Genomic DNA, 118,494 nt, shown 5'->3' with positions numbered 1-118,494 from the left:
CTGTCTCATTAGGCCTTGACCAATCCACAAAAGATATTTGGTAAACCATATTGCAGTTCTATAGTCAATCTTACCTACAGTAGGCCTAACTCTGTCTTTGCAATTTTCCTTCTTTTAAGGTAGTGGAAGCATTATACAAGTGAGGACTCAATGTACCCATGAATGATATTTAGTATTTCTGCTCTTTAGACAATGCCACAAAAAGAGCTCTCATCCAAATTCCATTAAAATAAAGCCCAACTGCCAGTAGTCTGGTTTCTAGTATTTTCCCCTGTGTGCTCCACAACCCCATATTTGCCATTCACAGGCACCACTTACATTTCATAATGAGAGGCCAGTGTGTGTAAACCCTGCCAGGCCAAAGTTAAGAGCCATGGAAATGTATGCTTCTGTTTGTGGAATGAATTAAGGAAAGTCTGTTTGAATCTGAGATTTTGGGAGATTGTTGCTGTCGCGCCCACTGCTTTGTCTTAGTTGTGCCAGTTATGAGTACAAATGCATCTCTTCTGGGGAAACAGATGAATTCAGGTTTGTTTTCACTGACACTTCGACCTCTCACTGGCTGTGTCCCGACCCAAATGTCACCTATGCACTGCACTACTTTTGACCAGGGCCCATCGGGCTGTGGTCAAAAGTAGTGCGTTTATGTAGGGAATAGGCTTCCATTTGGGATGCAACTACTATCTCCCCCTCCCATGGCTTATCGCCAAGGAATGCCAGTGAGTCACAGAATTCCAACTGGTAGCAGAACTTTGGTGCTGTTGGTTGGTGCCCCATGAGGTGGCGATCTGTACAGTACTCTAGATGGAATACTTTTGTATGCGTGGGACATTTCTCACCCGAGTGCTCATTCTTTGATTAACCATGTCATGACAATTTAAAAGGTATTGAATACGTTACATATATTACTGTTGCACTTCCATGTATACTGTGCCAGACAGTGGGTGTCCAAGTATTTACCACGTCAAGGAATAAAACCCCTGGTCTTTTTGTAATGTCTTCATAGAGCCATAGGGCTCTGGTCAAAAGTAGTGCACTATATAGGGCATTGTTTCCCAACCCTGGTCCTTGAGTACCCCTGATGGTACACATTTTAGTTGTAGCCTTGGATAAACACAGCTCGTTCAGCTCTTTGAGGGCTTGATGATTAGTTGACTAGTTGAATCAGGTGTGCTGGTCCAGGGTTACAAAAAAAGTGTACTGTTGGGGGTACTGGAGGACCAGGGTTGGGAAACACTGATATAGGGTGCCATTTAGGACAACGATGGTCTCCATATTATATGGTACTTATGTGATGATCGTTTCCAGGTTAGCCTTTCCAGGGTCCTAAACTGTCTATCAACGAGATGAGCCACATGGCTCTACCACAACTATTTGTAGCGAAAACCAAAATGGCACCTCTTTCTATAGTCTCCTTTACTTCTAGATAAACTACCGTTCAAAAGTTTGGTGTCACTTAGAAATGTCCTTGTTTTTGAAAGAAAAACACTTTTTTTTTTTGTCCATTTAAAATAACATTTGTCAGAAACTGTGTATATATTGTTAGTTTTGTTAAATTACTATTGTAGCTGGAACCGGCTGATTTTAATAAAATATCTACATAGGCGTAACAGAGGCCCATTATCAGCAACCATGACTCCGGTGTTCCAATGGTACATTGTGTTAGCTAATCCAAGTTTATAATTTTAAAAGGCTAATTGATCATTAAAAAACCCTTTTGCAATTATGGTAGCACAGCTGAAAAATGTTGTTCTCTGATCGAAGAAGCAATAAAACTGTCCGCCTTTAGACTAGTTGAGTATCTAGAGCATTAACATTTGTGGGTTCGATTACAGGTTCAAAATGTCCAGAAACAAATAACTTTCTACTGAAACTCGTTATTCTATTCTTGTTCTGAGAAATGAAGGCTATTCCATGTGAGGAACTGCCAAGAAACTGAAGATCTGGTACAACGCTGTGTACTACTCCCTTCACAAAACAGTGCAAACTGGCTCTAACCAGAATAGCAAGAGGAGTGGGAGGCCCCGGTGCACAACTGAGCAAGAGGACAGGCACATTAGTGTCTAGTTTGAGAAACAGTCCAATCATAAATCTACAGTACCATTCAAACTGACTGAACTGTCTGTCTAGTTTGAGAAATAGATGCCCCACAAGTCCTCAACTGGCAGCTTCATTAAATAGTACCCACAAAACACCAGTCTCAACGTCAACAGTGAAGCGGTGACTCTGGGATGCTGGCCTTCGAGGCAGAGTTGCAAAGAAAAAGCCATATCTTAGACTGGCTAATAAAAAGAAAATATTTAGATGGGCAAAATAACACACACTGGACAGAGGAACTCTGCCTAGAAGGCCAGCGTCCCAGAGTCACCTCTTCACTGTTGACATTGACACTGGTATTTGGGGTTTTTCCATTTGGGTCACATATTGTGTCTCCAGTCTGATACAACTTCCATAAGACCCAAGTGCTCTTTTGGCTTTGCATTTCAACATATGAACTTCCAATTAATCAGAAGTGGTAAATTTGTATTGAAAGGATTTTATTACCCTGTAAGTCAACCCTCTGTTCTAAAATAGGCCCAACACGGCTTCAGTTAGGGTTAAACCACCCATGGACCACCAGACATTGTGCCACGGGGCAGGAAACGGGTAAGGCTGAATGATTTCCCCTCTGTCATTTAATGATATGCTCCTATTACAGAGTCAAACACTGCTAGCTAGCAGTATAGACCTGAGTTCAAATACTATTTGAAATCATTTAAAATACTTTGAGCTGGATTGACCTTGACTGGCACAATAGAACCAATAGAATAGTTTCAAATCTGTAAACCTTATCTGGCACTCCAGGCAGGGCAAAGCAAAAAGTCAAAGTATTTGAAAGTGCTGGAAGAGATGATGCAGCCCTCACTCAGAGCCTGGTGATTCCTGTGGTGGGAGACACGGCTGCTTGTCATCGCCTAACCCAAATGGCACTCTATTCTCTTTGTATTGCACTACTTTTGACCAGGGACCGTAGGGTTTAAAGTGGTGCATGATATAGGGAATAGGGTGCCATTTCAGACACATCCATCATCATGGAGTAAATGAGTCCAAATATAAAAATGAAAGACTAATATGCACTCTACAGTAAAAACAGAGACTACTGGACCCTCTACAGTAAGAGAAGAGACTAACATATCCTCTACAGTACATTATATTCCTCTCCTCTGAGAACAGTACTACTGACTGGCACTGTACTACCACTGACAACATTCCTGAAAAGCATGTACTATCAGAGCACAGTTTTCCACAGACAGCACAGCAGCATGTTCCCTCGGTGCTAATTTGTAACTGTATGGCAGTCAGAGAGCTGAAACATGCCCTTGGTGGTGGATGGTGATGACTCGCCAGTGAGTGTGTCCCCCTCCCGTCCAATGCCAAGACAGCTTGGTTAATTAAATGCACTCTGTTCAGACCTTCCTTCCTGTGCCAACTGTGACATACTGCACTTAGAGGGAACCCGTGTGTGCCATGACAGCCTCACCGCTCTCTGAAAGATGTGTTTATTACAGACCAACCAAGTGTTACTGTAAAGGCCAAGCTCTGAAGGCAAATAGAACCAAAGTGTGGATCCCAAATGGAAACCTATTGCTTATATAGTCCACTACTTTTGTCCAGGGCTCTCGTTAATAGTAGGTCAAAAGTAGTGCACTGTGTCGAGAATATTGGTGTATTGGTGATGCAAGCTAAGACAACGTAGGCCTACAGTAAATAGGAGAGGGAGGGGATGGAGGACTTGCAATCCAGTCATCAGACAAAAGCTTTATTTCCTACTTTTTTTGGTGTGCGATTGGAAATAACATCAGAGAGCAAAAGGACACATTTCCAATGCTGATTGGAAGATGAAGTTGCACTGTATTGTTTTTCAGTGGCAGCATAGTTCATAAATGGCACTTTATTCTTTACACTGTATAGTACACTACTTTTGACCAGACCTGTTCAAAAGTAGTGTACTATATAGGGAATGGGTGTCATTTGGGACGCACAATACATAGGCAACGTGCCCTAGCTGTGGCTAGTATGCTGTGTGCTCCCTGTCTGTATGTGTATGTGCATACCCGTGTATACCAATCATGTATACTCATGTACTTGAATGTATTCAGATCCATATATTTATGGAATAAATGGCTCTGTATGTATGGATACTCGTTTCAATATAAACACACAATGATATGGGAAACATTTATTGCTGCCTCTGGCAATAAAAAACGAGTTATTACACAGTTTGGAAGAAACCATTTTGAAATCCCTTTTTAACGAACAACGAACGCACAGTGTAGCGGCTGGTTTAGCGCGTGAGAAGAACACACTCCACCTTGGCAACGCGTCCTCCCCTATCGTTCTAGGCATGCTCAGCAGAAGGGCTGTGCTGTGCTCTCAGCGACTGAAGCTGGGCGCAGGGGAACTGCAACCGCCGCGCCGAACACCTTCCAGGTAGGATGCGTATCTATGCCATTAAGCGTTTATAACGATCTCGCAAATATGTATACTAGGAGTATTCTTTGCCATGCAGATATAGTTTTTTTTTTTCAGGGGAGGGGCTGTCTATTTTTGCTTCACGTACAAGGTAGCGCAGGGTGACTGTTTGAGTCTTGGTAAACACACACAGTCAGCCAAGACGCATCTGCGAAAGCCTTCAATTAACGGCGCTTTAAATTTGCACTCGGGAAAATGTTCACCCTTTGATGAATCAACATTTAACAACGGTTGATGGCGAGATCTGAATGTGCATTTTATGACATGATGGGTGTATTTCGGGGGAGCATGTAAAATTGCAATGGGGTTATGATTTGGCTAACGACTGTTCGTCGATGTCCGACCGCTCACATTTTCAACTTACAGTGTGTGTATCAAGTATCGATTTGTTTTCCATAGGCGTTAGTAGCTTATATAGTCCACCTGCAGTAACCTATAGCCTACAGTGTAAAGCAAGGTGTTTTGTATGGAGTGCAAAGCTGACTTGAGAAATCATTCTTAACAGGTCAATTTTATGTATAGGCTGTATCAGTTAACACTGCACTATAGCAAGGTTCTATGGAGTAGGTCATACCATAGCCTACTGTATCTATCTAGTCTACATAGTAGCAGGATCTGTTATTGATTGGCAGTGGTGGGATATAGTAAGCAGGCCTATATGTTTCTAATGATAATGCCTGCATAGAGGCACATGGAATCAAATATCTAGGAAAAGGTCCAAACATAAATACTGGGTTTCAACTTAGATGGCAAAGTTCATAAACCTGCCTAAGCCATACAAAAACAGTGTGCCTGTTTGACTTTTAGGTCTCCAATAAAATGGCATGGTAGATATCCACCATAAGGTAAGAGTTAGGATGCATGGTGTTGCAAAGCTTGCGTCCCAATGGCATCCTATTACCCAGATTATGCATTACTTTTGACCAGCGCCCATGCCATTTTGGGATGCAACCCTGGCAACAGTGGGGCCTCACTCAACACAGAGCCAGGAGATCGGAGGTGAGCTGAGGGAAGGGGAGGGGAGGAAGAGGTGTGTGCCAGGTCAACAGCAGACAGTAACTCTGGAAACCTCAGCATTGCCATTTTACCCTGCATGCATTGAATCAGTGTCAGTCTTTACTGTATGTCATTGGCTTTTTCTGCTGGAGTTTGCATGGCGTTCTTCTTCCAGTAGTGACCTTGCTCAATGAGGCATTGTTTAGTGCACTATTTTTGACCAGAGCCATAGGGCCTGGTTAAATGTAGTGCACTATATAAGGAATAGGGTGCCATCAGGGACGCAGTTACTGAATGGTTTCAATATAGCCACATCTCTCCTTCAGCTCCTCAAAAGTAGTTTCTCTCTGTAGGCTACACTTTGTTTGGTCTGCTGGTTTGTTATATATATATATATATATATATATATAGGGAGAGAGAGAGAGGGAGAGAGAGAGAGAGAGAGAGAAATTAAGCATCTACTTTCCATTGTGTCAATTTAGACTTGCCATATTTACTCTTTTACATTGTGCCTGGTGTGTGTGCTGGTTTCCAATGGAAACCCTTGATATATTTTGTGTGTTATTGTAGAGAAGCAGGCAGGCAGCAGGTGCTTCAGCTGTTTTGACACCACACACAAGGGCCTGGAGTCATCAAAGGGCACATAGGCTGTTTTAGATGTCAGAGATGATTTGAAGATGTTATTTACTCAAAGTTCTACCTCAAGTGCCACCTTTGGGTGCTTACTAGAGTCCCAAATGGCACCCTATTTCCTGTATTGTGCACTAATTTTGACCAGAGCCCTATGTGCACTATATGCAGTGGTCACCAACCTTTTGAGTCAAGTTCACTTTCGCAGTCAAAAAGCAAGCCGAGCTCTACCATTAATAATAGCAGTCTGTAGGAATGCAATTTGTACAGTAGGGCTAATACATTAGCACAGTATATTGGCTATATTCTAGGCCTGCCAATATTGTTCTTCACGGACCATATTATATTTCAAAACTATAGCTTTGATAACAAAAAATATCACTTGTCACTAGCTGAACATAAGTTGAAATAATGAGCTTTTTAATTTTATTTTACTGGACTAGTGGTACGGTAGCTGCCATCTGTTGGTCAGTCTCGGCGGAGGGAGGGAGAGAGCAGCAGAGGGTCTGCCTCTCATGGTCCCTGCTCTCTCTTTTCCTCCGGTGAGACTGACCAGAGGGGATACCGTCCTCCCACTGATGGCGAAACTCGAGTCGCACTTCATTATTTCTGCCTCATGCACAAATTCATGTTGTTCATATAACCAGAGAACGTGAAATATTCCTTGATATTAAAATAAACACGAGGAAGTGCTCATAATAAAAACGCAGGGCAATCGATACACTTCTGATCCAGTGCAGCTTCAGCGCGGGAGTCTGGAAGAAGTGCGTTTTATGAAAACAGTGTTGACAGTGCTGCATGAACTTGGAACATATAGCTCTTTGCTGTATTCTTTGACCGTTTCTCTCTGGTCATGGTTTTAAACGTTTGAACTAGCCAGAGCCCTCCTGGTCTGCCAGGTAGGCGGAGTTTGTCCCTTCAGACAAATTAAATGGTTCAAAATGCAAACACTGCCTACCCGTTGGTTCAAAATGCAAACACTGCCTACCCGTTGGTTCAAAATGCAAACACTGCCTACCCGTTGGTTCAAAATGCGAACACTGCCTACCCGTTGGTTCAAAATGCAAACACTGCCTACCCCTTGGTTCAAAATGCAAACACTGCCTACCCGTTGGTTCAAAATACAAACACTGCCTACCCGTTGGTTCAAAATGCGAACATTGACTACCCGTTGCGCAGGGTTTCTGAATCAAGTGTACCTTCCGGCAAAAGAGCAAGCCTTTATCGTTGGCTTGTCAGCATAAATGTTTGGTGAATGCCTAGTTGATTGAACAGTCGATCGCAAACGACTGGTTGGTGACCACTGCCTTACAGAAAAAATACATCATTTCACTTGTGGAAAATGTGCAAAACAGGTGTTTTTGGAACACTTCACGTCATCACGTTTTCACTTGTAGTTTCACGTTATCACATGTTGCTTTACATGTTACATTAACTTCACATAAGATCCCATGTGATCGCATGAATGCATGTGTTTTTTCTGTAAAGGTTAGGGAATAAGGTGCCAGTTAGGACATACAATGTTTTTAAATTATGAATGTGCCAAGGTCAATTCGAGGTCATGAGAATTTGCTGGACTATACGTAGACTGAAACTGAGAAAACGTCATGTAAATAGTACATGGCAAGTGAGAAATGATGTGGATGTACATACAGTACAGTCATATGACCCTTGCCCATTAGTGGTCCCTCTGGTTCAAGATGGAGATAAAGTGGAAGTGTGCTTCCCAAATGGCATCCTATTCCCTTTAAAGTGCAGTACTTTTGACCAGGGCCTATAGGGGTCTTGTCAAAAGTAGTATACTATATGGGGAATAAGGTGCCATTTGGGATGTATGCACAGATTTATTCCTGCATAATAAATAATTGTAATAACTCGTATCAGGAAAATGCAGATATGAATCAGCCCCACTAACCACAGTTTGAAGGTTAAATGTTTCTCCATTCTATGACTATATGATTAAACACTAAACACACACCTTGGCTACCTTTCCCCCCACAGACTATACCACCTAATTCGAGTCTTGTTTATAATGGGCAACTAGACTTTATTTGTGTCCCAAATGGCACCCTTTTCCTTATATAGTGTACTACTTTTGACCAGGGGAAGGACCCATAGGTCTCTGGTCAAAGTAGTGTAGTATATAGGGAATAGGGTGCCATTTGGGATGTAAGCTTTGAGTTGTTTTGATGTCATACCAAAAGTGCTCCATATGGACATCTGTTGCGGACTTCTCTACTGCTTTGGATTTGAAATTGTGTGCATTTGTTTATGGCCTAAGCCATCTGTTTAGAACAAGCAGCTTCCATCTGTTTAGAACAAGCAGTTTAAACGAGCAATCTGGAATTGCTACATTGATACGTTTCTCCAGCGCCATTCCTTACCTTTTAACCAAAAAAGTGGCAGGGTGTACACTTTGTTTTTGTTTGAATCCCTGATTGCTTCTCAGTGTTGATCTTGTTAGAACAGTGTTTCTCAATCCATTCCTGTGGGACCCACAGGGTGTGCACATTTCTGTTCCAGCCCTGCACTAACACACCTGATTGAGGTAATCACCAAACCCTTATTAGTTGAATCAGGTGTCTTAGTTAGTAAATGTGCTACCCTTGGGAGGGATTGTATTGAGGAACACAGAATAAGGTTCAGTTACCTGTTGCCATGTAGGACTGGTTAAAATATCCTTTCATGTTGCTGTCATTGAAAAATGCTGTGTAGTCCTGTTGAAGGGATAGTTCAACTTAATTATCCAAATTTTGGTCACCCAAACAAAAAAATAACGTGTTTTCCTGTAAGCAGTCTATGGACAAGGTATTTTTATTTATTTATTTATTTTATTTCACCAGGTAGGCTAGTTGAGAACAAGTTCTCATTTTTATTTCACCAGGTAGGCTAGTTGAGAACAAGTTCTCATTTACACTTCAGCGATTTTTGCAATTCGTTCCAGTCACAGGCAGCTGCCAAATAAGGTGTTGGCTTTAGGGATGATCAGTGAGACCTGGCCAGTGAAAGATAAAGCATATGGACAGATGACCTGAACCAGTAGGTCAACACAGAGCATACACAGTGGTGGGTTAAACTTTATTAACAAAAGATCAATAAAACATCCAGTTTGTAGTAAAAAATGGGCAAAGTCTATATAGTCAATGAAGGAGGCTTTGTGCAAAAGGCATGAGGAGGTAGGTGAATAGATTGCAATCCATGATTTTTTGGTTTACCTGGAGATTAACACTGGAGTTATAAATGATCCAGTGTGATGAATTTAACCCAACCCCTCTGAATCAGAGAGGTGCGGGGGGGGGGGCTGCCTTAAGGGGGACCTGCCTTAATCGACATCCACGTCAACGACGCCAGGGAACAGTGTTTTAACTGCCTTGCTCAGGGGCAGAACAACATATTTTTACCTTGTCAGCTTGGGGATTTGATACAGCAACCTTTCGGTTTCAACCTTTCGGTTACTGGCCCAACGCTCCTACCCGCCAGGCAACCATTTTGTAATTTGGGTGAACTACCCCTTTAAGTTGCACTTATACATGTGCAGCAATAATGTAATTACACCAGTAACAACATTGGACTATTTATTAATAGGTTTTGTCAACAGGAAGCGGCGACAGTATAATTTGAAACTTATGTTTTTTTTTTATTTTTTTACCTTTATTTAACCAGGCAAGTCAGTTAAGAACATATTCTTATTTTCAATGACGGCCTGGGAACAGTGGGTTAACTGCCTGTTCAGGGGCAGAACGACAGATTTGTACCTTGTCAGCTCGGGGTTTGAACTCGCAACCTTCCGGTTACTAGTCCAACGCTCTAACCATTAGGCTACGCTGCCGTTTCAGGAATATACATTTAACCAATAATCACCAAAACGGGTTTTCCCTCCCTACTGTTTATAGAGACACACACACACACATACTACTTTTTTTGTAAAAAAATAAATATGGGTAGGCACGACCTGCCTAATTCTCACTTGAAACATCGTTTTTTGGGACTCCCAAGTGGCACAGCGTTCTAAGGCACTGCATCGCAGTGCTAGAGGCGTCACTACAGACCCGGGTTTGATCCTGTATCACAACTGGCTGTGATCGGGAGTCCCCTAGGGGCGGTGCACAATTGGCCCAGCGTCGTCCGGGTTAGAGGAGGGTTTGGCCTGGGGGGTTTACTTGGCTCATTGCTCTCTAGCGACTCCTTGTGGCAGGACAGGCGCCAACAGGCTGACCTCAGTCATCTGCTGACTCGAGCCTGTTGGGGAGATGCAGCGATGAGACAAGTTCGAGAAAAAGGGGGTAAAATACCAAAAAATAAAAAATAGTTTGTGTTTACTAGAATATATTACACATTCTGTTAAAATCAGACTCCAAAGTGATCTGTTCTTGCAATTTGTATGCTATGACATTTCATATTTAGATATGATAATATTTCATGAGGTAGTTTGGATGTAGTGAACTACTTTTTCAAAGTTACTGTGGTTAATTAAACTATTTTTCTTAAGGGGAGCTTTAGTGTAGCTTAGCTTCTAATTGGTAACTATATGTTTCTTAAGGGGAGCTTTAGTGTAGCTTAGCTTCTAATTGGTAACTATATGTTTCTTAAGGGGAGCTTTAGTGTAGCTTAGCTTCTAATTGGTAACTATATGTTTCTTAAGGGGAGCTTTAGTGTAGCTTAGTAACTATATGTTTCTAAGGGGAGCTTTAGTGTAGCTTAGCTTCTAATTGGTAACTATATGTTTCTTAAGGGGAGCTTTAGTGTAGCTTAGCTTCTAATTGGTAACTATATGTTTCTTAAGGGGAGCTTTAGTGTAGCTTAGCTTCTAATTGGTAACTATATGTTTCTTAAGGGGAGCTTTAGTGTAGCTTAGCTTCTAATTGGTAACTATATGTTTCTTAAGGGGAGCTTTAGTGTAGCTTAGCTTCTAATTGGTAACTATATGTTTCTTAAGGGGAGCTTTAGTGTAGCTTAGCTTCTAATTGGTAACTATATGTTTCTTAAGGGGAGCTTTAGTGTAGCTTAGCTTCTAATTGGTAACTATATGTTTCTTAGCTTTATAGTTTCTAATTGGTAACTATATTTTTCTTAAGGGGAGCTTTAGTGTAGCTTAGCTTCTAATTGGTAACTATATGTTTCTTAAGGGGAGCTTTAGTGTAGCTTAGCTTCTAATTGGTAACTATATGTTTCTTAAGGGGAGCTTTAGTGTAGCTTAGCTTCTAATTGGTAACTATATTGTCAGAGTAGCTTCTCCAACACTGCTCCCGAGCAATCAGTCACCCAACCAGGACAAACACAATGTTTTGGGTTGTAATTCAAACGTTCTTACTGTACAATACCACTTTTCAGTTTATACGTTTCTTTCATGTCAAACATTGAGGCATTTCTTTTATCTGGCAAGACAATTTAATATTATTAAAATGACTGGGACTACAATTATTGTCAGAAAGAAGAGCAACACGTATTCAAATCATAAAATATATTTTTAAACTTTGTTTTTGAATGGCATCTGTTTATAGCAACCCCTGCTGTGCTAATCTGGAAACAGATTGATTTGGGCTGAGTCAGTCGGAGACAGAGAAAAACTACACTGGCATTCAATAAATACAGAAAGGAATGTGTTACAGGTTTGCATCTCAAATGGCGCCCTATTCCATGTTTAGTGCACTACTTTTGATGAGAACCCAAAGTCTCTGGTTAAAGTAGTGCAGTATGTAGAGAATATGGTTCCATTTGGGAAACAACACACTGGAAACATACTAAACTACTATTCATTCTATTCAGTGCTCAATCTATTATAGGAAATACATTTTCACATAATATACTAATTATATTTTTTAGAAGAGACTTCAAGAAATTTACTTCTAGGTTCAAGAGATTACTGACCTCCGGTAGTTTGATCGCTAGAGGTAGTGCCTGGTGTAACTTGGCCGTAACAGGAACAGGAACAAAATACAAATAGTCTACTGTCCGCCCTCCAGTGACCTAATCAGACATAACAAGCTCTGAAACGGTGTGTGTCCCAAATGGCACCCTATACCAAAACCACATTGCACCCTATTCTCTAAGTAGTGGGCGGCAGGTAGCCTAGCGGTTAGAGTGTTGGGCCAGTAACCGAAAGGTTGGACCGTTTGGGACAGTGTTGACAGAATGTTACCTGTTTCCTGTCTCTCTCCCCTGTTTGTTCTCCCCTACATATACAGTGCATACAGAAAGTATTCAGACCTCTTCACTTTTTCCACATTTTCTTAGGTTACAACCTTATTCTAAAATTGATTGAATTCATGTTTTTCTTCATCAATCTACACACAATACCCCATAATGACAAATAAAAAACAGGATTTTAGAAAAGTTTGCAAATATATAAAAAATTGAAATACCTTACAGTATTCAGACCCTTTGCTATGAGACTCGTAATTGAGCTCAGGTGCATCCTGTTTCCTTTGATCATTCTTGAGATGTTTCTACAACTTGATTGGAGTCCACCTGGGGTAAATTCAACTGATTAGACATGATTTGGAAAGAGACACACCTGTCTATATACGGTTCCACAGTTCACAGTGCATGTCAGAGCAAAAACCAAGTCATGAAGTCGAAGGATTTGTCCGTAGAGGTCCGAGATAGGATTGTGTCAAGACACAGATCTGGGTACTAAAACATTTCTGCAGCGTTGAAGGTCCCCAAGAACTCAGTGGCCTCCATCATTCTTAAATGGAAGAAGCTGAGCATGCGGGCGAAGGGCCTTGGTCAGGGAGGTGACCAAGAACCCAATGGTCACTATGACAGAGCTCCAGAGTCTCTCTGTGGAGATGGGAGAACCTTCCAGAAGGACAACCACCTCTGTAGCACTCCACCAATCAGGCCTTTATGGTAGAGTGGTCAGATGGAAGCCACTCCTCAGTAAAAGGCACATGACAGCCCACTTGGAGTTTGCCAAAAGGCACCTAAAGGACTCTCAGACCATGAGAAACAAGATTCTCTGGTCTGATGAAACCAAGATTGAATTCTTTGACCTGAATGCCAAGCATCATGTCTGGAGGAAACCAGGCACTGCTCATCACCTGGCCAATGCCATCCCTATGGTGAGGCCTGGTGGTGGCAGCATCATGCTGTGGGGATGTTCTTCAGCTGCAGGGACTGGGAGACTAGTCCGGATCGAGGGAAAGATGAAAGGAGCAAAGTACAGCGAAATCCTTGATGAAAACCTGCTCCAGAACGCTCAGGACCTCAAACTGGGGCGAAGGTTCACCTTCCAACAGGACAATTATCCTAAGCACACAGCCAAGAAAACACAGGAGTGGCGCAGTCGTCTAAAGCACTGCATCTCAGTGCAAGAGGCATCCCTGGTTTGAATCCAGGCTGTATCATAATCCGGCCGTGATTGGAAGTCCCATAGTGCGGCCCACAATGGGCCCAGCATCGTCTGGGTTTGGCCGGGGTAGGCCGTCATTGTAAATAAGAATTGGTTCTTAACTGACTTGCCTAGTCAAATAAAAAATAACAGTTTGGGAGAAGTCTCTGAATGTCCTTGAGTGGTCCAGACAGAGCCCGTACTAGAACCCGATCAAACATCACTGGAGAAACCTGATACTAGCTGTGCAGCAACGCTCCCTATCCAACCCGACAGAGCTTGAGAGGATCTGCATAGAAGAATGGGAAAAACTCCCCAAATACAGGTGTGCCAAGCTTGTAGTGTCATACCCAAGAAGACTCGATGCTGTATTCCCTGCCAAAGGTGCTTCAACAAAGTACTGAGTAAAGAGTCTGAATACTTATGTAAATCTGATATTTCACTTCTTTATTCTTAATACATTTGCAAAATTTCAAAAAAACAGATTTTGCTTTGTCATTATGGGGTATTGTGTGTACATTGATGAGGGGGAAAAACAAATGTATCCATTTCAGAATAAGGCTGTACCATAACAAAGTGTGGAAAAATTCAAGACGTCTGAATACATTCCGAATACACTGTAGTGTACATACAGTGCCTTGCGAAAGTATTCGGCCCCCTTGAACTTTGCGACCTTTTGCCACATTTCAGGCTTCAAACATAAAGATATAAAACTGTATTTTTTTGTGAAGAATCAACAACAAGTGGGACACAATCATGAAGTGGAACGACATTTATTGGATATTTCAAACTTTTTTAACAAATCAAAAACTGAAATTGGGCGTGCAAAATTATTCAGCCCCCTTAAGTTAATACTTTGTAGCGCCACCTTTTGCTGCGATTACAGATGTAAGTCGCTTGGGGTATGTGTCTATCAGTTTTGCACATCGAGAGACTGATTTTTTCCCCCATTTCTCCTTGCAAAACAGCTCGAGCTCAGCGAGGTTGGATGGAGAGCATTTGTGAACAGCAGTTTTCAGTTCTTTCCACAGATTCTTGATTGGATTCAGGTCTGGACTTTGACTTGGCCATTCTAACACCTGGATATGTTTATTTTTGAACCATTCCATTGTAGATTTTGCTCTATGTTTTGGATCATTGTCCTGTTGGAAGACAAATCTCCGTCCCAGTCTCAGGTCTTTTGCAGACTCCATCAGGTTTTCTTCCAGAATGGTCCTGTATTTGGCTCCATCCATCTTCCCATCAATTTTAACCATCTTCCCTGTCCCTGCTGAAGAAAAGCAGGCCCAAACCATGATGCTGCCACCACCATGTTTGACAGTGGGGATGGTGTGTTCAGGTGTTGCTTTTACGCCAAACATAATTTTGGTTTCATCTGACCAGAGCACCTTCTTCCACATGTTTGGTGTGTCTCCCAGGTGACTTGTGGCAAACTTTAAATGACACTTTGTATGGATATATTTAAGAAATGGCTTTCTTCTTGCCACTCTTCCATAAAGGCCAGATTTGTGCAATATACGACTGATAGTTGTCCTATGGACAGAGTCTCCCACCTCAGCTGTAGATCTCTGCAGTTCATCCAGAGTGATCATGGGCCTCTTGGCTGCATCTCTGATCAGTTTTCTCCTTGTATGAGCTGAAAGTTTAGAAGGACGGCCAGTTCTTGGTAGATTTGCAGTGGTCTGATACTCCTTCCATTTCAATATTATCGCTTGCACAGTGCTCCTTGGGATGTTTAAAGCTTGGGAAATATTTTTGTATCCAAATCCAGCTTTAAACTTCTTCACAACAGTATCTCGGACCTGCCTGGTGTGTTCCTTGTTCTTCATGATGCTCTCTGCGCTTTTAACGGACCTCTGAGACTATCACAGTGCAGGTGCATTTATACGGAGACTTGATTACACACAGGTGGATTGTATTTATCATCATTAGTCATTTAGGTCAACATTGAATCATTCAGAGATCCTCACTGAACTTCTGGAGAGAGTTTGCTGCACTGAAAGTAAAGTGGCTGAATAATTTTCCATGCCCAATTTTTCAGTTTTTGATTTGTTAAAAAAGTTTGAAATATCCAATAAATGTCGTTCCACTTCATGATTGTGTCCCACTTGTTGTTGATTCTTCACAAAAATATACAGTTTTATATCTTTATGTTTGAAGCCTGAAATGTGGCAAAAGGTCGCAAAGTTCAAGGGGGCCGAATACTTTCGCAAGGCACTGTACATTAGTGTTCCATACCATCAGCAAGTAGCTATCAATGATGTATACAAACCCTATATTGCTGATGCTATGTATTGGCCAATGAGAGGCTTTGAAGCTACCAGAAGGCCATATTGGCACTACCCAGAAGGAGCAGTCTTTGAAAGCAGGGTTTTCCAAACTTTGTCCTGGTACCTCCCCTGGGTGCACATTTTTGCCCTAGCACTACACACAGCTCATTCAAATAATAAGAGCTTGATGACGGGTTGGTTGTTTGAATCAGCTGTGTAGAGCTGGGCAAAAATCAAAACGTGCACCCAGGGGGGGCCCCAGGACCTAGATGGGGAAACCCTGCTCTATAGAATTAATAAAGTTTCAAGTACAAAATGACAGGTATTTAAATATGTTTTTGTTATAGTGGGAACAGTAACATTATTACTTTCAAAGAAAAACGTTTATATATTTACATTTTTATGTTTAGCTCGCAATAATAATATTTAAAAGTATGCATTAAGGTGTCTGTAATAGAATAGACATGGTAAAAAAATAATGTAGACATTAATAAATACCTTTCTATAGCTTTACAATGGTGGGGGAGTGTTTTGAAGCGCGGTGGCTTCAAAACAGCGCCCCCTGTCAGACATCTAGTGTAACTAGAAATCATTGGAAGTTACGCTATTGAAGCAAGCTAATTGTTACCTCTCTTCTCCCCATAGGGATGGCCTCTGCTGAGCCGTTGTGCTCCAGTTTCTACCACCAGCACTGCGCTTAAGGAACAAAATAAACACCTTCGCCCTCCTGCTGCCAAGACAGATACACACCACCATGTACAGCGTGGAGGACCTCCTCATTTCTCACGGATACAAACTGCCCAAGACAAGCATCCCCTGCCCCTCTTCAACTTCATCCGCCACCGCGCCTTACGAGAAGCAGCGCCACGCCGCCGCCGATTGCCACCGTGAAATCCCAGCAGCAGAGAACCAGAGATCTGGTCGTGGTGGACCACTGAACGGGAATGAACAGGCGGGAGACAGAGGGGCCTGCGTCTTCAGCAGCAGCAGGCAGGCACTACTGGCGAAGGGCTACCCCGGCAGCTGCGACAATGAGAGCGGCGGGGAAAGGAACCAATGGAGAAAAGAAGCTGTCAGCGGTAACCTAGGTGACAGCCTCGCACAGCCCCTGGGCGATTCTCTCGCCACGGATAGCGGGTGAGTTTTTGTCTCTCTCTCTCTCTCTCTCTCTCTCTCTCTGTTTTGAAATCCCCACCATACATTCCCTCCCTTTTTTTGTTTTGCCGGACCCTTCGGCATTGCATGCAAAGCCAAGCCACTCAGTCTACACTACGCAGGAGAATGTGTTCTCTTCCTTCCCTCCAGAGCTGCAGAACGAACACTGAGGCTGCTGCACCACTGCCTTGTCTTGCCAGATGCTGCGAATGCCACACTGTTCCCTATTATAGTACACTACTTATAGGGATTAGGGTTCCATTTGGTCAAAAGAAGTGCACTGTATAAGGCAGTGGTCATCAACCTTTTCTGAGTCAAGATAATAATAATAATAATAATAAATGCCATTTAGCAGACGCTTTTATCCAAAGCGACTTACAGTCATGTGTGCATACATTCTACGTATGGGTGGTCCCGGGAATCGAACCCACTACCCTGGCGTTACAAGCGCCATGCTCTACCAACTGAGCTACAGAAGGACCACTTTCCCAGTCAAAAAGCAAGATGAGATCTACCACTCAGATAAAAATAATAATAAACACGACTTCAAAAATGTAACATTAACCTACTAAAAACTATTCTGTAGGATTGAGGTTTGTGCAGTAGGTCTAATACATTATCACAGCATATAGGCAAATGCCTGTCCAGCCAATATTGTTATTCTCAGGCCATATTTCAAAACTTGAGCTTTTTTTAACAAAATAGATCAGTTGGCGTAGCACTTGCGAGGCACTGTGGAGCATAAATTGAAATAATTGTGGTCCTTCTGTAGCTCAGTTGGTAGAGCATGGCGCTTGTAACGCCAGGGTAGTGGGTTCGATCCCCGGGACCACCCATACGTAGAATGTATGCACACATGACTGTAAGTCGCTTTGGATAAAAGCATCTGCTAAATGGCATATATATAACATATATATATAATTTGCTTGTTTATTTCACTGCATCTGATGGTCATGGTGCTTTCAAGACAACTAGGAACTTGGAAAAAAAGAGAGAGGTCAAATCACGACGTCAGTGATCATCAGGTTGGAAAGTTAGCAGTTTAGAAAGATGCCAGAGTTTCCTACTTGAATTTCCGAGTTCAAAAAGATGTTCTCAGTCGGATCTCGTTCTCAGTTGCCTTGAATGCACTGAAGTTGGAGATTTCCATTTGTTTTGAACACAGCATTAGTCTCAGCGGAGGGAGGGGGAGAGCAGCAGAGGGTCTGCCTCTCACAGTACCTGCTCTCTCCTTCCTTTTCTCTGGTGAGACTGACCAGAGAGAGAGGGGAAATCATCTTCCACTGGATGGCAAAACCCCAGTCGCACCGCATCTACCTCAAGCACAAATTCATATTGTTCCTATGACCAGAGAAATAAAGACACTATCGATACACTTGGCTACTCATTCAACTGGAAGTAGGGAGCAGCACGTTGTATGGTTTGTAATAGTGCCATATAAAAACGTAGACATGAACTCACTCATAAAAACAGCAGTTCTTTGGAGTGTTCTTTGACAGTCTCTCTCTGGTTATGGTTTTTAAAGTGATGAAATCTCACATAGGCAAGTATAAACTTTTCCGTGGCCGGTGTCGTGGATGCTGTAGGCGTGATGATTTGAGCGCAGTAGGGGCACTCGATTTAGCTACAGCTCTTCCAGTCTGCCGGGTAGGTGGAGTTTGTCTGTTCAGAATGGGAACACTTCACCCGGTGTTAGCTACAGCTCTTCCAGTCTGCCGGGTAGGTGGAGTTTGTCTGTTCAGAATGGGAACACTTCACCCGGTGTTAGCTACAGCTCTTCCAGTCTGCCGGGTAGGTGGAGTTTGTCTGTTCAGAATGGGAACACTTCACCCGGTGTTAGCTACAGCTCTTCCAGTCTGCCGGGTAGGTGGAGTTTGCCTGTTCAGAATGGGAACACTTCACCCGGTGTTAGCTACAGCTCTTCCAGTCTGCCGGGTAGGTGGAGTTTGTCTGTTCAGAATGGGAACACTCCACCCGGTGTTAGCTACAGCTCTTCCAGTCTGCCGGGTAGGTGGAGTTTGTCTGTTCAGAATGGGAACACTCCACCCGGTGTTAGCTACAGCTCTTCCAGTCTGCCGGGTAGGTGGAGTTTGTCTGTTCAGAATGGGAACACTTCACCCGGTGTTAGCTACAGCTCTTCCAGTCTGCCGGGTAGGTGGAGTTTGTCTGTTCAGAATGGGAACACTTCACCCGGTGTTAGCTACAGCTCTTCCAGTCTGCCGGGTAGGTGGAGTTTGTCTGTTCAGAATGGGAACACTTCACCCGGTGTTAGCTACAGCTCTTCCAGTCTGCCGGGTAGGTGGAGTTTGTCTGTTCAGAATGGGAACACTTCACCCGGTGTTAGCTACAGCTCTTCCAGTCTGCCGGGTAGGTGGAGTTTGTCTGTTCAGAATGGGAACACTTCACCCGGTGTTAGCTACAGCTCTTCCAGTCTGCCGGGTAGGTGGAGTTTGCCTGTTCAGAATGGGAACACTTCACCCGGTGTTAGCTACAGCTCTTCCAGTCTGCCGGGTAGGTGGAGTTTGTCTGTTCAGAATGGGAACACTTCACCCGGTGCGCAGGGCTTCTGAATGAAACTAACAGGGCAAAACACAAATAAACATGTCAAAAAGCAAGCGTTTGTCATTAACTTTTCTATAGAAATGTTTGGATGATCGACTAAGAATGGCTAGACCGGTTGGTGACCACTGATATAGGGAGTAAGGTGCCATTTGTAATGACACCATGATGGATGATGATGTATACAAGGTTATCCTCCAATTGATTTAGTATTCGTCAATAGACTCTTCACAGTCTTTAGTACCTACAGTATGGTTGTTCAGATAGGCTACTATAGATCTATATGTAGCCTCATAGTTACATGAAACTGCATAAAGCTCACAATAGATTATATTATAGCCCTCCCTGAATTTCACTTCGTTACTACTCTAGGTTACTGATATTTAGTCTGCGTCCCAAGTGGCACACTATTCCCTATATAGTGCCCTAGGGCTCGTAGTGAGCTGTAATAGTGAATAGGGTGTCATTAGGGACATTACTCTGACTGCTGTCCATTGGACTGGGTGTGCATGCCTTAATGTGTAGATAATCAGGTGCATCACACAGCCTGAAGGCCACTCTTTTTTGCATTAGATTTTTTTAGGATCATTATTACAGAATTACATTAAATCCTATTTCTGGTCCTCCGAAAGGGGCGGTGAAAAGTAGGAAGTAGCCCATATATGGTGTCAAGTTTTTCTAAGTACTCTGTTCAGAATATATCCCAGAACTTGGTTTGGAAATAAATTTGTTTATTTTTAGATTAATTTACATTTTACAAGCCCCACTGTAGCCAAGTCTCCTGCCAGTAGCCAAGTCTCCTGAATTGGATTGAATGGATAAGAAATAGGAAAATTGAGTTGTCTGTCACTCTGCATATGGTCACATCACGTGATGGGGAACTGGCATTTATAAACAAGTCAATCATTTCTTGCTCAGACTTGAAGCGCGCTTAGCAGTGGCAGCAGGGGCAGGCAGGCAGGCAGTGCCTTTTCCCTACATAGTGCACTACTTTTAACCAGAGAGCCTTATGAACCTTGGTTAAAAGTAGTGCACTATTTAGGGAATAGGGTGCCATTTTGGACATTGCCGTAGGAATCTACAACTGTCCATCTCCAACCCAAGAGGGGAGAGCCAGACAGCACACATATCTGATGGAAGTGTTTGAGTCAGAGGCTCTCAACTCCCTTGAAGATACCATTTAAAATGTACGTCTGCTGCAATATGATTTGCATATTAAAACACACGCTGACCTTAATTCAGAAAGCTGGGAATCGTATCAAATGCAAAGAGGCTCTCCCCTCTTGGGTTGGAGATGGACAGTTGTAGATTCCTACGGCAATGTCCAAAATGGCACCCTATTCCCTATATAGTGCACTACTTAGGACCAGAGTCATATAGGCGAATCGGGGGCCATGTGGGATGCAGTACCTCTTCACCCCCAAAGCCAAAACATCAGCTTAGAGGCTAGCCAGAGATACCAGCGTTTTAAATGTCACAATTATCAATATTGCATCAAATCATGGCAGGCTGTTCAGCATTGTATCATCACAGTTAAACAAGCTTCTGCAACCTAAAATACTTCAAGAGTTTCATTCTTTTTGGTGTTACCACTGCAACCTAGCCACAGTTTTGCCATTTATGTTCATGTGCAAAAACCAAATAATCATACATACAGGTTGTTAGTGTTACAACATGTTTACGGTTTATAATATGTGTTGATGTTATTGTAAATATTACATTTTTTATATTAATGAATTAATATTGTGCACTGAATTGTGCATTCTTCTCTTTCCAGGTTCTATGACGCGCCCAGCTTAACCTATTCTGAGCAGGTCGAGAGAAGAGAGCAGTTGGATGAGAGGGATGTCTCCTACTGGAAGAGGAGAGGCCAGGACTTCAGTGTCCTCCTGGATTATGCCGACGGCCGGGAGCTGAGAGCATCCGCTGGCTTTCTGAAGGCCTCTGAGGCGGCATGGCGACCACAGGCCCTGATCGCAGAGGACCATAGGGGAGAGAGGGAGAAGCTGCAGCAGCAGAAGCAGCTATGGGAAGACACCTCCATCTCCTGGCTGAGAGAGGCCGATGCGGCTCCTAGACAGTTAAGGGTAGTGACTGGGGTGACTGGGGTGACTGGGGAGCGGAAGTGCCAGAGCCTGGGCACAGAGGAGTGGAAGCCTGCAGTGGGGCTGGGGAGGCAGCTGTCGGATGGGGAGGGCGAGAGGTGGGCTCAGGAGCAGCAGCACCGCCTGAGGACTCAAGAGAGCACTGGTTCTATCCTCCCCAGAACCAGAAGGATGTCCCAGTCCCTCCCCAGAGTGTTGTCACCTGCTGGAGCTACTGAACACGCAAACACACTGTCCAGTTTGGTCAGTTTCCAGCTTCGACCAGGCCAGGTTGATAGACAGAGAGTGAACAGCACCGTATTTTCCGGGCCTTATAGTCGGTATTACCACAGTGCCGCAGTCAGCAGGGACCGGTGGGCCAGGAACAGTTGGCAAAGCGTTGGACATGTTGCACTTTTACCAAAGCCCAGGTTCAGCAGGCCTGTCAAGCCTCCATCATACGAAATACACCAGCAGACTAGGGGTAGCCAGGAGATGCTCGCTGTAGCTGTAATAGATCAGCAGGGAGGGTCCAAACAACCGAAAGACAACAGGCCTGTCTATTATCCACGGGGTGGAGAATTGCAAAGACAAGACTATTTTGCACAACACTCTGCTATCTTTGGCATGGAGCCCCCTGGTTATATCCCGCCCCCGTCTTATAAGAGAGCCCTGCCCCCAATCAGGGGAGGACCAATCAACCGCAACGAAGTGGCAAACTATAAGTGGAGGGGGGAGATGAAGATACAGATGCACATGCCTATGAGCTCAGAGGCGGGAAAGTGGTTCTCCGGACAGACAGGAGGGTCGTGGCTGGAACACTACGGGGATCGGGGTATACCCTACAGGAAACAGATTAACGCTACCCAAAACCTTAACCCTGGATACACCGAGGAGCATCTGGGTCATGTTCACTATTTACCCTTTGATAATCCGCGAGTGAGACATATCTCAGGAGGGCCTGGCGGAAATTCTCTTACTGACACTGACAAGTTTATCCGAAACATGAAGAAAGAGACTCCCTGCGCTAAGGTTTTAGGACAATCTACACACGATAGTGCCTTTCCCCCCCCACAGGGGCTCTCTCTCAATAACGACTGCCGCAAGACATCTCTCAATGACAACGACGGTGGTAGTAGTACTAGATGGTGCAACAGGGGTTTAATAAACAAAGGAAGTGTAGACAGTGTAGCTCCTGATCAGAGCTGTGGTATCTATCCAACAGCTTTTCACATTAGACCTGCTCAGCAACTGATCAGGCATGTGGACCAAGGTCAAGGTGTGTCAGAAACTGTAACTCAAGTGAAAACGTCAGTCAATGAGCCTGACTCCACAGAGAAAGAGAAACCAAGAAAAACGGACTCAGAGAAAACAGAAAAAAATGAGAAAAAGAGTGTAAAACAAAAACTTAGTGAGACAATATTCTGTTTGGTGTCTGTTCCCGTCCCTCTAACGCCGGGTGGTACGTCCAGTGATCAAAACAACAACAATGACGACGAGAAGCCACCAAGCCCAGTCCGGCCACCAAGCCCAGTGGACAGTCCGAGTGAGAACAAAACGGGCCACTTAACAAACCAAAGTTTCCAAAGCACATCTTCAGCAGAGGCTGAGCTGCAAGCACTAACCGGTAGCATAGCGAGCAGCAGATCAAGCAGCAAAATAGTGAGAAAACTCCCTATTAAACCCCCCAAAATAAACCATCACAAGGAGCTGAAACTCTCAGGTGCCTGGCCTGGGAACCAATACCGGGACCAGGAGACCCAAACTAGCCCAGAAGCCCGAAAGCCTCAGCATCCCCCTCCTCCAGGCACTGAAAACAAGGAAGCACAAGACCCTCACGTCCCTGCCCCAGGCTCCTCTGACGTCATCACCCAAGATCCAAGCGGTGTGGGCAATACTGCATTCAGCTGTCCTATAAAAGGGGTGAAGAGCCTGAAACCATCCAGCAACAGCGCCTTTTCCAGGACGGCCACTTTCTCCATTTCCAGCCAGCTGATCAAGAGCACAGCTCAGCCGCCAGCAGCGCCACCACCACCACCACCACCACCCTCAGGAAACACGATGGAGGCCAAACCAGCAGCGACCTGCAGTGGGCAGGAAGCCTTCGGTCAGTTCCTGCTCAAGCCCGTCAGCAGGCGGCCATGGGACGCCATCGAGGAGCTGGAGACTATCAACAAAGAGTTCCAGGATCAGCAGCAGAAGCAGCAGCAGAGCAGCAAGAGACCCAGTGTTGACCAGTGCATTGAGGACCTCAACGAGGCCTACAAAGACATCCTAGAGCTAGGCACTGCCAGCAATAACATTTCCAACAATAGTGGTGCTGTGCAGATCCCTGAGCGGATCAAGATAAGGCTGACGGGGGAGGCGGGGCTCAGCAAGCCCAGCAGCCTTAGGCGCAGTATCGAGAGCTGGTCTGTGTCCGTCGACCCGGAGTACGGGGAGGTTAAGAGTGCTTTTTCCAGACCTGCTGAAAGAAAATCTGTGACTTTCAGCAAGCAGCTAAGAGAGGAGCTCCCTGTCCCACCACGCAAGCCTACAGGATTCAGAGAATACAGGGTTGTTTCGAACTTGTCGCAGAGGAGAAGTAGCTGCAGTGGCAGGACAGTGAAGCTAGACCTCCCTTCGCCTTCGGAGACACCACCGCCTTGTCACTTCACCGGCCCTAGTGACTTTACTGACTCTTCTAGTGATCCCAGCAAGACCAGAGACTTCAGTCCAATGACTCCAACAACGCACACTGCAGCCGAAGTCCCCTGGGCAGATAGGCAGCCGATGCAGGACGCCTCCACACTTACGAGTCCCCCTGACTATGAGGACATATGTCAGTCTTTACAAAAGACCAGAGACTCAGAGGTTAACAAAACGTTCACCGCCATATCTAAACCTGGTGGTGGTAGCTGCGATACAGAGCCTCTAGGGGGAGCCTGTTTAGACTCTGCAGAGGAATGCCCCATTTGTAAAAGAGAGAGCGAGAGCCAGATGTCCAGACCAAGTCCAATGTCTCCGCTCCACGAGGAGTCAAACCCAGACTTATCCGATCAAAGTAGCTCGACGATTGTTGGCGACCGTGACAGTCCACAAGGAGCTGAAACGTCTGAAGAACCAGCTGAAGGCGAAGGAGACACAAAGGTATCCTCTGACTCTGGCTCAAATCATTCAGAGGCTCAGACTATATGTTGCGATTGGAGGAAGCAGCTGTCACTCATAGATAAGAAAGTGGAGGGGAGTGTCACTGCTGAGAAGACCAAACAAAACCAAGCTCTGGCAGTGGCAGAGGACATTGGCAATCTATACAAACGTAAATGTGCTGAGGGCATTCCAGAGAATGAATCCATAGAGGAGAGGGCAGCCAGGATATTAGGGATTGATGTACCTGCAGAGTCTTTAGTCACAGGGGAGCAGCGGGTTAGCGAGACGACAACAGAGAGTAAACCCGCTGCTAGTGAAGATACAGAAAGCAGCAGGGCAAACGAACAGACAGTACAAACAGATGTGAGAGATCCAGATTCTGAGGAACTGGACTCTGGAACGGTATCTAGAGTGCCTCCTGACAGGCAGGAGGCAAAAGAAAAGGAGACACCACAGAATAACCCAGAGTACATCAGGAGTGCCAAATGGACCCATCTGGGTCGAGAAACTCCAGGTATGCAGGAGTTTCCGCCAGACAGACTACCGCTTTCGGTCCCCATTAACCCTGACCTTAAGCTGTCCCACAGCCTGGAGGGAGAGATGAGGGGCAGAGGACCCTTGCAGCGCGTAGACACCCTGCAGGATAAGCTGGCTGCATCGCCCAGCCACCGGGTGGCGGTAGAGCGCCGGGCACGGATGAAGGAAGTGGACCCAGTGTCACGCATGAGACGCCTCAGCATCAGGAGCACAGACTCTGGGGAGGAGGGGGCAGAGACGGAGGGGGAGACCAAGCGTGGCGGTGGGCAAGTGGAAGTGCTCTCCTTACCTGCTTCCTCCCAGAGTGATACGGTAGACGATAGAGAGGCCTCTGAGGACACAGTGTTGCAAGATGAGGTGTCATCCCTCTCAGGTAGCTACTTCATACATTTGATTTGTTCAAGTATTTTTTCTGTTGAACTGTGTTACATGTTATTCTGAATACAAGTGTTTCATCAAGTTAATAATGTAATATTTGTTACACATTTGTGCATCATTTTCACTGCAAAATACAATACATGACCAGAAGTATGTGGATGCCTGCTCATCGAACCTCTCATTTCAAAATCATGGGCTTTAATATGGAGTTGATCCCCCCCCCCCTTGCTGCTATAACAGACTCCACTCATCTGGGAAGGCTTTTCCCTAGATGCTGGAACATTGCTGCGGGGACTTGCTTCCATTCAGCCACAAGAGCACTGATGTTCGGCGATTAGGCCTGGCTTGCAGCCGGTGTTCCAATTCATCCCAAAGGTGTTCTATGGGGTTGAGGTCAGGGTTCTGTGCAGGACATTCAAGTTCTTCCACACCGATCTCGACAAACCATATCTGTATGGACCTTGCTTTGTGCACAGGGGCATTGTCATGCTGAAACAGGAAAGGGCCTTCCACAAACTGTTGCTACAAAGTTGGAAGCACAGAATCGTCTAAAATGTCATAGTTTGTTGTAGCATTTAGATTTCCCTTCACTGGAACTAATGGGCCTAGCCTGAACCATGAAAAACAGCCCCAGACCATTATTCCTCCTCCGCCAAACTTTCCAGTTGGCACTATGCATTCGGGCAAGTAGCGTTCTCTTGGCATCCGCCAAACGCAGATTAGTTCGACTGCCAGATGGTGAAGCTTGATTCATCACCCCAGAGAACGCGTTTCCATTGCTCTAGAATCCCATGGCGGCGAGCTTTACACCACTCTAGCCGACACATGGCATTGCGCATGGTGATCTTATGCTTGTGTGTGGCTGCTCGGCCATGGAAACCCATTTCATTAAGCTCCCGACGAACAGTTATTGCGTTGACGTTGCTGCCAGAGGCAGTTTGGAACTCTGTAGTGAGTGTTGTGTGGTAGCAAATAGAACACATAGACAAACGCATAAGATGTATAGAATAGCTGAACACTAAAAACAGACCACATGAAGGGAAGGTGACACATAGCTGCCAGGATAGCTGGACATACCAAGGCCAGAGGGATATACAAAGGAGGAGGTCAGTCAAATGACTAACTGATGACCAATAGACATAGTTCGCATATTTTTAGGACGAAGAGATGCAGAAGGAATGACAGAGAAGACACATAGTCTGTTGCTCTGAGATAAAGACACACATACAAAATAACATATTGAGCTAAGTGCAGAGCCAAAGCATAGGGCTGTAAAATAGAGGAATGTATAGTATTTTTAGTATAGCTGGACACGCTAGAAACTGAGGAGACACACAGTCTGCTGATCCTAGATAATACACAAACAAAAGAATGCATTTAGCTAAGTGCAGGAACAAAGCAAGGGTCTTGTCATCATTATAATCTGACGGAAAGCAGGTATGGGCGTGATTGGGCTGAACAAGCAGGATGCACGGATTGGAATGTAACTTCATTTGCATGTGGGATGGGCTCATATGCAATATGTGGATAAATACTGGAGCCAGGGCTCTGGAAAAGGTGTGTGTTCCGCGGACCACTCCGGCTTGCTATACTTTTGTATTAAAGCCTGATTGATTTCACAAGTTCTGGTATGCGTTGTATTTGATCCGATTTTCCACGACAGTTGCAACCGAGAACAGCCAATTTGTCATGCTGTATGCGCTTCAGCACTCGCCGGTCCCGTTCTGTGAGCTTGTGTGGCCTGTCACTTCGCGGATGAGCCACTTTCCACTTCACAATAACAGCACTTCAGTTAATCGGGGCAGCTCAAGCAGGGCAGAAATTTGGCAAACTGACTTGTTGGAAAGGTGACATCCTATGACAGTGCCATGTTGAAAGTCAGAGATCATTCTACTGCCAATGATTGTCTGTATAGATTTAATAGCCGTGTGCTCGACTTTATACACCTGTCAGCAACAGGTGTGGCTTTATACACATACATTTGTGGATATAGTGTATAGCAACACAAAAATGGTTTGGCAATGACTTAATGTTTTGTTATTATTATTTGAGTGTTTAGTTTTACTTTAGTGTTATTTTATGAGGCAAGCATTTCAAGCAGTGAAACTCTGGCTGTTACTATGGAGTCTTTCCACAAGAGGGGGCTATTGTACTTAGATATAACACTTCAAACTAGAGACCTGCACAGGTCAGTTTATTGGAGCCACCCCCAACCTGTGCCGGCCACATCAAGTCTGAGCCCCATCTGACATCAGGACAGATTTTTTTCCGCAATCCCATCCACCCACATAGAATTGTTCTGAGAGCCGATCCGTGACCCGCCAAATAACATGCATTTATTTCATTGTTTTTTCGACAACAGCGTAGTAGGCTTTAAGGCTATTCCCATTCCCTTCATGAATTCATTTGTCTATTCAACATTTGGATAAAAGGAAACCTTGCCATGAATTAAGAATAATAAAATCTTATTTTCACAATGGGAAATTTGAAAATAAGCCTTCTAATTAGCATTCTTCTTACCTAATGAAAGCCTATTGCCGACAGAACAAAACAATAGTTTTATATTCAATATTGTTTAGCTAATCAAGTAGTTTAATTGAAACTAATTCAATAATTCCCAAACTCTATAGGCTGCAGATTTATTTAGGGGCATTTGCATCTCAAATGACCCATGAGCACCAACATATGAAGTTCATAGGAGCATGTCAAATGAAAGCTAAGAGTCTATTTTTAATTAAGGCATATATACATTTCCATCCTAAAAATTAAGATTCACCAAAGGCTTTGAATTCTGATCTTTTTTTTTTACTGAATTCAAGTTTGCTTATGAGTTAAAGTGATTAAAACTCTGCTGTTACCAAATCGGTAGCAGAATGACAGAAACATCTGTAACGGAATTACTGCAATTGATTTGGATACAATGGGAAATCATAATAGTCACAAACCACAGGTTGGTCACCTGCTATGGTCCAACCAAATGTGATATTTTTTGGTGGCGGAGCTCATTAAAATAATAGCCAGTGTGTGAGGGAATCCCCTCCTATTTGAATGGCCTGTGGCCCACGTAAAACCTTTCCTGGTCAGAGGAATAAGGGAACCTTAGAGTTAACACACACACACACACACACACACAGGGAACTTTATTGAAAGAAGTATGGACATGGAAATGGTCTGAAAGTACAGAGAAAGAGAAATAATGAGTACTATACATGTAATAACATGGGTATAAACAGTGCAAAGTAATGCATAGAGTAATGACCACAATAGCTCAAGTAGTGATAATGATAAATAGAACAAAGAACTGTAGAAATGTAAACATAAACATGTTACCTGAACAGTAATAACATTACAGGGAATAGATAAGAGCAACTGCGACTAACAGTAACAGTAAACACACACAAATCTCAACCATAACAACAATAAACACTACCCACTTCTACCCACGCATTCCATGAACACACTGCCATAAATCCACCTCTTATCTGTGCTGAAGGAAAGATCATCCGGACTGGGTCCATTTATGGGGATGCAAGAGCATGCATCGGGCCTGATGAGACAGTGCAGGATCAGCTAGATGTCCTTTGCCAATCAGAGGTTGTATGATCAGCTCATGTACAGAGTGTGGGGCAAGTGGTCACCAGCTGATTGGCTAAGACCACAGGGCTGAACACTGAACAATATTTCCTCACATGAGAGCCAGACTCAGCAGAGCCAAACATAAACAATTGCGCACAAAAAAACCTGTAAATTAAAGTGTGCTGCAGCGCCGTCAGCAGATTCAGGATACATCTATATTAATAGAATGATATGCATAATTATGGATATGACTTTCTGTATAGTACAGATCAGGGACCTGATTACCGGAATTCCATTTCCGAATGTAAATCCACTTCACACCTACTGTAGTTCAATAACCAAAATATTTTCCTAACTCAAGGTGTCATGTCATAGCTGACACCCCATTCTTTCTGCAGACATCTTTAAATCTCCTTCTCCACAATGACTCCAAAATCCTTCCAAACCGGGCATTTCACTCGGACACCACCTGTTTCCACTAAGGTGTATTTCAGCGTTATAACCTTTCTTGTGATTGATTCTGTTACGTTAGCCAAGTGAGGAGTCAGGGAAAATAAACTTGGCTATGTATTGTCGTGTGGCGAAAGGGAACATAAGCCCTGCACGTGGACAGCACCACACAAATAGGCTCCCAGCAAACATGTCCACATTGGCATGATGTGACCCAATGCGGACTAAAATATTGACCCCATATAGGCTGCCAAAATTGGGCCAATGTTCCTTTTCTATTTAATAGGAATTTATTTATTAATAACAATTTAATTCAATGCATAAATGTAATAATTTTCAAGCCCTGAATGTACTTGGGGAAAGTGATACATTGTATCAGAAAGACAATGAAGTTGTTACTATCATACATATTTTTACATGAGAAACTTAAGTTTCTCACTTTCTCACTTTAGGTATTTCTTTTTTAAAGACTTCATCATTGGTAGGGTACAAGATTATTTTTTTAAAATCGGCATCAAACTTTCACACAGAACACTTGGCTGCAATATGTTACTTTTTGGGTGACCTGACCAATATAACAGAAATGTGTTATAGATCTGTAATTCTCATTGTAAGCCAGTGTAAGAAGTGGTAAATCTGTTGTGTTCCACCATTTCTTTGCTTCCTATTAAGTTGTTTTTGCATCTTTTACTTGTGTACACCAGCTTCAAACAGCTGAAAATACTATATTTTTGTTTATGGAAAAAATGTTTCACAGCAGTTTAGATGGTACAAGGATTCTCTACACTATACTTGCTTTTTTTGTTACATAAAATTAAATTAGGCAAACTATTTGAATTGTAGCAACCAGGAAATGGCAGAGTGATTTTCTTTTAACTAGAAATGGTTTCAAAAAAGAACTGTGTGCAAACCACACACAAAAATATTCTAATGAGCCCCCGCCTGGTGTGGGCTAGCCCCTGTTGGGCTTGGTGTGGGCTGGCCCCTGTTGGGCTTGGTGTGGGCTGGCCCCTGTTGGGCTTGGTGTGGGCTGGCCCCTGTTGGGCTTGGTGTGGGCTGGCCCCTGTTGGGCTTGGTGTGGGCTGGCCCCTGTTGGGCTTGGTGTGGGCTGGCCCCTGTTGGGCTTGGTGTGGGCTTGTGGGCTTGGTGGGCTGGCCCTGTTGGGCTTGGTGTGGGCTGGCCCCTGTTGGGCTTGGTGTGGGCTGGCCCCTGTTGGGCTTGGTGTGGGCTGGCCCCTGTTGGGCTTGGTGTGGCTGGCCCCTGTTGGGCTTGGTGTGGGCTGGCCCCTGTTGGGCTTGGTGTGGGCTGGCCCCTGTTGGGCTTGGTGTGGGCTGGCCCCTGTTGGGCTTTTGTGGGTTTGGTGTAGGCTAGTCCACGTTGAGCTTGTGTGGCTGGCCCACCATGGGCTGATGTGGGCTAGTCTGTGTTGGGCTGTTGTGGGTTTGGTGTAGGCTAGTCCACGTTGAGCTTGGTGTGGCTGGCCCACCATGGGCTGATGTGGGCTAGTCTGTGTTGGGCTGTTGTGGGTTTGGTGTAGGCTAGCCTGTGTTGGGCTTTTGTGGGTTTGGTGTAGGCTAGTCCACGTTGAGCTTGGTGTGGCTGGCCCACCATGGGCTGGTGTGGGCTAGTCTGTGTTGGGCTGTTGTGGGTTTGGTGTAGGCTAGTCCACGTTGAGCTTGGTGTGGCTGGCCCACCATGGGCTGGTGTGGGCTAGCCCGTGTTGTGCTGGTGTAGGCTAGCCCATGTTGGGATGATATGGGTAGCTTGGTGTGGGCTAGCCATGCCCACTGAATTCCCACATGGGGCCAATGGGGTCATGTTTGCCGGTCTACTAATGGAGAGTTCCATGCTTCCCTCCCTCGCTAAGTAGCTGGTAACCTAAGCCTAGGCTATGTCTGCCTCACCACTCACATAGCCTAATGGAATACACAACAACATATATATATTATCTTCAGTGGTGAATTGTGACTATAGGACCTAGGCGTTGAGGGACCAAAATCTTCCAATACATTGTATAAATAAAAACAAATCTAGTAAATAACAGAAGACATATCACTTAATGCACCCGACATGATATCTTCTGTAGTCGGGACCATTCTAGTGATATTTTTTATCACGTTATGAATGAATCAAACACATCAAAATGTGACAGGCTCATGGTGCTGAAAGGACAGCGCCCGTAATACCTGTGCACTCCATGGCACTGAAGGAGAGACCATTTTGGTCAAACGCATACATGGCTCACAAACAGGCAACAGCAGTCACACACAGCATCAAATAATGTTCAAGATTATGTATCCCATTCACTCCAGTTGGCCCCATGAAATCATACCAATACAAAAGCACAATCATTTCACGTCCAAAATTAAAATTAACAAACCAACTATAACTTCCCATTGCAAATATATTTTAATCACGTTCATCGCACTAACCGGTGATCTGAAGTTTAAATTGCAACAATATTTAACAGTAATTATTTTCGTAGAGATGTGCCACTCACCAGATGATCATTTGTAAACAAAGTTTGAATGTTAGTGTTGAAATAGCTGACGCTAACAAATTAGCAACATCCACCTGGAAGTTGATAGCTGGTGCAGCCGCCATCGTCACTCTACTACAACACAAGCTAGTTAACGTTACATGCTGACAATTTTACATGTGCTGCAAATTAAAATGTACACATACAAGTTGTTCAATCATTTCAGCCACACTGCTCTCACGTGTCAACGAGCGTCTGCATAGTCAGGCGCTGAAAAATAACTTGGTTCCTTGGTTTTTTAGGAGCTGTAACGTGCGCTGAGAGTCGGGAAACAAGTTCAGGGAGTGAATAATGTAATGCATAACCGAAACATGACCAACGCACAGCCATGAAACTGAAAAAGAAACAATGGCGCCTGGGGAAGGAACCAAAAGGAAGTGGCATATATAGGGAAGGTAATCAGGGACGTGATTAGAGTCCAGGTGAGCGTAACGATGCTGACAGGTGTGTGCCATAACGAGGCCGGAGAGGGAGCATAAGCGACAGGAGCATATACCCACGTGGTGTAATTGAAAGATGAACTGAGGTCCACACTCCAGTCCAGTTGTTGGCGGTAATGCACCTTAAAGTTGGTTGCCAAGCGCCATATAAAATCCATAGACGAAGAAGAAGACTGAAGGGGGCGAGGTTACTAGAAACAAACTAGGTTTCCCCTTTTATAATATAATATAATAATAATAATAATAGTTTCCCCTTTTATCTGTGGATTCATTGTCGGAGTAGAGAATACACTATTTTGTGTGACTCAAAATGGGTCGATATTCTACAAAGATCCAGCAAAAGAAGGATCTTGTAGATTTCAGGTAAAATAACAACAAAAGGTTTATATCCCAGGACAAAGGATCAAGCAACAGCAAGCTAACTAGCTGAATGTCCATGAATGTTTCGACCTGTCCCCAAATTAATATAGTTGGTTCAGAATTAGTTTTGATAGTTCAAACTGCGTGTCCTAATGGACAAAATCAACATGCGAGAGATGGCGCAAGCGGGCGACTGCGCGTGCCCGATGTAGTCAGCATGTTAGCGTGGGAAGACTACTGCTTGCGACATTGATTATTTTCTATTTTACATTTTGTCATTTAGCAGGACTTACAACCTATTAGTGTATTGCCGCCACCTACTGTATTTGCTGTTTATCAGCCTGCTGTTCTGTATTATAAATGCATTACCTCTTGCGCTCAGACTAGTGAGGTGTGTAGGCCTTTGGAGAAGTCCTAGACATGTCACAGCAACAACAAAAAACGGTCCCACTCATTGCAAGTATAAATGTGATTGGTTCATTCCACTGTCACTCCCAAATTCTGCTCTAATACAGTTGAATGGCAGAGGCCTTCTGTCCAGCTTCTGAAGGCCTAGCCAATGGCTGGCAGAGCTAGCTAGATTTTTCTACCCAGAGACCACCAAAAAAAATCCTTACTGGATTTTTTCTATTCAGTATTAACCCTTCTCTTTCCAACACAAATTGAGGAGATTAAATCAGAAAATGATTACAATTATTGTAAAATGAAATAGAAATTAAAACGTAATTTGATCAAAAATTAAAATATTTATACAGTTTTATAAATCCTTAGGCCTTCTCTGATGTTCTAGAAGGCCCTGATAGTTCCCCACTGATCTTTATTTAAAATGTTTCCGACCCACAATATAATTGTTCTGAACTGTGAGCCGACTCGCGGGTTGGAAGAATGTTTTCATTCCACCCGCGAGCTGATTTTTATGGTGGGTCAACCGCGGGTAACCATGGTTATCCGACCCAATGCAGGACTCTCTTCAAACCTACCACCACACACAACTGATATGTAATTATTTGAATACATTTTCCAGACATTTTTGTATGAAATACATTTTGGATAATTTACGATGACTGTCACATGATCAGTGGCATGTCAAGAGGGTGGCCCAGGGTGGCCACTAACACAGAGGGGTGCTGTTTGCTTCACTCGGATGCTTCCTCCGGTGAAATAGATTCAGCCTCTTGCGAATTGAAAGAAAATTCTGAAACACTGATAGACACAAATGAGAAATCAATTGATAAGTTTGTTTCTTTTTTTATTGCTAACATGTTTGGGTAAGCCTGACTTTGGCATCCATAAATGCGCATCACTTTGTAGGCTGAATGTCATTACACAGTGTTTGTAATAGATTCCATTCAAATGGCGGATGCACAGTGCACTGTTTGGATGCTGGACTTATTTTGGAGTAAACAAACGTGCGCAGGTACCTACCTATCCTACTATTGAAGTGATTTGTTTGACAATCAGATTTAAACACCACGACATGTCTTTACTATAAAGCCTTGCATACATACTGTAGGAGGTCCCATTAAAAAAAAACAGACCCAGGGCCTTCCGAGTGGCACAGCAGTCTAAGGCACTGATCAGTGCTAGAGGCATCACTACAGATCCAGGTTCGATCCCGGGCTGTGTCGCAGCCGGCCGCGACCGGGAGAGCCGTGAGGCGGCACATAATTAGCCCAGCGTCGTACGGGTTAGGGGAGGATATTCCCGACTGGGATGTCCTTGTTCCATCACGCTCTAACAGGCACATCCACACATTGGTGCGCTTGGCTTCCGGGGTAAGCGAGCAGTGTTTCAAGAAGCAGTGCGGTTTGGCGAGGTCGGGTTTTGGAGGATGCATGGCTCTCGACCTTCGCCTCTCCCGAGTCTGCACGGGAATTGCAGCGATGGGACAAGACTGTAACTACCAATTGGGGAGAAAAAAGGGTAGCAAAAAAATTAACAGAGACCCACGAATGTCACGGTTTAATTTGCACATTTTGAATGGACCTTTCGAGTGAATTTTCTGCTGTATGTTAATAGCCTTATATAAAATTCTGACCTTGAATGCAAATACTGCATCAAGAGTTTTGGAATTGATTCATTTGAACAGGGAAATGTAATTAAATAGAACAAATCCACCTTGCATCGATTAAGGTTCAACATTTTATGCCACCCTCCCTAAACTTGGACTGTGCCTCACCTTGGCCACCTCATTCTAAATTGTCTGGACACGCCACTGCACATATTATAAGGTGCATCCCAAATGGCACCCAATTCCCTATGTTGTGTACTATTTTTGTCCAGGGCCCATAGGGCTTTGGTCAAATGTAGTGCACTATATAGGGAATAGGGTGCCATTTTTAACGCACACATATTTACTCTAAATGATGAAATGTATCCCTTCTCTCTTTGTATTATACCAGAGGCCTACGACCCAAGCGGAGTGGAGAAAGTGTAGAGCGACTGAGACGCCCATCATCTTTTTCCATCGGAGGTTTAGATCCCTCCAACACTGTGACCTGGCAGCCCACTAGAATGCCTTCATCTTATCCCAACACAGAAATGGCCTTCTTCTCCGACAAGAGTATTGTGTACACCCTCACCCTCGGCGTTGTTGAGTACTATGAGTACCAAGTGTCCCACTGCCAAAAGGGAGGTGTTCCCCCACCTAGGGGTAGCTTCCAACTAACCCCCCTCCTCCCCTTTACCTCCCCTCAACCCATCCTCTAATTGTGTTTCTACTAGGATGCGGCCCAAATGGCACCCTACTCCCTATGTAGTGCACGACTTTTGTAACCCTACTTCCAATGTAGTGCACGACTTTTGACCAGGGCCCAGAAAGCAGTGCACTACATAGGGAACAGGGTGCCATTTCAGACTGAATTCCTAGTCTTCTGGTAGTGGCTTGTCCTTTCTCCTTTCTTATTCTACCCTCCCAGATTATTTTCATTGGCAGACATTATGCAATTCTGTCAAGCGTATAACAACTTCAAATATGTTGAAATTGAATACAGTTAGTTGACTCATCGTTAACATGCTGTGTGATTCTGTTTGTTTATGGGCGAGATGTTTAGATATAAATGTAAGTACTTATGTTTTACATGACGGAGACATAGGGAGAATATTCGTCACAAAAGCTGTTCCATTACATTCAGTGTCGATTACACCAAAATAGTTACATTGTATTGTTATTATGGAGAGTTGAAAAGAAATCTATTATATTGGACGTCCATGTCTTTGGCTCGAGAACTGTTTTCTTTTTCAGATTCATCGATCAATCCATCAGTCTATTATTATTTTGATACACTGTGGCCTGTCTGTCTCGTCGCTTTCCCACATACTGTAATCATAACCCATAAAGCTCTTCAATGAAGAGTCACTATGTGGCATAATGATCAGTGATATTTATTCTGAGGCATTGGTTCTACATTATGAGGGGAAGGGAGTTGACTAGCCTGAGTGTCAGTATATTTGTGCTATTTTATTTATTTTACCTTTATTTAACCAGGCAAGTCAGTTAAGAACATATTCTTATTTTCAATGACGGCCTGGGAACAGTGGGTTAACTGCCTGTTCAGGGGCAGAACGACAGATTTGTACCTTGTCAGCTCGGGGGTTTGAACTCGCAACCTTCCGGTTACTAGTCCAACGCTCTAACCACTAGGCTACGCTGCAGCAGGCTATGTCGCTCATTGGCTTTCAGGGTTGGGATCAATTTCATTTATATTCCAGTCTATTCAGAAAGTAAACAAAATGTTTTAAAAAATACATTTAAAACAGTTTTAAATCATTTCAGTGTACTTCCTGAATTGAGTGGAATTGAAAAGAAATTGACCCCAACCCTGTTGGATTGACAATGAGCATTGGACTTGTCAAGAGCACAAACAAATCTAGGACCAGACTAGTAGTTGCCATCTGTATCCAGATGTGCATGTATAAGCTGGGTCAGGATATAGAAGACCATTCTGGGTAGTTAACTTAAATGTTGTAAAAAATCTGGTGTATAGCTCGATTTCCCAGGTCATTTCAGGAAGCAATAATGGCATGGAGTGTGGCAGTTTGAGTTGTAAACAATAATTATATGGACAAGATAGAGCAATATTGTCATACAAACAGCTGTGGCTTAGTCAGGGGAGCTGGGAACCATTGTCCGGAATCTCGTTGTATACGTACCCAAATGCCACCCTATTCCCTATATAGTGCAATACTTTTGACCAGATCCCATTGAGTCATGGTCAAAAGTAGTGCACAAAATAGTCAATGGGGTGCCATTTGGGATGTAACACTTCCCGCAGCAAAATGGAAATGTGTCAGAGTATACTGGGTGTGGGTGGGTGCTTATTTCATTGAAAATATCAGTGGCCATACTTGTGTATCATGTGAAGAAACTACGGCCGTGTCTGAAATGGCACTATTCACTATATAGTGCACTACCTTCGACTAGGACCTATAAGGGCTCTGGTAAAAAGTAGTGCACTATATAGGGAATATGGTGCCATTTCAGATATTTATTTTTGTTATCATTGAATTGTTAATCAGTTTGCATAATGTACAAAATAAAGTATATTTTATATATTTCAAGAGGTATTTTGTATTTAGCCATTATGGTTTATTTCTGCATACTTTGATCACAAGTTGAAAGTATCATAATGTCTGTATAGTACCATAATGAGAGTATATAATTTTCTAGTGCAGAAAAAAAACATTTAAGAAAATAGATTGACATGAAGAAGGATGACCTTACAAGTAAAGCTGTCTGCCGTGTGCCTTGATCACACGGTTGTTCTGTGTAGTGACAAGATGAGGGTTTATCTTCTTTCTGAGTCTTGACTTGATGGGACAATCTGGTTGGGCCATGAGTTCCTATTTGTAGTGCATTTACACATGAAAAAAAACAGTTGAATATTTGATGTTGGGCCTTCTTTATTATATTTGATCCATCACAGCTGTGTTCTTATGTTTATGGTCAGCTGTGACCTGCAGTGTTGTGGTCAATTCCATTTGAATCCCGGAACATAATGCTCAATGCTGGTGTATGGAAAAAATGTGGAATCAGAATCGTAGTTTCAGTTCACTTCCAGAATTGACCCCAACTCTGCTGACCTGTCTTATTTAGTTTTTTTATGTCTTCCAAGCCAAGTCACATACTGTTGTTTTGTTGCTGATTCATAGCAACACGTTTACAATTTAAAAATAAATCCATTATTTTATTATTGCAACTTAACATTTCTTTATACATTGAGCGACGTTTGAGTTTCAGACAGCTGTCAATGCTACAATGGTTAGGGAAGGATGTATAATGCATCGATAAAGGTGCACATCAATGTTGTTTTCCTATTTGTCAAAGGTGAATACATCTACTGCTCCATCCCAGTTTTATAACGTATACTTTAATGTAGCATTATTGCAGCTGTAGTATTTAATTGACTTCGAACTTTATGCTACGCTTAATATATCTGACCCACGTATTTACATTATTTTAATAATCATGGCACCTAAGGCAGTTGTGTGCATTACATTATACTTAAGGCAATGCCAAATAATTGCTAATTGCACACTGTTACATCATTTTAGGTGTTTACAAACAACTTATTCTGGTTCTGCCACTTCTTAAGCCTGAAAGGTAGCAATGTTGACTGCATACTTATATAGTGAATGCCCTTCACTTACTTTTCTCTGCCTGAGTCATTCAAAAATGAGGAGAAACCGTGCAGTCAGTCCAACATAGTACAGGCTTCTTAAATGCACAACTCTCACACAAAACAACTATAGGCAGATCAAGAGAACTCAGTAGTTTGTTGATCTGTTGAGTCCATTGATCAATATCATTGCTCAATATCACATGAAAAGCAACCAGGTGGATAGATTTACTCACAGTTGTTGCCGGCCGCATTTGGTCTGAACGAAGTACCATTTTCAAGACTTTTGCTTGATGATAATGAAGGCCTCAGTCAAAAGAAGGAAACTGCCCTCGATCATGCCACTAAAATGGCCATTACAGAGCATAGCTATGCCCGATGAAGCTAGAACTTAGTGTCAATTTGACGTTTTCTACTGCAGGCTATGTGCAACATGAATAATTATGCACACTTGTTGTAATATTTTCTATTTTCATAAGAGTTTTAATTATAAGAGCTTTTTGTACTCAATGACATTTTTTTTCTTACATGAAATGCAAGAGAGAGGAGGATTCTTTTCTTTTGTTGCATACAGTATATTTGCATTTGGTACTCTCCAGTAGTCAAAACGAACGAATTGGGCAACCATTATCTTTCAGAATTTTAGTTACAAAACTATGCCAAGTATTTAAAGGCAATTTTTTGAGTAAAATCCAATGGAAAATCATTCATTTATTTTTCATTTTAAAGCATTTGATTTGCTTTGTATTGATGAATATGAGATTAATACATAGTCAAATGATTGTGCTACTGTTGTATAAATTGAGCTCAGGTACATCCTGTTTCCATGGATCATTCTTGAGATATTTCTACAACTTCATTGGAGTCCACCTGGGGTACATTCAATTGACCGGACATGATTTGGAAAGGCACACACATGTCTATATAAGGTCCCACAGTTGACAGTGTATATCAGAGCAAAAGCCAAGCCATGAGGTCGAAGGAATTGTCTGTAGAGCTCCGAGACAGGATTGCATCGAGGCACAGATCTGAGGAAGGGTACCAAAACATTTCTGCAGCATTGAAAGTCCCCAAGAACACGGTGGCCTCCATCGTTCTTAAATGGAAGAAGTTTGGAAACACCAAGACCCTTCATCGAGCTGGCCGCCTGGCCTAACTGAGCAATCTGGGGAGAAGGGACATGGTCAGGGAGGTGACCAAGAACCACATGGTCCCTATGACAGAGCTCTAGAGTTCCCTATCGTGAAGAGATGGGAGAACCTTCCAGAAGGACAACCATCTCTGCAGTACTCCACCAATCAGACCTTTAAGGTAGAGTGGTCAGACAGAAGCCACTCAGTAAAAAGTACACGACAGCCCGCTTGGAGTTTGCCAAAAGGTACCTAAAAGACTCAGACCATGAGAAACAAGATTTTCTGGTTGATGAAACCAAGATTGAATTCTTTGGCCTGAATGCCAAGCGTCACTTCAGGAGGAAACCCGACACCATCCCTATGGTGAAGCATAGTGGGGGCAGCATTATGCTGTGCAAATGTTTTTCAGCGGCAGGCACTGGGAGACTAGTCAGGATTGAGGGAAAGATGAACGGAGCAAAGTACAGAGAGACCCTTGATGAAAACCTGCAGACCTGAAAATAGCTGGCAACGACGCTGCCAGGATTGTAGCATCATACCCAAGAAGACTCGAGGCTGTAATCGCTGCCAAAGGTGTTTCCACAAAGTACTGAGTAAAGAGTCTGAATGCTTACATTTTCAAAAACAATGCAAAACTTGTTTTGGTTTGTCATTATGGGGTATTGTGTGAAGATTGATGAGTGAAAAAAAAAACAATTGAATCCAAATGTGGAAAATTCAAGGGGTCTGAATTTATTGGATAATTTGGACATTTTCACTTACTTTTTTAGGTAGTCTCTCTCAAAAAATAAAAAATAAAAATAAATAAATATTTATAATCCATTGGATAATTTGGACATTTTCACTTATTTTTTTAGGTAGTCTCTCCCAAAAAAAAAAAAAATAAAAATAAATAAATAAATAAATATATTTTTTATTTATTTTTATTTTTTTTGAGAGAGATTGATGATTACAAGATTTAGTTGAGGTTTAGGGTTTAGTGAGTGTTTTGTTCAAATACAATGCATTTAGTTTTAGAAATATTTAGGGCTAACTCATTCCTTGCTACCCACTCTGGGTGTGGCATATTTCAAAACACTTCCACGGTAGGATACACATAAGTATCAAAAGGGTTTTCTAGTTTAGGTAAAAGTATGTCCTCAGTCCTCAGTACTCTCTCCTCTGTGACCCGGAAACCAATAAGTGGTCGAGGAGTGTGTCAATTTGTTAGTAGGCAAACAGAAGTGTCCTCCCTACCTCAATAGCTCACCGTTCATCGAGGATATTGATGTGTACCGTGGAAGAGGTTTGAAATCTGCCACACCCTCTTTGAATCAGCTTTTGCTTTATCAGAAGAGAAAAACATGCGCACGCTAAATGCATTATGGGATGTTAATTGCTTAATTAACTCAGGAACCACACCTGTGTGGAGCACCTGCTTTCAGTATTCTTTGTATCCCTCATTTACTCTGGTGTTTCCTTTATTTTGGCAGCGACTTACAATGTGTTATAAGTTTACCTTTCCATTGGTCAGCACCTCTGTGTCTATTAAGGGGTGTGAGTCAGCTTATGCTTTGTATTGTTCTGCCGAGAACAGAGTTGGGGTCAACTCAAATTGAAGGCAGTCAATTTAGGGAGTGATTTGAATTGAAAAACTTAAATAGCTTCTTATTTTCAGTTTGTTGAGAAGTAATTGAAAAATACATGCAATTTTTTTCAATTATTGAATTATTGCGTTTACTTCCTGAATTGACTGCATTCCAGAAACACCTCATGTGTCTGCTATGCTGCACTCCTTTGTGTTATAGATCTATGGTGTTAGTTAGCTCTGCTCTTCCCAGCATGGTGGAAGTGGAGCCCTGTGTGTGTAGACTGCTGGAGCTGCAGTGGTAGACTAGATTGTTGTTCCAACAGCTGATTCGATCCCTCTCTCCCTCTGAGCTAGCCTCTCCCTGGCTATTTATGGCAGATTCCCCGCTATCAAAGCTCCTCTCTTCAGCCCATACATGGTTGCTCCTGTATGAAGTTACCACCACGCTGCTTTTGGCACACAGTCCTCCTCAGCATAGTCGTGGAAGCGCGCAAGGCCGGCATCTCTCTGCTTCTTAGTGTGAGACAGTCAGAGGCCTAATGTTAGTTGTTAGAATGGACATTTTGAAAATCCGGCAGGCAGGAACAGCGGACCGGTTGATGGATTGCTGGACAAGTTTAGAGTAGAATCGAAGGAAGTTAGAATTGAGAACTTTTTGAATAGTTTTAAGAAGAACCCCCTGTGGACTATTGCTTATTTTTTACTACCCCTGTTTATTTTCTGTCTCTCCTCTCGTCCTCTTTCACTCCCTCCCTAACCCCATTCCCTGCCCACCTCTCCTTACCCCTCTCACCCCTCTCGTCTTTTCTCTGCTGTGTCTACTTCTTGGACTGATTTATTTGGCACAGCTTTTTCCAGAGCGGTCTGGAATGCACTGTTCTATATTTGTCGGCTGCTGAAGCTATCTTCTCCATCGTGGATGAGGCTGAATCCTGGTGCTCCTTTGGGAAGGTGTGGACCCTAACCCTAACCCTGTCACACCAGCACCACCTCCAGCCTCCTCACAACTGATAAGACTACTGGCCTCCCAGGACTAATAAGAATCTTTTCCTTCCTTGGCTTCAAAACCCTGAATTCGTTTTTTTTTCAGGACAGGTGGACTTCACTATGGTGGTGTTGCGCCACCATATCAATCACCTGCTGAGAGTTTGAATGTAGTTGGAACCAAGGAAAAGTAAGTGCATTTACTTCCTTCCTCTTATTGTTTACTTAAGACTTGCTAGTCTTACTTTGTGCTATTCATCTTTCAACGTTGATGTGAATATGTATGATATGTATTGAGTCATTCGTAGGATTAGTAAAGTGCTATCTTGTCATTTTTAATAAGAGAAAAGGGAACCCTACGGTCTATTGCAGACCGCAGATCACACCACTGTAAACCCCAAACCCACTGTATGGGGAGTCGTGCCTTACCTCAGTCATGCCTTACCTCAGAAGGCATCAAAATAGATTTTATGTAGGCTAACATGTCATCAGTCACCTGAATCTCTGGGTTATAGTCTCAATATATCCCCTGACTACGTCTAGATATATAGCCTGTGGTGTGTCGTGACTCTCAGACAGAAACAGGATTTGCTGTAAATCTATTTGTTGCTGTCGTGTACTAGTAGGGATCTGTATCTTTCCCTTTCAAGGTGATTCAATACATGGGCTCCAATATGATACAGGAACGATGTGTCATAGTTTGAAACAATTCGGTGCGATTCGGTTTTATTAGAGAACTAAACGATTTGGTTTGATGCGATACGATTCAATGCACTAACTAACATTTTCTGCATAAACATATTCATTATTTAATCAGATGGAGCTCATGAGCTGGGCCGCTCTGAGCTGACGTGTGTAAATGGTGTATGGACTATGTGCGTGTGTAAATGATGTATGTCTATGGTGTGTGTAAATGATGTATGTCTAGTGTGTGTGTGTGTGTGTGTGTGTGTGTGTGTGTGTGTGTGTGTGTGTGTGTGTGTGTGTGTGTAAATGATGTATGTCTATTGTGTATGGACTGTGTGTGTGTGTAAATGATGTATGTCTATGGTGTATGTACTATGTGTGTGTGTGTAAATGATGTATGTCTATGGTGTATGGACTGTGTGTGTGTGTAAATTATGTATGTTTATGGTGTATGTACTATGTGTGTGTGTGTGTAAATGATGTATGTCTATGGTGTATGTACTGTGTGTGTGTGTGTGTGTGTAAATTATGTATGTCTATGGCGTATGTACTATGTGTGTGTGTGTGTAAATGATGTATGTCTATGGTGTATGGACTATGTGTGTGTGTATAAATTATGTATGTGTGTGTGTGTAAATGATGTATGTCTATGGTGTGTGTAAGTGATGTATGTCTATGGTGTATGTACTATGTGTGTGTGTAAATGATGTATGTCTATGGTGTATGTACTATGTGTGTGTGTAAATGTTGTATGTCTATGGTGTATGTACTATGTGTGTGTGTAAATGATGTATGTCTATGGTGTGTGTCAATGATGTATGTCTATGGCGCATACTATTTAGGCACCTGATTTGAGGAATAAAGGAGACTCGGCATCTACCACCCCACTATCACTATCTGATTAGGGGGGGAATGTAGCCAATGACTATATAGCACAACTTTGGATTTCACCCCCATCTCAAAATCAAATGGATTTGACCATAAACCCCATTCAGCAGGTACAGCCAGAAGAGACATGTGTCTGTTAACCCTAAAACACAATTTTCAACAGCACATAGATAACAATAACCTAGCAAATTACATAGGATGTCACTCAACTAATAAAGCCCAATATCACGCAATCCATTTTAGCATTTGAAAGCTGAAGGTGCCGCGTAGATGTGCAAGATCAGTAACATAGGATTTCCACCACTTCCGGAATTAGCCAGACGAAGTACCACCCCCATACATTTTCAACGGGAGAACGCGGAGCAATGCGCAAGGAGATCGTGGGACGGTGAGCGGAGCAGTAGAAAAAGTTCAGCTCTGCTCTATGCCACCGCTGCCGTTAACCAATCAGGTGAGAAGCAAATGTTTGCTTGAAGATCTTCCTTTCATTGGAACATACTATAGTTTCTGCCTGGCATTAGTTCCAGGCAAGGACAACCAACAAATATGGTGGAAAGCCAATCGTCGCTGTGTCTGGTTTTCCAATTCTGTATGATTTTGCTTTGGTACAATAGAGAGACAAAATCATAAGGTCAATGGCATTGGAAGAGGATTGCAGAGCTTGTTTGTTTGTGCTGCTAGCTAGCTATGAACGTCAAGCAGCCTATAAACTGTGATCAAAGCCACCAAATTGTGAAATTTGTTTACCAAAGGATATACATTACCAGTAACACGCAGTATAACATAGTAAATTATACACTAAGAATTCATTTTACCATCTGATATCTTATGGCATTATGATTCTGAAATGTAATAGCTTATGGCTCTTTAATTATACTTGTGTCATGACATTGATCATTATAGCTTACTTCCTGTAAAATACATAGGTCTGCATGCAAATGAATGGGTACTTTGGATAAAGGAAATTGTGGCGTTGACTTGCAAACATTGTTGTGCAAATCTCTCTTTTACCCCTCATCAACACCAACACCTCTGCATGCCCCCATGCCATTGACCTTCTGATTTGGTCTCTATTCTAAAATCATTTTCAGCAAATGAACAAGGTAGAATTACAATGCTCTCCACCCCACATTATTTTCCTTTTTATATTTTTAATTATCCTACAAGTTGCCAGCTCCTTATTTTCATGTACCTAGAGTACAAGGGTTGGATATGCACTAAACGATTTAATGTCAGAAAAAGAATGTTGAAAATGTGCCTTATGGTTAGCCTCATATACATGATCTAATAGTATCATTTTAAATTGAGAACATACACAACCGGATACACATACTCATGGGTTTTTCTTTATTTTTTAATATTTTCTACATTGTAGAATAATAGTGAAGAAAGGCCTACATGTAGTAACCCAAAAAGTGTTAAACATCAAAATATATTTGAGATTCTTCAAAGTAGCCACCCTCTGCCTCGATGACATCTTAGCATACTCTCGTCAGGAAAAGCAGCCAACATGTGCTCAGCATATGTGGGAACTCCTTCAAGACTGTTGGAAAAGCATTCCAGGTGAAGCTGGTTGAGAGAATGCCAAAAGTGTGAAAAGCTGTAATCAAGGCTCTAGGGTGGCTACTTTGAAGAATCTCAAATATAAAATATATTTTGACACTTTTTTTGGTTACTACATGATTCCATATTTGTTATTTCATAGTTTTGATGTTTTCACTATTATTCTACAATGTAGAAAATAGTAAAAATAAAGAAACCCTGGAATGAGTATTTGTGTCCAAACTTTTGTCTGGTACTGTATATGACAGTTACGCCATCATACTGTAGGCCTATGGCTGCATTGGGGATGCATGCCATTATGACAAGCTGCAAAACGTGTTTACATGGCTGATATCCTGAGACAGAGTGACAATCAAATAAAACCGTTTGGAGAGCTCACAACTGGACAAAAAGCTCATGTTAATTTGAGGAAGCAACACAGAAACACAGACAAATTACAGACAGATCCCCTTCACACCTTTTTATTGCAGAATTGTGATCTGTGATGAATGAACATTGGCACTAGTTCATCTTGAAAAAACGTTTTTAAAGTTAACAGTTAACACAACTTTAAACACTTCACTTCAATGAATCAACATTGAATTAATCAGCATATCATTTCAAAATGTACAAATAATATAACTTGTTTGTAATTGTAACACATCTTTAGTAAGTAGGCTATTATTACTAAAGCATACTTTCGGGTGAACAAAAAAGTTCATACCAGAGGGGGCCAACCTGCACCACTCTCTGATCTACTGAATGAGCAGACTAGTTGAATCAGGTGTGTTAGTGGTGGGCTGGAACAGAAGCCTGCACACCCAGCATACCTCTAGGAGAAGGATTGGCCTGCTACAGTTTTAATATACATTTGTAGCCTATATTGTTTGTGGCTTTTAAGTGTAATGTTGTATACAACATTTCCTAACTTAAGTACAAACCATGGCATACAGGGATGTGCCAGCAGTCACTTGGGACATTCACTGAGACCTTCATCTGCCGACAGGCTTTCACAGCTTTCCATATCTGAGGACAGACATCAAAGACACAGACTTCATTATATTACAATCAGACAGACCTGACTTATGTTTCTGTCTGTCTTCATAGTTTTCCTCTCTAGGTATCAAACTGGAGAAATATTTTCTAAATGTCATCCCACAACCTGCAGTATCTAGCTAGTACACCTAGTCCCTTTTGTGACAGCTGGAGAAGAATGCCATTGCTGTTATTTACAAATGCATTTGGAGCGTGAGTTTTTAATCTACAATCTTAAAAAGGCCTACATCGAGATAGGTTAACTAGCTGATGATATTTCACTGAGCTATAGTATGTAAAGTTGGCTGGTTAGCTAACAAGCAGCTCATTATCCTACACACAGTGGCCTGCTGTAGCTAACTAGATAGCTAATAATACATTGTTTATTTAACATTTTCTAAATGTATTTACTTACTTGAATAGGTTCACGCCTACGCCCACGAAGTAGCCAGTCTTTTGGAGCGAAGAGAAGGAGGCATCACTTCTGGTCAAAACTTACAGTAACAGGCCGCATACCTCGCATTTAAAAAAATAATAATAATATTTCACCTTTATTTAACCAGGTAGGCCAGTTGACAACAAGTTCTCATTTACAACTGTGACCTGGCTAAGATAAAGCAAAGCAGTGCGACAAAAAACAACACAGAGTTACACATAAACAGACGTACAGTCAATAACACAATATTAAAATCTATGTGCAGTGTGTGCGAATGTAGAAGAGTAGGGAGGTAAGGCAATAAATAGGCCATGGAGGTGAAATAATTACAATTTAGCATTAACAATGGAGTGATAGATGTGCAGAAGATGAATGTGCAAGTAGAAATACTGGGGTGCAAAGGAGCAAAAAAATAAATAACAATATGGGGATGAGGTAGATTCGATGGGCTATGTACAGGTGCAATGATCGGTAAGCTGCTCTAGCAGCTGATGCTTAAAGTTGGTGAGGGAGATATAAGAATCCAGCTTCAGTGATTTTTGCAATTCGTTCCAGGCATTGGCAGCAGAGAACTGGAAGGAAAGGCGGCCAAAGAAGGAGTTGGCTTTGGGCATGTGAAATATACCTGCTGAAGCGCGTGCTACGGGTGGGTGCTGCTATGGTGACCACCGAGCTGAGATAAGGCGGGGATTTACCTAGCAAAGACTTATAGACAACCTGGAGCCAGTGGGTTTGGCGACGAATATGAAGCGATGGCCAGACAACGAGGGCATACAGGTCGCAGTGGTGGGTAGTATATGGGACTTTGGTGACCAAATGGATGTCACTGTGATAGACTACATCCAATTTGCTGAGAAGAGTGTTGGAGGCTATTTTGTAAATGACATCGTCGAGGATCGGTAGGATAGTCAGTTTTATGAGGGTATGTTTGGCAGAATGAGAGTTTACAGTCTAACCAGACACCTAGGTACAGTGGGGCAACAAAGTATTTAGTCAGCCACCAATTGTGCAAGTTCTCCCACTTAAAAAGATGAGAGGCCTGTAATTTTCATCATAGGTACACTTCAACTATGACAGACAAAATGAGAGAGAAAAAATCCAGAAAATCACATTGTAGGATTTTTAATTAATTTATTTGCAAATTATGGTGGAAAGTAAGTATTTGGTCAATAACAAAAGTTTATCTCAATACTTTGTTATATACCTTTTGTTGGCAATGACAGAGGTCAAATGTTTAGTTTGACACTTTCCATTTTTGGAAAGTAGAAATAAAATAATATGAGCAATAACCAAATATCGTGAATTTCAGATTCGTAACATTTGAATTTTCTGACCGATGCTTTCTACATTTGGATCGGTTTAGGGTCCGTGGAACGACGCAGTAGTATCTTTAACATTTGGATCGGTTTAGGGTCCGTGGAACGACGCAGTAGTATCTTTAACATTTGGATCGGTTTAGGGTCCGTGGAACGACGCAGTAGTATCTTTAACATTTGGATCGGTTTAGGGTCCGTGGAACGACGCAGTAGTATCTTTAACATTTGGATCGGTTTAGGGTCCGTGGAACGACGCAGTAGTATCTTTAACATTTGGATCGGTTTAGGGTCCGTGGAACGACGCAGTAGTATCTTTAACATTTGGATCGGTTTAGGGTCCGTGGAACGACGCAGTAGTATCTTTAACATTTGGATCGGTTTAGGGTCCGTGGAACGACGCAGTAGTATCTTTAACATTTGAATCGGTTTAGGGTCCGTGGAACGACGCAGTAGTATCTTTAACATTTGGATCGGTTTAGGGTCCGTGGAACGACGCAGTAGTATCTTTAACATTTGAATCGGGGACCGAATTGGTTACATCCCTACGTATTAGAAAGTTTGTCTGGAAGTAGTCAGTGGGTATATTTACTCTCTTTTGTTTGTGTGTGTGTGTGTGTGTGTGTGTGTGTGTGTGTGTGTGTGTGTGTGTGTGTCCTTTTTGCTTTCCTCCCAGAAAACACTATTGGTTTTGATTTCAACTGACTTGAATAAGGCTGATTAGGAATGTGACAAAGACTTATAGACAAAGACTAACAGTGACAAAGACTTACAGTTTGTTGTTCCTGTCTGTGTGTGTGTTTTCAATGCTGTCCAGTGGGTCCAGCCTTCAGTTTCCCATATTGTGTGTGTGTGAGGGAGGGCCTGCTGGAAGGAACTAAGTCTGGATATTGCAGCTGTTTAGTGTCCCTTCCTCACACCTGTCACCTCCATCACAATAAACAGACAGGTTTACCGCTATTCTCCATGAAACTCTCTCCCTCTGTACAAAACACACACTCCCGGTACTATGCTTCCGTACATCAGATATGCTTTATACCCCTACTCTTCACTACAAGGGCATCCGGAGTTCATGATTTTGTTAAAGCTCATATTACAAAAGTTACCAACACAGACGCATATTTATTTAAAATTGATACTAGGTCATAAACAGTGGATAACAATTGGGGGAAATACTTCACATAGCCTAGGCCCTACAGTACATTGAACTCTGTAAAACCAACACCATGGTACAACCATCAATTGATCTGATGTTCAGTGTGTGTGTGTGTGTGTGAGATGCTCTGTTGTACTGAGTACTTGTTCAGCAGTACACGGCAACCGTAAGTAAGCATTTCACGGTGAGGTCTACCCCTGTTGTTTTCGGCGCATGTGACGCAACATTTGATTTGATTTGAACCACCCACAGGATGACGAGGCGTTGTAAATGTGGTCCACAAACGTGCCGTGGTTTCTTGATATAGAGCATACTTTAGAATGCTCTTTGAGCCTCAGGTGGACCTAGTGTGTGAGGAATGTCTTCCACAATCCCAGTCAACAAGATACTGTTCCACATACCACTCTATTCCCTGTACTGCACAACTTTTACGGGCAACCCAAGACTCTCCTTAAAGCTCTCTTATCTTTTTAAGTAGCTACCTTACCTGTAACGACCCCCCCACTCGGTGCAGCCGCAGAAGTATCCCAACCCCTACCCTGCCCTATCCCGCTGTCTCTCCATCCTGCCTTTATTAGGAGACAGTGGCAGGCAGGCTGTGTGTTTAGGTTAGCAATGTGCTGCTCTGAGCTGAGCCTGGCCAGGGCCAGATAGAGGCCCATCCTGCTCCTTCAGAACGTTTACTCTGGCTTCCACATGAGAGCCACGTTCCTGCGTTCATTCCTGGCTTGTGTCATTGGAGCTGACATTTTCGGGGCGTCAGTGCAGAATTCTCCCTGGTCTTATATGGGTATCGATGCGCGGGAGGATGGAGTTGAAGAGGTGGAGAGACGCACTGAGTTCTGTGGAACATCAACAGAGAGGACAGACTTTCGGAGCAGAGGGGGGGGTGATGTGTTCAGGGAAGCTGCTGTCCTTAAAATGTGTTTAGTCATGATGGATGATACAGCATTGTCACACACACACACACACACACACACACACACACACACACACACACACACACACACACACACACACACACACACACACACACACACACACACACACACACACACACACACACACACACACACACACAGTGTAAATATATCATCTGATTAAGTCCATTTAGATTTACTGACCATATCTGTCCTGGTCCAAAAATGAATACATACTGCCTTTGAGACCTACACAGGTTAGAAGTTGTGCAACAGGCTCCTTGAGGCCAACTCGTAGAGACAGCATGTAAACCATACACACCCAGCTGATCTGCTGACGGCTGTCTTAGTAGCCTAACTTACACACATTTACATTTCACATTTCCTGTCATGTAGCAGATTCTCTTATCCAAAATGGACTTGCATTCATCTTAAGATAGCTAGGTGGGGCAACATACATATCACAGGCATAGAGAGTTGTCAGAGCTAGAAGGGGGGGTCGAGGTTAGAAGGAGGATTATTTAAGATCATATTTGAAGGTAGGGCTTCAGATGTTTCTGGGAGATGCCCGGGACGTCGCTGTCCGAGCTTCAACTGGTTCCGCCATTGGGGTGCCAGGACAGAAAAGGGCTGGGCTGAGAGGGCGGGGTCAGAGGGCCACCTTCTTATACAAAACCCTTAAACCCTCAGACACTAACCATTCAAACTCTCTCCCTGGCTCTGTGACTGAAAAGACCAACTTTGAAGCCTTTTACTGCTGAGGTTGACTACCTTCCCCTGCCTCAGTCTGATCCTGTGGTTTAGTGGCAGAGGCCACTTCACACCTTTGTGTTAGGGACCAGGCTGCCAGGGAACAGTTGGACATGGCTGCAGAGAGAAAACAGGTTAGAAAAACTGCAGCACTACAACACACTCCACCACTGGACCCTTACTAGGATAAGCCTCCACCCTGGACTTCCAGACCGTGCGTTAGTGTGTCACTGACCGTACAACCACTATACACTATTTACTACCACTAGTTCCATCCTTTGTAAAGTTGTGTGTGTCTGTCTTGGGTGTGAAAAAAAAGTGTGAATTGTACCCCTGTCCCCTGCTGGTCATTACCTGTCCTCTGACCGGGACTCTGGGACAGTTGTACCTATACTAAACTGACACAGGTGAATGCCAACAGTGTGCGAAGCTGTCATCAAGGCAAAGGTTGGCTACTTTGAGGAATCTCAAATCTCAAATCATTTGTTATATTTTTAACACTTTTTTGCTTACTACATGATTCCATGTGTTATTTCATAGTTTTGATGTCTTCACTATTATTCTACAATGTAGAAAATAGTAAAAATAAAGAAAAACCCTTGAATGAGTAGGAGTGTCCAAACTTTTGACTGGTACTGTTCATGTACAACGTTTTGTATACATTATTATAATCATCTACTTCCTCACATATGCATTTTTTTAAAATTGAGCTTCGCGGACCAGCAGTGAACAGTGTTATCCCCAAAAATATCCTGACAGGGGCCTCCCGGGTGGCGTAGTGGTTAAGGGCGCTGTACTGCAGCGCCAGCTGTGCCATCAGAGACTCTGGGTTCGTGCCCAGGCTCTGTTGTAACCGGCCGCGACCGGGAGGTCCGTGGGGCGACACACAATTGGCCTAGCGTCGTCCGGGTTAGGGAGGGTTTGGCCGGTAGGGATATCCTTGTCTCATCGCTCACCAGCGACTCCTGTGGCAGGCCAGGTGCAGTGCGCGCTAACCAAGGTCGCCAGGTGCACAGTGTTTCCTCCGACACATTGGTGCGGCTGGCTTCCGGGTTGGATGCGCGCTGTGTAAAGAAGCAGTGCGGCTTGCTTGGGTTGCGTATCGGAGGACGCATGACTTTCAACCTTCGTCTCTCCTGAGCACGTACGGGAGTTGTAGCGATGAGACAAGATAGTAGCTCCTAAAAACAATTGGATACCATGAAATTAGGGAGAAAAAGGGGTAAAAAAAAAATATATATATTTATACCCTGACACGAGGGGGGCTCAAAAGCACGGTTAATGTGCACTGTCATTCTAGAAACAACCACTATTAACAGTGTCTACCACTAGGATACAGTTCATGACAGCTTTCTGACAAGTCAATAAGGCTCTTTGACTTTTTTTTGTTTGACAATGTACAATAAACTTATTGTATAGACTTGCCTCCATTATCTTTTTTTCTGTTTTACAATGTAAAACTTGTTTGTTTTACAACTTGTTGTATAAACCTCCTTTATCTTTTTTTGTTGGTAAAAGCACATGTATATTTGTGTGAAACTGATTATCAAAAACATGGGATTTTGTCATTTATGCAAAAATGTTTTTAAGTCGTATGTAATGTTAGTAGCTAGTAGCCAAGTCAAGATACACCATCATGCAATATTGGCACTCTACACTCGAGACAGACCAAGCGGAACAGACATACACCTTCAATTTGGAGGTTTAAAATATCCTTCCAAGTTGACCTATTTTAAGAAAAGCAGTTGTTTAGTGGATATAAAGTCTAATATCTTTGATTGGCTGATGCAGAATTTGTTACAAGTAATAATCACTGTCAACTGGTGAGGTTAGTATAGGATTAACTTGTGTCAGGTTATCTGATGGGACCAAATACAACGTAGCGTTCTTTCACTTGCAACTAAACTCAGCAAAAAAAGAAACGCCACTTTTTCAGGACACTCTCTTTCAAAGATAATTCGTAAAAATCCAAACAACTTCACAGATCTTCATCGTAAAGGGTTTTAACACTGTTTACCAGGCTTGTTCAATGAACCATAAACAATTCATGAACATGCACCCGTGGAACGGTCGTTAAGACACTAACAGCTTGACAATTAAGGTCACACTTATGAAAACTTAGGACACTAAAGAGGCATTTCTACTGACTCGAAAAAACACCAAAAGAAAGATGCTCAGGGTCCCTGCTCATCTGCGTGAATGTGCCTTAGGCATGCTGCAAGGAGGCAGGATTGCAGATGTGGCCAGGACAAAAAATTGCCACGTCTGTACTGTGAGACGCCTAAGACAGTGCTACAGGGAGACAGGACGGACAGCTGATTGTCCTCGCAGTGGCAGACCACGTGTAACAACACCTGCACAGGATCGGTACATCCGTACGTCACACCTGCGGGACAGGTACAGGATGGCAACAACTGCCCGAGTTACACCAGGAACGCACAATCCCTCCATCAGTGCTCAGACTGTCCGCAATAGGCTGAGAGAGGCTGGACTGAGGGCTTGTAGGCCTGTTGTAAGACAGGTCCTCACCAGACATCACCGGCAACAATGTTGCCTATGGGCACAAACCCAACATCGCTGGACCAGACAGGACTGTCAAAAGGTTCACTGACGAGTCGCGGTTTTGTCTCCCCAGGGGTGATGGTTGGATTTGCGTTTATTGTCTAAGGAATGAGCTTTACACCGAGGCCTGTACTCTGGAGTGGGATCGGTTTGGAGGTGGAGGGTCCATCATTGTCTGCAGTGGTGTGTCACAGCATCATCGGACTGTGCTTGTTGTCATTGCAAGAAATCTCAACACTGTGCATTACAGGGAAGACATCCTCCTCCCTCATGTGGTACCCTTCCTGCAGGCTCATCCTGACATGACCCTCCAGCATGACAATGCCACCAGCCATACTGCTCATTCTGTGTGTGATTTCCTACAAGACAGGAGTGTCAGTGTGCTGCCATGGCCAGCGAAGAGCTCGGATCTCAATCCCATTGAGCACGTCTGGGAGCTGTTGGATCGGAGGGTGAGGGCGAGGGCCATTCCCCCCCAGAAATGCCTAGGAACTTGCAGGTGCCTTGTGGAAAAGTGGGGTAACATCTCACAGCAAGAACTGGCAAATCTGGTGCATTCCATGAGAAGGAGATGCACTGCAGTACTTAATGCAGCTGGTGGCCACACCAGATACTGACTTACTTTTGATTTTGACCCCCCTTTTGTTCAGGGACACATTATTCCAATTCTGTTGGTCACATGTCTGTGGAACTTGATCAGTTTATGTCTCAGTTGTTGAATCTTGTTATGTTCATACAAATATTTACACATGTTAAGATTGCTGAAAATAAACACAGCTGACAGAGAGAGGACGTTTATTTTTTTTGCTGAATTCATGTCGACGATTGTAATTGGCTGATGAGCATTTTGAGATGGAAGTTCAGGTTAAACGTATACTTTTTCTAATGTTCGTAATTATGGACCTGCAGTGTTCATACGTCAGCCTGTCCTTCACGTGTGCCCTAGTTAATTTTGGTGCCTAAGCAGCACTGTGGTCTTGTGAGAGGAAACATCATAGCCTGTGCTAGAGGTTACATTCAGTGATTTCTTTTGAAGAAGAAGCCCCTGTGTGCTGTGGGGACTGGGGTCTGTTTTGGATTGTGCGTTTGTGATGGGTGTTGTGGCCTTTCGGGGAAAAGAGACAGCCAGATGTGCCTGGGGATGGGGGTCGACGGGGTGGGGTGGGGGGGACTCACAGGGATCATGTTTGTTGCCGTGATGGCTGCCAGGAAGGTGGGTGAGGAGAGGAAGGAGAGGGAAAGCGAGCACACACACACACACACACACAAACACTGGTGGTAAACACTGGGTGACTCTCTCTCTCCCTCCATCAGGCAGCCACTCAGCTAACACGTTGCCTTATTTGGGTTGACGACTGGGAGTGGAGGGAGGCAGGTGGACTCGGGAGGGGCAAGGGTGAGGCAGAGTTAAACTTGTAAACATTGTCAACTAAGCCCACGTGGTGCCATTCAAGAGAGACAAATCATGTTGTCTTTATAAATGCAAAGCATTTCCAATATCAAAAAAAGAGTGTGTGTGTGTGTTGCTACACTTTGGTTATATTTTCATGTTCACTGTGCCTCAGTACAGTGTTGTTCTCTGCAGTGAGTCCAGTCTCCATTAACTCTCAGTGGGTACCACAATAGGCTAGCTCTAATTTGCGAGGCATCGACCCTCTGGTATACTGTACATCTCTGCTAATTCAGGAACAAAGTCTGCTTCTCAAATAGCACCCTATTCCCTACTACTTTTTACCAGGCCCCTATGGGAATATACAGAATATATTCTCTGTACACTGAGTGTATAAAACATTAGGAGTACCTTCCTAATATTGAGTTGCACCCTGTTTTTCCCTCAACAGCTTCATTTCGTCTGGGCATGGACTCTACAAGGTGGCGAAAGCGTTCCACAGGGATGCTGGCCCATGTTGACTCCAATGCTTCCCACAGCTGTGAGAAGTTGGCTGGATGTCCTTTGAGTGTGGTGGACTATTCTTCACACACACGGGAAACGGTTCAGCATTAAAATCTCAGCGGTGTTGCAGTTCTTGACACACAAACCTGTGTGCCTGGCACCTACTACTACTACTACTACTACCAAAGGCACTTAAATAACTTGTCTTGCCCATTCGCCCTCTGAACGGCACACCTACACAATCCATGTCTCAATTGTCCCAAGGTTTAAAAATACTTCTTTAACCCGTCTCCTCCCCTTCATCTACACTGACTGAAGTGGAATGAACAAGTGACATCAACAAGGGATCATAGCTTTCACCGGGATTCACCTGGTCTCTCTAGGTCATGGAAAGAGCAAGGGTTCCTAATGTTTTGTATATTCCCTATATAGGGAATAGGGTGGCATTTGGGACTGTTTGGTAGGGCTGCCTATGTCTGTGTATAAGTTATGGTGTTAGTAGTTGACGCTCCAGATTCTAACTGCTTTGGAAACAGACAGTAGATATTGCCAGAGCATTAGTGGTGCAGCATTTCAGTAAATACAGTACAATGCAATGAGGATAATGAAATGCAGTTCATTTCAGTAGGGATAATAATAAGTACATAACATAGTCATGTATACAGGTACAACACTACTGCTGTTGTATTGTGGAATCTTCAGTCGACACATTTAATTAACTAAAAATATGATTCTAAAAAGAAAGAATGGCTAATACATAAACAAAATGTACACAGATGATGGTTACACTATGTAATATTAGTTATATCATTCCTCCCGAGTCCCTGCCCTGTTTGATGTTTTAAAGATGGAAGTAGATGCGTGAGCTGGGGATGATGGGCTCGGGGTCCCTCTCCTCAGTGGAGACATCATGTTGGCGTCTGCCTTCTGATTCTTGGATCCCGGGCGATAGGCTAGTGTGAAATTGAACCTGTTAAAAAAATAGAGCCCACCTAGCCTGGCGAGCGTTCAACCTCTTGGTTTCTTGAATGGAGACCAAGTTCTTATGGTCTGTCTAGATTACAAGGATAAGGTGCGCCCTCCAACCAGTGTCTCCACCCCTCAAGGGCCCACTTAACGTTCGTCATAAGGATCGGACCAAGGCGCAGCGTGGTATGCGTACATATTTTTTTAAATGAATGAACAAAAACAACAAACAACCAAATGAAACGTGAAGCTATACAAACTAGTGCTGACAGGCAACTAAACATAGACAAGATCCCACAACTAACAATGGGGAAAATGGTTACCTAAATATGATCCCCAATCAGAGACAACGATAAACGGCTGTCTCTGATTGGGAACCATATCAGGCCACCCTAGACATACATCAACTAGAGTACCCACCCTAGTCACACCCTGACTTAACCAAAATATATAGAAAAACGCCTGTAAAAAAATGGTCAAACCTGAGGCACCACTGGACCTGCTTGAGTGAAGTGGGATGGGGCCAATCGGGGACCGCCTCAACCTTTATGGGGTCCATTTGGATGCCTGCAGTAGAGATAATGTGACCCAGGAAGGAAACTTGGGATGCATGGAACTCACACTCTGCAGGAGGCGTCTCAGGACTTGACGGACGTGCAGTATGTGTTCCAGAAGGGTTTTCTAGAAGATCAGAATTTTGTTGAGGTAAACAAAGACGAACTGATTCAACATATCCCTACGGGTGTCATTGATCAATGCTTGAAAGACTGCCGGTGAGTTCAATAATCCAAAGGGCATGACTAAATACTCATAGTGACCACTAGGGGTGTTAAAGGCAGTTTTTACTCATCTCCCTCCCTGATTCTCACCAAATTGTAAGCCTTGAGGAGGTCCAGGGTAACGATTCTTGATCGGAATCCAGTTCAGCCCTCTGTAATCGATGCAAGGACACCGACCTCCATCCTTCTTTCCCACAAAGAAGGAGCCTGCACCAGCTGGGAATGTAGAGGCGCGAATGAAACCTGCCTCCAGTGACGCCCGGATGTAATTGTCCATGACTGCTGCTTCAGGGGTCGAGAGGGAGTACAGACGGCCCCGGGGAGGGGTGGAGCCAGGTGGCTTTCTTTCTTACTGAAGGCCTCCCAGAGGGCGAAGTATTTGGGAGGGAGAGCGGAGAAGTCTTGGTCTTCAATGGATGCAGGAGGACACGGCGAGGCTCTTGGTGGGGGTCAAAGAAATTTAGTCTGGCATTCCTTACCCCTGTCCAGTAGGTGTCCCATGGACCAGGAGACTAGGGGGTTATGTAGCGCCAGCCAGTGGTAACCCTAGCATAAGGGGTTTCTCGGGAGCAGTGATCAAAATGGTGGTGAGTGGTTCACACCAACCAGCAGTAGAATGGACTTGGTCTGATATTCCACCTCACCGGAGCCAATGGCAAAGTCAGCCACTGGTCTGGCCCCTTGGCAGATGTTGAACAGTCAGCTAGCCACTTCTCGTCCGCCGACTGGGTGGTCGAAAACTTGTCTCAGCTCGGCAGTGAAGACTAATATAGAGCTGCAGGATGGTGGCTGCTGTTCCCACTCCGCCGTTGCCCACGCCAGGTCCTTGCCCGAGAGTAGGGAGATGATGTAGGCAATCATGGCCCGATCAGTGTGGAACGAGGAGGGCTGTATCTCGAACACCAGAGAACACTGAATGAGGAACCCCTTGCATCCTCCCGGGTGGCCGTCATACCGCTCCGGGGCTGGGATCTTGGGTTCCCGGTGCAGGTTCCCTGGAGGAACTACAGGGACGCCTGTAGCACTGAGCGAATAGACTTGTGCATTTGCTCCTCGTGGGTTGGAGACGTGCCGTGGTTGGAGGGAATCGGTAAGTGCCCGGAGGGTCTCTGAGATTTGGGAGAGTTGTCCTTGCTGACGTCCCAACAGTGCTTCTTACTGGGTTATCACATTCCTGATCAGGGTAATCTCTGCTGGGTCCATGTTTGGGAAGAAGCTTGCTATGACGTGGTGAGGTTGAACTCAGGTGCAGAAAATGGACCAGACGAGGAATCAATGATTAAGGATAAACGTAAATACTTTGCTGAGAAAAGATAACATTAGGATCACAGTAACCAGGAGAAAACAACAAAGACACTCACTCACTCACTCACTCGACAAACACACACAGGGCAACCAAAATCAAGCTTCTGCGAAGTGAACAGCAAACACACCTCTTTTAACTTCTTGCGTCGAGCCATCCCGGATACGGGATCGTGACTACAGCCTCAAGCCCATTACCATAACACAACGTTAACTATTTATGAAAATCGCAAATGAAATGAAATCAATATGCTAGCTCTCAAGCTTAGTCTTTTTTTAAACAACACTGTCATCTCAGATTTTCAAAAATATGCTTCTCAACCATAGCAAAACAAAAATTTGTGTAACAGTATTGATAGCATTCGCAGGCTAGCGTAGCATTTAGCGTTAGCATTCAGCAGGCAACATTTTCACAAAAACCAGAAAAGCATTCAAATAAAATCATTTACCTTTGAAGAACTTTGGATGTTTTCAATGAGGAGACTCTCAGTTAGATAGCAAATATTCAGTTTTTCCTGAAAGATTCAGTCATAACGTTTTTCCAAATTAACTCAATAATATCGACTGAAACACGGTAAACGTTGTTAGAATCAAGCCTCAAGGTGTTTTTCACATATCTATTCATGATATATCGTTCGTGGAAGTCTCCTCTCTCCTCTCAATCACTGGATGACTGCATGCAGCTTATAGATTACGCAGCAATTTCAACAATGGACACCGGGCGGACACCTGGTAAATGTAGTCTTTTATGGCCAATCTTCCAATGATATGCCTACAAATACGTCACAATGCTGCAGACACCTTGGAGAAATGATAGAAAGGGCAGGCTCATTCCTGGCACATTCACAGCCATATAAGGAGACATTGGCAAACAGAGCCTCAAAAATCCTGCTCATTTCCTGTTTGAAGTTTCATCTTGGTTTCGCCTGTAGCATCAGTTCTGGGGCACTCACAGATAATATCTTTGCATTCTTGGAAACGTCAGAGTGTTTTCTTTCCAAAGCTGTCAATTATATGCATAGTCGAGCATCTTTTTGTGACAAAATATTGCGCTTAAAACGGGCACGTTTTTTTATCCAATAATGAAATAGCGCCCCCATAGGTTGAAGAGGTTAAAGGGAAATGAGGAATAATGAGGAAATAGAAACAGGAAATAGAAACAGGAAATAGAAACAACTGAGTGTGATAATAGCCTCTAGGGCTGTCTCTATATTATCTCTGCCGCCCTTTGGTGCCAGGCGGAACCATGGCATGGCTTCCTTTTAGGTGGTTGTAGAATTTAACTGCTCTTTTCTGGATTTTGATCATTAGCGGGTATCGGCCCAATTCTGCTCTGCATTATTTGGTGTTTTACGCTGTACACGGAGGATATTTCAGCAGAATTCTGCATGCAATTTGGTGTTTGTCCCATTTTGTGAATTATTGGTTGGTGAGCGGACCCCAAACCTCACAACCACAAAGGGCAATGGGTTCTATAACTGATTCAATTATTTTTTGCCAGATCCTAATTGGTATGTCAAATTTTATGTTAATTTTATATGGCATAGAAGGCCCTTCTTGCCTTGTCTCTCAGCTTGTTCACAGCTTTGTGGAAGTTTTGTGTGCCTCTCTCTCTCTCTCACTCTCACACACACTATCTCTTTCTCTCCATGCTCTCTCTGCCTCTCTCTATGCTCTCTCTGCCTTTCTCTCTGTCTCTCTCTATGCCTCTCTCTGTGCCTCTCTCTGCCTCTCTCCATGCTCTCTCTGCCTCTCTCTATGCCTCTCTCCATGCTCTCTCTGCCTCTCTCTATGCCTCTCTCTATGCCTCTCTCCATGCTCTCTCTGCCTCTCTCTATGCCTCTCTCCCTGCTCTCTCTGCCTCTCTCTATGCCTCTCTCTATGCATCTCTCTATGCCTCTCTCTATGCCTCTCTCTATGCCTCTCTCTATGCCTCTCTCTATGCCTCTCTCCATGCCTCTCTCTATGCCTCTCTCTATGCCTCCCTCTCTGCCTCTCTCTATGCCTCTCTCCATGCTCTCTATGCCTCTCACTATGCCTCTCTCTATGCCTCTCTCCATGCTCTCTCTGCCTCTCTCTCTGCCTCTCTCTATGCCTCTCTCTCTGCCCCTTCTCTCTTCTGTTCCCCTCCCTATAGTCTTACTCTATTTGTGATGACTTCGACAAGGGGTATTTCTTGTCCATTATTGGACACTGTCTGAACTATTTCACCATTGTGCTGCATTATTGAAACCTGTCCAGGTTTCCCACAAGTCTATGCCAGTGTGTGTGTACATGTGTGAGTGGGTGTTGTTGTATGTATCGGGCTCTGTGTGTCTGTGCGTGCGTTTACATCTCTTTCCTGCTACACTCCTCAGTCCTCCTGGCACCGCCCTCCAATCAATTTTCAGCGTTTTTATCATCAGGGCTAATTTCTGTCAGTAATCTGATTAGGGGCTCTGAGCAGCTTTAGCACGCTGCCTCCTGCCTCTCATCTCTCTCTCTTTCCTCCTCTCTCCTCCCCTCTCTCTCTCTCTTGCTTACACCTGTCTCTCTCTCTCTCTCTCTCTCTCTCTCTCTCTCTCTCTCTCTCTCTCTCTCTCTCTCTCCTCTTGCTCTCCCTCTTACTCTCTCTTCTCTCTTTGTCTGTCTCTCTATCGGCGCTGATCTCCCTGGCTGAGCTCACACACACACCCATGCACACACACACATACAGTGTCTGTCTGTCTTTCAGGCCGCTGGTCTGAGCTGGCGATCCACTCAGTGGGGGCAGGCCTTAATGCTACTTGCCTCGCTGTGTGTGTGTGTTTGTCTGTGTAGTACCTCACTGCCACAGTCTGTCAGTCTGTCTGCATCACTGTTGCTGTGACTGTAAGCACCACTAGCTCTGGGACAACCTGGGACAACAGGGAGCCTGTCAGCAGCATATGTTCTGTCTGTTTTCAGCCTCCCTACAAACATGTTCTGGAACCCACGGACCACTATTTATCTGAGCCATGTCAAATACAGTGTCGGTGGGCAAGGTAAGGGCAAGGAGGAGGAGGGGACTCTGGAGTGTGTGTGTGCTAGGCTTTGACTTAGTAGCTAGAACTTATTGACGATTCATAGTAAGGAACTGTCCTTGTGCTGTGCACTGAGTGAGAGATTCCAAGGACATGAGTTACTTTGATTTGACTTACTTTGATTTGGTACATGCTTTCTCAGGAACTCAACTGGCTGTGTGTGTGTGTGTGTGTGTGTGTGTGTGTGTGTGTGTGTGTGTGTGTGTGTGTGTGTGTGTGTGTGTGTGTGTGTGTGTGTGTGTGTGTGTGTGTGTGTGTGTGTGTGTGTAAGGGCTGCTAGAGCTGCAGTAGCACCATTGAATAATGAATCAAGTTTCTCTTTGTGCATGTGGACTGAAGAAGTGTACCTGATGCTATTTCTTTATGACTTTCTTCTCATCTGATAAAAACTTCCCTAGTAGTCAACAGGTGCTTTATCCTTGGTACTTTATTACTGTATTGCTGCAGATCGTTATACCCCTCTCATCCATGTACTTCAGGGCTTGTATCAAGCGTCTTAGGGGTGCTGATCCATTGAGATTTCCGCTAGGATCTGTTAGGTCTTTTATATTCTAAGGAATGGAGAGGGGGGACCTGATCGTAGATCAACCCCCCTACTCTCTCCTATCAGACTATGAAGGCTGATAGAGAGGATGGTTTCCATGACTTTAACTGAGGACACATGGTAAGTCTATTCGCTCCTGTGATTCCTGCCTGCCTTGAGACGAGGTGCAGTTTGTTTAACAGGGTCTATTTTTCACCTTGTGCTTCTCCCTGTGTATTTATAGAAATCCCCTTTCTCCACTGAGCTCACTTTTGACAGACAGTCTCCTAAGCTCATCTTTGGCATGTGTCCTTTTCGCACGGCTGCCCACGAACCAACTGGACATTGTCGTGGGTGGAGGACTGACCTGTCTCTGATTTAGATGACCTGATTGACACATTCGCTCCCAGGCCACCACCCATGACAACACCTGCACCCACCCACACATACTCAGGGCCGGCTCTAGCTTTTTGGAGGCCTGCGCATGCACTATTAGCGTCCGTTGCTATATCAATGGTGCAATGACCTAATGCGTTGATTTTTGGAGATCATTACAGTCTAAGTTACGTTATTTTCATCCCCCACTACGTAAACAAAGCTGATTTTCCACAACAATTTCATTGTTTAAACCAGTTTTGTTTAGCTAATTAGATGAAAACATTACTTCAAACCCCCCCACCCCCACCTCACAGCAAAACATTTTAGATAACAGTGGAGGTTGATAAAAATGATTATTCAATTCATGGACCTTGGTTGGAGAGCAAGGTAGCGGCAGTATTATTAGATCTTTTATTAAAAAAGCTGTTGTTTCGTTCTCGTTTTCCAATGGTTATCGATTGATTTTTATTTATTTATTTCACCTTTATTTACCCAAGTATGCTAGTTGAGATCAAGTTCTCATTTACAACTGCACAACAACACAGAGTTACACATGGAGTAAACAATAATCAAGCCAATAACACAATAAACAAGTCAATTACACAGTAGAAAAAAGTAAGTCTATATAGAGTGTGTGCAAAACGCATGAGGAGGTAGGCAATAAATAGGCCATAGGAGCGAATAATTACAATTTAGCAGATTAACACTGGAGTGATAAATGAGCAGATGATGATGTGCAAGTAGAGATACTGGTGTGCAAAAGAGCAGAAAAGTAAATAAAATAAAAACAGTATGGGGATGAGGTAGGTAGATTGGGTGGGCTATTTACAGATGGACTATGTACAGCTGCAGTGATCGGTTAGCTGCTCAGATAGCTGATGTTTACAGTTGGTGAGGGAAATAAAAGTCTCCAACTTCAGCGATTTTTGCAATTTGTTCCAGTCACTGGCAGCAGCGAACTGGAAGGAAAGGCAGCCAAATGAGGTGTTGGCCTTGGGGATGATTAGTGAGATATACCTGCTGATATACCTGCTGGGTGTTGTTATCGTGACCAGTGAACTGAGATAAGGCGGAGCTTTACCTAGCATAGACTTATAGATGACCTGGAGCCAGTGGGTTTGGCGACGATTATGTAGCGAGGTCCAGCAGACTAGAGCATACAGGTCGCAGTGGTGGGTGGTATAAGGTGATTTGGTAACAAAATGGATGGCACTGTGATAGACTGCATCCAGTCTGCTGAGTAGTTGGAAGCTATTTTGTAGATGACATCGCCGAAGTCGAGGATCGTTAGGATAGTCAGTTTTACTAGGGTAAGTTTGGATAGAAAGCCGATTGGAGATGTTTAATATGAGTCTGGAAGGAGAGTTTACAGTCTAGCCAGACACCTAGGTGTTTATAGATGTCCACATATTCTAGGTCGGAACCGTCCAGGGTGGTGATGCTAGTCGGGCGGGCAGCGAAAAAGCATGCATTTGGTTTTACTAGCGATTAAGAGCAGTTGGAGGCCACGGAAGGAGTGTTGTATGGCATTGAAGCTCGTTTGGAGGTTAGTTAGCACAGTGTCCAAGGAAGGGCCAGAAGCATACAGAATAGTGTCGTCCTCGTAGAGGGGGATCAGGGAATCGCCCGCAGCAAGAGCGACATCATTGATATATACAGAGAAAAGAGTCGTCCCGAGAATTGAACCCTGTGGTACCCCCATAGAGAGTGCCAGAGGTCCGGACAACATGTCATCCGATTTGACACACTGAACTCTGTCTGCAAAGTAGTTGGTGAACCAGGCGAGGCAGTCTGATATTGAAGAAGTGAATGCCTTATTTAGGCTGGAGTCTGGAGTGAGTCACCGTAGCAGGCATGTGCTGGTTATCTACAGTGTGTAATTCCATCATGTTTCCATTTAGGTTATGATGATGACGTAATATGCTTTATCGTCAGATTGCAATGGAAGATTGAGTCATTGTAAAATGTGGTGGATTCCTGTTTTTGGTCCACTCTGACACATTCTTGATATGTCTTTGTAATATTAATGTAATCAGTCCTTTTGATCAGTTAAGTCATTTGGCGAGTTTCACCACACTGTTTCACCACACCGTGTGACAGGAAAAATCTAACCAATTAACATAGACAGAAGTAGAACATATTTTTCTAACATATTTTCTCTGTCTGTTTCTCCAGGCTTTGGAACTGAGGCTCCAGTCAAACTCTGCACTTCAACCCCATTGCCAACAGAAACTCTAAGGTGGAGGAAACCATTTTGTATGCACTTTTCACTTGTCATATTCTAACATATACAGTAGACCCATTTCACAGTCGTGTTGTGGCACGCACAATTATGCGCCAGAAAGAGAGTGTTTTTATCAAAGAAAGTGATTGAGCCAACATTAAACTTCAGATGAACGTTAACAAATGTAAGGTAATTTGATCAGGTTGTTATAGCAAACGTTACACATTGTAATCCTGAAGAGCAACATGAGGCCGATAGCATGTTCTATCTGCTACATCATCAAGATAGGGATAGACAAGGATAAGGGTAGGTTCTTCAGACTGGTTTAAGATGAATTCAGACTGGTTTAAGACAAATTCAGACTGGTTTAAGACTAGGCTCCTGATGAGATACCCAGGCAGGCAGAGTACCTCCTCTATGAAACCAGAACAGTCCGGATACAACCCCCACTGGCACCACAATAACACTGTTACCAACAACAGCACAAGGGCCACAAAATACTCCAGCTTTTAATGCTTACTGGGCAAAATTATCCCAGTAAGCATTAAAAGCTGACATGCTTGGAGCAGCTTATCCTAAGATACTTTGTTCAAATGGCAGAACAGAAGAACTGTAATACCTACATTCAGGAGTCCCTCCCTCCCATCCTGATGGAATTAGTGTACTTCTGTAACTGACTGCTCAGTTTCTGTACCCATTCCATAGCTAGCCTATGTCAATATTCTCCACCCTTTTTCCAAAATTGTGCACTTGCACACTTCCTGAAATGGATTTAACAGTGCTAAACATTCCTTTCTGGCAATGCTCACACCAATCTAATGTCATATATCATACTAAAGCAGTCGAACGTAATATATCATACTGAACGGGTCAAAGCAACCTGTTGCGATCAAGACGTAGGATACTATACGCCCTATAATTCCTATTATATTGTATGATATATTGTATATTGCTCTTACATTGGTAGGCAAATGTAATGTAAACTAACGTAAAGTAACATAATGAATGGAGTGGCACGGATTTGAGTAAAATATAATCCGTTTTGCTCTGAGGCCAGGTTGGAGTAGAGAATCAGATACATAAAGTAGAGCTACAATAATTCATTTAATTTGTGAATTCTAGGATTTCTATGGCCATGTGGCCATTCGTGAATGTTTCATAGAGTTGTACTGTTTCACATCGGACCATTATGAGAGATCTTTTGATTGACACCTAAGTGGGTCAGAATGTTTCGTTGTGACGGCAGAGATGTTTAGAAGATACTTGCCTGGCTATGTGTCCTTTTGATTGGTCTGGATAAACCCACTAGGACATGATCCTGATCGTTTCCTGGAGGTGTGCCATGTTAGGGTTAGGGGTTAACCTAGTTCTTAGCTAGATCCCTCTTCCCTCACGGAAGTCGAAGCACAGTACAAAATTACCCGAACTGACCCTGGGGACTGACAGTATGTTTATCCACTTAAAGGCAGTAATAGTAGTAGACATGACGGTGTCTTCACAATCTTAAAATGGTTTGTCAAAGTCAGCAACTTAGTGGCCTTGTGGTTAGTGTCAGCTCTGAGATTGGAAGATTGGAGGTTCGATCCCAGCTCGGGTCATACCAAAGACTCTAAAAATGGAACCCTATGCTTGGCACTCGGCGTTAAGGAGTTGGATTAGGGGCCTGCGACAGACTAGTGTGCTGTCCAGGGGGTGTACTTGTACATCAAGCTGCCTCACGCTACAGAAACACGAGATAGTATCATTTCTTTTAGTCATTTGACCAATATGTGAGATGATATATCCAGTACGAATTTGTGTGGCACTTTACTGAAGACTGGTATACAACTTATATACAATACATCTTCAATAGCAATAGTCTCATGATAAGATGCTAGATTATTTGGAACTCTTTTACTTTCAGCTTTCAGAACGACTTTTCCTTCGGGGACAAGACCGAGCTGGCCAAGAGTGCCACTGATATCGATGCCAATCTTCTGTCAGTCCTACCCAAGGGTGAGCTTCTTCCCAAACACATACAGCATCCCAAATGGCACCCTATTCTATATACAGTGCACTACTTTTCACATGTAGTAAAGTATGTGTAGGGGATTTTGGGACGCACACATAGTTATTGCGATAGGAGTAATGAACTAACTAACAGATTACTGTCGTGCCATGTTTTGTAATATTTTACATATATTTTTTCCCAGTTTCAGAATTAAAGAAACATTTTGAAAGCGTTGTCTCGAGTGATTTAGAAATGAACAGGTATGTTTGCATATGTCGAAATCGTAATCCTTGACAACACTCCCTCTGTCCCTCCTTTCCATACATCCTTCAGTTTTCATCAACTCTCCTAGTTACCTCAGGCCGTTTCATGTTGTTATTGTGTAGGGCTCCAAAATTCTGGGAATTTCCCAACATTCCCAGGTTTTCCTTATGTCTTGCTTACTCCATTCTAATTCTGGGAATGTTCCAACTGAGATTTTTGGAAAACCTGGAATTTTGCAAACCTCTCCTGTATAAACACGAGTCACTGTTGAGAACCTCTTTACTGAGGAATATGGTTGTTTTTCATGATTATGTTATATTTTGTTGGTAGATTTCCCATGCTCCTATGCTGCCTCGATTGTGCAATTGTTGTGTACTTGTTGAGAAGCAGGGCGCCCTTGCAAAAGAGACTTTAAAAAAATCATAATTAAAAATGGCAATATATGATATTATCATATATATCTATATACCCCTGTCTGTCTCTGCCTGGTATGAAGCAGGAAGGAAAGGATAGCCAGGCGCCTGGAGGGTATCAAGAGTGAGGCTCCTCTTGCCCTGATACCTAGCTGTGCCGGCCTGGTGGCCAACCGCATGCTGGAGGAGGACCCGCCACGATACACCCGGGCCTCAGACCCCTGTGAGCCAATCATGGGTACGTATACTGACCACACAAGGCAATGCAAGCGCTGTATGAAACATATACTGTAGGCTTGGCCTACTGTACTTAGATTTGTAAGCTCCTCGTAAAGAAAAGGTGAAGCCTCATAATGTATGCTAGTGAGGGGATATGCATATGACACCTAGACCCTTATTCAGAGCATGGGTTGTTAGGTGCTGATTATTTTGGGATGGAGAAAGATTATATTTGGGAGAGAGGCATGGTAGGTCTGCATGTATGTTCGGGGCGGCAGGGTAGCCTAGTGGTTAGAGCGTTGGACTAGTAACTGGAAGGTTGCAAGTTCAAACCCCCGAGCTGACAAGGTACAAATATGTCGTTCTGCCCCTGAACAGGCAGTTAACCCACTGTTCCTAGGCCGTCATTGAAAATAAGAATTTGTTCTTAACTGACTTGCCTGGTTAAATAAAGGTTAAATTTTTTTTTTTTTAAATGTGTGTCTGGGTTTCTCCTGGTTCCACAATGAGACCATGCCATGTTTGAGACATCGTTGTGCTCATATGATTTAGGGTACGTCCCAAATGGCACCCGGTTCCCTATATCAAAAGTGGTGAACTGTAAAGGGAACAGAGTGCCATTTGGGACAAACCCTTACTGTGTGCTTGTCTCCCTCCTCGTTCCACAGTGAGACGTTACAGCAGAGAGCAGGTGGAGGCCCCACAGATGCCGGTGTCCTCCCCAGACAGACAGTCTAGGACCCGGGGCAGACCGGGGGACCATCCTGGACCGGCTGCCCACCCCCATGCAGAGCCTGTCCTATCCCCTTCCGGTGGCCCAGTGGACCCAGCCAGCCTCAGTTCCAAGGCCGAGCGGATCGCCCGCTACAAAGCAGAGCGCCGGCGCCAGCTCTCTGAGCGTTACGGCATCCTGTTGGATCAGGAGATAGACATGGACTACAGTCCTCGCTACTCGTGCTCACGTCGAGAGTCTGATGCCTTGGATAGAGTGGCCCCAGCAGTCACAGAGCGTAGGAGAGACAGAGATAGAGAAAGACAGGAGGTGGAGGAAGGAGGAGGAGGGCGGGAGAGTTCCCGCAGAACTCCCTACAGCTCTGGAGTGGGCAGGATCTACATGCAGGCTCACCCTGCTGAGCCTTCTCCTGGCCACGCTCCTGCCCCAGGTCACAGTCCAGCCCATGCAGGCCCTACCCATACTCAAGCCCCTCTGCCAGCCCGGGAGAGGGCCGGCACCTTCTCAGAGCGGGAGAGGATGATGAACCTGGAGAACTACCGGCGGGCCCAGGAGAGGACAATGCCAGGGGGCCACAGAGTAGCCAGTAACAGGCCCCATGATCATGACCAGGCCCCCTCCATCCAGCAGCTCAGCCCTCCTCTATCCAGGGCCTCCTCCAGAGAATCCTGCAGTGTGGCGGCCATCCCCAGCTCCCCTCGTACGGCCCGCCGGGCCTCCCTGCCCTCCACACGCTACGGCATCTCCCCCGGGGACCTGTTCATCGAGCAGCAAGCTCAGGCCATCCTCAGCAGACAGGGGTGAGTTCAGATCAGATTTGATGTCATACTGCACTCTGTCTCCAATGAGTTTGATCTCTGTGCTCAGGTTGCTTTCAGTATGAAATAGGTGCAAATGCTGAGTACAAAAAAAAGAATGTAAAGATATTGGCACAGTGATGAATGCTCCCACTGTCTCCGGGGTGGGCGGAGTGGCCTGGGTAAAAAACAGGTTGCTTTCACCACTTTAAGGCGTAGTTGCAGTATTTTGTTGCGCTTGTGCTGTTGTTGGTAACAGTGTTTTTGTGGTGCCAGTGGGGGTTGTATCCGGACTGTGGACTGTTCTGGTTTCATGGAGGAGGTACTCTGCCTGCTTGGGTATCTCATCAGGAGCTGCAGATGTGGGTTTTTGTGGGGGTAAGGGGGCCATCTATGATATGATGGGGGATTTGTTAACTTGGTTGGGTTTCACAGCTTGCCCTGTAAGGGCAGACCCATAGAGTTAGATAGAGTGCTCATCTTTGCCTCTTAAAACCGGCTTTGTGCCAAGTGTGCCCTCTATCCAACTCTATGGCCAGAGCAGAGATGGTAGAGAAAGCGAGACATCTCACTGGCTAATCCTTTCTTGTCAGGTGATGCGAGCAGGGAGGTGACAATAATTATACCAGTGCCAGCTGTTATTGGGCAGTTTCTCATTGAAAATAAATGCTTTCTGTGTAAGTGGGCCTTAACTCTCTTGCATGAACATGCCAGAGATTATGGAGAGGAATCGTGAGCTCATGCAGGAAAGCATGCTCACGCGAGAGAGGGAACGCCCACTTACAAAGACAGGAACCTTGAAAAATGTTTCCAATGGTAAACTGCCTGAGTAAGACATCTTCATGTATCCACCATCTTTGGCCAGACCAGAGAGAGCGAGTGGACAGGGCCTAAATGTCTTCTTGTAGCATTGATTAATATTGATATTTCCGAAATAGTGCACTGCTTTTGACCAGAGCCCTCTGGGCCCTGGTCAAAAGTAGTGCACTATATAGGGAATAGGGTGCAATTTGGGACATAACCACAGTATTATAGTAGTCCTAATGACCCAGCACCATTCTAAGCTATGTCGTCATCTTCACCACATTGGTCCTGTAGCCTGGCAGTGTTGTCTCAGAGCGACTGGTCTCTCCAGACAGACTCAGAAGATGATGCTGCTGGCACTCAGTCTGTCATCAGTTGGCCTTCCAGGTACTGTGGTAGGAACATACTGTAGGGCCAGACCTGGGTTCAAATACTTTCCGCATTTGCTTTAGCCTGCAGGTCGGTGGGGTTTGTCATTTAGAGACTTTATTATTGGTTCTATTGCAACAGGCAAGTTCACTCAAGCACATATTTGAAATGATGTCTAATGGTATTTGAACCCAGGTCTGTGTACCGTATGTGTGTGTGTGTGTGTAGACCCCAAAACATCTACCTAACACATCCTCCCAACAGATAGACAACCTATATCATTTATATGATAATATATCCTGTATTATATATTACTTGTCATCTCCAAGTCAACTGCAGTTTTCTAGTTCTCAGTGTGAGGTTTGGAATGCAGTTCTTCAACTCTCCTTCCCAACCCCCTCATTTTTCAAATTAACGTTTGGTCTTCTCATCCATTTGAATGATCGTTAAAACTTCTAAGGATGTTATCTCTCAAATGTCATCAAGCGTCCTCATCAGGGAATCAGATGGAAACCTGAATGCACACAAGTAATAGAAGTGAATGCTTTGGTCACACGTTAGTGATGAGTCAGATATGTAGTATACAGTCGTAGGACGAGCACTTCCAGCCACAGTGTAGGGTGCTAGATGCAACTGGCATGTTGAGTGTGAGAGAGTGAGAGAGGATGGAGGAAGCTTGCCTTAAAGCGCTAGGCATCTTGCCATGACATGCGTTATCTGAATAAGGCCCACAGAATATCTCTCCCACATTTCTGAATTACACTTGTGACGTGGTCACTAGGCAAAAGTAACCTACGCTTCAGAGGGGAGGGGCAAATCAAATAACATTTTATTGGTCACATACACATGGTTAGCAGATGTTAATGCGAGTGTAGCGAACTGCTTGTGCTTCTAGTTCCGACAATGCAGTAATAACCAACGAGTAATTTAACCTAACAATTCCACAACTACTACCATATACACACAAGTGTAAAGGGATAAAGAATATGTACATGAAGATATATGAATGAGTGATGGTATAGAACGACATAGGCAAGATGCAGTAGATGGTATCGAGTACAGTATATACATATGAGATGAGTAATGTAGGGTATATAAACATAAAAGTGGCATAGTTTAAAGTGGCTAGTGATGCATGTATTACATAAAGATGGCAAGATGCAGTAGATGGTATAGAGTACAGTATATACATATACATATGAGATGAGTAATGTAGGGTATGTAAACATTATATTTATATAAGTGCCATTGTTTAAAGTGGGTAATGATAAATTTTTACATCAATTCCCATCGATTTCCATTATTAATGTGGCTGGAGTTGAGTCAGTATGTTGGCAGCAGCCACTCAATGTTAGTGGTGGCTGTTTAACAGTCTGATGGCCTTGAGATAGAAGCTGTTTTTCAGTCTCTCGGTCCCTGCTATGATGCACCTGTACTGACCTCGCCTTTCTGGATGATAGCGGGGTGAACAGGCAGTGGCTCGGGTGGTTGTTGTCCTTGATGATCTTTATGGCCTTCCTGTGACATTGGGTGGTTAGGTGTCCTGGAGGGCAGGTAGTTTGCCCCCGGTGATGCGTTGTGCAGACCTCACTACCCTCTGGAGAGCCTTACGGTTGTGGGTGGAGCAGTTGCCGTACCAGGCGGTGATACAGCCCGACAGGATGCTCTCGATTGTGCATCTGTAGAAGTCTGTGAGTGCTTTTGGTGACAAGCCAAATTTCTTCAGCCTCCTGAGGTTGAAGAGGCGCTGCTGCGCCTTCTTCACAATGCTGTCTGTGTGGGTAGACCAATACAGTTTGTCGGCGATGTGTACGCCGAGGAACTTAAAACTTGCTACCCTCTTCACTACTGTCCCGTCGATATGGATAAGGGGGTGTTCCCACTGCTGTTTCCTGAAGTCCACAATCATCTCCTTTGTTTTGTTGACGTTGAGTGTGAGGTTATTTTCCTGACACCACACTCCGAGGGCCCTCACCTCCTCCCTGTAGGCCGTCTCGTCGTTGTTGATAATCAAGCCTACCACTGTAGTGTCGTCCGAAAACTTGATGATTGAGTTGGAGTCGTGGGTGAACAGGGAGTACAGGAGAGGGCTCAGAACGCACCATTGTGGGGCCCCAGTGTTGAGGATCAGCGGGGTGGAGATGTTGTTACCTACCCTCACCACCTGAGGGCGGCCCATCAGGAAGTCCAGTACCCAGTTGCACAGGGCGGGGTCGAGACCCAGGGTCTCGAGCTTGATGACGAGTTTGGAGGGTACTATGGTGTTAAATGCTGAGCTGTAGTCGATGAATAGCATTCTCACATAGGTATTCCTCTTGTCCAGATGGTTTAGGGCAGTGTGCAGTGTGGTTGCGATTGCGTCGTCTGTGGTAAGCAAATTGGAGTGGGTCTAGGGTGTCAGGTAGGGTGGAGGTGATATGGTCCTTGACTCGTCTCTCAAAGCACTTCATGATGACGGAAGTAGTCGTTTAGCTCAGTTACCTTAGCTTTCTTGGGAACAGGAACAATGGTTGCCCTCTTGAAGCTTGTGGGAACAGCAGACTGGGATAAGGATTGATTGAATATGTCCGTAAACACACCAGCCAGCTGGTCTGCGCATGCTCTGAGGACGCGGCTGGGGATGCCGTCTGGGCCTGCAGCCTTGCGAGGGTTAACACTTTTAAATGTATCTCACGATACATGGCCCCATTCATTATTTTCTTTACACGGATCAGTCGCCCTGGTCCCTTTGCAGAAAAACAGCCCCAAAGCAAGATGTTTCCACCCCCATACTTCACAGTAGGTATGGTGTTCTTTGGATGCAACTCAGCATTCTTTGTCCTCCAAACATGACGAGTTGAGTTTTTACCAAAAAGTTATATTTTGGTTTCATCTGACCATATGACATTCTCCCAATCTTCTTCTGGATCATCCAAATACTCTCCAGCAAACTTCAGATGGGGCTGGACATGTACTGGCTTAAGCAGGGGGACACGTCTGGCACTGCAGGATTTGAGTCCCTGGCGGCGTAATGTGTTACTGATGGTAGGCTTTGTTACTTTGGTCCCACCTCTCTGCAGGTCATTCACTAGGTCCCCCCGTGTGGTTCTGGGATTTTTGCTCACTGTTCTTGTGATCATTTTGACCACACGGGCTGAGATCTTGCGTGGAGCCCCAGATCGAGGGAGATTTTCAGTGGTCTTGTATGTCTTCCATTTCCTAATAATTGCTCCCACAGTTGATTTCTTCAAACCAAGCTGCTTACGTATTGCAGATTCAGTCTTCCCAGCCTGGTGCAGGTCTACAATTTTGTTTCTGGTGTCCTTTGACAGCTCTTTGGTCTTGGCCATAGTGGAGTTTGGAGTGTGACTGTTTGAGGTTGTGGACAGGTGTCTTTTATACTGATAACAAGTTCAAACAGGTGCCATTAATGCGGGTAACGAGTGGAGGACAGAGGAGCCTCTTAAATAAGTTACAGGTCTGTGAGAGCCAGAAATCTTGCTTGTTTGTCGGTGACCAAATACTTATTTTCCACCATAATTTCATTAAATTCATAAAAAATCCTACAATGTGATTTTCTGGAAATGTTTTTCTCATTTTGTCTGTCATAGTTGAAGTGTACCTATGATGAAAATTACAGGCCTCTCTCATCTTTTTAAGTGGGAGAACTTGCACAATTGGTGGCTGACTAAATATTTTTTTTGCCCCACTGTACATGTACTGTACGTGTGTGTATATATATCTTGGTATATATTTTTACATTTTAATTTATATTATTATTATCATTATTGTGTTTTGTGGTTGAGGGGTGGGGGGTTGATGGAGATGGTGGGGGTGCTGGGGTGTCCTATTGAGGGTTGATGGGGATGGTGGAGGTGCTGGGGTGTCCTATTGAGGGTTGATGGGGATGGTGGAGGTGCTGGGGGTGTCCTATTAAGGGTTGATGGGGAAGGTGGGGGTGTCCTATTGAGGGTTGATGGGGATGGTGGAGGTGCTGGGGGTGTCCTATTGAGGGTTGATGGGGATGGTGGAGGTGTCCTATTAAGGGTTGATGGGGATGTTGGAGGTGCTGGGGGTGTCCTATTGAGGGTTGATGGGGATGGTGGAGGTGCTGGGGGTGTCCTATTGAGGGTTGATGGGGATGGTGGAGGTGTCCTATTCAGGGTTGATGGGGATGGTGGAGGTGCTGGGGGTGTCCTATTGAGGGTTGGTGGGGATGGTGGATGTGCTGGGGTTGTCCTATTGAGGGTTGATGGGGATGGTGGAGGTGCTGGGGGTGTCCTATTAAGGGTTGATGGGGATGGTGGAGGTGTCCTATTCAGGGTTGATGGGGATGGTGGAGGTGCTGGGGGTGTCCTATTGAGGGTTGGTGGGGATGGTGGAGGTGCTGGGAGTGTCCTATTAAGAGTTGATGGGGATGGTGGATGTGCTGGGGTTGTCCTATTGAGGGTTGATGGGGATGGTGGAGGTGCTGGGGGTGTCCTATTAAGGGTTGATGGGGATGGAGGTGCTGGGGGTGTCCTATTGAGGGTTGGTGGGGATGGTGGAAGTGTCCTATTGAGAGTTGATGGGGATGGTGGAGGTGCTGGGGGTGTCCTATTGAGGGTTGATGGGGATGGTGGAGGTGCTGGGGGTGTCCTATTGAGGGTTGATGGGGATGGTGGAGGTGTCCTATTCAGGGTTGATGGGGACGGTGGAGGTGCTGGGGGTGTCCTATTGAGGGTTGATGGGGATGGTGGAGGTGCTCGGGGTGTCCTATTGAGGGTTGATGTGGGGATGGTGGAAGTGTCCTATTGAGAGTTGATGGGGATGGTGGAGGTGCTGGGGGTGTCCTATTGAGGGTTGATGGGGATGGTGGAGGTGCTGGGGGTGTCCTATTAAGGGTTGATGGGGATGGTGGAGGTGCTGGGGGTGTCCTATTGAGGGTTGATGGGGATGGTGGAGGTGTCCTATTAAGGGTTGATGGGGATGGTGGAGGTGTCCTATTAAGGGTTGATGGGGATGGTGGAGGTGTCCTATTGAGAGTTGATGGGGATGGTGGAGGTGCTGGGGGTGTCCTATTGAGGGTTGATGGGGATGGTGGAGGTGTCCTATTAAGGGTTGATGGGGATGGTGGAGGTGCTGGGGGTGTCCTAATAAGGGTTGATGGGGATGGTGGAGGTGCTGGGGGTGTCCTATTGAGGGTTGGTGGGGATGGTGGAAGTGCTGGGGGTGTCCTATTGAGGGTTGATGGGGATGGTGGAGGTGCTGGGGGTGTCCTATTGAGGGTTGATGGGGATGGTGGAGGTGCTGGGGGTGTCCTATTGAGGGTTGATGGGGATGGTGGAGGTGCCTGGGGTGTCCTACTGAGGACGAATAGACCTATTGGGGAGGGGATTCTTCATGGAGGCACATTCAGTCATAATTTTGTTTATTATATTATTCTACATTTATTATTTATTTTTTTACATATTTTTTCGATTATTATAACCGTTTACTGTGATTATGGATATGCACTCATGTTGACTTATATATTTGAACTTTCTTTTTCGCCCAGAGTACACATTTTTTATGTATTATTGCTATTATTATTGTTATTATTACTACTGTACCTACAATATTATAAACTATAAAAGAAAAGTGTAAAAAAAATGCAGGAAAAGCCATAAGAGGGAAAAGCACGATGGGATGGGGGATTGAGGGATGGATAGAGAGAACAGTAGAGGGCTCTGAAAAGTATTATTGCTGAAATAACCACTTCCTTTTGTGACGAGTCTAATACTTCCACACATCAGAGGACACGATAGGTCACCAACAATTATTCAGAAGTGTGCCAGGCCTTGCAGTCCCAAGATTGGAGGGAGGGAGGCAAGGAAATAGCCCTGTGGCTAGAGTCAGATACTTTCTGTGGCACATATCTGAGTCAAATACTCTCTATAGAACAAACTCCACGCCAGGATAGGCAAACAAATGAATAATTAATGTATGTGTGTTATATTAAACATAGAGGAGGGAGTAAAATGTAGGCAAGAAATAAACATTTCAGAACAATGACTAATCGAATAAGTCATGGGAGAGATGATGAATTTTGGCAAAGAGATTTATTTAATAGACTAATACACTTGAAACAAATAGCCAAACTGAAAACTGCAGACATTACTAGTGCCCCCCGTGATCAAACCTCCATAAAAAATGTAATGAAACGTGGCCTAATGTGATCAGAAATCTCAACTAGCAAGCAAGTTGCAGCAATGAAGAATTGAGTGTGTGCTCGTTCGCGCGAAGGGGGAATTCTGTCAGGGGGGAGCTTTTCGGCACAACACCAGCCAGCAGCAGAGAAATCCTCTACGCACATGCAGAGCCACTGGGGATGTTAAACATAATTTTGGCCACTCTTGCTAGGCTGGGCAGAGATGCAGAGTTGTTTTTAAAATTTTCTATAGGTAGGTCTAATGGTTTTTAGGTAAAATAACTCAATCAAAACAGAAAGCTCCTTGAACGTGGGAACATGCCAGACCTATAGGGCCAAAGTAAATGATGGCCTGTTGTACAGGTAATAGAACAAAAATGAACAAAACATTTAAAATATCATTTTTTTTTGTTTATAAATAGTTTGCTACAATGACACAGTTATCTCCCCACCTCGTTCCTTTCTTTTAGCATGTGCACATAATAAGTAGGTTACACCATCATGCTTTTGGGATAAGTGACTTTTCAGATTCCACAATGAATGACTCTTTAGTTATGGACATTACACCACAGCCCTCCCTCTCTTGCTCTTGGTCCTCATCTTCGTAAGTCACCTTGATTTAGCCTTGTATGTCACCTTGTGTGTTTTATCTGTTTCTTTATGAATATATTTAGCAAACTCCACGACAGTAGCTAAAGCAAGGGGCTATAGCAGCACACAAGTAGACTACAAATGCATGTTCTCGGTTCGGGTTATGTACCTCAAATAATTACATTTTCGGTTCTGTTCCCTGAATTCTCTGTATGTACTATGTTGTAAATATTTATCTATGTACATATATTCAATTCATAATGACAGTGTGACACAGTTCAAGCAGATTCTACCTGTGTCTGAAATGGCACCCTATTCCCTATATAGTGTACTATTTTAGACCAGGACCAAAGGCCTCTGGTCAAAAGTAATGCACTATATTGGGAATAGGGTGCCATAGGGTGCCATTATGTGTGCCCTGAGTCTGATAGGCAGAGGGAGTTGGGCTGGATGTGAGTGAGTACTGAGTATTGTAGGTGTTCGGGTGTGAACATTAGTCAGAGGCTCGGTCCAACTCAGCCTTTGCGGCCTTGTCCACTGAGTCAGAAAATGCCAGCTGAGTAAGTATGTCTGCACTCATATAGGTTGCCCACTCACTGAGACACAGTCAAAATGACCTGATTGTGTAAGTCTGAAAACAAACCCTTATTATTCATGTTGACAAGAGTCAGCTGGATATTGGGGAATTGTGAATTGCTGCTTTCGGCATTTCAGCTAATCAGATTGCGCATTTCTCCTAACCCGTTTTCTATGATAAATCATGTTTTATTTAGAATTACAATTAGTGCCTTCTTAACTTTCTGTCTAGACACGTCGGCTCACAGTGGATATCACTAGAGTGACTGTGTAGGGTTGTCTAGGCTTGGCCGGTCTTACGACCGTGAGGAAAGTGTTCGCTAGGCTAGTGAAGTATATTTTTGGAGCGGAGTTTGTCCCAGATCCTCTGCATGACCGGCCAGCTGAAGGCAGGGCTGTAGTGTGAGAGGTGCTGGGCCCATGGCCAGGCCAACCTTACTTTGAGGAGTATGGACAGGTGAGTGTGGGTCTACCGAGCACACCCCACTGAGGCCCTGCACCAAGCCAGTAGAAACATGGTCTGGGTTGTGTTCCAAATGGTGTCCTATTCCCTAGATACTGTAATGCACACATTTTGACCGGAGCCCTGGTCAAAAGTAGTAGACTATATAGGGAATAGAGTGGCATTTTGGACACACGCCTTGGGTGGATTGTAAAAGCTTGGCTGTTCCCTTGTATTTATTAGCCGACAATGCTATCTGGTTCATTTAATACCCTCTCTGTTCGACAGACACAGCAGTTCATTTACAAAGAGGTTCTAGCTATGTTTAACTTTCCAACAGGTATATAAGTGGCAATCACTCCAACAAACATAGGATCTGCAGTGCAGCCTGTGTGGCCTAGCCTGATCCCAGATCTGTTTGTGCTTTTGCCAACTCCATTGCTGTCATTGTCGTAGCCCAACATGAGTGACAAGGACTTGGCATGGTAGCACAAACAGATTGGCACTCAGGTTACGTGTGACCTTGTCTGCCTAGTAACAATTAAGTGAAGTGTTAGATCACAATGGAGATGTGCTGTTGTCTCTATGGAGCGTGTTTATACTGTTTAAACTCCTTCCATGCCATGTCAAATGAAGCGTCAGCCCGTCAATTAGGGGTGGCTTAGTGGTGTACAAGGAGATTAGCGTGGGCTGCGTCATAAATGGCACCCTATTGCCTATTTGGTGCATTACTTTTGACCAGAGGCCTGCCATTTGGGACGCAACCTAACGTGACCTTTGGCTGCTAAGAGCAAGGGGTCATAGATAAAAATAGTTTAGGCTCGCTCACATTTTGGCATAGAGAAATTTGAGTCAGCTAGAGATGATATAGCAAGGATTAGTCTTGAACCACAAAATGGAACATACATTTACATATTAGTTATTTAAGCAGACACTTTTGTCCAGAGTGACTTGACATTTATAGTCGACTTGGTGTGCATTTCCATCTGCATCCCAAATGGCACCCTATTCCTGAAATAGTGCACTACTTTTGACCAGGCACTATATTTTGGACACAGTTTTAATGACACATTTCAAATCACTACGTCATCAATTTGACAAGGGCACTGTGGTACTTTATTTGGGTGTCTCATTGATTGTCTTCAATTTGAAAATGAGTGCTATGGTTCGTTAATCGGTTCTTCCCCCTTTAAGAATCAGAGTAAGAGAGAGAGTATCGAAAGACGACAGCGGCGTCCAAAGGGCCCCTGCAGAGCGGGGTCCAGCTCCAGAGCCCCCAGTGAAGAGACACCGAGATCGTGCTCACACCACCACAGCTCACTACATGCCCCAACGTGGCCACAGCTCTGACCCTGCCACCTACAAAAGGACTGGCCCCTCGTCTCAGCCCTCCCAACCTGCTTTCGCCCACGTCCCATACCCCCACGCCTCAGCACCACGAACACACACATCAGGCCCCACCATGGGCCACCAGGGTACCCATCAGGGGAGTCACCAGGGGACCCACATGGACCCTCAGCCTTACCTAGCCATGCCGGCCCCTGTGGCCACCAAGCTCCCTGGAGCCCCTGTGGTGGAGGTGGATACTCCAAGGAGGAGGGTGAGCACTGACCACATCTACACGACCCAGAGGGAGACCCACAGGGAGGGCAGGCAGGCGCTGAGAGAGGAGGTTCACACCGAGGGGCTGCTGAAGAGCCGGAAGGCCGTGCTGCCCTCAGAGATCCGCCGCAGGGAGAAGAGTGTGGACGACCCCCAGAGAGGGGAGCCCCACCTGGGGCCAGTCAGCCGCCAGGACGACTCCACCACCTCAACCGCCATGGAGTATGAGAGCTATAGGTCTGGGGGGAGGAGAACGAGTCGGGCGGACTCTGAGGAGTGGGAGACTAGGCCCAGGGAGCAGCAGCAGCACTGGTCCAGCCACAGCCAGGACACAAAGGAGACAGGTCCAGTCAGTCGCATGGAGACCTCCCACTCCCAGCCCAGCCAGCAGCAACAGGCTCCTGAGCCTCTCCAGCAGCATCCGCACCCCCAGAGTCAGCAGGACCTCCAGGGTCAACACGGCCTGCAGGACCAGCAGCAGGGTGACTCTGCCGTCTACCTCCAGAGGGGTGCCTACCTCCCTCAGGCCAGACACAGGAGCATGGAGCCAGCCGGGCAGGCTGGGCCCCCCAAGCTCAAGGTCCGCACTCGCTCCATGTCCGACATCGGCGTAAGTCAGCGCTCGGCTGCCTATAGGAGCATGGAGAGGGCAGCCGCCAGCAGAGAGGCTACCATGGCAGCCCACCTGACCAGGGCGGGAGGGGTGGCAGTGGGGGTACTGCCCAATGGGGAGGTGGGGACCTTGGATACCAGGGTCTCCGTGGCCCAGCTCCGACACTCATATCTGGAGAACGCCAACAGGAAGCCGGAGCTGTAGGTGGAACAGCATGTTTAATCTCTTTAATCAGTTTGATTTGTCTAACACTAATATAGACTCTCATCCTAACATGAGGCTTGAGATGTTTCTGCTTGTGTGTTTTTTGAGTGCAGTATATGGAATAATCAAACGTGATATCAAGAGATCTTCTAAGCAAGTATGGGGGGGATAACTTATTGTTTGTTGAGCCAGCTGCTTGGACATACTCTGTTATTGTCAGCCTGTTGGGCAAACTTGAGGGGTTTGTTGCTGCATGTTGTGCTGTGTGTGGGTTCGGACACAATTGGGCTGGTGACAAAATCCCTCATTTTGGGGACAGTTCATTTTTGCGGTGTGATCGTCTTGTGCGTGACTTCACCTCTAACCTGGATGTCTGGATTGCTGTGGGAGAAAACTGACCTTGCCGTTCATTCTCTCACTATTATCCTCCTTTTCTGTTGCCTTCGTCGCTCTCTCCATCCCAACACGCGACCCTACAAAGGGAGCCAACTAAAGTAGAGCTTACTGCCATGGAAGTAGATCCGGCTGCTGGGAGCGCTGATCGGGAGCGTGGCACAGCGCGGAGGCCGCGGCGCTACATCACCCCTGGAGACATCCGCAAGTCCTCTGAGAGATTTAGGACGCAGCCCATTACCACTGCAGAGCGGCTAGAGTCTGATAGGTGAGAGGTTTAGGACGCAGCCCATAACCACTGCAGAGCGGCTAGAGTCTGATAGGTAAGAGGTTTAGGACGCAGCCCATAACCTCTGCCGAGCGGCTGGAGTCTGATAGGTGAGAGGTTTAGGACAGTCCGTAACCTCTGCAGAGTCTGATAGGTAAGAGGTTTAGGACTCTGTCCATAACCTCTGCCGAGCGGCTGGAGTCTGATAGGTGAGAGGTTTAGGACAGTCCGTAACCTCTGCAGAGTCTGATAGGTATTGAAGGCCCCTGAGGGCCACGTCTCTCAGAAAAGGTACACAGAATACATTTGCTAAGATAACCAGTGGGTACACTGTGGACAGTGGCTTTTCTTTCTTCCCCTGGAGTTTGTGGGATACATGGTGCAGACCATGGGGATTTTTTGCTCTCAATAAATGGGTATCTTGTGCCCTATAGAAAAAGACCATTCTTGAGTCTATTTGGATCAATGTCTTGTTTGTTTTCTCCCTCAGGTCTCGTCTGAGTCCAACCGAGCTACAGAACCCAGAAGGCAAGTATCAGTGGAGATGATTTGCTTTATTTTAGTTACCAACACCACTCTTAGTTGAATAACTATTCATTAGCCAGAATGCTCACCATCTGACAACCCAATGGATGGACGTGTCTGAGGGATGTGTTGAGGTTCACAAAGATTAGAATGGTGTTGAACGAAGAATAATCGTCCTCTAGATTCATTTACTGTGTCTGGCAGGGTGATTTTTAGGTGACATGTGTTTGAGGTCAAGGAAATACATTCACACCGGGGTTGGGGTCAATTTGTCATTTCTGAAATGAATACAATTCAACCCATGAATTGCACTCCTCAGTGGGTTTAGTATTGTGGATGTGTTGTGGACTGACAATTGTTCGCCCTTCCCTTTTTCAGCTGACGAAGAGAAGCTTGATGAGAGAGCTAAGATGAGTGTGGCTGCTAAGAGGTCACTATTTAGGGTACAGTATCTGCCTCGTGTGTAGTTGTTTACATTGAGGGCCGGTTTCCCAGACACACATTAAGCCTAGTCCTGAACGAAAAAAGATTTCAATTGACATTCTCCATTGAGCATGCTTTCAGTCCAGGACGAGCCTTAATCTGTGCCGGGGAACCGTCGCAAATAGTATATTCCCATGGTTTGATTGCATGTTGTTGATGAGCAGAGATGTACTATAAGCATGTGTCTCTTCGTTCCACTTCACAGGAGCTGGAGAAGACCACAGATAGCGTCCCCAAACCGCGGTCCCGTAACCCTGCCGTGGAGAGGCGCCTGAGACGAGTCCAGGACCGTGCGCGCACACAGCCTATCACCAATGAGGAAGTGGACATCGCTCACACGTACGTCTGACACCCTCTGATCATTACTAAGTGCCGCCTTGCCGTCATTTAGTTTCCAACGGAAGGGTAAAAAAAATGACAAACACTTGGTCAAAGTAAAGATGTTCTTTCCAATCTCTCTTCTTGTGATGTTCTTGTTTGACTCTTTTCACCTGTCTACTTCTTTTTTCTTTCTCTGATTCTGCTGCTTTTGTGACTTCTCTCGCTTTATCTCTCTTTCTCTCGCTCTCTCGTTATCTCTCTCTCTATCTCTCTGTGACTCCTTTCCCTATGTGACTGTCCCTGTCGATGTGGGACACTTTTTTGCACATATAAAGTGCCTCTGCTCTGTCCTCGCAATCGGTGACGGTCCACACCACAGTAGCACGTATCCCCAGCCCCACTGTAGTCAGCACCACCATGACCAGTTACAGGTGTGTGTGTGTGTGTGTGTGTGTGTGTGTGTGTGTGTGTGTGTGTGCTCGACATGGGCTTACCATGGGTTTACCTAATTGAAAATGCAATTAAACCTTGCATGCCTCCTCTCTTTTCTTACTCCATTGCAAGACTGATGTTTTTCATCTTCCATTTAGCTTTGCATTTTCTTGAGTGGCAATGCATGGATATTAAGTTATTATTGATTCATTCATAGTGTTTCGAAAAATGTCAGTACATTTCTGAAATCGTAGTTGATTCCGGATGTCCTTCTTATTCCCTGCGATTCAAGGAATCTTCCAACTGGGATTCCTGGAAAAAATGGGAATCTGGGGAAAGTTACCATCATTTTGAAACTTTATTAATGAATCTGATAGTTAACCCACTGTTCCTAGGCCGTCATTGAAAATAAGAATTTGTTCTTAACTGACTTGCCTAATTAAATAAAGGTAAAATAAAGAAAATCTGTAGTTGTTGTCTAGAGCTACAGGTGGAATGTACTAGGCAGGCAGACATCTGCTCTACAGTGCCCTCTGCTGTTTATAGTGTTCATAGTGCCCACTCACATGCTGCTTGCTTGTTTTCTCGGAATATCTGTGTGAAATTGAACCTTATCGGGGGAATAAACTTGTTTTAACACAATAGATTCTTTAGTTAATTTCAACTCCGCAAGCATTAGGGGAGAGTGGGGTAAGTTTTAGCCCTTTTATACATTCAGCATCACTACATCCAGGGAAATATAGTTTTCTTTCTAACAAAGAACTCTACATATATTTCAGGATTTTGTGTATCCCTGAAAATAATCAGAATTCATGTAAACATAACCAATTGTTATTCTAAAAGAAGTTATCTCTTGGCACAACTTACCCATGGTATGGGCTAAGTTGAGCGTAGGGGCAGGGTATGTTGAGCCACCTTGGGGTAAGTGGGGATGGTGCTGGTTAGGTCAAAGTTTTCATGGAATGGGGGTTTGGTATATTGTATATCTTAAATAATATGTATGCTATATTCAGATATAGATTTGTCTGTTAAATATTACTTACCCTTCCATTTATTGACCAGTTGTCTGGGACTTGGATGCTGTTTCGAAGTGACCATTTGTAGGCAAGTTCTCTGCATTTGAGGTCCATGCAACTGGTCCGCAAAATTCTTGATTAGCAAGTTCGGAATCCGTGTCGTCAGATAAGACCTTGTATGCCTCTGATACTCTATCAAGGCCTCTCATTCGTACAGGTACATGTTTGTGTTCTTCTTTGTCATTCTAACTCTTCAGTGTCGTTCAGTCAATTTTTTTTAATCCAAAACTTCCTTGGCTGCTTTCTCAAGAACCTCAAGGGGAGCTAGACCCCTGCCTGTTTTACATTTGTTGACACGGGGCATGATGATGTCTGCTCTGTAACAATACAAACGGCTATCCTGAGTTCATATGCATGACACACGGCAAATTACTATGCATACTGGTCCTGATTCAGACTTAGGAAATCTATATGCTTTTTGCACGTTTTGATTTAAGCACTAGTTAGTATTCAGACTTACCGTATGCAGGTGCGTAATGGGTTTTTCAGGAGTGGCTCCCTTGCGCACACTAAATAAATACAATTAAACTACTGAAAACCCTCCCACTTGCTAGCCAACCGATTTTCTTGTGGAGTTTTTTATTCAATAGGATTTTCACTACATTTATGTAAAGCCTTCCCTTTAAATATGGTGTACCATTAATTTAAAAAAATCTCGAAAAGTCTCAATAGAATATACTGTTTATCGAGAGACGTGTTCAGAATAGGGATCAATGAAAGAAAGCCATCTAAATACCTGCATATTCGTCTCCTTTTCAGCACCAATTGGTAGATGATAAAAAAAAATATTCTGATCTTTATTTAGGGTATGGGAAGTATTTATGAACCATACATAAACAGAGTGGGACAGCCTTTGCACACAAAATATATAAAACATACAGTGGTTTCATGTATCCTGAAAGTTTCCATATTAAAATGGTTCAATCCATGACCTATTGGAAGGTGAGAAGTGAACAATAGTCCTATAAGTCTACTCTAATCTTCACTAATCACAGAACTGTGATGACAAAAGGTCCAGTTTGTCGTGAAACGTGCGGCAGGCGCCAGGTTTAACCTGCTAGGTATGGTCTGCGTTCCATAATGATTCAAATAAACTACACGTCCCAAGTTATTGCACAATTTGTAATACTTTATCCTAATCTGATCCACTATTTGTAGCGACCATCAGGACCAACCACACAGACGTGACAGTGGAAAGAAAGGTAAACGAACGATGTAATGGTATGATGCAAAATGTAGGCTACAAATTGAAGGAAACTAACAGTCATTTCACCCAAGTGACAGTTATGTATGTGGGTATTACTGACGGTGGCTACCAATAGTGGCTAGTATTCATATGAGAGAAATTGTTCAAAATAACCGAAAAGTTCGGGCAGACTTGAAAAGAGGCCAAAATACCTGTCAAGTTGACATGCTTTTCCGTTTGCTGAAATATGACTGCTTTCACAATTACATCCAGCGATCATAAGTTAAACTATGTCTAAAACATTTGTCGTTTATATTTACAATCCACGCATCCAAACGGATTAGCGCTTATCAATTTATAATAGATCATTCTTTCAGAAAAATTAAAGTTGATGTTTTTCCACTTGGATCTGGCATGTTGCTCGACTTTATTCAAGGTCTCCTTGCGCATGATGGAATTATGAGGGAATTAAGTCCAGGTCAAAATATAGCATATCTGTAGACACACCTCCATTTCTGTGATCTCCAAACGAATACCTGGCGGACAGATGCATTTGCCAATACTTAAGTTCAAGATCAGTATGAGAGAAGGGTGCACAAAAAGGGAATTCAGTTTAATTGATGCACACGTAACTCAGATCTGGATTCACCCCATTATGCACAAAATGTAATCATCATTTGTATGGAGTATGGTGGCCATTGCCTCAATTTACCCTAAGGCAAACATTGTGACTATATTAGCCCACGCACTTACAAGGATGCACTTTCATGTTAGGTTTAGGACCTCATATTGTAGTTTATAGAGACTCTTACAAATCTTACAACGATCTACTTTGGTTTCGATACAAGCATCATGAAACCTATAACACAATGAATAAAAATGACATAAAAAAAAATACATCTAAATAAATACTTTCCCCATGTTGTTTCTTCCTTCACAGACTCCATGAAGTGAGGTTGTCACTAATTAACGCGGTCACAAAGTCATAAACCCTGCCTGCTTCACATTTTAAACCGAACCCACACCTTAACCATAACCTTAACCACACTGCTAACCTTATGCTTAATGCTAGCTTTAAATTATGACCAAAAAGCACTATATTGTTTTCATGACTTTTTACAATAGCCAATTTTGACTTTGTGTTTGGGCTATCGAGTGGAAACAATGAAATGATGACCTCTTCCTAAATATTTGGTCACATGATTCGTTTTGTGTATGGTTTCCTAGAAAGAAAGGGTGGCTCAACGTACCCCACTCTCCCCTACTGCTTTCAGTGTTGTTTGTACTCTTTAAGGGATAGTTCACCTAAATTACAAAATGGCATAATGGGATTCCTTGTAAACAGTCCGTGGACAAGATAAGACAGCAATCCATGCTGTCTTTGGTTTTGGTTATATTTTTGGTTTTGTTTACCTAGCCATGTCATTTTGTAATGCGGGTGAGAACTAATCCCTTTTAAGTTCCTATGTTGAAATGTGTCACACGTCTTCTAAAGCTATGACTGAGGGAGAAAAGGTCAAAGGTAAAGCCAGTTAAAGCTCAGTGTGTCAGGTTCATGTGTAGCACCCGGTTTGTTTACCGACTGAGGTTAAACTTAACATGCTGAGAGAACCAACCGTCCATATCCTCTAGTACAGATGGCCGACTGCATGCGCACCATGATTATCTCAGTGCAGGCTTCGCACATCTACTTATAACTCCTGTTGCCGCCCAATGGCTACATATTCATTCTCCACCCTTCTCCAAAGTATGCACTTGCCAATGCTTACTACCCTTATCCACCATCCTGAGTGCTCCACTCTCCTATGCTTTTAAATCCACGACAGGGAGTGTACAATTGCACTCTTTCAGAGAAGGGTGGAGAATCGGACTGCAGCGTTTCGGTATCATGTTTTGTTCAGGAATATCAATGAATGAACTTGATGCTATTCACAGGATCCTGTACATGTTTTATGCAGATGAGTAGTTAGTGTGATCATAAGTATCACCAAGGCTTAAGCATTATTGTGTTCATGTGGTTGAGCTCAGTGCAAACTTCAGATTTGTCTGACTATTAACAATGTAGTATTGCTACTTCACAGAATGTGTTTTGATTACCTAATTGATTATCTAGCATGTTGACATGCTCTTGCTAGATACTGTCCGTCAATTGTACAGTATGGTACATTATAATTGTGTGTGTGTGTGTGTGTGTGTGTGTGTGTGTGTGTGTGTGTGTGTGTGTGTGCGCGCTTCCTCCTCCCAGCCTGCAGGAGGCATCGCAGCACGGCTCTATGGTGCGGAGCATTGGAGAGCAGGACGGGGAGAAAGAAAGGGAGAGGGAGGCCCAGCCCAAAGGAGATGGAGCAGGGCCTGGGCCTGACAAGATAATGGAGGACCTGGGTCCAGATGAGCCCGACCTTTCAACTCTCAGGTAAAAAGAGAGAATGTGCTCAACTCTTATCCTCTTATGTAAACACATTAAAGGGTGTTTGGAAGCAAAAATAGATCACATTGAAAAAAATAGCAAAAAGCCAGCATTCACTTCATAAGTTGCAATTGAAGCTTGATTTTAATTCTCTTTGAACTCATGGCAACATGTCTTAAATTGTACAACTTGATTTGAGATGGGCCCACACCCTGAAAGAAGTCTATGGGTCAGGAGAAACTGTAATCCATGTTTCTTTAAATAGCCACTAAAAACTTCAGCTAACTTTACTTGCCGCTAGCTAACATTCAATGGAAGTGATGGGGACATAGACCCTAGTGACAGACCACACACTGACATATAGTATGTTACCTTTCTCCTCACAGCCTTGCAGAGAAGATGGCCCTGTTCAACCAGCTGTCCAAGCAGCCCTCAAAGCCTGCTGCAGAGGGGGCCGGGGCCTCCAGGGGCGACACTCGTCAGCGCAGAGCCAACAGCCGCTTCCAGACCCAGCCTATTACCCAGGGAGAGGTGGATCAGGTATAGAGTCTCAACCCAGATAGACAAGTGTCAAGCCTTACACCGAGGGCCAGTTTCCCTGACCCAAATGAAGCCTCGTCCTGGACTAAAACACCACCAATGGAGATTCTCCATATTTTAGGAAACTAGTTTCTCTTTGCCCTGATACAACTACAGGTTGATCATTCCTTTTAAACACTAAAGAACTTCCACAATCACGCCCTTAGTAAGTGATCCAAGTCTCAAGAAAATATTCAAGAAAAGCAGCCTAATATTGAACTGAAACATTCATGTGAACTAGTATAAAACGACCCTCTTAAGTGAAGTAACGCTGTGCCCGTACAGGAGATAGATCCTATGGTTGCCTCTCTTCCTCCTCCACCTCCTCCTCCGTTGACTAAGAGAGAACAAGTAGGAGCCTGCCTAGCAACCCGCCTAAACATTGCTGCTGACTGGTAGTGCCCTGCTCATAGTATCCTAAAAAGCTTGTGTGCGTTCGTTTGGCCAGCCTTGATGCCCATTAACAGTATGGCTTGGTGTTTACGGCTAGGTTAATGAAGATGTTGAAATGCTCAGCCCTCACACAGAGTCCACGGTTTTCATTCAGGCATTCACTTTGAAGATGTGACGTAACCACACAGTGCGCCATTCATATAGACATTTAGGGACTACAGTACGCCGTGACATCCTGCTGCTACGTTGTGCTGGCTTACAGAAGACTTTGGCATGGAAGAGCCGTAGTGTTTAGTGACTACAACGATATTCTGCCACAAGATGCTTTGGTATCGTGTTAGCAAGAGAGTTCTGCTCTTCTAAAATGCTTATCCAGTGGCTGAATAAGCATGAACACTTCAGTCATGCTATTTCTAGGAATCTATTTGACTCCGATGCATGCAAGGTTGGTTCTTGTGCAAATGCTGTCTTGTCTTGAAAATCGAGTGTACAGTGAAGGTGAATACATACAGATTTGGCTGGAATGTTATGGGTTGAATTGATGTTGATTAGGTCGATGGAGGGCGTCACATTTCGACCCATCGTCAAAGATGTTAGGGAAGTTGTGTTCATGCACGCTGCTTGGTTCTAAGGTTGCACTGAAGGACACGGTCATTTTAAGAATGGGAAAAGGGTAAGTGCTCACTCTCAGGTGAACATCACAGAAGATAATCACTCCTAAAAAACAGGATGAATTATAATGCACAGCATTTTAATGCTATGATTATGCACTACTAAAGAATGCTTTCCATTTGTAATTTATTATGAATGCGGTAAATGGGATATGGTCAGAGGCAATGACTTGTGAATTGTGGTATTATTTGTATGACAGGTATATGTTGTCATACTTGAGTAAAAGTAAAGATACCTTGATAGAAAACCACTCAAGTAAAAGTAAAAATCACTCAGTAAAATTCTACTTGAGTAAAAGTATTTGGTTTAAAATATACTTAAGCATCAAAAGTAAAAGTATACATTATTTCAAATTCCTTATATTAAGCAAACCAGATACACCAAAAAACTACTTAAGTAGTACTTTAAATTATTTTTACTTAAGTACTTTACACCACTGCCCAGGCCTGCCTTGTCTAAGGCATGTTTTGTTTAGATTTGGCAATAGTGTTTTTGTATGACCAAATGTGAAGAGCTACTTGATCGGTTTCATCACTTATGGTATCTGTTCTGACTGCATGTTGTCCTTTCCCCATCCCTTTATCCCTCCATCCCTTTATCCCTCCATCCCTTTATCCCTCCATCCCTTTATCCCTCCATCCCTTTATCCCTCCGTCCCTTTATCCCTCCGTCCCTTTATCCCTCCGTCCCTTTATCCCTCCATCCCTTTATCCCTCCTTTATCCCCCCCTTTATCCCTCCTTTATCCCTCTCCCTTTATCCCTCCATCCCTTTATCCCTCCGTCCCTTTATCCCTCCTCCTTTATCCCTCCATCCCTTTATCCCTCCGTCCCTTTATCCCTCCATCCCTTTATCCCCCCATCCCTTTATCCCTCCGTCCCTTTATCCCTCCATCCCTTTATCCCCCCATCCCTTTATCCCTCCATCCCTTTATCCCTCCATCCCTTTATCCCTCATCCCTTTATCCCTCCATCCCTTTATCCCTCCATCCCTTTATCCCTCCATCCCTTTATCCCTCCATCCCTTTATCCCTCCATCCCTTTATCCCTCCGTCCCTTTATCCCTCCGTCCCTTTATCCCTCCATCCCTTTATCCCTCCGTCCCTTTATCCCTCCGTCCCTTTATCCCTCCGTCCCTTTATCCCTCCGTCCCTTTATCCCTCCGTCCCTTTATCCCTCCGTCCCTTTATCCCTCCGTCCCTTTATCCCTCCGTCCCTTTATCCCTCCGTCCCTTTATCCCTCCACCCCTTTATCCCTCCATCCCTTTATCCCCTCGTCCCTTTATCCCCTCGTCCCTTTATCCCTCCATCCCTTTATCCCTCCATCCCTTTATCCCCCTTTACCCCTTTATCCCTCCATCCCTTTATCCCCCTTTACCCCTTTATCCCTCCATCCCTTTATCCCCCTTTATCCCTCCCCCTTTATCCCCTCCGTCCCTTTATCCCTCCGTCCCTTTATCCCTCCATCCCTTTATCCCCCCTTTATCCCTTTATCCCTTTATCCCCCTCCATCCCTTTATCCCCTTTATCCCCCGTCCCTTTATCCCCCTTTATCCCTTTATCCCTCGTCCCTTTATCCCCCGTCCCTTTATCCTCCGTCCCTTTATCCCTCCATCCCTTTATCCCCCGTCCCTTTATCCCTCCATCCCTTTATCCCCCATCCCTTTATCCCTTTATCCCCCTTTACCCCTTTATCCCCCCCGTCCCTTTATCCCCCCGTCCCTTTATCCCTCCTTTATCCCTTTATCCCCCTTTATCCCTTTATCCCCCATCCCTTTATCCCTTTATCCCCCATCCCTTTATCCCTCCATCCCTTTATCTCTCCATCCCTTTATTATCCCTTTATCCCTCCATCCCTTTATCCCTTTATCCATCCCTTTATCCCTCCATCCCTTTATCCCTCCATCCCTTTATCCCCCATCCCTGTATATCCCTGTATCCCCCATCCCTTTATCCCCTCATCCTTTTATCCCTCCATCCCTTTATCCCTCCGTGTCCCCCGCCATTCATCCGTTCATTTATTCATCCCTCCTCTCGCTTCCTGCAGCTGCAGAACGGAGGAGGAGGGGTCAAGCTGGAGCCACTGTCTGCCTCTTTGGTCCGCTCCGTGGCAGCCGTCACCTCCCAGGTCTCTGTCGCCACGGTAACCACGGCGACTTCCAGCAGCAGCAACGTCCACCTTGGAAAATCTACGGCCGTTCCCTACAACCCCCCCACCACCGCCACCACCACCCAGGAAAGGGGAGGGGTGAGGTGTGTGTTTCCTCATGTGTCAAATAATTCAGCCTTCACTGGTATTGAAACCATGAATTGTCTGTCTGTCTGTGTGTCTGTCTGTGTGTTTCTCTCTCTCTCTCTCTCTCTCTCTCTCTCTCTCTCTCTCTGTGCCCTCCTCTCTCTCAGGTACTTCAGCCTGACCAAGGGCGGTGACTCCTCCGGTTTCCCTGAACCAGATCTGTTCTCCCCTGGCCCTCCCCTTTCAGAGCAGCAACCGCAGCAGCAGGCTCACAGTAGAGGAGCCGGAGAGAGAGGAGGAGACAGTGGCGGAGCTCCTGGAGCCAGTCGCTCCTCCACTGGCCACAGAGAGAGAGAGGAGGAGGAGGAGGATGTGTGGGAAGGAGGGGCCAGCAGAGAGGAGAGGGAGAGCTGTGCTAGTAGTGGTGCTGGAGGCAGCAGCAGTAAGGGAAGGCTCCACTCCCCCGACAGGGACAGCAGACAGCAGCACTATCAGCCCCCAGCCCCAGAGCCCCAGCCGCGGCACACCAACAGTAGCCAGCGGGAGTCCATCGAGCTTCCCTCTTTGAGGCACGGGAGGGGTGAGTTGCTGGTGGAGCCCAGGCAGCACAGAGACAGAGATAAATACGGCAGTAGCAGCAGCATCACCCTGGAGAGGGAAGAGCACGGGAGCTACCTGGGAGAGACACACAGCTCAGAGAGACACACAGAGCTGCAGCACACAGCAGACAGAGAGAGCACACGGAGCAGCAGGAGCAGGGAACTCCTCTCAGGTAGGAAACACAGACCATTGTATACCTCCCAAAAGGCACCCTATTCCCTTACGTAGCACACTACTTTGACCAATGCTGAACAAACATGCATGTAGATTAGAGGAATATTTATATGCATTCATTATACGGACGGTTGATATATATAATATAATAATATATGCCATTTAGCAGACGCTTTTATCCAAAGCGACTTACAGTCATGTGTGCATACATTCTATGTGATGCACTCAAGACGTTTTTTTTTTCTATTCAGAAGAGGGAATATGGCACCATTTGGGATGAGGACAAGGGAAATATCTTATCGTCTCCTGGATTATGCAGCATGTTAATTGCACGACTCTTTCCATTGGCTACACACTGCCTCCGTCTGCGGTTTGATTTGCCTTAACGCCTAATGCTCATCACATCACAGACACTATCTGACAGACAGGAAGACGAGGGACACGGCTTCAGCTGAATCCAATTAGCATATTTGCACATACATTTGTCCCCGCGGCTCCCTTTGTCTGCAAATGTAGGACCACTCTGACTGACAAGGTTGTCTGTGATTGTGATTCCAAATGGAAATCAAGTATGATTGAGGTTTTGGATATGTTTTTGTGGATGTCAATGGATGGATGTCAGTGTTGCAGGCTTTGGTTTACGCATTGTGGCATTGTGCTCCGCCGTGTCGGTAGGGCAGATAGACCGTGCAGATAGACAGTGCAGATAGACAGTGTAACACGGCTGGCCCATCCGTCTGTGTGTCTGGATGACCGTCAGCAAACATTGTGTCCAGATGATGTGGGGTCGTCTTTTCTTCAAGCATGAGAGAGAGAGAGAGAGAGAGAGAGAGAGAGAGAGAGAGAGAGAGAGAGAGAGAGAGAGAGAGAGAGAGAGAGAGAGAGAGAGAGAGAGAGAGAGAGAGAGAGAGAGAGAGAGAGAGAGAGAGAGAGAGAGAGAGAGAGAGAGAGAGAGAGAGAGAGAGAGAGAGAGAGAGAGAGAGAGAGAGAGAGAGAGAGAGAGAGAGAGAGAGAGAGAGAGAGAGAGAGAGAGAGAGAGAAAGAAAGAAAACACTCGTAGAGAACAATGGAAAGGAACCCTAAAAGGAACGGAGAACAATTGTCCGTGCATGAATGAGCACGGACATTCGAGACGACGGCTGAGCATCAGAGACCGTGTGAACTGAACACCGATCGTGACGATTGTACGCAGGATCTTGGCAGTCGCGAATGTGTGTCTGTACGCTGTGTGCGCACGTGCGTATGTGTGCTATGAGGGGCTGCCATTGGGGTCTGCTTCTCCCCCTGTGTGAGTATTGATTACACTGTGGATTTATTGCAATGCAATTTGTGTGTGCGTGTATGTGTCTGTCTATATGTCTACAGACACCGAGCACACCAGTGTGTCATTGAGAACTGTGACAACAGAGGCAGCGGCCAGGAGTGTCTCAACCTCCAGTAACCAGCGGAAACAGCAGCAGATCCAGTCTTTCACCCAGTCTCCCCCACAAACTGAGCCCCAGCCATACTTCAAACCTCACCAGCACTTCACCCAGTCTCCCCCACAAACTGAGCCCCAGCCATACTCCAAACCTCACCAGCACTTCACCCAGGAACCTCCAGCCCAGTCCCAGCCCAAGCCCCAGGAAAGGGAGAGGAGCTTCACCCAGGAACCTCCAGCCCAATCCCAGCCCAAGCCCCAGGAAAGGGAGAGGAGCTTCACCCAGCCACTACCCAAGCCTTACTCTCAGCTAATCCCTCACACTCAATCCAGACCCCAGTCCTTATCCCAGCCTCCTCCTCCCCAGACCGCCCCCCAGACTCTGCCCAAGCCCACGTCCTTCCCTCAGCCGCTGGTCAAGTCTCAGTCCCTGCCTCTGGACCACAGTGGCCACATCACAGGACACAGTGTCTCCGACCTCCTCTCCCCCAGCGAAACAGAACTCTCAGAGATGTCCTCCAAACAGATGTCCATCAAAGAAAGGTTAGTCTGTGCCTGGGTTTCTGTGATTGGGTAACAATTCCAACTGTAGTTCAAATGGGGGTGGTTACATGGCAGGATGTTGTACTGTACGTACGTTTCCAGAAATACTGGTTGGAGGATTCCAAATGTCCTGCTTATTCCCTTCTGATGCCGGGAATCTTCCAACCATCATTTCTATACTTATGGGAAATTTTGTAATTGTCTGAATGGGCTCTCTGTTGTGAAAGATGCAGGTATTATTCAGGCGACATAGCGGCTTGCCAAAGATTTCAACTTGATTCGCCTTGTTGTCTGTGTTAAAAACGTGACGATGTAAAGAATATGAGACAGAATGAGGCGGTGGTGAATGAGCCCCTGCCTGCATCCCAAATGGTAGTCTATTCCCTACATAGTGCACTAGTTTCATACGGCTCTGGTGAAAAGCAGGGCACCATATAGGGAATAGGCAGCCATTTGGGGCACCCTCAGAGTCCCCCTGTATCCTTGTGGGATCTAAGTTTCTGACTCTCTTTGAGGTGAAAGTGATTTATTTCTGGCCACTGAGCATTTTCCCTCTTTGTTCCTGGAGAGAGGAGAGGTAGGAGACGGAGATCTAGACATCCTTAGGTTGTGTCCCAGTGTCCCAAATGGCACCCGTGTTCTGTTCCCTATATATTGCACTACTTATGACCTGACTGCATCCCAAATCCCACTCTGCCAACCCCCTACCCCCCAAAATAAGTAGTGAACTATAAATGGAATAGGGTGCCATTTGGGGTGCATCCTTAGAGATTAAAAGCTGTTTCAGTAGATTTAGCTACTGTTCATCAGTACTGCTCTCATCTTGGCCCTGTCAGACTGTTAGTAGCTCGGTTTCCATGCAATTGGCAACAGATTTTCATGTGAATATTCAAAAAAGAAAATATGTGCATTTTCCCACCAGTGGTGTATTTCCACCAAACAGACTTGTTGTGTATAGAAGTGCATGATGATGTAGTTCATGCAAAATGTACTGTTTAGCTTAACATTTCATGTACCTATGTGTCCTGTCTCTGTCCGGCCGGCCCTGCTGAAGAAAAGTGGTGAGGATGTTAACCTCTCTCTCTCTTCCTTTATTTCCTTCTCTCTCCCAGGCTGGCCCTGTTGAAGAAGAGTGGTGAGGATGTTAACCTCTCTCTCTCTTCCTTTCTTTCCTTCTCTCTCCCAGGCTGGCCCTGCTGAAGAAGAGTGGTGAGGAGGTTAACCTCTCTCTCTCTCTTCCTTTATTTCCTTCTCTCTCCCAGGCTGGCCCTGCTGAAGAAGAGTGGTGAGGATGTTAACCTCTCTCTCTCTTCCTTTCTTTCCTTCTCTCTCCCAGGCTGGCCCTGCTGAAGAAGAGTGGTGAGGATGTTAACCTCTCTCTCTCTTCCTTTCTTTCCTTCTCTCTCCCAGGCTGGCCCTGCTGAAGAAGAGTGGTGAGGAGGTTAACCTCTCTCTCTCTTCCTTTATTTCCTTCTCTCTCCCAGGCTGGCCCTGTTGAAGAAGAGTGGTGATGAGGTTAACCTCTCTCTCTCTTCCTTTCTTTCCTTCTCTCTCCCAGGCTGGCCCTGTTGAAGAAGAGTGGTGAGGAGGTTAACCTCTCTCTCTCTTCCTTTCTTTCCTTCTCTCTCCCAGGCTGGCCCTGTTGAAGAAGAGTGGTGAAGAGGTTAACCTCTCTCTCTCTCTCTCTCTCTTCCTTTCTTTCCTTCTCTCGCCCAGGCTGGCCCTGTTGAAGAAGAGTGGTGAGGAGGTTAACCTCTCTCTCTCTCTTCCTTTCTTTCCTTCTCTCTCCCAGGCTGGCCCTGCTGAAGAAGAGTGGTGAAGAGGTTAACCTCTCTCTCTCTCTTCCTTTCTTTCCTTCTCTCTCCGAGGCTGGCCCTGTTGAAGAAGAGTGGTGAGGAGGTTAACCTCTCTCTCTCTCTTCCTTTCTTTCCTTCTCTCGCCCAGGCTGGCCCTGCTAAAGAAGAGTGGTGAAGAGGACTGGAGGAACAGGATCAATAAGAAGCAGGAAGTGGTAAAGGTGGCTGTGACTGAGAGACACTCCACAGTACAAGGACAGGGATGGGAGGCAGAGCAGACCTACAAGAAGAAGGTGAGACTACACACAGCTGGACCTCCAAATTGAATCTTGAAAGAGAAGCCACATTTTGGGCTCAGAGAGATACGAACAAAAACACTCGGTTGGAGATTCACTGTACTGCACCATAGCTACAACAGTACAACAAGCAGCATCCCCACACACCTCACAAAATGTCTATTGAGATCATATGATAATGAATGAAATGTGTTTCAACAACCCATCATTACTCTACCCGTCACCCATGCAGTACTAAATGAGCTGGATTTAGATGCATTCAACTTTGTTTAAGTTAAAAGATGCACTCTCAGACGTTTTGTTAATGAAAGTGATGCTCACCTTCCAAAAGTGGTCCCTGTTTTTTTGTGCACAGCGTCATCCGTTTCGTGACACGCTACACGTTTGTTGTGCTTACCGATTTTTAGTAGTCTCATGAGGGCACTCTTCCTGGTTGCCATTTTAAAGGGGCCTCTCGTGGTCTTTATGTGAGGGTGCCTTTCATTTCCCCCTTGCCATTCATCAGCCCCATCTGCTCCAGTGAGAGATCAGCTCAGCTTAGTGGGCTGGTGCCCCCTTTATTATTTATTGGTTCCCTATTGTGCCCTTCTTTTGACCATAGTTTGACCATAGCCCTAGGGGCCTTGATCAAAAGAAGTGCACTATATAGGGAATAGGGTGCTATTTGGGACCAGTGCCTGGGGCCAACACAGCCCTGCATGGAACATATGGGCCAGTCTCCCTGTGGAATTCGCAATCTGGGGCCTTGGAGAAATCTCTTTTCTACTTTAGACTGGGACAAGAGCAAGTCAAAAATTGCTCACTCTGATTGAAGATTGAGTTTCACTTAAACTAGTGCTAATGCCACCAATATGTAATTTGACAATATGGTTACAGAATGGCATGTGATTATATGTATTGTTTAATGTACAGTCTTTTTACTGTACAGTTTTACGTTTAATTAATTAATTAGTCTACTATATGCCACTTCACAATAATTCTGGTTTAACTGAGCATATTCAGTTCAGATTATATCTAACAGAGACACGGATTTCTTGTAATAATTCTGGTTTAACTGAGCATATTCAGTTCAGATTATATCTAACAGAGACACGGACTTCTTGTAATAATTCTGGTTTAACTGAGCATATTCAGTTCAGATTATATCTAACAGAGACACGGACTTCTTGTAATAATTCTGGTTTAACTGAGCATATTCAGTTCAGATTATATCTAAAACAGAGACACGGAATTCTTGTAATAATTCTGGTTTAACTGAGCATATTCAGTTCAGATTCTATCTAAAACAGAGACACGGAATTCTTGTAATAATTCTGGTTTAACTGAGCATATTCAGTTCAGATTCTATCTAAAACAGAGACACGGAATTCTTGTAATAATTCTGGTTTAACTGAGCATATTCAGTTCAGATTAGATCTAAAACAGAGACACGGACTTCTTGTAATAATTGAATCGCCCCTCCTTTCTGTTAATGATGCACCCCATTGTGCTGTAATCTGGGTCAAATCCTGTCTGTTTGTGTACTTAATACTTCATGTTAAATCCTCCCGTTGATCACACTTCTTCTAAGCCTCATGTTACAGTAGCAACAGTAATGGGTTGAGGCTAGGGTTGTAATTGAAAGATTTTGGGCACTGGCCAGTTTGGCTAGCAGACCACAATTTATACTAGCCAAAGTGACATTCTACCAGCCAAGATTCCAAAATACATGTCACGCAATACTTGATAAGACAACAGTTCTGTCTTGTTTGGCACATTTTCTACTAGGCTATAGCCTAGAACTAGCCTTCTCCCTTTGAACGTGTTCTGTGTTTCCCCTGTCTTCAGGAGGAAGGGATGGTTATTGATGAGTTCGCTGCTGTCACTGTGTCTGACCAGCTGTGGGTAAGGCCTGACGACGATGCTGTGCCCCAGTGCCAACGGTGGTCCACTGAGCTCTGTGTGTGACCTGCTGCTTCTTTGACTCGTCTGTTCTGTTCTGTTGTTCACTGCTGTTCAGTGTTGCTGTGGTCTGATGAGGGTTGAACGTTCCCCAAATTCCCAGGTTTTTCCAGAAATCCCAACTGAAGAATTCCCAGATTTTCCTACTTATTCCCTCCTTGGAAAACCTGGAAATTTTGGCTAAATGACCAGAAATGTGCTACTCTAGTTGTTCACTACTCTTCAGTGTTGTTGTTCACTACTCTTCAGTGTTGCCGTTCACTACTCTTCAGTTGCTGTGGTCGGATGCTATCCAACCTCTGATGGCTGTGTTAGGGGATGCTGGTGATGGACTTGACTCCGAAGTCAACATAGCCACGCTACAGTGTTCAGAGACGCGCTGCGTTTGTTGCTACGTTGCTGCCAGTCACTGCTTGTTTTCCTGCCTCAAAATGTTTGCCTTTTGAACTGCGCACTGCATCGTAGTGATAGAGAGCCATTCATCATACGGTGGTTCTTCCTTTCAACGTTTTGAGGTTCTGCCGCAACCGCTTGTGGTAAATTGCGACATTCCGGCAACTATGGCTGGCTCTTCAATAACGTGCCATAGAACTCTGCGGCACCCCGCAGGCTGTGCTGCAGTACGCCACGACTTGTAAAGGAAGGACCACTGTAAGTCAGTAGTGACAGAACAATTGGCCTCTCTTCATGATTGTGTCACTGAGGCCGTCGTCGCTGGCTTGTCGTAGACCAGGGTTTCCCTTATTCGGTTCTGGGGTCCCGCCTGTGTCTACGTTTTCGTTTTTTTTTTGCCCTATAGCGCCCCACAGCTGATTCAAATAATCAAAGCATGATGAGTTGGTTATTTGAATCAGCTGCGTGATGGGTATTAGCTACAGCAGCTGCTATGTGCATGGCCAAGTTACCGATGAATTCGTATTCAAGCACCTCTGTATATGTTCATGATTAAACACTTAACACTTGCACGCCAGTGGCGGCTGGTGGGACTTTGAATCCGAGGACGGGCTCACAGTAATGGATGGAAGGGAATCAAACACATCAAAGACATTGTTGCCATGAGTCGGATACTGTTCCATGTTTTCCATTCCAGCCATTGCTATGAGCCGTCCTCCCCTCACCAGACTCCTCTGTTGCATGTCTTTGCATTACATGTGAAGTGTGTGGATGTGAGGGGCTCAGGCGATGGTCCTCTGGAGAAGTTGTTTCTCTTTTAAAGGGGAAAATACACTGTGAACCAGATAGAAGTTTGACTGGGGAACGCCGGCTCAGCCTGCTGCAGCCATGGAAACATCATCATGACTTCAGACTTGATTTATCCAAAATAATCTCTGTGAGTTGTCCCTCAGTGGCTCTCAGTATCTCGCTCTGGGTCTCTTTGTCACAATTATCATTTCTGGTTTGGAATGGTCTCTCTGCTTTGCATCCTTTCTCCAGTAGCTTTGGGGCGGTATCCAGATTTACATACCTTCAAAATACCCCGGTATACGGTATGATCATATACCTGGTAGCCCAACCCTACTCTCTATAGCATTCCTCTGTATATGTCTGCCTGATTGTAACTTTCTTCCCTATCCCTCTCCATTTCCTCCCTCCACATCTCTTCTCCTCTTATCCACGTATCCAATCACCTCTGTCCTTAGGAGCCTGTCTTTTCCTCCACATATTTTCCTCCAATCTCCCTTGGCCATAAGTGCCAAGTTATTGACCTTCATAGTCAGGTAAGAACACGCACCGGACCTGCCATGTTTCACTGTTCTGCCTGTACTGGAAGCTTGGGTTGTGTCTCAAATTGCACCCCATTCCTTATGTAGTGCACTACTTTTGACCAGGGCACATAATAGGGCTCTGGTCACCTATCCCGTGTTTAGGAAACTACTTTTGACCAGAATCCTATGGGGCCTGGTCGAAAGTAGGGTATTATATAGGGATTAGGGTGTCATTTAAGACTCAGCCATTATCTCTGCATGCATGTCATTGAAAGGGCTGTCTTTTCCCTGTCCACTAAAATCTCATATGGTTACGTTAATAGTTATTAACCCCTCCCCCTATTGCTACTTATCTTCCTGTACTCTGTCTTTTTGTTTGGTGTGTATGAGTAGTATTACACTTCTATGGGATAGTCCTGCAAAGACAAAGCTACTGTACTTTGTTGCTATCATTTCCAAGGTTTTGTGGTTCTGTCCTCATATAATCAGAGCAGTTGTGGCTGGTGTCACTTTAAGTCGGAGGATGGACTCATTGTAATGGCTGGAACGGCATGGTTTTTACGCGTTTGATACAATTCCAGCCTAATGTCTATGACTCATCCTCCGTTCACCAGCCACCACTGATTTCTACTTTTTTTTGTTTTGGTTCTCACATTATCAGAGTGGTACAGTGACCTTCAGTGGTGTAGTGGAGGGTAAACACTGTTTACGCACCTTTTTTAGTTTGCGTGAGCATTTACCCACCTTTTACCCACCTACTTTAGTCACAACGAACGGTGATCGACGTTATACTAACACATCACTGGTGACCTTACTGTACAGCATTTAACACTATGTGAAACCCTGTACTAACCAGTAGGTAACAGTGTGTAACTGTGTGTGTTCAGAGGATGGGAGAGGAGATGGAGAACCAGGCTCAGATGTCCATAGAGGAGAGGAAGCAGATGATCTCAACACGGGAGGAGTCCTGGGTGTCTAAAGGCAAGGGGGTGGCCAACGACTCCACCCAGTACACTGTGGCTGCACGCATGGTCAAGAAAGGTTAGTACACTGTGGCTGCACGCATGGTCAAGAAAGGTTAGTACACTGTGGCTGCACGCATGGTCAAGAAAGGTTAGTACACTGTGGCTGCACGCATGGTCAAGAAAGGTTAGTACACTGTGGCTGCACGCATGGTCAAGAAAGGTTAGTACACTGTGGCTGCACGCATGGTCAAGAAAGGTTAGTACACTGTGGCTGCACGCATGGTCAAGAAAGGTTAGTACACTGTGGCTGCATGGTCAAGAAAGGTTAGTACACTGTGGCTGCACGCATGGTCAAGAAAGGTTAGTACACTGTGGCTGCACGCATGGTCAAGAAAGGTTAGTACACTGTGGCTGCACGCATGGTCAAGAAAGGTTAGTACACTGTGGCTGCACGCATGGTCAAGAAAGGTTAGTACACTGTGGCTGCACGCATGGTCAAGAAAGGTTAGTACACTGTGGCTGCACGCATGGTCAAGAAAGGTTAGTACACTGTGGCTGCACGCATGGTCAAGAAAGGTCAGAGCACGGCCCACTGATGGTCAGCTGTTCGTGCACACAAAATATGTTCTTGAGGCAAGCCGAAGTTCGTAAACCAAAGTCTACACACCTTTGTCGGTGATTGGGCAACAGTAGGGATTCTTCAATTAAGTGTAGGTTGTCATTGTCAACGATAGACGACTCGTTTTCATGTAATTTCTTTTTCACTTGAGAAATACTGCACCAAACATCCTAGTTAGATGTAAAATTGCACGTCTAAGATCTCCTGGGCAAAAACGTCTAAATTAATGACAGATTTCTGGAGTTATCTTAGATTAAAGCTGTGTATTTTGAGGAAGTTTATTCTGGCTATGGTGTCTCAAGGTGGACAAACAGTACTATTGCAGCTTTTTTCTCGTTTTTCAAGTGAAGGTCGAAGGTATGCTAGTGTAACCGATGTGATATGGCTAGCTAGTTAGCGGCGGTGCGCGCTAATAGCGTTTCGATCGGTGACGTCACTCGCTTTGAGACCTTGAAGTAGTGGTTCCCCTTGCTCTTCAAGGTCCGCGGCATTTGTGGAGCGATGGGTAACGATGCCTTGTGGGTGACTGTTGATGTGTGCAGAGGGTCCCTGATTCGAGGGGCGAGGGGACGGACTAAAGTTATACTGTTACACGAGCACACCTGTTTGTTTTGCCTAGTGGAGTTCGGCTAGGAGCCAGCCAAACCAAAGCGTGTGCAAGTCCACTGAGGCTACCCAACTACATCAATTTTTTAAAATGATAATATCAATATCAAAACGATTTATTTCACAAGGGGAATTACAAGGCAGGATGGCAGATATATAAACACCATACATAACAACGTATGAGCTGATCACAACAACTACACACCAATAGATATTAAACGAGACGGTTTCTTTTAGAAAACCAAATCTCTATTTTTGATGTAAATGGCTGTCACGTTCTGACCTTTATTTCCTTTGTTTTGTCATTATGTAGTATGGTCAGGGCGTGAGTTGGGTGGGCAGTCTATGTTTGTTTTTCTATGTTTTGGGGTATTTCTATGTTTCGGCCTAGTATGGTTCTCAATCAGAGGCAGGTGTCATTAGTTGTCTCTGATTGAGAATCATACTAAGGTCGCCTGGGTTTCACTGTGTGTTTGTGGGTGATTGTTCCTGTCTCTGTCTTTGCACCAGATAGGACTGTTTAGGCTTTCCATGTGTATTGTTTTGTAGTGTTCATGTGTACATTTACGTATTAAAAGAACCATGGACACTTACCACGCCGCATATTGGTCCTCTGATCCTTTTCGCCTCTCCTCTTCGGAAGAAGAGGAGGAAATCCCTGACAATGGCATGTTCTAGAAGGGTTCAGACACCTTTTTTTCCACGTTTCTCATCCTCGTTGTGCAAGTATGGGGCCACAAAAACATGATCAAAGGCTCTAAAAACATTACTTTTAGAAATGGCAAATCTCTCAGTATTAGTGATGCAGATCTTTAAATGTTGTACACATGAAATTGTGCCCTTTCTAACTTTATCTGCAAGGTTCTATTCAATTTTGTTGAAACTTGAGTGATACCTCTCTGTCCATTCTACAGGTAACTGACAAAATAAAGGAAAACTTGAGAAAATTAGGGATTCAAAGAATATTGAAAGCAGGTGCTTCCACACAGGAAGTTCCAGACATTTGTACAATATATGCCAAGGTGCATTGAAGCTGTTCTGTCTCGTGGTGCCCCAAAGCCCTATTAAGACACTTTATGTTGGTGTTTCCTTTATTTTGGCAGTTACCTGTAGCAGCAGGCTACACGGAGAATGGCACAGCTGGATAGGGGAAACTGCTCGATTCGCACAAAAGTAGTGAATATAACGTTGCGGATAAAGTTCAGAATGACACAACTTAATTTGTACAACATCTAAAGACCTGCATCACTATGCTGAGATCTTTGCTATTTCTAAAAAGATGTTTTGTGATTTTTTGTGTTTTTTTCAGGGCCCCCATATTGCACCAAAAAGGATGAGAAAGTGATTTGCTGTTTGGAGTAAGATTATAAAAGCAAGTGAAATCACAAGAAAGGTTTCTGGACCCTAGAGGATAGTATGATTTTCTTTCCTCTCAAGAGTGTGTGTGTGTGGTTGTGTTTGCAGGTCTGGCAGCCTCCTCAGCCATCAGCCCCATCCTGTCTCCTGTCTCCACCAAACTCAAGAGCAACGTGCCTGTCATCAAACCGCAGGAGGGTCAGTCATACACTTAATGACAGATGCAATGTAGGATTGCAGAATTCCAATGACTTTCCCCAAATTGTTCTGAAGTTCTGGTCGGAGGATACATGGATTTCCTGCTGATTTCCTCCTGATTGAAGGAATCTTCCAACCCACATTTGGAGAACGTTACCAGAATTGTTTAACCCTACTCACAATCCTACGAAAACATACAATCACAACATGACCATACGATATCTGTCAGGAACATTTGTAACTCTGTTGTCTGATCTGATGTTTTATCCACCAGAAACTGAAGCCAGACCAGAGATGAACTTGGAGTCGGATAAAAAGCTGGATAAATTGGAGACATTTTTGGGACGTCTGAACAGTAAAGGTCGGTGCTAATAGTTTATCAGTTGCCTCTACCCATTCCATCAAATGCTTTTCAATGGCGTAACTGGCTAAAGATGTTTCAAGGGTGTGGGCTTGTGAAGAAGGAAGCTATCCTGTTAATTAAGCATCGTAAAGTCTGTTACAGTAGTCATTTACAGTAGTGATTGGACTTTTACTGTGTTTCCCCCTAGTGGCAGGTCTTCAGAAGACCACTCTGACCGTGACAGAGAAGGCTGTGAAGGAGGTGATGAGGATGGACGATGAGATCTTCTCCAAGTTCTACCGTCCCGTGTCTGACTTCCCACGCATGCCCAGCAGGATCGAGATCGACGAAGACTTTGATGCCATCTTCGGCACTCAGGCGCCCAAGTAAGCAAATCATTTACCAAATAATGATGTCTTTGCTCTAGGGTTGCAACATTCTGTTAACTTTCCCAAACATTTTCCAGAAATCCTGGTTGGAATATTCCTGGAATCAGGAGGAATTCTGGAGTTACAGGATTTCCTACTTTGGTTGGAGCAGACATGTGGCATTTGGTGTAGCTCCATTGCATGGAGTTTCACTACATCTACATGTCCTCTCTGCCCCTCTTCCTGTCCCTTTCTCCCTCGCCCCCTCTCTTCCTGACCTCTGTCCCTCCCTATGCAGGTTGACCTCAGCCATAGCGCAGCACAAACGAGCAGTGAGACCGTCTAGGAACGTCCAGTCGTCTAAGAACCCTCTGAAGATGCTGGCGGCCAGGGAGGACATCAGACACGAGTACACTGAGCAGAGACTCAACATCGGCCTCATAGAGAGCAAGAGGATCAAGGATGAGAAGAGTGAGTGTGAGTGTGAGTGTGAGTGAGTGTGTGTGTGCGTGTTTCACACAGAGTGTCTAGCCCTCACACGCTCCTTGTCCTGTGAGTTGTAGTGAATAAGACTTCGGAGTACTCGGACGCGGCCCTAGCTGGACTGGCCAGTAAGGAGAACTTCAGCAATGTGAGTCTGAGGAGCGTCAACATCTCAGAGCAGATGTCCAACAACAGCGCTGTGCCGTACAAGAATGTCATGCTGATGCAGGTCAAAGGTGAGATGCCTACTGCGTTACTGAGCTTTATTCATTAGTGCACATTGCTTCAAAATGTTGACACAGTAACTCCCTGTTTCTGTCAGTTTTCTTTTCGTTTCATTCCTAATGAATATGACCTAGATGTGTCTTTAGTATCTTTCCCTTTCATTTTGGGATTGAGGCACATAGCTTGATCCACAGTACAGATAGCATGGGATATATTCTCATCGCATCCCACTTTTAACGTCTTAAAACGTCTGACAAACTTTGGTTTTGAGGTGAGCTGTATCACTTCAAGACCAGCATTTATTTTGACATTGACCAATGTCATAGGAAAATATGACCAGGACAGAGAATATTCCACAGCCAGGTAGTTTCTGAATGAAGACAGGTGAGGACAGGTAAAGAGAACAAATGAAGTTGTTCCTGGAGAACTCTGCGTCATTGAAGTAGCCTGTTGCACCCAAACGGCACCCTATTCCCTTCATAGTTCAGTTCTTTTTACCTCTGCCTATATGGCTCTGGTCAAAAGTACTTCACTTTTAGGAAATAGGATGCCATTTGAGACGCAGTCGGGGTCCTGTGTTGTCTGCTAACCTCTGCGTGTGTGTGTGTGTGTGTGTGTGTGTGTGTGTGTGTGTGTGTGTGTGTGTGTGTGTGTGTGTGTGTGTGTGTGTGTGTGTGTGTGTGTGTGTGTGTGTGTGTGTGTGTGTGTGTGTGTGTGTGTTCAAACTGCTAGAGAGCACAAGATATTAGGGCCAGTCATGCAAAGAGGAAAGATAAGGAGGAAATGGATTAGAGTTGGAAAGAGAGGGTCATGTTGGCATAGTTAAACATGTGGTTGCACACACACTCTCACACCAAATCAAGAATGTGATTTCCTGTGCAGATGTGACCGTGTCCACTTTCTAGACTAAAATAATCAAGCCCAGAATAGCAGAGTTGCTCGGATCATGACAGAGAAAGAATTGTATCCTGAGCCTCAGGTTGGTTGATTTTTTTTTACCCTATTCCCTATATACTGTAGTGCACTACTTTTGATCAGAGCCCTATGGGCCCTTATTCCCTTGAAGCTTTTGTCAGGGAATATGGTGCCATGTAGTGCACTACTGTATATTGGGAATAGGGTGCCATTTCAGACACAATCTCACCCTCTCTGATCTACCCAGGCCGCCGCCACGTCCAGACCAGACTAGTGGAGCCCAGAGCCTCGACCCTGAACAGTGGCGACTGCTTCCTCCTGGTTACTCCTCAACACTGCTTTGTTTGGATGGGAGAGTTTGCTAATGTCATCGAGAAAGCCAAAGTGAGTCCCTGTTTCCTGACTATGTGTATGTCTGTGTGTCTGTATGTCTGTGTGTGTGTATGTCTGTGTGTTTGTGTGCGTGGGCATGACTGTGTGAGATGGGCGAGAAAGCCAAAGTGAGTCCTCGTCTCTCCAACTGCGTCAGTGTTGAAAAACGACTTCCAGGATTAGGGAAATGTTGTGTGTGTTAATCCCAGTCCTCTAGGGTTGGGTTAGCTATAATTTGTGATTTAAAAGCTTGGGGGTTATTTTAGGGTGCAGGCCAATGTGGAATGGCCTTTCATGTCTCCCACACAGGCAACAGCTGGTGATGTGTTGTTGTGTTTGTCTGTTGAAGTAGACATATGTTCTGTGATATCCTATTGGCCCTGGTCAAAAGTAGTGCAGTTCAATGGAAATAGGGATTCAGCCACGGACACACCGTTCATTTGTGCTGTTCTCTCGTTGTCGAAGTGAGAGCTGCCCCATCTGTTCCTACAGCAGCTCCCATTCCCCATGGAAAGTGTCCTGCTTGTGTTTCAAACACACAGTGACTTTAGCTTGACTCCCCTAGGCTACATAGTTTTTTTTTTCAACCCTGATATTTATTATACTAGCTACAGTATTTTGAACTGATATGAACTTGGGTATCATTAGGCAGGCATCGAACGACAGTGCGCCCACAGTTAGAGCATGGAGACCCTTGATCTCTCAAGGTGAACAATGCCTCATCATTATAACATAAAATACTACTCGTAGGACAAAACTAGCAGGCTCTGACATTGGCCTTTGCGAGTAAATCTAATGCTGACCTAAGCCCCTTTCAGGGCTGACAGGGCTGGTACTGTACTGTGTGTACAGTATTGCCATGTACAGTGTATGTATTTCCGTCAGTGACATTTTCTCTGTTGTTGTGTGTATCTCTCTCGTTACTGTAGGCTTCTGAGCTGGCATTGTTCATCCAGACTAAGAAGGATCTGGGCTGCAGAGCGAGCCAGATCCAGACCATCGAGGAGGGGGTCAACCCCCAGAGCCCTGCGGCCACAGAGTTCTGGAAGATCCTGAGAGGAGAGCAAACCTACCAGTGTAAGCAACAGCATCCGAGGCCATGGCCGTGTCACAATTCTCCACCTCCAAAAATGTGTACTTGCACACTTTGATTTGAAAAGCACATGGAGTTTCTACCATGATGGGAAGTGTGCAAGTTGCACACTTTGGGAAAGGGTGGAGAATTGGGTCCTAAGTTCATTGAAAAGATGTAGCTACAAGTCATCAGAAGCCTTTATCGTGATATGTAATGTGTGTGTGTGTGTGTGTGTGTGTGTGTGTGTGTGTGTGTGTGTGTGTGTGTGTGTCCTCCTACAGCTGCCGGGCCACCGGAGGAGGATGAGCTGTTTGAGAGTGCCATAGTGGAGACAAACTGCATCTTCCGTCTGCTGGACGACAAGCTGGTTCCTGATGACGACCAGTGGGGGAAGGTTCCTCACAGCACACTGCTGGAGTCCAAAGAGGTACGTGATTGGTCAAGTAAGGCATGTGATATATCAGAAATGATGTCATCGAATGATCGTCAACCGAAAATATTGTCTGATAATTAGAAAATAGTGTATATGGGTTTTATACACATTTTCTGTATAAATAGCCTCTAAAATATGTAAACTGTCATGTTTTAATTTGAGTTTCCTTGGAAAGCTGTGAGTGCTCTTGTATGATACAACATCACTACTTGTTGCATGTAGAACTTGTCTAAGTCCCGTCATCAGCTGATTTCAGCCAGTGGCTGTGGATTGACTGCATTGTTTTAATTAAGGGAATCCTTCCTCTAAAACTGGCTGGCTCACTAGATAACAAACATACAGTGCAGATAAATGATTCAACTTCATTATTTTAGACATTATCTTATCACATCACTGGCAAACCATGGTTGACCAACGCCCTGACCAAAATGGCTGATCTTTATCCTATCATAAGAAGGTTAATGTCCATGCTAGTATTGTAATTCCTAAATCTATGGTCCTAACCATGGAGATCCTATTAAATTCATTCCCAATTCTATGGTCCTAACTCTCTAAATATATGGCTCTGGTTTCCGTGTGTTGGATGTAGTTTGACTCCGTTCCATTACTTCCATTCCAGCCATTACAATGAGCCCGTCCTCCTATAGCTCCTCCCACCACCCTCCTCTGCTATCAATGAACTTCATATTATTGCAACCAAATGTTTACCGGAATTGCCATCATTGTGCCCTAGCTGTTGCTCTGTGCCCATTCCGATGCCACACTGGCACACTGTTGTTTTTGTGCCCCCTGCAGGTGTTGGTGTTTGACTTTGGCAGTGAGGTGTATGTGTGGCACGGTAAGGAGGTGACTTTGGCCCAGAGGAAAGTAGCCTTCCAGCTGGCTAAACACCTGTGGAATGGAACCTTTGACTACACCTGCTGTGACATCAACCCTCTAGACCCTGGAGGATGCAATACACTCATACCCAGGCAGGCAACCAACACACAAACGCGCAGGCTCTCTCTCCCTCTCACACACACACACACACACACACACACACACACACACACACACACACACACACACACACACACACACACAAATCATCACCTCAGGGACTGTTTGTCCTAGATTTTCTTTAGTATAGGCTAAAGCCTGTGCTCTCACTCTCTTGTTCTGTGCGTGCGTGCGTGTGTGTGTGTGTGTGTCTACAGGAAGGGCCAGGGGCGTCCTGACTGGGCCATATTCGGCAGGCTGACCGAGCACAATGAGACTACCCTGTTCAAAGAGAAGTTCCTGGACTGGGCAGACACTAAGAAACCACAACCAAAGAACACCAATGAGCAAGTCAGTGAGCAGAAGGTATGTCCTCCTGACTCTCTCCTCCTCTCTCTCATTCCTGATCGTTCTCTTTCTCGCTCCCTTTGTCTCTCTTTCTCTCTTTCGCTCTGTCTACCCTTCTTTCTCTCTGCCTTCTCTCTCTCTATCCCTTTCATACTTCTTTCGCTATCTGTTTTCATCAGACCCCATGTGCCAAGAGTTTTCTGAATGACACTCTCTCTCTCTCTCTCTCTCTCTTCACCCCTTCCTATCTCCTTATCTCTTTCTCTCTCTCTCTTCACCCCTTCCTATCTCCTTATCTCTTTCTCTCTCAGGAGACGCCGGGGCGGGAGTGCAGGCCGTATGATGCAGCATTGATGCTGCCTGTACTCCAGACAGCAGTCAGCACTGTGCTGGATGGGATGAACGTGGGCCGAGGCCACGGCTCTATAGAAGGAGAGGACAGGATGAGGACTCTAGAGATCAGCACGGTGTCGGTGGATGTCTGGCACATCCTGGAGTTTGACTACAGGTCAGTGTCCCCCAAAAATCAATTAACTTGATTTGACATATTTTAAATTACGTATAGAGCTACCTCGGCCATTAGAGTACAACAATACGCACATTAAAATGATCCAGGATTAAAAGCACAATAAAGTCTACCACAATTTCTATTGTTGTCCTTACTATTTAAAGTGCAATGCACAGTGGGAAAATGCTACATAAATCAAATCGATATTCTTCTTATTTCAGCCGGCTACCCAAGCAGAGTATAGGCCAGTTCCATGAGGGGGACGCGTACGTTGTGAAGTGGAAGTACATGGTGAGCGCAGCAGTTGGGAGGAGGCAGAACCCGGAGCTGAGGAGCGCGGGCCCTGGCAAAGAAAAGTGTTGCTACTTCTTCTGGCAGGGACGGAACTCCACCGTGAGCGAGAAAGGAACGTCGGCACTGATGACAGTGGAGCTGGATGAGGAGAGAGGGGCACAGGTACTGTCAACCTGTAAATACTCAGGCTGCATCTCAAATGGCACCCTATTCCCTATATACTGCACTCCTTTTAAACTAAGCCCCCAGACCAGAGAGCACTATATAGAAAATACACTTTTGTAGTGCACTATATAGGGAAAAGGGTGTCATTTTGGATGGAGCCTAAATCCATGCATACATGTATCTACTGTCACTGATCTGAGAGCAGCCCTAGATGCATATGACCTGGGTGAGCGTTGTCCCTCTGTCTCTCCCCCAACAGGTCCAGGTACAGCAGGGGAAGGAGCTCCCTTGTTTCCTCCAGTGTTTCAACGGGGGGATGATCATACACTGTGGGAAGAGAGAGGAGGAAGAGGAGAACACACAGAGTAGGGATCTCTTCTGGTTAGCAGTGTGACGTCATAGCCCTCAGAAGAGTTGGTTATTAAGCAGTTAGATGCAGCTCTACTGTATTAGTAGGAGTGCTGTGGTGTGAATGGAGTTACACAATTCCAGGAACTTTCCCCAAATTCCCAGGTTTCCAAGAAATCCTGGTTGGAAAGTTACAGGAATTGTGCAACCATATTTGTGGATGTGTGCCATGTTAGAGGGGCTTCTGACTGTGTACCTGTGTGTCTGTGATCAGGAGCAGTAGTACCGGTGTATGTATCATACTGACCGTGTGTGTCCGTCTGTTACCAGCTGATTGGCGTCTGTACTGTGTGAGAGGGGAGGTCTCCTGACTGTTATTCTAATTTATTCCAGCTGAGTGGCGTCTGTACTGCGTGCGAGGGGATGTCCCTGTAGAGGGCCACCTCCTGGAGGTAGTGTGTCACTGCAGCAGCCTGCGCTCCAGGAGCTCCATGATCCTCCTGAATGTCAACAAGGCCCTCATTTACCTGTGGCACGGCTGCAAGGCCCAGCAACGCACTCGCCTGGTGGGCCTCACCACCGCACAGAGGGTCAAAGAACAGTGAGTCTCCGCCTTTAAATGGCACCATATTGCCAAAATAGTGCACTACTTCTGCCCAGGTCCTATTCTTTTTCTTGATAATTTACTATGCCAAGTAGTTGACCAGGAAAAACTCTTGTCCCTAGTCATGCAATGTGTAATATGGGATGTTTTTGCGTCCCAAATGGCACCCTACGCCCAATATAGTGTACTACTTTTGACAAGGGCCCATAGGGCACTTATTTGGGGAATAGAGTGCAATTTGGGGGACAACCTGTATATTGTATGTGGAGGATATGAACCGCGTGTTGTCTGTTAGATGTCCGTTGGAGGCGGGGCTCCATAGCAGCAGTAAGGTGACCATCACCGAGTGTGACGAGGGATCAGAGCCCACTGGATTCTGGGATGCGGTCGGTAGGAAAGACAGGAAGGCCTACGACTGTATGTTGCAAGGTACAGTATAGTACTGTCACACAATTGCAGTGAAATTCCTCATTCACAAGAGCGCTCCAGTTATTCATCATACTTCTCTGACTTACTCTCATTATGTGTTTGTTTCAGATCCGGGTAAATTTAACTTCACCCCTCGGCTGTTCCAGCTGAGCAGTTCTTCAGGGGAGTTTGTAGCCACAGAGTTCTACCATCCCTCCAGAGTTCCAGACTTGGTCAGCTCTCTGCCCTTCCTTCAGGAGGACCTGTACCAAGCCTCCCAGCCTGGTGAGTCCTATTACAATACAATACAGTACCATACAACACAACACAAATGCTGTATATCAGCCTTGGAAGGGGATTAGGTCTGTTTAAGGTTGATTTACTTGCAATCAAATGTCAGAGCCTGTTTGTTTGATTGTTCCCACCATTAGTACCGTAAAGTTAGGTCCACATTCAACTTGAGGAATCAACCGTCCCTCTGCTCTCACTGTGGCTTTACTATTGGACATAGTTGATCTAAAATGACTTTCTCTTCCTGTAGCGTTGTTCCTGGTGGATAACTTCCATGAGGTGTACCTGTGGCAGGGCTGGTGGCCCCAGGACAGCGAGAGCCCCGGCTCCGCCAGGATACGATGGGACATGGACAGGAAGTGCGCCATGGAAACGGTGCTGCGGTACTGCAGAGGTAGAATGTGATGATGTCATCTGTTTGACATCAGTGTGATATTACACTTTAAATACGATGTCATCTCTGACCTCTGGTATCTCTTGGTTCAATTTAAAGAAGGGCATACATGGTGTTTATCTTTCAAGACCATTGAGTTTCGTTGTACTGTTAACGTGCAAAGCTTTTCACTAAGGACATGTCTCTCTAGTTACGATTTGTTCCTGAAGTGTGTCCCAAATTGCATCCCATTCCATAAATAGTGCCCTAGTTTTGATGTCCTCGGGGCTATGGTCAAAAGTAGTACACTATATAGGGAATAGGGTGCCATTGGGGCCGCATCCTAAATGGGTTGACTTCCACCTATAGAGAAGAATGAGAAGAAGCCTCAGAAGTCGTACCTGATCCATGCTGGTCTGGAGCCTCTCACATTTACCAACATGTTTCCCAGCTGGGAGCACAGAGAGGACATCGCAGAGATCACTGAGAGGGTGGGTTATACGCCACACACAGTGACCTGACAGCCCCCTTGTACATTACACACACATACTCTGGCCATACACACACGTGTGCAGTGCTCTTATGTCCTTTTTCTTGGGACCATAACAGTGTGTGTGTGTATGTGTGTGTGTGTCAGGAGGCGGAGGTGTGTAACCAGATCATCCTGGTGGAAGATGTGCTGGCCAGGCTGTGCCAGAACACCTATCCCCTGGCTGAGCTGCTGGCACGTCCCCTACCTGGGGGTGTCGACCCCCTCCGCCTGGAGATCTACCTATCAGACCAGGACTTTGAAGTGAGTTTAAGTTCAATGTTTTTTTATTTGTCTAACTGCAAACCCTCTCTGAAATAGTTGATATTAACAGATTAAAGGAGTCCAGCTGCAGTTTGTATTAAATACACAATGTGGTGAGACCACCCCTCTCACCATTCAGCACCAACACACCCTGTGAGAAAAGTCAACCTTGATTTAAGACTAAATGGGTTGGTTTCCCAGACAAAGGTATAGTCCCAGACTAAAAAACTCATCTTAATTGGGAAAGCTTTTTGTCCAGGACTAGGCTAAATCTTTGTCTGGGAAATATTTCTGAAATGTTGTTTTGTTGAAATCAATGCATTGTAATCATATTGATATCTGATGCATGCAGTATGTCCATGTTAAACATAAACCAGTGTGTGTGTGTGTGTGTGTGTGTGTGTGTGTGTGTGTGTGTGTGTGTGTGTGTGTGTGTGCGTTCGTGTGGAGGTGTGTGTGATCCCCGCTGTGTGATGGATGAAAAGGTCAAAGGGATTTCCACAGATAAGAAGCTCAACACAAAAGCAGAACATATGAGAAGCAGCACCTTGCTTCCTAGCTGCGGCTTGGAATAAGAGCTGTATCTGGCCTCAAGTAGTGAACCATATAGGGACTAGGATGCCATTGGCCCAGTCAGTCACCCTCCATTTCACACATTACCTCAATCTGGGTGCACTCCTCTTCCCTCCCACCATTCAAGAAGAGAGAGGCCCTCTCCATTTGTGTTTATCTCTATTTACAGAATTCAACACACACACACACACACACACACACACACACACACACACACACACACACACACACACACACACACACACACACACACACACACACACACACACGAACAAACTGGAGGAGGACAGAGTGGTTGCAGTGTCGGAGCTCACTCTGTGTACTCAGGAAATGAGTTCTCGCTCTCCTTGGGCGTCAACTCCCCTCCTCAAATAGTGTGACCATGGTGACAATGAGGACAGAGGGCCCGGAGAGATGCTTGGTCTTTGGTCTGTAGCATGCCAATGGCACAGATAGCAAGCATTTCAGAGTGGTGATCTAGGATCAGTTTAGCCTTTTAGATCACAATGAATAAGATTACATGGACAGAGATCCTAGATCAGCACTCCTACCCTGAGATGGTTGATACCTACTGATGTAATTTGTGATTACGTTACCGTCATTACTTTCATGTCTAATAGCGCTGTAATAAACTCTTTAGTCCAGGCTAACTTCTCCTTTCACCTTTCAGGCTGGGTTCTAGGGGATTCAGGTAAGGTGAGTTATTTATGACGCAGACTATGATGAATGAGCACTGGTGATTATACTTGTCTTCAAGCACACGGCATCTTCACTCACTGTAATAACCTCTGACCCCGCTTGTTCACTCTTCTTTTCCCTCTTCCTCTGGGCTGTCCTGCTTGCCTTCTCCACCTGCACCCCTCCACTCCACCTGTCTTTTCTTTCTTTCTCCACAGCAAGGTGGAGAACAGTGGATCACTTCACGTCTTTGTAGCATGGGCTCAGGCGGTTTACTACAGTATTGGGGGAAAAAAAGGGTTCCAAAAGGGTTCTTCGATTGTCCCCATAGGAGAACCCTTTTTGGTTCCAGATGGAACTCTTTTCGATTCCATGTAGAACCCTCTGTGGAAAGGGTTTTTGCATGGAACCCAAAAGGGATCTAGCTGGAACGAAAAAGGGTTTTCCTGTGGGGACAATCGAAGAACCCTTTTAGTAACTTCTAATAGATCCTGTATTTCTAAGTGTGTGCTTCTCTGTAAAACGTATTTGACTTTGAACTTTGCTGAGGCCAGAGCATGATAATCAATGATGGTTCATTATTTGACATTGCATTGTTTTGAATTCAGCCAATGTGACTATATATTGACCACCCCGGGTGACATATTGAGTTTCTTCCTCTCTCACTCAGTGTAATAATTGGAGCTGTTTCTTTCCCCAATACAGAAAGCATTGGACATGAAGAGAGAGGAGTACGAAGGATTACCAGGGTGGAAGCAAGTGAACTTAAAGAAAGCCAAAGGACTGTTTTAGTGTAAAGCTAAGCTGATGAGGAGTGTGGAGAGAAATTAAATTCAGCAAGTCTTGGACGACAGTGGAAGTTGATAAAAATGCTGCTTTATTGTTTTAACCAACGTGTTTTTGGCTCCTAGCCTTCATCAGGTTGGTTGTGGAGAGAGAGAGAGAGGACACAGAGACTGTTGACATGGAGGCCACCAAGCTGTCCCCCTCAGCACTTCCTTCCGAGCGGTGTGACTGAAACCCAGTAGTGGCTGGTGGTACTTTAAAATCAGTGGCTCATAATTTCAATTGAATGGAATCATTGGAAAGGTTTCCAAGTGTTTGTTACAATTCCAGTCATTATTATGAGATATTCACCCCTCACCCATTTCCTCTGCTGAACACACTCTCAGGGGCAGCTTCTTTGAGTGGGTCACAGGGGAGGTGGGGGGGCTGGGGTAGAGGATCTGCGGAGGTGTGCTAGCGTCATGTAGCATATTATTTTTACCTTTTCAGTTATGTAACTATGTAGGAAAATGAAAATTATGCTAAGCACATTGTATGCGAGTGGCTTTATATCAGGTACTGTACAACGCAGGACCTGCACTCACTCTCTCTTTCTGCTTCAAACTGTACTACAAGTCTCCACTTATTATGACACCGCTCATGCCATATGAAGAGGAAATTCAGCAACTCTTCGAGGACAGTGGAAGTTGATAAAAAGGCTGGTTTATTGTTGAAATTGGTTGGTAGCCTTCATCAGGGTTTAACAGATAAAAGAACAATGGAGGGCAGGGTTTCATACCATGGACATACACACTGATGTGGTCTCTGGGTGTGATGTTTTAACTGTTGTGTGTGTTTGTGAAGTATTTAGAAGAATTTGTATTTATGTAAAACAAAAAAAAAGTCTGGTAGAAGGACAATGTATTCAACTTGAAAGTACTGTGTAATATCTGTCAGTAGGAGTGGGTTTTTGTTTCTTGTCAAAAGGTGTAAACATGTCAAGTATGTACCTTTTTTGTTTTGCGTTCTCAAATACGGTACCTGCCTGGGGCTGTCATAATGACATCTAACCTTTACAGGTACCTGAGAAATGACAAACAGTTGTATTTTTAAAGGCATGGAATTCTTTGTGAAAAACACTTGAATGTTGAATGTATAGTGCCTTGCTTTTGTGTACAGTTTATATACAGAAATTCTAGTCTGCATTTCGAAGACTTTCTTTGTGATAAAATAAATAGTAAATAAACAACAAATCCCCAAATCTAAGATTGATTGTTAGTTTGTATTCATTTGAGTGAATCTCAATTGTATTTTCTTGAATACACACATTCTCCCTCCACTTTTTCAAAATCACATTTGAGTAGAAGATCTGTGGTTCCTCCGCTCTGACCTTTTCCTGAAAACACATTGGAGGATGAGACGAAGAGAGGACGCAAGGAATCTAGGGGAGATTCTCAATTGGGGAAACAGTCGGTCCTCTCCTCGACTCTTCCGTCGTCCTCTCCTCTGTGACCCGGAAACCGATGTGGTCGAGTGGTAGGGGAGAGTGTCAATTCGTTAGTAGGTGAACAGGAGAGTATTCTTCCCTCCTCTATTAACTAGTTCAGCAGAGGATGCACAAAATAATCCTACTAGGACCTAAGCGCAGAAGTGAAGTCAAATCCACCACATCCCCTTTGAATCAGCTGTTTTTTCTCAGAAGAGGAAAGCATGCACACATTTAAAAACATTTTTTTTATATAAAATGTCTCGCACAACAAGCTAACACGTTACACTTTTATTTTGGGATTCCAACCCTGTAAACATAATTTGCCTGATGATATGCGAGAGTCTCATTTTTCTGTTTCCATGTTCCCTCTCCTCGCCACCTCTGGAGCAAAACCAACAGATTCTCCCTAGGAAATACAATTGAGATTCACTCTAAAACTTGCTTGACTTTGTAGCGGTTTGTCTTATGCTCAGCAGATGGTGCTCTTTGTCCTAACATCCCTTAAAGTCCCATGCAGTCTTATTTTTAAATGATCTCCGTATGTCTAATAAATCCCTGTGTATGTTTCTTTTATGAAAATAACTACAAATATATTTTTTATAATTTATTTCCCCGAGCCTCCTTTTGCCATTGAAATAAATGCACAGCCTGATCGTGTGGGCGTGTTGATAGAATTGAAATATATGTACATACACAGCCCTGATTGACGAATAAGATCGTCTAGTATAGAGCCTACCCTGCTTACCCCTTCAAAGTAGGAGGTTACATGTGCAAATAAAAGATGACTGGTCAGAATATTCAGATTGTGATGTCATGCTATGGGCCAAAAACGCCAACACACCTGAACTTCCAAGTGTTTTTATTTTTTGTCATCTCTTACACTAAAAGGCCATTATCATCACTTTCACAATTTCAGAGTGTTATTTCATCCTCGTAGTGTGGAAAAATATTTAAAAAATGTACATGACAATCACGTTGTGACTGCACTGGCCTTTTAAGTGCTGAACCGTTTCCAGTTCTGTGTGTCATGTATACATTTGCCAAGCATATTAAGATTGTACGAGAGATCGTTGTTTTCTTAGTGACTGCTTTGTAGTAGTATGGAGAACTAGTTGTTGTGAATTGTACAAGTGTTAATTCATTATCTACCTAGCAACTAATATGCTGTATTTATGTTGGTTAATTGTTGGGAGAGAGCAGGAAATAGTTGAGTTGGTGCATGGCTGTAGACCCAGCTAACAATTAACGTTCCCTTAAGAGTGTCATTAGGTCTTTAATTAACGTTTTCATTGGAATGTTCCTGTAATGTGCAAGGAATGTGGTTCAGGAAAATATTCCATCAACATCCCACCAAATATACACATTACATGGTTGCCATGTTCTCAAAACATACGATTTTAATACTCTAGACACGTTTAATGGGAACTTTGAAAAATGTGTGTCCCAATACTATTACACCAGTGAAGGCTGCTGGGGGAGGACAGCTCATAATAATGGCCGGTACTAAGCAAGAGGTATGGCATCAAACACATGGGAACACAGTGTTTTCAATTGACATATTAGACATATGATTACATTGTGAATGTCCAATTAATCAGGAATTATTATTCAACATTCCTCACCTGGGATTTGAAGTCACAACCTCTTGGTTCACAGTACTCCGATCTTCCTGCTATGCCATCACTTAATCTGACTATCCACTCATCATTGATTTTAGGTACGGATTTCAGCCATTTAAGAGCTTCCTGTATGGTTATCTAATGTTGGTGGCACATATTAACCGGTTTTAATGATACTATGATCAATCAAACATTTTCTTGAGTGTACTTTTAACAGAGCTGAGATTTACTTTATAGTCCATTCACCCTATTGCTTACACCTATCAAGTTGTTTTAGATTGTTACAGGCTTTGTTTTTTTCAAATATATTTTGAGGTTGAAGATTGGCGTCACCTCGTTAGTTAGTATGTGTTACACCTGTGCTGGCTTGTCATCTCATTAGTCAGAAGGTGTTTCACCTGTGCTGTCAAAGGTGATATTTAACACTGGCTGGCCCTGTGCTC

At 44.5% G+C, this 118,494-nt stretch overlaps 1 protein-coding gene across 25 annotated transcripts; it reads left to right on the top strand.

Annotated features, from left to right (window-relative positions):
* Positions 1-4,365: 4,365 nt before the first annotated feature.
* On the top strand, positions 4,366-117,229 carry LOC118395246 (supervillin-like). 25 transcript variants are annotated; one of them, XM_052464098.1, is made up of 47 exons: positions 4,366-4,470; positions 16,387-16,878; positions 21,233-25,578; positions 64,601-64,664; positions 66,553-66,644; positions 66,842-66,899; positions 67,400-67,554; positions 68,204-69,068; positions 70,164-70,256; positions 79,190-80,410; positions 80,896-81,075; positions 81,566-81,603; positions 81,979-82,043; positions 82,289-82,422; positions 82,740-82,835; positions 87,344-87,511; positions 87,892-88,045; positions 88,370-88,435; positions 91,195-91,400; positions 91,551-92,155; positions 93,523-94,120; positions 96,065-96,209; positions 98,040-98,096; positions 99,370-99,483; positions 99,794-99,871; positions 100,747-100,900; positions 103,514-103,603; positions 103,878-103,964; positions 104,155-104,332; positions 104,613-104,791; positions 104,878-105,033; positions 106,185-106,321; positions 107,239-107,386; positions 107,666-107,811; positions 108,613-108,788; positions 109,014-109,161; positions 109,455-109,651; positions 109,873-110,107; positions 110,370-110,475; positions 110,852-111,059; positions 111,358-111,491; positions 111,600-111,755; positions 112,012-112,155; positions 112,504-112,625; positions 112,772-112,927; positions 114,171-114,191; positions 114,884-117,229. In XM_052464098.1, the coding sequence occupies exons 2-46, from the start codon at positions 16,496-16,498 to the stop codon at positions 114,180-114,182; spliced, it is 13,050 nt and encodes a 4,349-aa protein (XP_052320058.1). In that variant the 5' UTR covers positions 4,366-4,470; positions 16,387-16,495; the 3' UTR covers positions 114,183-114,191; positions 114,884-117,229. The 25 variants fall into 25 exon arrangements, 23 of the variants coding, with proteins under 23 accessions (XP_052320058.1, XP_052320057.1, XP_052320052.1 ...); XM_052464097.1 differs by having other exon boundaries at positions 114,171-114,196; XR_008065393.1 differs by having other exon boundaries at positions 112,772-114,191.
* The last annotated feature ends 1,265 nt before the right edge of the window (positions 117,230-118,494 follow it).

The sequence above is a fragment of the Oncorhynchus keta genome, chromosome 15 (genome assembly GCF_023373465.1).
Source record: "Oncorhynchus keta strain PuntledgeMale-10-30-2019 chromosome 15, Oket_V2, whole genome shotgun sequence".
Classification (NCBI taxonomy): domain Eukaryota; kingdom Metazoa; phylum Chordata; class Actinopteri; order Salmoniformes; family Salmonidae; genus Oncorhynchus; species Oncorhynchus keta.
This window is presented reverse-complemented; position numbering and strand designations above follow the sequence as displayed.

Excerpts from the sequence above, each read along its gene's own strand:
- LOC118395246 (XM_052464091.1), top strand. The coding sequence starts at position 16,496 with ATGTACAGCGTGGAGGACCTCCTCATTTCTCACGGATACAAACTGCCC. Across the intron at positions 66,900-67,399 it reads AGTGATTTAGAAATGAACAG|CAGGAAGGAAAGGATAGCCA; the intron begins GTATGTTTGCAT and ends CCTGGTATGAAG. Across the intron at positions 111,060-111,357 it reads GCACAGAGGGTCAAAGAACA|ATGTCCGTTGGAGGCGGGGC; the intron begins GTGAGTCTCCGC and ends GTTGTCTGTTAG.